General features: G+C 43.3%; 4 protein-coding genes across 10 annotated transcripts in view; all 4 read right to left on the reverse strand.

Moving 5' to 3' along the window:
• IL1F10 (interleukin 1 family member 10) overlaps positions 1–6,715 on the reverse strand; it is a 7,825-nt gene extending 1,110 nt beyond the window's left edge. Inside the window, exons 1-7 of one of the 2 annotated variants that reach the window (XM_032352734.1) lie at positions 6,592–6,715; positions 6,434–6,488; positions 5,830–5,916; positions 2,955–3,209; positions 2,454–2,474; positions 299–384; positions 1–7 (exon numbers count right to left, since the gene is read on the reverse strand). The exon at positions 1–7 is cut by the window's left edge and continues 121 nt beyond it. In XM_032352734.1, the coding sequence (XP_032208625.1) occupies positions 1–7; positions 299–384; positions 2,454–2,470 (110 nt within the window). In that variant the 5' untranslated portion in view covers positions 2,471–2,474; positions 2,955–3,209; positions 5,830–5,916; positions 6,434–6,488; positions 6,592–6,715. Of the gene's footprint in view, positions 8–298; positions 385–2,453; positions 2,514–2,954; positions 3,210–5,829; positions 5,917–6,433; positions 6,489–6,591 lie in introns of both variants that reach the window. The other variant, XM_032352733.1, reaches the window with a different exon arrangement.
• Positions 6,716–10,679: 3,964 nt separating this feature from the next.
• IL36RN (interleukin 36 receptor antagonist) lies at positions 10,680–23,078 on the reverse strand. Of its 2 annotated transcripts, XM_032352741.1 has the most exons (6): positions 22,941–23,078; positions 21,524–21,702; positions 14,141–14,201; positions 12,492–12,577; positions 11,322–11,449; positions 10,680–11,145 (listed from the first exon to the last, which is right to left on the reverse strand). In XM_032352741.1, the coding sequence occupies exons 3-6, from the start codon at positions 14,167–14,169 to the stop codon at positions 10,921–10,923; spliced, it is 468 nt and encodes a 155-aa protein (XP_032208632.1). In that variant the 5' UTR covers positions 14,170–14,201; positions 21,524–21,702; positions 22,941–23,078; the 3' UTR covers positions 10,680–10,920. The 2 variants fall into 2 exon arrangements, with proteins under 2 accessions (XP_032208632.1, XP_032208631.1); XM_032352740.1 differs by lacking the exons at positions 21,524–21,702; positions 22,941–23,078 and adding an exon at positions 14,397–14,430.
• Positions 23,079–37,301: 14,223 nt separating this feature from the next.
• LOC116595903 (interleukin-36 beta-like) lies at positions 37,302–59,195 on the reverse strand. Of its 3 annotated transcripts, XM_032352747.1 has the most exons (6): positions 59,108–59,195; positions 45,506–45,723; positions 42,362–42,447; positions 41,691–41,798; positions 38,815–38,954; positions 37,302–38,013 (listed from the first exon to the last, which is right to left on the reverse strand). In XM_032352747.1, the coding sequence occupies exons 3-6, from the start codon at positions 42,375–42,377 to the stop codon at positions 37,783–37,785; spliced, it is 495 nt and encodes a 164-aa protein (XP_032208638.1). In that variant the 5' UTR covers positions 42,378–42,447; positions 45,506–45,723; positions 59,108–59,195; the 3' UTR covers positions 37,302–37,782. The 3 variants fall into 3 exon arrangements, with proteins under 3 accessions (XP_032208638.1, XP_032208639.1, XP_032208636.1); XM_032352748.1 differs by lacking the exons at positions 45,506–45,723; positions 59,108–59,195 and adding an exon at positions 43,277–43,564 and having other exon boundaries at positions 42,362–42,394; XM_032352745.1 differs by lacking the exons at positions 45,506–45,723; positions 59,108–59,195 and adding an exon at positions 43,277–43,562.
• Positions 55,875–110,667, reverse strand: LOC116595902 (interleukin-36 gamma-like). Of its 3 annotated transcripts, none has more exons than XM_032352744.1 (6): positions 110,629–110,667; positions 93,339–93,467; positions 90,735–90,797; positions 59,933–60,037; positions 59,108–59,247; positions 55,875–56,547 (listed from the first exon to the last, which is right to left on the reverse strand). In XM_032352744.1, exons 2-6 carry the CDS (start codon positions 93,415–93,417, stop codon positions 56,341–56,343), a joined length of 594 nt encoding a protein of 197 aa, XP_032208635.1. In that variant the 5' UTR covers positions 93,418–93,467; positions 110,629–110,667; the 3' UTR covers positions 55,875–56,340. The 3 variants fall into 3 exon arrangements, with proteins under 3 accessions (XP_032208635.1, XP_032208633.1, XP_032208634.1); XM_032352742.1 differs by lacking the exon at positions 110,629–110,667 and adding an exon at positions 95,405–96,413; XM_032352743.1 differs by lacking the exons at positions 90,735–90,797; positions 110,629–110,667 and adding an exon at positions 95,405–96,413.
• Positions 110,668–133,664: the final 22,997 nt, after the last annotated feature.

Below are 133,664 nucleotides of genomic sequence, written 5' to 3' on the forward strand. Positions count from 1 at the left end.
ATCTTCTCTGGGAGGAAAGAGAGAGAAGAGAGCCAGGAGATAAAGGACCAAGATGGCAAGCTCTCAGTGAGCTAAGCCCGGGCAGACAAGAGCTACGCCAGGGATACCTGGCCTGGCCCCTGCATGGAGGCTGCTGGGCAGACTGGGACCCTTGCAATGGTCATGACACCCTCAGAAGGAGAGGTCCTCAGCTGCTCCCTGCCTCTTCTTACTGTCCCCAGAGGCAGGAGGGAAGGGGAAAGCTGACAGCAGGTGGTGCATGGGTGTGTCTGAGGGGAGGGGGACCCCACATGCTCACCTGCACAGCAATTGTCCGCACTGGGATCTCCCACCAGGAGCTGGTCGCCTCTTAAGTATAGAGCCTTCTGATCCGCATCCTTAATTCTGTAACAAGACAGTGGCGCTGATGGCCTGCTCCCTCAGGCACCGCCAAGCCCCAAAGTCTTCCCCACCTCCATGCTCTGGCATACCACACAGAGCACTCAGGTGTTCATCTCCTACAAGTGAGAAGTAGGTGCATGACCCCACCCAAGAGCGAGTGAAACCAGGTCAGCCTTAAGGCAAGGGAAGGTCTTCTGGAACTTGTGATTCTCAGAGGCTCCATTTACCAGCGCTGGCTTTGGTCAGGGCCCCTGGGGCAGTGAGGAAATCTAGTACCTTCTCACTGATGGGCAGAGTTTTTCTGATTATGCTACTCCCTTTACGTGCCCTTCCTGAGAAATTTCCTAGTGAGGCTCAGACGTCTCTAGGATAGAGTGAGCCTTATCCCAGTTTTTCTGGGCCTCACCCAGTTTCACAAAATGTTTCATTTTCTTCAGCAAAGAGGATTACTTGAATGTATAATAAAGTGTGGTTTGTGGGGCACCTGGGCGCCTCCGTCGGCAAAGCGTCCAACGCATGATTTCGGCTCTGGTCTTGATCTCAGAGTCATGAGATCAAGCCCCACATCAGGCTCTGTGCTCAGCACGGAGTCTGCCTGAGCTCCTCTCTCCCTCTCCTTTTGCCCCTTCCTTTTGCGCTTACGTGCTCTAAAATAAATAAATAAATAAGTAAAACATAAATAAATGAATAAAATCTTGAAAAAAATATTCAAATATTTTAAATATTTTAAAGGCTTTTCAAATATTTTAAAGGCTTTTCTATAGAACAAAATCCACAAATCAGGAAAAAAGTATATCCTATGTGACAGCAGGGGTGCCAACGTGCCCCCACCCCATTCCATGTGAGGTGTGTTCTGGGGCGGCCCTGCATTATCGGTGCCAAGTTTAGGAGGTGGGTGAAGAGCCGGAGCAGGGCGTGATTACAGTCATTTGGGGTTGGCGGTGGTTCCAACGATCAGCCTGGGAGGGTAAATACGTGCTGGGAGCAGGGAGGAAACCATGGAGAGTGTGTGCAACATCAAAGTCACGCAGGTTATTAGCTCAGTGGCTTGGCTGGTTTCAAAATGTCTGTCAGCTGCTCTCAGGACCTGGGGAGCCCTCCCGATCTCCCAAGGGCAGAAACTTGGGGCCAATGCCATCGCCTCCAGGAGATTTTTCTCTCCCAATAACAGCTAATTATACTACCCTTAGCTAAGGACTGTATGTATGTGAACCCTAGGTTCCCTGGTATAATAAAAAGAAAGATCTGGAAAGACCTTGGGCTTGCTAGCCAGCCTTCCCTCTCCAACCTGGACAACCAGGGCTTGGGGGAAATTCATCTGCGGGCAACATTCTCTTTGGAGACCAGAACCCAAGTGAGATACCCCAAAAGGCTGACGTCTGTCTTGTTATGTGGGTGCTCCGTGCACACATGTTTTGTCCTCTCAGGCACGTTGTAATTTCTAGAGGCCCTGACTGGCCCTCTTGTGTCTAGGACAGGGCAGGCCCATGGAGGAGCTGAGGAAATGCGGCCTAGAAGTCAGTCCTGTTTTATTCGCCTTATGTCTCATCTCGTTCCTCAAAGGGCTGGAGGCAGTTTATAGTGAAAAATCACAGGCAATAAAGTGTAACCTGTAAGGAAAGTCTCAAATGTCAAATGAGGTAAAAGGGAATTGGGAGTGCAGATAGGGAGGAAAGGCCACAGAGGCCAACCTATAAAGATGCCATCACTGAGATTCAAAATTGGCTCTGAGCCCTTAGGGAAAGGACAGAGCAGCACAGAGGGTGAGTCTTGCCTCTGTGTGACATGCGGTAATTTATTTAACCCCTTTGAGCTTCAGTTTCCAAATATGAATGGACTCAGTCATGCCCTCCTTGTAGGTTACTCAGGAGGGAGGCAAGGTAGCAGAAAGGCTGGCATCCATGGTCAGGGAAGAGAGCTATTGTTATGATGGTGATGATTAAGCTTAATTATGGGACACTTGAGATTTCTCGATGAGAAGGAGCTGCCTCTCTCCCCTCAGCCTTCTTTCTGTCTTCCCACATCATCCCCAGACCCCTGGTTCAGAAAGTGAGAACTCCAGGAAGACTTACATGTAGTATCTTGCCATGGGGAGGGAGCACATTCCTGTGGTTGTGGGCGACTTGTCCTTGCTGAGGGGGAAGGAGAGAAGGGCTATCAGAGAAGGGTGGGGAGAGCTGGGGGGCAGACCTCCTGGGGAACCCCCAAACCACCAAATCACAGGGTAGAAAAATCTCTCTAGACTGCTTATCTATAACTGGCTTGCCAGAATCTTCCATGGTCTCCCCAGCCCAGCAAGCTCCAGGCAGCTCTACTTCACTCTCCTTTGGGGCCATCATAGTGCTAGCTTGGGAAAACTAGAGAACAGGTTCTCCAAAGAGTTTAGACAGGAGTACTTTCAGGGGCTGAGACTGAGGTTGGCTGTGCGCCAGTCTCCCAGTATGAGGATGAGCTGAGCTCAAACCCTGTCCCACTGCCCAGCCAGGCCCTAGAGTCACATGAAGGTTCTGATTCACCAGGGCTTGAAGTGACTCCACGACCAGCTAGGTTGGGGAACTAGTACACCATCTCGGTTTTTCTCACTCTCCAGGAAACATATAAATCACCTGCCAGTTCTGGTTCCCAAGGTCTGGGCTGGAACCTGAGACTGCATTTCAAACATGCAACCAAGTGATATGAACACCGCTGGTCCCTGGCCACACTTTGAGTAGCAAAGTACTATATAGATGATCCTCAGCCCAGCCAGGTCACCAGCTGTGTGGCCTCAGTGCAAGCACACTTTGTCGTGCTCTCTCTCAGCCAAACTACTGGTGCTCCTTTGGTTATAGCTGCAAAAATAATGGGCAGGCTAGCAACTATGCCAAGTTCTGGTATGGACAGATACAGTGCCAAGGGCCCTTAGTGGGGAGGATGATTCTTACTCCTGGTCAGTGTGAACATAAGGAGTGGGCAGGAATTTAGGGCAGGTCCAATCCAGCTAAATCTCCAGGGGCCCCAGAAGCCTCCTGTCCTGGCCCAACCCCAAATCCCTGTATTTCTCCCAAAGACTGTCATATCAGGCACCCCCTTCCTGGGTTCTGGCTAGACTGCGATGAAGTGAATTGGAGTGAGAAGCCAGCTTCTAGTCCATCAGAGAGCCTGAGGTCCCAGGGCTGAGAATCTGTCATGGTCCCGGCCAGTGCACCACACCCTCCTTCCCCTAAGCTTTCCCTTCCCTAGTGCCCCCAAGTGAACTTTCCCTGGACTCTGGCCTATTGTCCTCCCTGGATACCATCTCTGGCTGTCTCAGACTTCATCAGTCCACCTGTCCTGAGTCAAAGACCACCACCCAAGCAGTACTGGGCTTTCTCCATCACACCCCCACCTTGTTCTTCTACACATTTTCTATGTGGACAGTGCTCTCTCCAAGGCCAATATTAAATTCTCTGGAACTAAATCTAAAGACTGTTTTGATTCTTCTTGTATTTGGCTTCTGCCTCCTCAGAGATCTTGACATTGACTGACTCCTTCACACTTCCATTTTCCCCTTCTCAGGTCCCTGTAGATTCTCCCTTCCATTTGGCAGTGTCCCTAAGGCTGGAAGTCACAAGTCTAAGTTCTAAGCACTTCTCAGTCATACCCCCATGGAGTTGCCATTTATCCACTGCCACAGCTGCAGTGATCACCTTGTTCTAAAGCCTCCCAAGCCCCGACTGAACATGCTTCTTTGTCTCCAACAGTCCATAGGACACCTCCCTTTGGACTTCTTGCCATCCCACCCAACCAAATAGATCAGAAGTCAAATCAGTCTTCTCCTCCTCCCAGCCTATTCATCCTCCCCTTCTCCTTACTCTATGTCTGATTAACCAGCAAGTTCGATAAATTAGTCTTTAAAATATAATTTTGTCTTCTTTTTTTAAGATTTATTTATTTTTGAGAAAGAGAGAGAGAGAGCACGAGCATGAGTGAGAGGGGCAGAGGAAGAGAAACAGAGAATCTCAAGCAGACTCATGCTGAGCATGGAGCCTGAGGCAGGGTTCAATCCCACCACCATGAAATCAGGACCTGAGCTGAAATCAAGAATTGCATGTTTAACCAACTGCACCACCCACATGTCCCTGAAATGTAACTTTGTCTTCTTAATAGCCATTGTACCTGTGCCTGTATTCCTGGCTTTTCTACCTTCAATCCAGCCTGACCTCTGGGAGGCACTGGACCTGTGTTCTAGGTATTGCTTTCACAACATTCCCACCCAGCTCCATAGTCTACAGTGACTGCCCATTTCATCATCATCTGGCCCTGACACACTTGTATGAGTATATCTCGTGGACACCAAACCACCCCTCCAGGCACATGCCTTCTTTCTTATCTTCCCAGTGGGCATGCTTAGAGTTGTCTTTGATTTCCCTCCCTCAAAAGCCATCCCCTGTCCTTGCCAACAATTCAGGTCTTTTGGCATTAGAGCCACTGGATATGGTATCATTTATCAACAGGTTGAGTCTCTAGCTCTGCCAAATTAATTATCAGGTCAGAGTAAGCTCAGACATACAAGGTCATGTCACCTCAACTTCAATTCTCAAAATCAGCCTCTATAAGATCATGGAATTAAAATCTGTGGTTACTAAGATTCTTTCCAGATCAAATGATCTATGATTCCATAACTCAGAGTTTAATGTATCTTTCCTGTATCCTTGCAACTCCTACTCTGAACTCCTATTAAATTTCTCTGTATGGTGTATTGTTCTATATATAAGCATTTGTTTCCCTTATAAAAGTTAACAATATCTTGATCCATGAAGTGTGGCGTGGAGCTCCAACCAACCTGACACAAATATCTGCCTACAAGTGGGCCATAGAAATGCACACAGAAGAATTCAAAGGCAAGATTGGGTTCTAGACCTAGCTCTGCTACCAACTGGCCCTGCTGCCTTTGAAAGTCCTCTTTAGTCCCTGGACCTCCAAATAGTCATCACTAGGATGAGATGCTGAGTAAGATCAGTATTTTTCAAAACTAAGTTTCACAATGAAAATTTACATAGAAACCTAATGAAAGGAAAATGGATAAAAGGGACTTGTTTTTGCTGAATCAAAGAATGAGGGTGACACCAGACCCATGCTAACACTGTCATTGACCCTAAAGCTGGCACCAGGGTATACATAATGAATGCCAAGCCTCATCACACACTATTGAATACCATTGGCCTGGCTGATTTCTTCTGAAATTACTTTCTAAAATCTATGGCTCTAAATGTTCAAAAGTCCTGACTTGGCTTAATCTATGCCTTCTCTCGCATTCTTTCTATGTGCTCCCAGACTTATTTAGCATCCCACAGTGTTCTGTGGAGGTGATACCTTGTTATCTAGAAAGCTTGCCAGGAGGAGTTAAGAGAGGGGGTGAACCAGAGATATTGATAGAAAGGAGAAGGAAAACGAGAAGGAGAGATTGAATACTGCCTATCAACCACTGACCTGAAATCCTGGGTCCCTGGGACGTCCGAGTGATTTCTCCAGGGCATCTGCCCTGAGTTTATACTGTCTGGTCAGGGTGGGTCAGGCCTGCAGCAATCGTTATAATTAGCTTCAGGATGGGAAAGAAGAGCCTAGGGATTTCACAATGTCTTTAGCACAGTATGGATAATAAGGAGGTGGGAGCATTAATGAGTGTTTGTTGAAGGGGGAGAGAGTCACCCATAAAGCCCTGGCAAAAGCCAGTCACTGGGCCCCTGCTCATAGCTACTGTCATTGACACTGTTATTGGTGGCTTCAATAGCCAGATAAACAGGCTTGGGGTCAGATGGCTTCATATCACCTTCCCGTTGGTGCTCCCATGAGGCTACATCCTAGGCTTAGAGAGGTAGAAGTGGCAAGAGGGGGATGTGTATAAGGGGCCCAAGGACAGAGCAACTTCTGGTGTTTTAAGCCAGGCTGTGGCCAGCGAGACAACAAAAGAGAGGGGACTGATGGCACTGAGAATATGGCCTTGTTTGAAAAAAGGGTAGAGAATTCTCTGCTTTTCAACAAGTCCTATTAGCTGTTACCAGGTTGATGAGATAGAACATTTAAGGAAACCCACCTACAGAAGACATTGACCTTAGATCCATCCTGGGACTGAGCAGCCATCATCTGCCCTGGAGGAGTAAGACACATGATACAGTGTGAGCAGGGCAGGAGTAAAGAGAATACTCAAGCCCCTAATCAACATCTCTTACCTCAGTGCATCCATCCACTCACCTGTCTGTCCAACCATCCGTCCATCTGTCCATCCGTCTACTCATAAGGGGTGGAGAAGCTTGACACTGTGCCCTCTAGAGACTCTCTGCCTTACTGTACTTTTTACTCTTAGTTCCACAAAGGGCCTGGTAAGAAAGTAGGAGAGGTTGATCCACATTACAGAGGTTGCAAGAGTGAAAGGTAAGAAAAGATAGGCAGGGAAGGGGACCCAATTTCTGTTTCCTAAGGCCAACAATCATTCTTCACCCCCTCCCAATCTCTTATCTCTCTATGGAAAGGACCAACGCATGGGGTATTTTGTCAGACAGTCAATGAGCATTTACTGAGCATTTTCACTGCTGGGTGACAAAGATGTGCATTGCATGGTCCCTGTTGTTAGGAAGCTTTACAGTCCAGCTGGGGAGCTAAGTCATAAATACTTAAGAAGATAATTAAGAAGACCAGACTCCCTAATCTGCAGGACAATGGCACATTGGAAACAATAAAGGCAGAGAATCTCCTTGGGTAAAAAAAATTCCTAGAATTGAAAGGGCCTTAGACATGGCATATAGACTCCCTCCAAAGGGAGAAATCTGTGCTATGGCACCCCTGAGACATAGTTAATCAGGCTCTCCTTCAATACCTCCACAGTATCTTGAAGAAACCCTAACAGTGCGTATGGTCCTTGAGATTAAAATTTTGGGGTCACACATAACTTCTACTCTTCAGTCCTGCTTGTGCCTCCTGGAATTACACAGAACAAGTATGTTTTTCTACTAGGAAGAGATTTGACTGTTTGAATGGGGATTTCTGTGTATTGCTTCTCCAGGGTAAAGACTTTCAGCTTCCTAGCATCTGTCCTAATGACTTGGTCATGGGACATTCTCTACTATTCAGGACACACTCTGAGTCCTCAATGCCTATTCTTGGCACAAATGCAGTGTGATGTGGACACTACACCTCTGTAAATACAGGTTAAGCTGGGGGCTTATATTGAAATTGAAGAAATCTAAAACCACCATATCTTTGTCATGTGGTTCCCAAGCTCATACATTCCTAAAGGTAGCATATTACATTCCTTCTTTTTTTACTGACTCATGTCAGGTCATCCCTGCTAACACCATTTGTAACTCTATCATCCTACAAATGATGAATCAATCACTTTAGGCAGGAGAAAACTTCCAGACAGAGGTGATATTTCAGCTTCTCCTTGAAGGGTGGGCCCACTTAGATGGGTAGAGAAGAGAGAAAGAATAGTCCAGGGTGGAGGAATAGTTTCCACATTCTGTATTCAGCAGTTTCCATGTATTTGTCAAATGTTATTTGAAGTGCTTGGAAAAAATCAATACAGCCTTGACATTAAGATCATTTCAGGGGTCATACACTGCAAGCCAATTATTACAATGAGGGGAAGTTGGCATAGCAATGTATCACAGTCAGAGCAGATGACCAGAGATCTCAATTCAGCAAAGGCTTCTTGGAGGAGGTGATGATGAGACTATGGCTAGGCCCATGGACAAAGAGAATGTGAACTGGGTCTATAGAAATAAGCCTGGTGCCTGGAGCCTGTGTTGTCAGCACTCCTGGGGAGCCTGTGGCAGGACCTGTGCTGTCTGCTACCCAAGGGCTTTAGCTGCATCTGGACCTCAGCAGCTCCACAGAGACAGACCCTTCTGGTCCAGCCACCTCCTTGCTGTGCCTCAGCAGAATCTGAACCTGCCAGGCTGGTCTGACTGGTGAGTTGCAGGAAGGATACCTGGGGCTCAGATTTAGGACTCTCCTCTGGTTTTTGTTCTGATCACCTAGAGTTTAGGCAGGGATGTTGGAGTCACAGTCCCAGATACATTGGACCAGAGGTGAAAGGGTAGTCAAGAGGAGCTAAACCTTGCAGGCACAGAGAATAGTCAAAAACTTTATTATGATCAGCTGTTAAACTGAATGGTGGAATAAAAGAGTTGATGTTGATTTTGAGAAGGAAAATGAAAATATCAGAGAAAATTGCAATCATAATAAGTGCATTTATTTATTTTTCCCTATGTATTAGTTATCTATTGATGTGTAACAGGTGATCCCAAAACTTAGTTGGGACACCTGGGTGGCTCCGTTGGTTAAGTGTCTGACTCATGGTTTCAGCTCAGGTCATGATCTCTCAGGGTCATGAAATCAAGCCCTGCATGGGGCTCCACACTCATCAGGGAGTCTGCTTGAGATTCTCCCTCTCTCTCTCCTCATCCCCACCACATGCGTGCGCGCTCTCTCTCTCTCTCTCTTTCTTTCCCTGTCTCTCTCTAAAAAGATAAATACATAAATCTTCTTTAAAAAAAAAAAACCTTAGCAACTGAAGGCAAAAAACATTTATTTCCTCAGTTTCTGAGGGTTGGGAATCTAGACCAGTTTAGCTAGGTGTTTCTGCTTCAGAGTCTCTCCTGAGGTGGGAATTGAGCTGTCAGTCAAAGGTGCATCATCTGAAGGCCCGACTGGGGCTGGGGAACTGCTTCCAAACATGCTCATGTGACAGCTGGCAGGAGGCTTCCTTTTTCAACACATGGGTCTCTCTATAGGACTGCTTATGAGATGGAAGCTGGCTTCCCCCAGAGCAAGTAAACAAAGAAGCAGAGAGAGAAAACAAGATAGAAGACACAGACTCTTTCATAGTCTAATCTCAAAGTGATGTAATATTACTTCTGCTTCTGCTACGTTCTGTTGGTCACAGACACAACTCAGGTGCAGTGTGGGAGGGAACACACACATGATGAGAGATGGGGTCAGCAGCAGCTGTGTTGATGTCCTAGGACTGCCATAACCAATTGCCACCAAGTTGGTGGTTTAAAATGATGCAAACTTGTTCTCTCACAGTTCAGGAGACTAGAAGGCCATCCTCCCTCTGAAACCTTTGGGGAATAATTCTTCCTTGCCCCTTCCTAGCAAGAAGTTGCCTCAGTAATGGCATTTCTCGCCTTGTTGCACATAAATGCAATCTCTGCCTCCAGGTCTGGGTCTCCGGTGTTTCTCTCTTTGTCCTCTCCTCTTCTTGCAGGTGTAGTCCTGTTGGATTTAAAACCCACCCAAGTACAGCATGGCCTCTTAGCTAATTGCATCCGCAAAGAGGGACACGGTCTCTGCAAATAAGGCCACGGTCTCAAGTTTCCAGAGGGACATGGATTCCAACCAGCATGGGACTCTTTGGAGGCTAAAACCCACACCTTGAAATCTCAGGGGGCTGTGACAACTCTAGGTCCAGGATTGATCATTCTATAAACACTCTCTCCAGGAGATTCTAGCCATGCTAACTCATCATATTTTCTTTCTTCATGGCTTTGCTGAGGCCTGTGAGCTGCTTCTCATCACTGCTGAGCAGAGCAGCAGAGCTCCATTCAATTTGAACTTCACTCAGGGAAGTGGATGCTGAAGATGATCAGAAATAGTGTTTGCTCTCTTTTTCTCAAGATTAACTTAGTACACAAGAAGTCCATCTTCACTGTAGAATGATTCGAATATTGGAAATAAATAAAAGAACAAAAGAAAAATCACCTGTAATTGCTAAATTGACATTCCAAAAGTTGAAGTAAATTCTTCTAGACTTTTTTCTGTGCAGAAATATATAGATAGGCATTTTTTAATAAAAATGAGATTACAAGATATGCTACTTTGTAATTTTGCTCTTCTCAGTATATCACAAGCATCTTTCCATGTGAAGAGACACCAGCATCTTAGATTTTAGTGGTACCTCAGGTTTCAAATGTATGACATGTCTGGTTGTTTTTTGACCTTCTGAGCTGGAGTAAGTTCCTTGGACACCACCAACTTCTGCCATGGCTAGAGCATGAGTGTTGAGACAGAAAAGGTATAATATGATGGCAGCTAAGTTATAGGCAAGAGGAAGGGGGCTGGGCCTTGGGTCCCAAACTCTATGACCTCCCCCTCCTGCATAGTGGTAGATGACAGAACCTCATGTGGGCATTTGGTGGCCCTAATAGGTTTAACTCAGGATGGGCTGGCTGGTGGCGCTCAGGGGTACTGGGTAAGTTATCATGAAGCATGAAGGATTTCCACTACTTCCCCTATCCTAGCTCCTTGGGAACCTTTTTATGTGGCTTCCAGTTTATCTTGAGTGGTTTTTGCAAGGTTCTACATGAGTAGCATCACTCAGCAGGGAAGAAACTGTGAACTAAGCCCCCAAATCTCAAAGGATTTATCCAAACTGGGAATCAAAAGGGAGAGTGGTTGAGTGCCCAGCCAGAGGTGGGGCCCTGAGAGCAGATGGGGAGATGGTTGCCACCAGTGTCTTCTTCCACCTCCGCCCCTGCCTAAGCCAGTTCTGACCAGGTAGGTTCTGGGGGGTACATTGCCCTAATCACACTGTTGGAAGTAGAAGTCTGTGATGGGGTTTCCCCAGCTGGCATCCTCTGAAAGCTGGGTGAGTGTGAGAGGCCGGTCTGCTTCAGGCAACGTGCAGAGGAACCAGCCCGGGTAGGCAGCTGACTCAAACCTGGAGGTGAGCCCTGTGTCCCGCCGGTAGAAGGTGAAGCTCTTGGATTCGTTGGCACCAAGGTAGAGTTCCATGATGTTTACTGGCTGTGAGCAGAGGGGTATGACAGGTGAGGGGAAGGAGCAGAGGAGGCAAGAGTGCTGGGCCACAGGCATGAATAGGTAGGGCTATAATCCAGAGAACCCTGGGAGGGAGAGGAGCTCTGGCCCCAGGCTGCTGGTTTAGTGAAGTCAGATAGCAAGGATGCCCCAACAGGACTCACCTCTAGTTTCAGAGTTGGTTCCTGCCCTGTCCCACACGACAGGCACTGGCTCCCTCCCTGGACTCCCAGGATGACTGGAGACAGCTTGGCATCCAGAGACCGGTTGGGAACAACACTGATCTCCTCGCCTAGAGAAAGGAAGCCAGATTCAGGGGCCTTGACTGTCCTTCCCTCCCTTTTTCTACATCATGGACCTTGGAGCATAAGAAACTGCATGAGACATCCTGTCCCCAGACTGGGCAGAAGGAAAGCCTGTTAACAGCTGTCATCTAGGGAATGTGGTGTCTTGCCAGTTGGCCCAATGACAGCAAGGCATGTAAGCACATTATACCATCCCCCATCTGTATGCCCACCCCCTTGTCCAGGCTTAACCTTTCACATTTTCTCCAAGCCCCAGGGGATATCTGGCCACCTCCTTTAATGTCTCTTGACCCTCTGGCCTTATTTAGAAACTTGATAAGCCTCTCATCAGAGTTATTTGGACATGTTTGTACCACCTGTGATATTCCTGAGAATGGAAGAGGGTCTCATTCCCTTCTATACCATCTCCCACCATGTATACAAACACATACACCCACACACTCACACATAGATATATTCAAGCTTATATACATGTACAAACACACACACAGAAACACACATGGTGGCCCCAGAGCCCAGTAAAAGTGTCCCAAGTGGGCATGTATATGCTATTTTAGAGAGACACCTGTCACGGTGTCTGCGGCAGAAAGAGTAAGATGGTGCCACCGCTATCCGGGCCCCATCACTCTGAGGGACCAGGAATTCCCAGAAAGCAGAAGGGACCCAGGACAAAGGGGTAGAAAGTCACTCCCACATGGGAATAAAGTCCTGGAGCTTTTAGCACTGGCTCCCAGGAAAAGGAATGTTTGGCCTAAGTCCACCTATGAGAGAAGAACAAAGCATTCATTCTGGAAAAGATTCCCACCTTTGCATGAGGCTTGAGGTGGCCTGCGGTTAAGTGCCCTCACTTTGCTGGAAGGTGTAGTGTTTTTTGTCTGTGTTCAGAGCCTGCTTTTATGATGCCCCATCTACTGTGTCAGGTCTGGGGTCTGTCGGCCAGTTTACATCACTATTCTAAGTCCCCTCCAGGCCCCCTCCCCTCAGAGTCTATAAGGACCTAGGGAAGTTGGGTCCTGTTTTGCCACGAACCTTTGATGACCTTCCCTGCATGCAGCCCTCCAGCTAGAAGCTGGTTGTCATGCAGATAAAGCACCTTCAAGGCCGCATCCTTCATCCTGAAACATCAAGACAGGATGACAGTTAGGGGAGAGGTGGGTGCTCGGGCTTGCTGGGCTCTACAGAGTCCCCCACGGTCAGACATTGTCTCATTCTCCTCCTGCTGCACCAGAAGTAACCACCCAACCTTCTCTGCCAGCTCTACTGGGCTCCTACCCTACCAATGGGATAACAACACAGCCCCCCACCTGAGTCTCAGATATGCTCCTTCACCCTATTCAATCTTCTTTATACCAGCCAATCTCCATGTGTGATGTTGGAAAAGAAACTGGACTGTGAGTCAGAGTGCTGGGTTCTTGTCCGGCTGTGCCACCATTGCTACTGAGTCACAACAGACAAGTTGCTTGCTCTCTCTGGGCTTGAGTCTCCCCGTGGCTAAATTAAGACAAGGGTTAGATCATGCCCATGCCTTTTCCAGATGAAAATCTGATTCTTCAATCATTACTGAAGACACATCAAGGCACATTTACTTCCACCTAGTAAGTGACAAATATCTTTAAATTTAAAATTCTTGGGGCACCCGAGTGGCACAGTCAGTTGAATGGCATACTCCTGGTTTCCGCTCAGGTTGTGATCTGAGTGTGGTGAGATCAAGGCCTGTGTCAGGCTCGCGCTCAGTCTAAGTCTGCTTAAGTTCCTCCCTCCCTCTTCCTCTGCCCCTCCCCACTGCACGTGCTTTCTCTTTCTCTCTCAAATGAAAGAAATCTTTAAAAATTTTTTAAATAAATAATAAATTTAAAATTCTTTTGTTTTGTTTTCAAATTTATTTATCATCTCTGATCTCAATTGATTTTTTTACATCCTGGGAGGTGAAAAATATATCCTAAAATGGATTTCTTCAGGTGTTATACAGAAATAAGTATGCTGTATGCAAATTGGTTCGATGGTAGCTAAACACAAACAAATCTTGTTCAAAGTTACTCATATATCCCTTAGAAGAAGACACAGAAAGCAGTATTTCCTACATCTTTTAATCAAGGAGAGCCACTGTCTAAGGCCACTCATAGGATTGGGGCTCCACAGAACACACCTTGGGAAAAGGTATGGAAGTCTCTGAGTTCAGAGAGGACAAAGACCATTTTCACTCAGTAGCGCAAAGTCCAGAACACAGCAGACCACCTGGCTCAGTACATGTCTGCGGTCAGACAGACTGATTGACTAAATAGTTTTGTTGTTGTTTTGCCCCAAAGGGCAGTATGGGTGTGATAGAGCAGAGTGACATCATTTCACCCCAGAGGGTGGTAACAACTCTGGGCTGGGTATCCGGATTTCAATTCTCATTATGGATACGTGGGGCTGAAACTCAATGCAGAGTGATCCACTTGCTCCCCCTTCTTATCAGGAAACCCCATGAGGTGGCCAACCCCAGCCTGAGAAAGGCTGGAAAAACTTCTCTTAGGACAATGAGGGGCTGTTTACAACTTCCCAGCTGCCCACCCACCAACAAGAGCCCCAGCTCTGGGCAGCCGCAGCCCCTCCCTACCCACAGAGGATGGACAGCGGGTCTACCCGGAACTTTCTTCCCCCAAAGGACACAGCCAATCAGAGGTTCAGATACTCACCGGAAGCACAGCGCCCCACTCAGGACCATCTTGACCTCCACAGTGTGTAGACTCTCTTATCCTGAAATAACACAAAATCTTAGGTGGAGATAGAGGCTGGGCTGGCAGGGGCTTGAGAAGCAAGCGGCCTTCTGACCCCACCCTACCCCTTCCCAGAATGTGACCATTCCCCATAGAGTAGGGGACTCTAGGGCTGGGGTCAGGAGAGAGCCCCAGTCCTGCTGGGGAGAATGAAACCCAGCTCCCCAAAGGACACCTCAGAATGTTCCTTTCTCCTGGCAGAGCCTGTGGTATCTGCCTGCTCCCCTAGGATGCCTCAGCCCTTTTAATAATGCACGAGGGAGGAGCCCCGGAAACCACCACAAGCTGAGGAGGAGCAGCGCTTCCCAGGCATTTCACACCACCCTAGGCCTCCAGAAACACCTGCTCTTCATTACCTCTCCCAAGGAAGGAAGGTTCTGGAGATAATCTTCTTTCAACAATTCTGACGAACTTCCCAGTGGCCTTCAAGTTCGTCGTGAGCCCTCAGCTCCTGGACCTCAGGCGCTTCCAGACCCAAAGGGTTCAGTGCAAACAGCCCCTTAAGGAAAGCCGATTTTAGAACAAGCCCCCTATTCTCCCCTTTCTTTTCTCTTTTCCTTCCTTCCTTCATTCCTCCTTTTTTCCCTCTCTCCTTCCCTTCTTTCCTTCCTTCCTTCTTCCATCCTTCCTTTCTTTGCCAGGCTTATGGGAAATGCTGAAGGTGGGGCTTTCCTGCTTAGGCTATGTTTAGTCTACATATTCATTGTAGAAAAACCTGAAAATCCAGATTGGCAAAATAAATACATAAAAAAAGAAAGAAAGAAAGGAAGAAAGAAAAGAAAGAAAGAAAGAAAGAAAGAAAGAAAGAAAGAAAGAAAGACAGACCCACACCACGAATACTTGTCTTCTGTGAGCGTACCATCAGAAAACCAATGTTGACACTTTTCCTCGGTGTATATCTATGCATGTAACTGTCAACTGTGTCTCCCACAACTGTGTCATAGTGCCTATACTCTATTCAACTTGTTTTTTTCATGTAGCAAAACAGAATATCTTTTCATACCAAACACGAATTATGACATAACATTGAATAGCTGCATACATTTCATTGCATAGATGCCTCATTGATTTATAGCAACCAATTATTATTAGTCTATTATTGTTTGCTATTGAAAATCATGTGGTGGCAAACATCTTCATATCAACCTTTTCTTCGCTCATGTGTCTGATGATTTCCTCAGAAAGTAAAATCTAGCCCATGTCACCTGCGATCGATCTTTCTCCAATACCTATTTGGCAAATTAATATGTAACAATTCATGCAGCTTCGGTACCTCCACACTCTCTCTGTGATGGAGCTGAGTTAAAGGCAGAGGACTGTGCATAAAAACAAACAATTTAATGACATCTTGAGTACTGCTGATGGCCATATATTGCTAAGGTACAAATTTTAAAGAAATAGTGTTCCAATTTATAGGCTAAAAAGTCCTTAAAGTGTTCAAGAATAAATAAAATATCAAGTTTTTCCAATGTGCCAAACACCTTTCAGAAAACTTTAAAATCTAAACATTACTTTAGGCAAAATCATTAAAGTGACCAAATGGAAAGGACACTGAAAATAAACATTAAAAAGAACAAAATGAAAAAGAAACTCCAAAAGGTGTTGGCCTGTAGACAAAGTTAGTTTTTTTTTTTTTTAAAGATTTTATTTTTTTATTTTAGAGAGAGAGAGTGGGGGTGGTGGTGCGGAGCAGAGGGAGAGAGAAACTTCAAACAGACTCCCTACTGAGCCCAGAGGCCCACTAACTGACTCCAGGCTCTATCAAATGACCCATGAGACCACGACCTGAGCCGAAACCAAGAGTCACACGTTCAAAGGACTACACCCAGGTACCCCAAAGTGGTTTAAGCAGGCAGACTTTCATTTGTAAAGTGATTATAGGGAAGTACATATTGTTTCACTTTAAAAAGCTGCCTTCTGGGGCGCCTGCGTGGCTCAGTGGGTTAAAGCCTCTGCCTTCGGCTCAGGTCATGATCCCAGCGTCCTGGGATTGAGCCCCCCCATCGGGCTCTCTGCTCAGCAGGGAGCCTGCTTCCTCCTCTCTCTCTGCCTGCCTCTCTGCCTACTTGTGATCTCTGTCTGTCAAATAAATAAATAAAATCTTTAAAAAAAAAAAAAGCTGCCTTCTCTGATCCACTGACCATAGTGAATTGCACCCATGTGTCCACAAGACACATCTGCGGGGCTTCCTCATTCTAATATGGAATGACACCAGTGCTTGGCTGCCCCCCCTCCGGATGGAGCAACTTGCTGGGGGTACAGGGGAGATGTGTCTGCTCTGCAGTGTGCTTCATGGTGATGGGTACAGGATGAATGGAGGGAGAGGTGAATGAATGAGCTAAGACAGTGAAAGTGACAAAAACAAGACAAACCCCCATTAAGAAATGTAAGTTCTTCAAACTTGAAAATAAGACAGGGTGGGGCGCCTGGGTGGCTCAGTGGGTTAAGCCGCTGCCTTCGGCTCAGGTCATGATCTCACGGTCCTGGGATCGAGTCCCGCATCGGGCTCTCTGCTTGGCAGGGAGCCTGCTTCCTCCTCGCTCTCTCTCTCTGCCTGCCTCTCCATCTACTTGTGATCTCTCTCTGTCAAATAAATAAATAAAATCTTTAAAAAAAAAAAAAAGAAAAAGAAAATAAGACAGGGTAGCTTGAAGTCTGCCATCATGACGCCACCAGCTTTGGTTTTCTTTTTCAACACTCCTCTGGCTATTCAGGGTCTTTTCTGGTTCCATAAAAGTTTTAGGATTATTTGTTCCATTTTTTCCAGTGAAAAATATCTATGGTATTTTGATAGGGATTGCATTGAATGTGTAAATTGCTCTGGGTAGCATAGACATTTTAACAATATTTATTCTTCCAAAACATGAGCATGGAACATTTTTCCATTTCTTTGTGTCTTCCTCAATTCCTTTCATAAATGTTCTGTGGCTTCTAGAGTACAGATCCTTTTACCTCTTTGGTTAGGTTTATTCCCAGGTGTTTTATGGTTTTTGGAGTAATTGTAAATGGAATTGATTTCTTAATTTCTCTTTCTTCTATCTCATTGTTAGTATATAGAAATGCAACTGATTTCTGTGCATTGATTGTATATCCTGCTGCTTTACTGAATTCCTGTATGAGTTCTAGCAATTTGGGGGTGGAATCTTTTGGTTTTTTTCCACATAAAGTATCATGTCATCTGCAAAGAGTGAGAGTTTGACTTCTTCTTTGCCAATCTGGATGCCTTTTATTTCTTTTCGTTGTCTGATTGCTGAGGCTAGGACTTCTAGTACTATGTCGAGCAACAGTGGTGGGAGTGGGGATCCCTGTCGTGTTTCTGATATTAGGGAAAAGGTCTCAATTTTTCCCCACTGAGAATGATATTCACTGTGGGCTTTTTGTATATGGCTTTTCTGATATTGAGGTTTGTTCCCTCTATCCTTACACTGTGGAGAGTTTTAATCAAGAAAAGATATTTATAGCAGTAATGTTCATAATAGCCAAACTATTGAAAGAGCCAGGATGCCCATCGACAGATGAATGGATAAAGAAGATGTGGAGTGTGTGTGTGTGTGTGTGTGTGTGTGTGTGTGTGTGTGTGTTATATATATGATGGAATACTACTCAGCCATCAGAAAGGATGAATACTTACCACTTACATCGGCATGGTTGGACCTGAGGGTATTACACTGAGCAAAATAAGTCAACCAGAGAAAGACAATTATCATATGGTTTCACTCAAATATAGAATATAAGAAACAGCACAGAGGATCATAGGAGGAGGGAGAGAAAATGGAATGGAAAGAAGTCAGAGAAGGAGACAAACCATGAAAGACTCTTGACTCTGGGAAACAAACTGAGGTTTGCTGAAGGGAAGTTGTTGTGGGGGGGGATTGAGGCTATCGGGTGATGGGCATTAAGGAGGGCATGTGATGTGATGAGCACTGGGTGTTCTATCCAGCTGTCGAATTACTGGGCTCTACACCTGAAACGAATGATGGACTATATGTTGGCCAATCAAATGTAAATTAAAAAAAGAAGAAGAAAACAAAACAAAATGGTGACCGTATGTGCTCTCAATGTCATACTAAAACTTGGTCAAAGAGGCCCCACCAGGGGGCGCCTGGGTGGATCAGTGGGTTAAGCCGCTGCCTTCGGCTTGGGTCATGATCTCAGGGTCCTGGGATCGAGCCCCGCATCGGGCTCTCTGCTTGGTGGGGAGCCTGCTTCCTCCTCTCTCTCTGCCTTTCTGCCTACGTGTGATCCCCGTCAAATAAATAAATAAAACCTTTAAAAAAAAAAAAAGAGGCCCCACCAGGAATTACTCAATTCTTTAGGAAACAGATGCCTTTGGCTTATTGATGACTGAGGATTAAACACCAGACTCTGTGAACTTAGATGTTAACGAAGAGGAGACGGATTGATAAACTGCAAATCATTTCTTCCCGAAAGAAAAGATAGGCCAAGAAGGTGCAGTTTTACTGCTTTGCAATTCATTAGGCAGGTCTTTTTTTAAAACCTAAGTCAGCCAACCCATTCCACTATTTCTTTCCTGACTGATCATATCTTTTGAATAAGCTTTATCATCCTGCTGTTCCCTTCATTTATTAATAATGATAAATCTTTGGCACATTGTTCACTCTGTGTGTGAGAGTTGTGTTTCGGATCTTTTTGAAAATTAAACTGACACTACTAAGATAATATTATTTAGCCCCAAGTCACACATCATGTGTGGTGGTTTTATTTTTTTTTAAGATTTATTTATTTATTTATTTGACAGACAGAAATCACAAGCTGGCAGAGAGGCAGGCAGAGACAGAGAGAGAGGGAAGCAGGCCCCCTGCTGGGCTCTCTGCTCAGGGGCTCTATCCCAGGACCCTGAGACCATGACCCGAACCAAAGGCAGAGGCCTAACCCACTGAGCCACCCAGGCTCCCTATGTGTGGTGGTTTTAAAAATCTGTCCACAAATTCTTTGATATTCTACCATTTAAGAGGTGGAGCTTAATTCTCCTTTGAGTGTGAGCTGGACTTAGTAGCTGGCTTCTAAAGAATTTACTATTTAGTGGAAGTGGCAGGGTGCTCCATCTGCGGCTAGATCACAAACGGTTTTGTAGCTCCCTCCCAATCTCTCTTGGTTCCCTCCCCTGGGGGAAGCCAGGGGCCATGTCAGGAGGACACTAGAGCAGCCTGTGGAGAGGCCTGTGTGGTGGGACCTGACAAGCTATGTGTGAGTAATCTTAGAAATGGGCCCTTCAGACGAGGAGACCCTGCTGACATCTTGATGGCGACTTCACAAGACGTCCTGAGCCAGACCACCCAGTTCATCCCACTTTTCTGGTTCCTCATTCTGAGAAGCTCTGTAAAATTATAGTGCTTGCTGTTGTAAGCTGCTGCTAAGTTTTGGGATAATCTGTTACACAGCAACAGGTAACCAACACATTGTGTCATCACCATGGGCAGTTTCCACTCCTGATCATTCTCCTTAGTCCTCAGTGGGTATCCTCCCTTCTTAGGAAACATCTCAATTCTCCGTGGACTTCATCTGACCATAGAGGTTGTCCCCGAAGCTGTGCCAGTCTGCAGAGGGTTAATGCTCCCCGTGGTGCTTCTCACAAGTGCCCTGCAGTGGGGGTGCCTCCTGCTCTTGCCGAAGAGATGAAGTAGCAAACGGCGCAAGGTTACATCAGTATGTAAGCACACAATAGGAGTTGTTTATTATAGCAAAATAGTATTTTTTTATTAGGAAGATAACAAACATAATGAAAATAACCAGTATTCATGTGGTGTCCACTATGTCTCTAGAACTATGTTTAGTGGGTTTTTTTCTTTTTCATGAGAATGTTCTCATTTTATGCTCATAACTGCCCTATGTGATAAATGCTCTTATGATCTGTGTTTCATGGATGTGGAAACCAAGCAGAGCAAGGTTAATCATATTGTCTGATATGGAACCAATAATCAGAATCAAATCCAGGAAACCTGAATCTAAACTATTGACCCCAAGACACAACACGACAGTTAGATGGAACCATTTACAGTCTGCCCCAGATCATGTCACTATTCTGCTCCCTGGGTTTTTGAGCACAATAGGCAAGTCTCCGCCATGCTCCCAGGCCCCCACTAAACCAGGTTCTCACTAACACTTGATCTTATTCTTTTACCATACCATGCAGGGCACTCAAGCCCCAGGACCTCTTGCTCTTTCTTGAACAGGCCAGAACATTCCTGCCTCAGGGCCTTTGCACTGACTATTCTCCTTGCCTAGGAACCTCTTCTCCAAGATATAAGCATGGCTCACTCTCTCACCTCCTTAAAATCTTTGCTAAAATATCACCTTCTCCATGAGACCTATACTCACCATCCCATGCCTTCCTCTGCTGCTGCCACATTCTGCTTACCATGCTCTATTTCTTTCCAAAGTACTCACCATCTATTAACACACTGTATAATTCAACTGTGTTATGTGTATTATTCATCAGCCCCCACCCTATTCTGCTAGAAGATAAGCTCATACAAGGGAGGTGTTTCCTATTTTGTTCATTAGTGTATTCCAAGCACTTATGGTGGTACCTGGTATACAGTATGTCTTTAATAAATAATATTGCACTAAAACTGAAGGAGTTGTATGCTGTATCACATTGAAAAGGCCAGAGAGGGGCACCTGGGTGGCTCAGTTGGTTAAGCAACTGCCTTCAGCTCTGGTCATGATCTCAGGGTCCTGGGATGGAGTCCTCCGTTGGGCTCTCTGCTCAGTGGAGAGTCTGCTTTTCCTTCTGCCTCTCCCACTGTTTATTATTTCTCTCTCTCTCTCTCAAATAAATACATAAAATCTTCTTTAAAACAGGCCAGAGAATTGTCTACATTTTGTTCACAGCTATGATTTTTATTTCTCAGAGAGCTTTGATGCTTCTGGGGCATCATTCTCTTAATAGAGCAGGTAAGACCATGGTGGACAGTCTCAGCCCATGGGCTAACATGGGCCCACTATTTCCCAAACAACACTTGGTCGCAACACAACCATGTTCACTAGTTTACACAGTTTAAACAACACTTGGTCGCAACACAACCATGTTCACTAGTTTACACAGTCTGTGGATCCTTCTGCACTGCAACGGCCCAGCTCAGTGTCTGTGCCAGAAATTGCGCAGATAGGGTATTTAGGGCATGGTCCCTTGTAGAAAGGGCTTGCCAAACTCTGGTTACACCGTCTCAATTCAGGTCTAAATCTGTCACTTATTAGCATACATCTTTGGCCAAGTTGTTTGACCTTTCTGCCTTCTGGAGTTCTCATCTGTAAAATGGGGATAAAAATAGTACTTACTCAGCAGTGGCCGTTAAGATGATAAGGGTTAATGTATGTGAAGTGTTTGGAGCGTGCCTGGCACAGGCAGGTGCTTCAATGTCAGCTGTAATCACCATCGTCATCATCGGTCACGTGGCCTGGGGAAATTTGCCTCATCTCTCCGATCTGATGACTCATCTCACCTCATTTGCGTCTCTCTGTAAAGAAAAGAGGAACAATCACCTCACTGGGTTGTCATGAGGATGGACGAGAAAGACGCAGTGAAGAGCAGGGTCAGCTCTTAGCACAAATCCACCGACACCTGCTTCCCATGTCCTGTTTCTCACCTCTCTGCCCCACCCCCCCAGGTGTATAGGGAGGACCCTGAGAACATGTCTACGCTGACCTAAATCTGAGTCTAGTTCCAGGTCAAACACGTCCTTACCGTTGTGCTAACATATCTTTCCTGACCCAGAAAGGGAGAAGGCCCCAACCCAGCCTGGCTGAATGACCACAGCACATGCTGTGGATTTGCTGCATGTTCACTGCGTCAAGCATCATCTCGAAAGCCGTACAGGCATTGTACTGCGAAGTGAGTGCAATTTCTATTCCCATGGGCCTGAGAAGACAAAGTCAGGCCTAGAGAGATGAAGTCACTAAGCCAAGGTCACTAACTAGTAAGACATGAACCTGGTATTAGTACTCTGGCAGTTCGATTTCATACTAGCTCCTATTCCCCACTGTGCACATATAAGCCACATAATGCTTACAGACTTGGATGGAGGGTAGAGCTGGAGGCCCGGGGGGCTCCCTGCCAGAGGTCTTTTATAGGAAGGACCAAGGAGCTTCTTCAGAAAAACAGAAACTTCAATAAAGACAGCAGAAACCAATAGAGTTGGTCCAGAGACAAAAGGTTCCAGCATGACAGAGTGTGGGACACAATAGGACAGAGGGGATTCCTCACTCCCTGGAGTGACTTGTGGTGGCCTAGAACACCCATGGAGGCCCTGCCTGGCCTAGGAGAGCCAGTGGGGATGCGCAGACACACAGCCTCAGGGAGCTGTGAACAGAAGGGTCCCTCCTGCTACAGCCCAGGACTCCCACCCCGACGACAGCCACATCCTACATTCACTGTGCAGAGCGACAGAAGGCAAGGTGCCACTTGGCTCATAGTACATTTGGGTAACACTGGAGTCCCTGTGAAATTACAGGGAAGTCTGTGGGTCAGAGCACCGCAGCCAAAGGCTGAGCCAGAAATCTGTGGCTTTGTTGTCCTTGCTCAATCCCATGGCATCTTCCAGGGTGGAGGGTCTGGGGAAGGGCCAGTTCTACAGGCTGGGACCGGGGAGTGTGTGGGCAACGACAGGGTGAGACTATGGTGCGTGTCACACCCACAGGCGGTTTCTCCTGACTGAGTCACCCAGGGCAGGACCAGAGTCACTAGCCACTTCCTTACCTCAGATCCAGGAGAGACCCTCCAGAGCAGGTCCAGTTGCTTTGCTCATCTGTACTTCAGAGGCCTCCAGAGTCTGAGGACTCACCTCCCACAGATGACCTGGTTTGGCCATTCTGGACCTCTGGCCACACAACAGCTAGGACTTAAACCAGACTCTGCGGCTGAAAATTGGAAATAAACCAAATGTGGAAGGAAAAAGTCAATAGGAAAGGAAGAGCACTGGTCTGATTCCATCTTCCCTGGTCCCTGGGCCTTGCGCTCCTTCTTCCCAGGCAGAGTACGGGCTCTGTGTGCATGGCTATGTACTCACAGAGAGGGTATTCTCAGCCAGGCTGGACTGGGCGGGCCACACTTGAATTATTTCTTCCAAACACCCACCTGACCGATCCATGCTGTCTTTCCTCTTGTTTTTTGTTTTGTTTTGTTTTTGTCTCTTTCCACAGAGGACTTGGAGCAGTGAGCACCTATAGCAGAATTAAAAAAGGCAAAGGGAACTGCATTGGAAATCCCCCAGAGGAGGTCCCAAGACATCCATGGCTCTGTCTGTGACACTTGGCACTGATGGAGTAGAATCATCTCCTGTTGCAAACTCAAGAACCAGGGACTACTTCTTTATATAAAATATATATATATTTGTTTATATATAATATACAATTTATATATAATATATAGTTATTGTATATTTTTATATATATTATAAATACAATTGTATATTTATATATAATGATTATTAGATAAGTGTTTGCACAACTGTCCTAATTTTTTGTCATATTTAATTGTAGTAAAATGCACATATATTTACCATCTTAAACATTTTAAGTGTACGGCAACGTATGTTTTTTACATCCTTTGTTAAATCTATTCCTGAGTATTTTATTGTAAATGGAATTGATTTTTTATTTCATTTTCTAACAGCTTACTACCCATATATTTTAAAAAAACACAATTAGTTCAAGGATAATAAAAATAAACAATAATATTTTTGCAATCATCATAGGTGTGACCAATTCAGGTAAAAATCATCCACAGAGGTTAAAGCCTTCGTGCGAATGATGACGAGTAAGATATGCATTGTCTTAAGGAATCTCCTCACTGATCGCTTACCAATTACAAAAGGAAAATTGGTAATTTTGCAGTGGAGAAACGTGGCCCACTTCACCTTAACCAAGTGGCCAAAATGTTGCTCTCCAGGACTGGCGGGAGACAACCCAAGGCGTGTCCATCAGGAGATAGCACGCGGAGAAGGACACGTTACATCTTCTGCAGCTTTCCTGCCAAAGTCTGTAGGCTGAATCTAATCAAGAGGAAAACCAGACAAAGCCAGCTTGAGGGATGGTCACAAAGCAACAACAGCCCCTTCTTCTTCAACAATGAATGAACAACAACAATGCGGATGGAGTAAAAGTAGGCTGACGCGGAAAATATTTAGAAAATGTATCTCTTCAAGAGTTCTCTTCTCTATGTGGTGTGTGCTACCATTTGTGTGGGGAAAGTACACATTCAGAGGCCTGCTGGTGCCCCAGATTCCTCCCCAAAGATAGCCTGCAGACGGGTAGCATTCGTTATCACTATGGGCCAGAGAAAACTGGATGGGGAGAAAGAACTAATTTTCACTTTTGTTTATTTAGATGTGCTATTCATTTAAAGTTTGCTTTTTTACTTAACTCTAAAAGGTGGTTCTCAAACATAGTCCTAAGTGAAAGAAACCAGGCACAAAAAAGAACGCACACTATATTATTTCATATACATAATTCAAAACTAAGCAAAACTAATGGTATTTGCCATCCGGCCAGGGGTTAACCTCACCCTGAGGTTGGAAGAGGTACTGGAAGGGGCACGGGGCTCTTTTTTTTTCTTTTTTCTTTTTTATAAACATATGATGTATTTTTATCCCCAGGGGTACAGGTCTGTGAATCGCCAGGTTTACACACTTCACAGCACTCACCATAGCACATACCCTCCCCAGTGTCCATAACCCCACCACCCTCTCCCAAACCCCCTCCCCTCAGCAACCCTCAGTTTGTTTTGTGAGATTAAGAGTCATTTATGGTTTGTCTCCCTCCCAATCCCATCTTGTTTCATTCATTCTTCTCCTACCCCCTTAACCCCCCATGTTGCATCTCCACTTCTTCATATCAGGGAGATCATATGATAGTTGTCTTTCTCCAATTGACTTATTTCGCTAAGCATGACACCCTCTAGTTCCATCCACGTCGTCACAAATGGCAAGATTTCATTTCTTTTGATGGCTGCATAGTATTCCATTGTGTATATATACCACATCTTCTTTATCCATTCACCTGTTGATGGACATCTAGGTTCTTTCTATAGTTTGGCTATTGTGGACATTGCTGCTATAAACATTCAGGTGCACGGGGGCACAGGGCTCTTTTGGGGCACTTTATGCATATCATCAGAGAATTCAGCAAACTATATCCTCATGAGCTGTGCAGTGTCCTCTATATGTGTTAGACTCTAATTATTTTTAAGGTTTAAGTTTTGTTTTTAAAAATACAATTAACTTTTCTATATTAACAGTATATCCCACCACCTTACACTTATTCTTACTTCTGGTAGTTATTCTCTAGATTGCTTAGGATTTTCTACATGAACGATCATATCATCTGCAAAGAGGGACAGTTTTCCTTATATTCTGGTCTTCATTCTTTGGATATTTTTTTAAAAGATTTATTTATTTATTTGACAGAGAGGGAACACAAGCAAGGGAAGTGGGAGAGAGAGAGAAGCAGACTTCCTGTGGAGCAGGCAGCCCGATGCGGGGCTCAATCCCAGGACCCTGGAATCATGACATGAGCCAGGCAGACGCTTAATGACTGAGCCACTCAGGTGCCCCCATTCTTTGGATATTTTTAATTGACTTTTGCAATGGCGATGACTTCCAGTAAAATAGAGAGAACAACCATCCTTAACTGGTTACCATTCTTAGGGGGAAAAAATCCCATCTTTCACCATTGGGAGCTGTAGATGTATCTGTTTTTGGTAGATGCCCTTTCAAAATACTGAAAATATCTTTTCTATTTGTAGTTGGCTGGGACTGTATATCATGAGTAGAGCTTAACTTCAACCTAATGCTTTCTCTGTACCCACTGAAATAATTGTCTGGTATTTCTCCTTTATTTTGTTAATACAGTTCCCTTTTCTAGTTCTTATCTCTTAATTCTGACATCTAGGGAATTTCAGGATTGGTCTTCATTGCCCTAATTCCTGACACAGGGCCACACATTCCTTCTTCCTCATGTGTTTGAATTACTCCCTAGATATTGTTAAATATTATATTACAGAGGCTATTTCATTCCTCTGAAGAAGTTTATGTTTCTGTTTTACCACACAACTGACCTCATTGGACACAAAATGCAAATCCTGTCTCTCAGGTGGTGGCAAATATCTCAGATCAGTTCCTTTACCTTCACGGGGGCTTCTGGGCATGGCTCAAGGGTCAGCCAGAGATTTGGGCAGTTTTTACACTGAATTTTGTGGCTCTCCCTCACTGCCTCTCCCCTTCTAAGATTAACCCCCTCACTTTGCAGTGGCAGTAGTTATCCCAAATCTGTCCCACTGCTTCTTCAAGGAGGACTATAGGGTTTTCGATCAGTTTTAGTTGTCATGCTGTGCAGCTTAAGCCTGCTCTCAGTGCAAAAACAGGACATATGGGAAACTGACCCATTCACATGATTTTTTTCCCAACTAGCTACTGTCCTGCAGAATCAGCCTGCATGTGTTTGCTTATGCTCGTTCACTGATGCATTCAGTTTCCCTCCCCATTTCCCACCAGATCTTATAGCTCTTTTTGTGCAACCTTGGTCCAGTCAGAGCCAACTGGGCACCAAAGGAAACTCATATCTTTCAGTTCCAAGTATGTCTCTTGTGATGAGCACATTGCCATATTTCTTTACTAATCTGCTAATCTTCTTTTAACTGGAAAATTGAGTTAATTTAAATTGACTGATTGCTGAAATATATCCATTTATTTCTATTATCCTTTTATTTTTTTCATTCCTTTCTTTTTTTTATTCCTTTCTTTGATGCACTTTTTTTTTTCTTTCTCTCCTTCCTTTAGTGCCTTCAGTGGGATTGAGTGAGATGGTTTTCCTTGTTTTCCCTTTGTTCCCTCTTCCCTCAAATTTGGAAGTTACATGCCCTCTATTAACTTGATAGTTACTCTAACTATTTTAATAATCTTTCATGATCCAACTAAATACGAGGTTAACCAGTATTTTCAGCTGAAGAACTGTGCTGTAGTTGAGGATGGCCGCAGGGGTAAGATGGTGACCAACTTTTGGGGTATCTGGTTTTCCCTCCTTGGGTGTTCACTGAGTTTGTGATGAGGGCACAGTGGCACTCTGCCCTTTGGCTGGTAATGATGAAGGCTTTAGTTTGACGTTGGTGCCTGCCTTATCCTACAAAGCACATGCTGATTACATTCTTGGACACCCAAGATGCCTGGAGTGAGTTTGGCATCCAGGGTCCGATCTGCACTAGTTGACATCCAAACTAGAAACAAGAGGCCAGATTCAGAAGTCCAAGACCACCCTAGCCTTCCATTCTCCTCAACCCTTAGACCAATGACTATTTGCTTTCAGTCTGGTAGTAAGGGGAGAAGATCTCAAGAGGACATGGTTTGTCCAGTCCTCAATGGGCAGTTTCCTCCTGACACACTCTTTGCTCCTTTCTCACCTGAAACACAAGAATAGATGGAGATTCAGCAGTTGAGAGCATGGGTTCTCTCCATCCTGTCCCTGAATCCATGGATTCCCTGAGGCTTAATCTTTTGTCTTCATTTCTGTCCCTCTGTCTCCCTCTCCTATCACTGGTCCTCAAAGTCATGATGCTTATCTCTTCTCCTCGCATTCTGGTATCATGCCTTCCTAAAATAACCAAACCCACAGCCTCTCATTTGAACCTTAGTCTTCACTCTCCAGTATCTTCCCCCATATCAACCAGGCTCCTCAGACTGGACTGACACACAAGGATATCACCCACTGTCATACATCTCACTCTGTATGAACTATCACAGGGATGCAACCAGAGGTCACAGCTGGGTTTGATATCTCCCATCAGGAAATTATCTTTCTTACAGGAACTGAACCTTCTAGAGAAGACACATGGAGCAGAGATTGCTGGGGGAAAAAAATGGGCATGCCCAGAATCATTTGACTTCCCAGTAAGAAAGCTCCTTTTTCTGCAAGGAAATAAAAGTACCTCAAAACAGGGTCTGGTCCAGGGGCACCTGGGGAGCTCAGTTATTAATTGTCTGCCTTCAGCTCAGGTCATGATCCCAGGGTCCTGGGATCGAGCCCCACATCAGACTTCCTGCTCAATGGAGAGCCTGCTTCTCCCTCTGCCCCTGCTTGTGTTCCCTCTTGTGCTGTGTCTCTCTCTGTCAAATAAATAAAATCTTAAAAAAGAAAAAAAAAGAAAAAAAATGGGTTCAGAATGAAAGCAATTTTTTTTGTTTTTATTTTGGGGTTTCTTGCAAGTGTCCCTATATACTTTATTCACACAAAGTATTGTCACATCTTGAGTCTCTGTGTTTAAGCAAAAGTGTGTGGCCAGGCCACCCGCACCACACCTCAAGACCACCCAACTGAGGACATTCTTCCAAGGGACACTCGGGCTTTGGCAGAGCTGGGCTTTTTGCTTTAATAAGTAAATAAGTAAATACTCAATAATAAGTAGTAAGTAAAAATGTATACTAAGTTTCACTATAAAACTTACGCCAATAAGTTTTATTTTTTTAAAAGATTTTATTTATTTATTTGACAGACAGAGATCACAACTAGGCAGAGAGGCAGGCAGAGGGAGAGAGGAGGAAGCAGGCTCCCCGCTGAGCAGAGAGCCCGAAGCAGGGCTCAATCCCAGGACCCTGAGATCATGACCGGAGCCGAAGGCAGAGGCTTTAACCCACTGAGCCACCCAGGCGCCCTTGCCAATAAGTTTTAAATAAACTTAATAATAAGTTTAAATTGTAAAATGGGTAAATAAGTAATATTTAATAAGTAAATACTTAGTAATAATAAGTAAAAACTCAATTCTAATAATAAGTTAGTAATAAGTAAAAATAAGTATAAGTAATAACTCAATTCTAATAAGTAAATAATAAGTAAAAACTCAATTCTAGGGGCACCTGGGTGGCTCAGTGAGTTAAGCCTCTGCCTTCGGCTCAGGTCATGATCTCAGGGTCCTGGAATCGAGCCCCGAGTCAGTCTCTCTTCTCAGCAGGGAGCCCGCTTCCTTCTCTCTCTGCCTGCCTCTCTGCCTACTTGTGATCTCTGTCTGTCAAATGAATAAATAAAATCTTTTTTAAAAAACCTCAATTCTAAAAATACATATACACTAACTGGGGAGAAACTAAGTTTTCCAGCAATGGAACTCAAAATTCCAAAATGGAAAATGTGCAAAGTGAGAGCCGAGATACACTGTACCCCCTAGCTATACCCCAACTCCAAGCTTTGGCATCAGAGAAGGGCTGTCCTGGGCACCTAGATTTCTCATCCCCTAGCTCTGGGCCCCTTCCCTCTCATCTGCTGCTGGTCCCACATGGGGTAGGGCAGAGTTTGGTTTTTGGTCAGAAGCCAAGAGCAGTTGAAGAAAAAGAATGAAGGAATGATATCAACTTGCTCTGCACAGAGGACTGGCAAGGACAGCTCAGAGATAAATAGCATTTGGGTTAAAACTATGTTATTTACCAATTTAGTTCTCATATCTTTCACTCTCTTGGGCAGATCCCTGAGCCCAGCCAGCAATGAGAAGCCCTTTGGGGCTGGGATTATCTGGTCTGGATACTCTGTTCTCCAAAGCCTCCTCTCCATCCTCTTGTAGCAAGAAGAAAAGCATCTTTACTGTTTGGGAAGTGCAAAGCTCAGATCACAAGCTGTTTCCTGGCGCAAGTTATCAATACAATCTGTCCTCTGGGGATATCTCAGCCACACATAGTGCTTTGTAGTAGAGGGGAGAGAGGTGCCTATCAAGCTGTCATTTACTCTGAGGAGGAACAATACCAATGAACTACAAATATCTGTATCAAAGGCACACCAAAAGTCCTATTATTCATTCTCTCAAGGAGGGAAATGCCCAGGGAAGTTCTCTCATTGCAGAACTGCCCTAATTATGGTGCAGAAATCAAACTGGACTAAGAAACACAAAATTATCCATGCAAATTTAATAGTTCCAAACATCCACTCCTTTAATAAAGCTGACCTACAGTCAAATCAGCACATAAAATTTAGCATACAATTTTGATGAAAATCTGCCTCTAAAGCATAATATCTGGTAGTTAATAAGGCCAGCTGCCTAAACAGTCCTTAAATATGTTCAAAACTAGATAAAATAAAAAGACAACTGTAAGGATCTAGAAGAATCCCGTCATTCATATAATGATTTGAAGAATGTACAAAAACAGATAGTATGGACCTATCAGATCTTCTACAGGAGCTGGGTAGGGATATTGAGAGAATCCACAAATGAGTCTCAAGAGAACTCCAAAACAACCAAGGGTCTTGACGGTGGCATATCCACAGAGGCCCATGACAGAAAGAACCTGGATATAGTGAATACATAGCCTCGTGGAGGTTGAGGACCACATCTCTATCTGTGGTCCCAGATGCCTATAGACACCCATGCTTATCATGGGGAGGGACACAGAGAGATGCCACTTGGTTCTCAAGCACTTATAAACATATCTAAGCGTCAGAAGGAGGCATCTAGAGCCAGGGCTCCTCCAACTCTATAGATTCAGGTTTAGTTTCAGCAATTATTTCGCTATAGTTATGGGGACTCAATTACATTCTCCACACTGGAGAAACTTAGGGAAGGGCAAATTGCCTGCAGGTGGAATGCAGGCAGGGCAGTACAGCCCTAGATTTTGTCTTGCCCAGACACAGTCTCCTCTGATTGACTGAATCATCAATGCTGGGCCTCCAACAGCATCCACCTTAATCTAAACCAGGAGAGGGACATCTCTGAGTTCCTGCCTTTGAGAAATCGGGATGAGGCACTCTGGGCAGGATCAAGTGCTTACTCATTTCATAGCTCATGGGCCACTGAAGGTCTGAGAATGACCTATCCAGGAATTGATAGGTCCTTTGGGCACCCACAGAAATGCACTCTTCCAAAGGGTCAGGAGATGGAAATTCTAATTCAACATTGACTTTATCACTAAGAAGAACAGGGATTGAGGCCAGAACTCTGGTACCTAGGTGAATGTGATTATGAAAAATGAGCTTGGTGCTCTCTCAAGTATATTCATCAGAGGTTTTTCTCTCCAGAAAAAAGAGGAAAGATACCATGTGTCATGATTTTGGATGAATCCTCCTGGATTTCCTATATTTATCTCCTTGAAAGGATCTAAGTCTTCACCCCAGTGAAAAAAGAAAAAGATATTTTCAGATGAGTAAAACAAGGGCACAGAATCATACTATTTTCACTCATTTTAATTTTTATCATAGTAATACATGCATATTGGTTTTAAAAGCCAGATAGAGTTTTTAGAATGCATAACTATAAATGACAGATTCCTACCCATACCATCTTCTTTCTCTTAGTCCAATCTTCAGATCCATTCAGGAAAGATATTCTCTATTTGCAGGAATCCCCATACCTCTCTCCTGGGCTAAGCCTTATCCTGTGACTCCTGGGTCTTCTTCTTCCTCTTGGTCTATTTCCTTTTCTAATCCACTTCTAAGGGGCCATCTAATCATCTAGGTATAAATGTCAAAATACTTCATGGTTTTCTTTTCCTTTGGTGCAATCACTTCTTTTAGAATTTGCAATATTCACTCCACTTTCCCACTTGGTATTGGGCCCCCTAACAACATCTTAGTCAAGGAAACTCAAGTCACTTTCTTGTCATTTTTTGCAGAATGTTTGGTGGGGGGAGGGTGGGGGCGGGGAAGTGATATTTTGGTTTTCAAAGTTGTTTCCTCTTTTTTACCAGACCTGGTGCCAAAATGTTGCAAGCAAAGAGCAAGAATAGGAAAGGCAGAGCCCCTCTCAGGACACCCACTTTGGGTCTGCAGGGAAGGTGTTCCCACACTCCTGGGTGTAGTCTCGTTTCATCAGATTTCAGTAGGTGGTGTGTGCGTGGCTGTTGGGGAGGGTGTAACGATCAGCATCACCTTGCCTCTACCTATTGTTAAGCACCCTCAGAGAGACCTGAGTAGTTCCCAGACTCTTTCCAGACCATATCTCTTTTCAGACCATATCATCACTTGACCTATTGCTCCCTTGGAGAAAAGTTCCATGGTTCTAAGCCTTCTGCCAACCCCAGGCTTCTTTACATGTGTCATGAGAGCTTCTGGAATTACCTTCTGCTCTCCTACGTATCTCAAAATTCTGAGTGGGAGTGGGAGTTTCCACCAACTGCTTCTGAAGAATATTATCCCACAGTCCCTTCAAGCTCTGCTGGTGTAGGGAATGCTAGAAGAGTCTTCTGTCTTTGTATATCTCTAGAAAAGCCCACACTTTCTAGGCACTGGGAATTGGGAAGAGGTTTTTGGGAAAAGCTATAAGCAGAGCCATAACCTTGGAGAAGATATCTCTGTATTCTGAATTCCTAATGGGATTTTGAGCCTATTTTAGGGACCAGGATGCTTACTTACTATGGTGAACCTCCCTGAGGTCTGAGAAGGGAAGGAGGTCAGTTCCTCAATCATTCATTTATTAATTTATTAATATGTATTTATTCAATACAGACACTGCACCAGGGACTGGGAATATAGTGGTAAACTAGACAAATACCTCTTCCCTGGAACTGAACTTTATAATATAAGGAGGGAAGTAGAGATAAATACAAACAAGTTCATTACAACTGTGTGAAGGAAACAGTAACAAATGGGAGAGAGAAAATTCAGGAGGTAGAAGAGGCTTACTATGGACATGGTGCTTAAGGGAGGCTTCTTTGAGGAGGTGACATATAAGAAAAGCAGAGAATGAGAGTAAACTAATATCTGTATAAGGATTTGCACAAGCACAGCATATGCAAAAGTCCTGAGGCTATAAAGAATTTGGCATATTCAAGGAACTGAAAATTGGCATGACTGAGAAGAGTGATGGGGAAAAGAACTACCTTGGAAGGTAGAGGAGTTGGAGGCAGGGGTCAGGACATCCAGGAAATCCTTAAAACTGTGGAAGGGAATTTATATTTTCTTCTAAGTGCAAATGGAAGCACTGAAGGAGTGAACATAGAAATGATATAGTTTAAATTCAAAGCAAAACCATAGTGAGATACCACATTATACCAGTCAGAATGGCTAAAATTAACTGGTCAGGAAACGACAGGTGTTGGTGAGGATGTGGAGAAAGGGGAACCCTCCTATGCTGTTTTTGGAAATGTGAGCTGGTGCAGCCACTCTGGAAAACAGTATGGAGGTTCCCCAAAAAGTTGAAAATAGAGCTACACCATGACCCAGCAATCCCACTACTGGGTATTCACCCTAAAGACACAAATGTAGGGATATGAAGGGGCACATGCACCTGAATGTTTATAGCAGCAATGTTCACAATAGCCAAACTATGGAAAGAACCTAAATGTCCATCAACAGATGAATGGATAAAGAAAATGTGGTGTATATATACAATGGAATACTATGAAGCCATCAAAAAACAAAATCTTGGGCATCTGGTGGCTCAGTGGGTTAAATTCTCTGCCTTCAGCTCAGGTCGTGATCTCAGGGTCCTGGGATCGAGTCCCACATGGGGATCTATGCTCGGTGGGGAGCCTGCTTCCCCCCCGCCACCGCCTGCCTCTCTACCTACTTGTGATCTCTGTCTGTCAAATAAATAAATAAAATCTTAAAAAACAACAACAACAACAACAAAATCTTACCATTTGCAACAATGTGGATGGAACTAGAGGGTATTATGTTTAGTGAAATAAGTCAATCATAGAAAGACAACTATCATATGATCTCTGATATGAGGAATTTGAGAGACAGGGCGGGGGGTTGTGGGGTGTAGGGAGGGGAAAAAATGAGACAAAAAGTGACCAGGGAGGGAGAAAACCATAAGAGACTCTTGATGTCAGGAAACAAACTGAGGGTCACTGCGGGGTGGGGAGGAGGGATAGGGTAGCTGGGTGATGGACATTGGGGAGGGTATGTGCTATGGTGAGTGCTGTGAATTGTGTAAGCCTGATGATTCACAGACCTGTACCCCTGAAGCAAATAATACATTTTATGTTATTTTTTTAAAAAAGAGAAATGACATAGTTTAGATTTACATTTATCCAGATTATCCTGACTGACTCATGGAGACCGGATTGAATGGGCAGACGGTGGAATAGATGGAAATCACCAGTCTGGAGTCTGATTTACAGCACCAGCCAGCTATGGTGGTTGCCTGGTTTGGATTGGAGAGTGGCAGAGAAGCTGAAGAGAGATGGGTGGATTGGAGATCTTTGAAGGTAGACTTCTTAGGAGATAGACTTCATGGATTAGAGGTAGGGCTTGAAGGAAAGGAAGAATTAAGGGTGACTCCTAAGTTTCTATCTTGAGTAACTGAGATGGAAATGATGGGGTGTGGGAATGGGTATGTCTGATTCCTTCAAAATTCATATGGTGAAATCCTCACATCCAATGGGATCAGATTAGGGGGTGGAGACTTTGGGAGGTAATTAGATCCTGAAGGCAGGGCCCTCATCAACAAAACCAACAGCCAAATGAGGGAGGCCTAGGAGACTTTCTCCCCTTCCACCATGTGAGGACACAATGAGACGTCTGCAACCCTCTGAGGGCCCTCACCTGACCATGTTGGCACCCTTATATCACACTCCCAGTCTTCAGAGCTGCAAGACATAATGTTTGTTCTTATTATGCCTACCAGTCTATGGAATTTTGTTGCAGTAGCCCAAACAGACTAAAACCTCCCCCAAACTAGGGGAGCCAATAAAATATCTGAGAATACCTCATGGGTCCTTCTATGGTTTCTCCTCCTCCTCCACCACCACTTCTTCACTTCCTCTGTTGGAGGGTGCAGTATTGGATGGGCCAGCCATCTACTTCCTGCTCACCTCCAGTGCTTGTGGGATTTCTGAGAAGTTAATATTTATAAGAGCAGCCTAGTGTTATGTTGTGGTTTTTATTTTATCACTGTCTACTATTTTTTCTACACATTCAGCTATTTACGGAACTCATATTCTTTGCAGCTTTTCTGAGAAAACGTGCTTACTCTGTGTCCATTTCATTGCCACTACAAGCCTCTCAAAGCCATCCTTGGGTTTATTTATGCTTAGTCCTGACCTTGTCAGAGAAAAAAACTGAAATACTGGATTCCCCTGTTATCCTTTTCGTGTGCCCCTAAGTGCTTTATGAGTATGCATGAATGTATGTTGGTGCAGACTTGGACAAAATCCAAGAGGGAGGTGCCGTCAATTCAGTGGACATTGGCTGGAGGTCTTCTGAGAAGCTCTGGGTTGTGCTTTGTTTCTGCAGTAATCCCCTCCTGGAAGGATATGCTAACATCATTGCAGTCTCCTAAGGTCAGATATTGGCATACGGGGAGGAGGAAGAAGAGTTGAGACAGGGAAATTCCTAGCGAACTTTTCTGTGCTTTCCTTCCCCACCTTCTCTGAGGAATTTGATGTCCCTTCTTGCAATTAGGGCTGGCTCTGTCACAATAAAGCAAACTCCACTCTGACACATTTCAGTATCACCATGCAACGTGAATTCATTTGTTTCAACAATATATTTTGAGCAGCTGTTATGTAGGAGACAAGATTTGGCACCTAAGGAGTATAGATATATCAAAGTCACAATCTCTGCAGTCTGTGTACCTAGGAATTGGTTGAGGAAAAAGGAACAAAGAGACTAAGACAAGGAGAAATAACTGTAGCACAAGTCTAACAAAAGAAATTTCTGTCGTATGAAAAGGCAAAGTGCCATAGACATCAAAGAAGATAAGATGTTGGATTTACTTGGGAGGATAAGGAACAGCCTCTAAACACTTTGGACAGATGCAGAGTGCTAGGAAGACATAGGCAGGGGTCATCACCCAGTGATGAAAGTGGTTGAAATGTTTGCAAATGCATGTGCAGAGGCACAGAGGGAAGAAACCCAATGGGTTGGGTGTAGTTGGTAGAGAAAAGAAGCTCATTTTGACTGAATCTGTCTTATCCTGGGTTTATACTGGAAAGCAGAACCTGAGACAAGGGTTTTCATTCAGATGGTGAGAAGTAACTCCAGGGAACAGGAATGGGGCATAGAGAAATGAAGCAGGGAAACGAGATAAGCCAGTGCAAGGGTATGTTCTTGAGCTCAGTGCTGCCATGGGTGGCTATGACTCCATTTTACTGGGACCCTCTGAGGAACCGTGTAGGTAGAATGCATTTCAGAATTGTGCACCTGAAGGACCCAAGAGAGTAGTAGGTTCCCACCCACTCCCACCCCCTATTGGTCAAGGGTTCTTCATGGGCAGGCCCATCTCATTTCCAGGTATGTACATGTGAGTGCCAAGCAAGTTTCTGCAAGTGTCTTTCCCCAAGATGTCCTAGGAGGCTCTGAGCAGAGAGATACAGCTGCTTGGTGCAGCTGAGATGACATGATGTTAGGTTAACCTTCTCAGAGCTGGTCACACAGCAATGACTAGAGTAAGAGGCAGGCGAACAGGAGGTAAGGGGGGATTCTGGGATTATCTCAGAACCATGGCCAGTGAGGCACCAGAAAGTAATGCCACAAGGGTAAGTTCTGGAAAAATTATGCCTGGCTAAGAAATTTGAACTTAGTTAGCAATGGGTATCCCTTGCAAAACCTGATACCCCTGCTTGTCATGTGCAGAAAAGGGCAAGATCTCCTGTGGGGAGAGAGCCCATCATGCTCACATTCATGTGCATGATATTATGGTAAATTGTAGCTCCTTGTGACTGGCTAAGTGAATTTGGAGATTTTATGATGGGCTTTAAATAAAGTAACCCTCACCAAATGGACAACTGGCCTAAAAGCATCCTAATAAAGGAACTGTTGATTAGAGATTTGACTAAAATCCCAGAAAACGTGAATAATAACAGGAAAATATCAAAGCTGGCACTTCTACTTTGTGCTAATTTATAAGTAAAAATAAAGGCAATACAATAAGTTCTGAAAAGTCACCTGAAAAAAATTTAAACCCATACAAGTGAGTCTCCAAAATATGGATTGATTGAAATTCACTAGCGTTAATAATTAATCTTAACCAAAGTACATATTATTGTCAAATTGTTCACTAATGATATTATGAATCCATTACGATGACCAAAAAATGTAAAATTTTTATTTCACATTTATAATATCCTTTAGATTCATCTTTGGTGGGGTACCTGGCTGGGTTAGTCGGAAGGGCCATGTGACTCTCGATCTCAGGGTCATGAGTTTGAGCCCCATGTGGGGTGTAGAGATTAAATAGATAAAAACTTTAGATTCATATTGGAACACACATCATAATATTTGTAATAAACATGCAGAATTAACAAATAATACTCTTTTATTGACAGTATTGTATGAACAAAAATGTTTGGAACTCACATCTCTAGGCCATAGGTTGTCAGAAAGAAAAAGAAGAGAGGTGTGTACAGGAGGCATTTTGGATGTTGACTTAACTGGATGTGGCAGCTAAGTGGATGGCGGGACAAGATCTGGAAAGAATTAAAAAGTGACCTGGGTTTTATACTAGAATAATGTTCAGAGGGGAGACATGGTGCAGAAAAGGATGTCTAAAGGAAGAGGTGGTTTTGGGTGTTGAGAGTGAGGTGGGCTATGGATGGGCATCAGTGCATGCTGGTCTCTCAAGATGACCTATGGTGTTTCAGAATGGAAGGTTCTCTGACTGCTTGATCCTCTGTTCTGGAATCAGCCTCTCACAGCCCAGGCTGATTATAGTCCTCAGGCTCTAAATAGAAGTTAGTGGTGTAATTTTTGCCCCTCTCCTTGGTGAGAATAACAGGCTGCCCTGCCATTGTGGAAGTGGCTATGAACCAGTCTGGGTAGGAAACAGACTGAAAGGTAGATGTGGAGCCCTCCCTACTATGGAAAAAGAGAAAGGGCTTCTGTGCTTTCTTCTCCTTGGACATATCCATGATCTTTTTCTCCTAGGATCAGGAAAAAAGCTTATTAGAGAGGATTACTTAGAGAAAGGTCTAAATCAACAAAGCCCTGAGAGTGACTGCTTTCCCCAAAGGGAGGAACAGAGGCAAGGGACACAGGCAGGTGAAGGGACACCAGGTGTCAAAACAGACAACCTGCTGGCTCCAATAGCTTGTCTCTACCTCAGCATCCCACAACACCAAGTGCTTCTGATTCTCTGAGAAGCACTATCTTCCATGAGAACAGAGACAGGCTTAAGCCCCTTTTGTGGGAGCTTCTAGTGGGCACCCATGTCCACACCATGCAGGTGTGGACATTTCACAAGATTCCCAGCCTCCAAGTGGGTTGACATTTTAGGGCATTCATCATAACCAGAAGGATTCATTTCATGACTACAAATGCTACCTTCAGTGCAGAAACCACAGGCATATAATCCACACAATTCAGACTAATAACTTTCCCTTGTCTCCTATGCCACTCGGTGGCCTTTGCTTAAGTGGGAGCAGCCCAGCATCTTGGAGGAGTTTTGGGAGGCAGTTAAAGAAAACTGAGGATGAAGAAACCATAATTCCTTGCCTTTTGAAACATTCTTATGGGTGTACCCTCTGGCTTTCAGAGAATGCTCTGATGATGTTCAAATTAATGTTACAACCATGCCCATTGACTTGGGGGTCAGTCAAGTCACATCTCCTTCCTTAAACTGAACAATCCGGATTGAAAAACTGTCATTTTTATTCAGTGATATGTTAAATGAAATAAAAAGTGTATCTCCCAGTGCTTCTCTCATGAGCTATACCACCACTCACCTTAAGCTGCAGAGTAGGCTGGCCCTGAATTTCTGCACAGAAGAGACAAAGATGGTTGCCCTTGATTCCCAAGTAAACCGGATTGCCTTTCCCCGCATCATGAAATTCTTTGTCTGTACATGTTATTAAATCAAGACTGACTGGAAACACAGGAAAAATGGAAAAAGGTATCAAGCCCCAAGCAGCAGAAAGTCCAGTCCATCTGGCCTGACATTACTCCTCCCAGCGAGGGGAGGGGATGCAGAGCCATCAGGACATTCCCAGAAGGCTCCTCCCATTCACCATGCAGCTGAGACCCTTCATCATTATCTGAAGCCCACTTTCATTCTCTTACTTAATATCAGAACCCCAGTTGTTACCAAGGCATATTGCAACCCAAAAATAAAAATAAAACTCCCCACCATATTTGCAGCTAAATTGGATCACATGCTGAAGTTGTAACCCATTAGATAAATGTGGATGTGTTGTGTGGGATTTCTAAGAATGTTTTTTAAAAGGAGTTGACTCAGCTAAGAGAAGCTCCTTTCTTATACCCTGTGTCTTTTTACTGCTGGCCTCAAATACTTGGATAATGGTTGAGGAGAACTTGGGCTTGGTAAGCAGAAAGCTAGAATTTTTGGACTATGGGGGTATCATAGAGCCACCACACTGGCCTCAGCCTGCCTGCTCAGGCTTCTTTTTCATGAGAAAGAAATAAACTTCTTATTTAAGCCCCAGTTATATGGGTTTTCTGTCACTATTAGCTAAATTTAATTCCCAACTAATTTGGCCCAGAGGCCTGGATGTTCTGCATCTATCCTTCTAGGCAGGGGCCAAGAAATCTCCCATCAACTCTCTTTATTGAATTCCCACTCAGGACAAGGCTGCATGTGTGCCCCAGAGATTTAGCTGAGGATAAGAGAGACATTGTCATTGCCCCCACAGAAAATGAGACCAAACATGTAAGTAGAGAAATGACCAGAATAAATTGCAATGCCTGTTTTGGGGGAAGAGACCAAAGCCTGGGACAGTAGGAGTCCAAATTTAGAAGAATCAAGAAAGATCTCTCTGAAGAGGTGAAGTTCAAGACAAGAACTTAAAGTTAAGAGGAAACTAGTATAGGAAAACATGGGGGCTAAAGGAGGTCTAAAAGGAGAGCATCACAGGGAAAGGATGGACAAAGGCCCCTATGTGGGTCTTTACTGGTGCCCCTGAAATCTCCATACTAGCTCCCACCTCCCACCCCCAAAATACAAACACATGGGAATGTTACTCTTCAATTAACATAGTTCAGAAGGTCACTCTTAATGCTTTGCAGAGAATGGATGAGACACTACACAAATGAAGGAGGAGCGAGGACAGTGAGGTGGCAATGGCAGTGGCCCAGGTAAGAGATATTATCTCATAAATAAAGCATATTTTGCACATAGACTCCTCCATCTTTGCTGATGGATTGGATAGAGATCAAATCAAGGATGTGTCCTGAACTTCTGGCTCGAGGAAACAAGTGATGGTAATGCCACTAATAGAGATGGAGAAGACTGGGCTCATCAGCAGTTTTGAGAAGTCAGACCCCTAGTTCTGCTTGGGATAGATGAAGCTGGAGATGTCTGAGGGGACATGGAGAGGACGCGGGTAAATCGTTCAGAGTGGACTTCTGGGTTGGAAGCACAAATGCCAGAGTGATAAATGTGATACATTAATCTAAGAGACCAGATCCCAATCCTTTCAGAGGGGTTACATAATGATTGCAGACTGAGATCTGAGGATCTGCAACATTTGGAGATTTTATAGAGAAAGTGGAGTTGGAAAGGAAAATGCCAAAGAGAAGTCAGGGAACCACAAGAGAATATTTCTACAGAAGAAGATGGGAAGTGTTCAAGAAGGAAAGAGTTACTGATTATGCTGACTGTAGCTGAGGAACCAAACATTGTGAGGATAGGGAAGCATATCTGGTGACCTTGGGAAGAGGAGAGTGAGAGAACAGTTCAGAAGTCAGGTTGTTTACTGAGGGTTGCTGGGGGGAGGGGGTTTGGGAGAAGGGGGTGGGATTATGGACATTGGGGAGGGTATGTGCTTTGGTGAGTGCTGTGAAGTGTGTAAACCTGGTGATTCACAGACCTGTACCCCTGGGGATAAAAATATATGTTTATAAAAAATTAAAAATTAAAAAAAAAAGAAGTCAGGTTGTTTGATGCAAGCATGAGCAGCAGAAGAAGTAGAAACAGGTTGTGTAGCCAGCTCTTCCATGAAGACTAGTATATAGCACTGTGTAGAGATTGGTATACAGGGGGAAAGCGTGGTTAGCAAGAATGGAATGTGGGAATCAAGAGAAGGAATTTAGCGTTAAGCTTAGAAATATTATATTAGAGCATGTCTGTCAGTGATAGAAAGGATCCACCAGACAGATGAAGGTAGAATATACAGGGAAGAGAAAAATTAAATCAAACATTGAAGTCCTAACAAAAGGGAAAGAAGGTGAGGCAGACGGACTTTTGCTGGGAGGAAGGAATATCCCCCATTATTAGAAGAGAGGACACCGAATTAGGAAAGTGTACAGGTTTGGTGGTGAAAAGATGATTAAGTTTGATTCTGGGGACATAAGTGGCGATGGTTGAAATTTAAAGAAGAGAAACTCCAAGGGGAAGCTCAACTGCTGCTCAACTGGGCAACCTCTTCTTATCTGAAGACATTATCTCTTGATAAAGAACTGTCAACCCCTCACACCCTCATCTCTAGGTACAGGGATTCTTCCGTGGAAGAGAACCTTCTTGTCCTTCCTGTGAACATTGGGCTGCCACCTAGAAGTAGGAAAGGCCCAAGGCCAGACTCAAGCAAGCTCAGTCCCATTCCCAGTGGAGCTGGTGTCCCTTTTACAGGCTTTGATTGTCACTCACCAGGTTTGACATTGCTGCTAAAAGGAGTTGCTATTAGTGAATTTTCTCTCAGGATCCACACCATTTGTTGAGAATCATGAACACCAAAGGTTCTGGGAAACTCTGCCACTGAGAGAAGACAGAAAAGCACAAAACACATATGAGGTTATTCTACACTTCAGGACTCTATCTGCATCATGGTAATAATGGTTTTTGAATCCTTGAGGGTAGGATTACTGCTCTGAAAAAGAGTAGCTATAAGGAAAAAGGAAGAAGAAATACGGCAGGAACTGATTTGTGGATCAAAGCATTTGTAAGATTCTACCTGCATTTATAGTTCCCAACAGATTTTCAAAATTTGTCTTTTTTTCTAGGGATGTCAATGACTTATTGTTTTCTGATTGATAGTCTCTGGGTAGTGGGAGAACCAAAAATATTCAAATTGTCATCAGTAGGTTTCTTTTTTTTTTCCTTTGCTCTCTTTACCAAAATAAATAATAATTCTGAACATACGTAATAAGAAAAGAGCTAAATGCTCTGAGATTTTCAAATGCAGGTTTTGTAATCTGCATGGTTTAGTAAGAAATAAATGCATCTATGGCTGAATTAAATGATAGGGGCCCTTGTACTCTATTGTCTTTGGGGAGGCAGGATGGAGAAATTTCCAAGCTGGTTTTAAATTCACCACTCACCTTGTGGGGTAGCCATGACGGCTTCAGATCTTCCTGGGATAGAGGAGGTAGATTAGATAATAGAGAAGAGGTTGTCCACAGCTGGTCTTGTGGGGGAAAGAAAGAAGAAAAACATGTCATCCATTTCTCACCACCCCTCTTCTACCCTAGAATTTTGTGTAAAAAATTTTTTGAGAAACCTGCCCCAAGATCCTGTCCCAGATGCACATTTGAAACTAAGGATGGAGTTTTCCAAGGCCAGAAAACCCCAAATGGAAACTCTCATCTCGTCATGACTAGGTAGTCCTCGTTCTCCAGACTCTGATGGCCTTGAGATGCCCTCCATCCATCACATCTGTGGTTGTGAGGAGGTTCCAGAGCATCACCTCAGGCACTGCTTAGAACAACAAGTCTCTGGATTTAAAGGAAGGAATGGAGGTGAGGGGACTGTGCACCTATCTCCAGTCTGGCCTCCCATATGGCTGCTGAGGCACCAATCATCTTGACTTCAAGCTTGAAAACCTCTGAATAACGGGCAGCAAATCTACCTCTCTGACCTGCATCTTCCCCCATTCTTCATCCAAAGAGGCTATTGCTAGGATATTGCACATGGACATCCACACAAGCTCTATTAGGTATTTTGACTGTCAGGGGCCATCTGTCCCTGGGCTCCTAATTAGAGAACCAGGACAGTTCCCCAAGAAGGCCACAAACTCCGCATATTGAAAGCCAGCTGATCCCATCCCAGGATCCTCACAGCCTGATTAAACAGTTATCACTGGACAGGAAGTAAGCAAATCACCACCTGCACTCTTAGAAGAAATCCTCACTCCTCCAGCACCCTGTGCTTCCGCCAAGGTTCCCCAAAGCCCCCCAAGGCTACACATAGAGCAGTGAAACAAGGCTTCCCACAAATGGCTTCTGAGCTGAAATTACCTTTGTCCAAGAGATCCTCTTATTCCTGGATCCAAAGTTAAGGTTCTATCTGCATCCAAGGGCGCTGGAAAGCTATCTAAGACTCTTAACTTTTACTGAAGGAGAGAACAGACACCCAGATGCAAGAGAAGATCACAGGTCACCAGGCTTCATGACTAAAGGCTGCACCTGTAATCTCTATTATGGACTATGGCTTTCTCAGGACTCAAGTGCTGTGACTGAATCGAACAGGTCCCGAGCATTTTATCCACACTGGGAAGGAAGGAGGTTTTGCCTCACTTGGGCTGGGACTGCCTAACCCTCAATATTTACTGGTTCCTGGTGCCAGAGGATTCATCGAGTATGTAAATGTCAACCAAGCATTATTATGACTTGTCTATTCACCCTGAAAAAGTAGGTCATGTCAAGCCCTTAAGAGCAACAACCAGGAAATATAGTCATCAACACTGACCTTGAGGAAAAGAAACATTATGGGACTGCCCCAGGGCTGATGACTGGATTCTTTTGCCACAAAATGACATACTGAGATGTTATTCCCAGGAGTGGAAGCCCCTAGTAGGTTTAAGAAAGACTAAAGAAGAGGTGGGTCCTCGAAGACCTGTGAAGCTTACTCCTGGACCACAGTCACCATACTCTCTGTCAATCCCAGACCAGTTAAAAATGCCCCAGTATATGCTTCTCCAGCTTTTCAGAGTTTATGTACATGCTGCTTCTCCATTCAAGGGAGCCTCCCCTGGACAAAGCCTGCTCCTGGGCACCTGCCTATCACTGACTCTGGATCACTGCCCTGGATTAATGGGAAAGGGAGCCTGGCTCCCAGTACTCCACAGCTCTGAGCTAGCAGACACATTAGGCCTTACATAAAGGAAAACTAAGGCTGTTGAACTCTGTGCCAGTCCCTTCAGGCCCATTGAGTTCACTGTCCCTGGGACATTTCCTTGCACCTATCAGCTTCACACTTCAAGGATATTCATCTCAAGGGAAACCTCAACCAATGGGGGAAAGGGCTTGTGGATAAATGTCAGTTTCCCCAGATTCTGGTGGGACAATGGTAGGGTTTCTCAGGTAGAATCCACACTAAGAGAGTAGTTAAGTGTTCAGAAGCCATAGATTTGAACTCGAAAGAAGTATGTTCACAATTAGGCTTTGCTACTTTCAGACTTGTGTCCTTGGCAGAGTCCTTTCACTTCTCTGATCCTCAAATAACTATTATATGAAATGCATTGTACCTTGCTGGATTATCATGTGGGTTAAAGAGTAATCAAAGCACTCAGCACATGACAGCTTCCTGTAGTAACTGATCTACTAAGTCTCCTATGTCTCTCACAAGACCACAGATCAGCCTACTTGTCTCTATCAGCCTTTTTGCTTTGACCACTAAATACATCATCCCAGCTCTTGACATTTGTGCTACCTCATTAACCTAACATCCTCATGTCTACACTGTATACACTTCCAAGGGATTCCCACTGCACAATGGGAAACAAAAGGTCATTAGGGTCTTCTCCTGGATAGCCCTATCACCATTCCCTCGGGAGCATGGAATCATGAAGCACTCACACCTAAATGTGCAGTAGGTGCCTCTGAGTCAAAACTATGATTCAGAATCAATCTGTGGCTATGATGAGGAGTTGCCCTCGGTATCCATTAACATGAGTTGATTTCTATGCTTTAAGAAGAAAGTTCAAAGCCTATGACATCACCCCCATGCTCCCTGTATAGGACCAGACCCACTTGGATATCTTGAGAAGAGAGATTCAATGTCCTGTCATAGGGTACAAAGAAGCAAATATTCAGGATACACTGGTATGGATGATGCATGCAAACACATTCAGAACCACACCCAATAAGACATGGATCCTTTCAGAGTCATTATTTCATCCTATAAATATATGGAGCTCCATGTAGCTGGTGCCATTAGTTGAGGTGATTGGGGTTTTGGTGATACCAAATAACCCAAGACCTCTACTTATGTCTCCCTAATATGGAGGTGCATTCTTTACTACCAAGGTAGTGAATGACCCTGAGAAGGGACACTGTGTCAAATATGTGAAGGAAATTTCTCTCTCTGTAAGAAAAGCACTCCATAGGAATAAAATCTAGAGATATAGCCTTCCTTCTCTCTTCAGGTAGCCAGAACTGGATCCAACTTGGGATTTCATTCCTTTGTCCACCCATATCTATCCTTCACTGCTTCACATCAATATAGAATATATATAATATAGTCACCTTAGTTCCATAAATCCTTCCCAATTTCTATAGCACAATTCCCATCATTCAGCTTGACCACTGTTCACATTTCACCAAGTTATTAGATGGAACCGTCCTTGTTCTATATATCTTCAATATTCAAAGCATGATCTGTGGACCAGTAGCATTCGCATCACCTGGTAGCTTGTCAGAAATGCAGAATCTTAGGGTTTATCCCAGACTTCTGGAATAAGGATCTGAAATAAAGGAACATTAAAACTACCATATTTTCTGTACTGATATAACACACACACACACACACACACACACACACACACACACACGTGCCATACTCTAGTCACAGCAGCACACACACACACACACACAAAAAAAAAAAAAGATGTCAAGACTCAGCGGCCATCTAGGACTGGAGAGGGGGCAAGAAAACCAGATGTAGACCTACCCTTACCTTCCTGCAATCCCTGAGACCCATGAAGTGGGCTGTCTTGGCACAAAGAGGGGAAGGGAAAGATATAAAGAAAGGAAGTAATTCCAGGAAGGCTGTGGCCATGGACAAGCCCTCTGGAGAACTTCTACTTTGAGTACTCACATCTTGTTTGAGCCAAGAACTCAAACTGTATTTGGTTTAATATAGATGAAACACTTTCCACCATAAACAAAGAGAAAGCCTCTCTAGAGAAGGGCAGAGCCACTTAAATAATTTTACAAAGGCAACAAGCCACAAGTAGTTGGAGATTACCAGGCATACAAGTAAACAAGATCACAAGAACAAGAGCAAAAAAAAATTAACAAAGCAAGATAGCAGAAATGTACACAAATAAGAGACTCTGTAATTATCATACACAGAGCTTAAAACAACTACCTTAACCATATTAAAAAAGCAAATAAGAAACATGGGTATATTTTTCTAAAACAGCGAACTATGAAATGTGGCAGATTTGAAAGAGTTAAATAGCATCTCTACAATTACATAACACAACAAATAAAATTATATAAACCAAAATTTGTATTTGGCAACAGACAACACACAGCAGAAAAATTAGAGAGTACTATTAGCTTATGGTATAGGAAATTCTAGCACTCACTGCCTTCCAGAAATGTCAATTTGAACAATTATCCATATATAAAAATACCTCTACAAGAGCTAAGAATTCCAGGTAAGGGATAACAGCATCTGGGTAGAATACATAAATAAGAAAAGATGCACTGAAAAGGGAGTAGGAAACATAGTTTCACATTACTCCCATTACCCAGCCCCCCTCAACAAAGTCAAGGTAGCTCAGCATGGAAAGAGATATCCAACTCATGGGAAGAGAGTGAATTAAGGAACTGACTTCATGTGTTCTCTACCACCAGTCCACACCAGCACCGGCAGCAGCACCATGCTGACTCCTGTGGCCTGAGGCTCTGGGCCTAGCCCAGCATCAGGCTGGTCTTCTGGTAGACGCCAACACCCAGACTATTAGTCCATCCCAGCACAGGGTACACCTCCCAAAACTCAGGCTCCAGGCAGCCTCCTGCTAATCCAGACTCCCGGGCCTCCCTAGCATCAGGCTGACTCTCATGGCCCTAGGCTACCAGCCTCCCCCAGCACCCAAGCCCAGCCTTCACAAACCTAGACTCCAGATAAGCTCCCATGGAATGAGGCTCCTTGCCTTCCCCAGTTCCAAGCTGGTACCATTGTCCCCAAGATTCAGGCAGTCTCCCATGGATTCAGGCCCCCAGGATGCCCTAGCACCAGGCCAGACCCCATGTCCTCAAGGATATAGACAGGTTACACCCATAAACCTAGGCTCCAGTTGGGCTCCCATGGATGTCAGCTACCAGCCCACTACAGCACCAGGATGGTCCCTAAAGCCCCAGTTTCCAGACCAACTCCCATGGCCCCAGCCTCCAGGCTAGCCCCTATGGATCCAAACTCCAGAGTGTCCCTCATGGCCCTTGCAGCTACAGGCTACAGGCTAACTCTCATGGACCTAGGCTTCAGGCTTGCCTAAGTGCTAGGGTGGCCTTCACGGTCCCAGCTTCTAGGTTCCCATGAAACCAGATTCCAGGGGTATCCCACCACCAGGCCAGCCCCTGTGGACCCAAACACGAGGCTCATCTTATACAGACCCCAGTCCCAGGCCTACCACCATAGACAGGCACTGAGCCTGTGAACCCAGTGAACCCAGATTATCAGACTGGCCTCTGTGGACCCAAGCACAGGCCTGCCCACTTGCTAACCCAGGCACCAGACCTGCCTACCTGCCAACCCAGGCACCAGACCTGTCTGAGAATTTCAATACCATGCCCACCCAGAATCTCTGGACCAAGCTGACTGGTAAAGGGCTTTCCCTTCCATAGCCAACCTACAAAAAAATGAAAAGAAATTCCTACCTCCTTAAATGCACAGACACCATTAAAGTTCACAAGGATCACAAATAATCAAGGAAACATGACACCACTAAAGAAAACTAATAAAACTCCAATGACTGACCCTAAAGAAATGGAGATAAATGAATGATCTATGAACCCTGAATAATCCTCTTAAAGAAATTCAGTGAACCACAAGAACACACAAGTAGACAACAAAAAAATATGTATATCAAATAACCACCTTACTTTGTATACCTTAAACTTACACAATACTATATGTCAATTATATCTCAACATATCTGGAAACAATAAAAGAAAAAGAGAATTAATAAATTGAAGATAAATGAGAAGAAATACAAATTATAGCACAGACACAGGAATGTTGGAAAATACAGAAAAGGGTGGAAAAGATGTGGGTAATAAATTGAGAAAGCTATGCCATTTATTGGAGTCAAAAAAGGAAAGATAAAGTAGGGCAGAGGAACTATTTGAAGAAAAAATTGCTGGCATTCCTCAAACTGATGAAGACACCAATTCACAGTTTTAAGAAACACAATAAATCCCAAGTAAGGTAAATAAAAAGAAATCAGTATCAGACTGAAATTGCATAGAATCCAAGACAAAGATAAGCAAGTAAGAGAAACAGATAATAAAAAGGCACCATCTTCAAGGAAGCAGAAGACTGACAACTAACTTCTCACTAACAACAATGGAAGTTAGAAGACAGTAGAATGATATCTCAAACATGGAAAGAAAAAACTTGTAATGGAATTCCACACTCTGGAGAATTTCTTTCCAGATTAAAGGCAAATCAAAAACAGTCTCAGATAACTTAAAGCTCAGGATGTGGAAAGGCTCACTTTAGGGAATAATAAAAAAGGGGCATCAAGCCAAGAATTCTCTATAGCAGAGAATTTTTTTTAAGATTTTATTTATTTGAGGGGCGCCTGGGTGGCTAAGTGGGTTAAAACCTCTGCCTTCGGCTTGAGGGGTCCTGGGATTGAGTCCCACATCAGGCTTTTTGCTCCTCAGGGAGCCTGCTTCCTCCTCACTCTCTGCCTGCCTCTCTGCCTACTTGTGATCTCTGTCTGTCAAATGGATAAATAAAATCTTTTTTAAAAGAGAAACTGAGTGAGAGAGAGAGCACAAGCAGGGAGAGCAGCAGAAGCAGACTTCCTGCTGAGCAGGGAGCTTGATTTGGGACTCAATCCCAGGACCCCGGGATCATGATCTGAGCCAAAGGCAGATACTTAACCAAATGAGCCACACCGGTGCCCTCGATAGTAGAGAATTCTAAGCTTTTTTTTTTTTTTTTTTTTTTTTTTTTTTTTTTTTTTTTTTTTTTCAGAAATAGCTCTTTGTGTGTTACTGAGCCCTCAGGGAGAAACAAACACATATATGAGGCACCTAGTAAACATTCATCCCAAACTGTCCATTTTGATTTTAATTATGTCAGACTATCAAGCAATAAAGTTAGACACATGCCCAGAAGCTCTTCACTCTCAATCCAGAATTGACCCCAAGCAGAACTAGAGGGTTCATGTAAGCTATATGCACATGTAATGAAGATCCCCATGTCACCAGCATAGTTGCCACAGTGCCCTTCCCCTAGCTTGCCTTTCCAGTCATATGGAGGGTCCCCTATAACCAGTTCAAAGAGGAGAAAAAAACCCAAGTATCGTTTACACTTTGGTCAGCTCAATATGAGCTATCAGGCAAAGGTGGATGAGAGCTGTTTTACAAACACACTTGGCAGTGTCCTTAAGGAACAGTAAAGAGAGGAAATAGTCAATGGGAATAGCTGGGAATAAGGCAACAGGTCATTCACTTACTATGAAAATAAGTGTCCCAAAGGAACAATACACACAGATTCCTTCCTAGACAGTAGTCAATGAGTGGCTTGCTGATCAGAAGACTGAAAGATAAGGAGATATGGAGTAAAGGCATGTGGATGGGTATACGGGAGTGGACACAAAATGTGAAGACGTTTGTATTATATGTTAATGCCCACCAGTGACCACAGAAGAGTCACTAGATACACAAGCAAATAAAACCACTCTGCTAGTTGACATTACCTACTACCCTAGAACAGACATGATGGGCATATGAACAGTGGGAGTGCATTCTATTTCATAAGTTCCTTAGTAAAACATTGATTCTTAGGCTGTGCTGTAAACCTACTAATTTGGAATTTTGAGAGAAATGGGGTTTTTTTTACACTAATTTTTTTTTATTTCTTTTCAGCATAACAGTATCCATTGTTTTTGCACCACACCCAGTGCTCCATGCAATACGTTACCCTCCCTAATACCCACCACCTTGTTCCCCCAACCTCCCACCCCCCGCCCCTTCAAGATCCTCAGGTTGTTTTTCAGAGTCCATAGTCTCTCATGGTTCACCTCTCCTTCCAATTTCCCTCAAGTCCCTTCTCTCCATCTCCCCTTGTCCTCCATGTTATTTGTTATGCTCCACAAATAAGTGAAGCCATATGATAATTGACTCTCTCTGCTTGACTTATTTCACTCAGCATAATCTCTTCTAGTCCCATTCATGTTGCTACAAAAGTTGGGTATTCATCCTTTCTGATGGAGGCATAATACTCCATAGTGTATATGGACCACACCTTTCTTATCCATTCGTCCATTGAAGGGCATCTTGGTTCTTTCCACAGTTTGGTGACTGTGGCCATTGCTGCTATAAACACTGTTGGTGGGAATGCAAGTTGGTGCAGCCACTTTGGAGAACAGTGTGGAGATTCCTCAAGAAATTAAAAATAGAGCTTCCCTACGACCCTGCAATTGCACTCCTGGGTATTTGCCCCAAAAATACAGATGTAGTGAAAAGAAGGGCCATCTGTACCCCAATGTTTATAGCAGCAATGAGAGAAATGGGTTTTGATTCACTAGATCCAGAGTGAGCCCAAACATCTGAGCTTTTATTTCAGACCCGGGATGATTCTGATATTACTTCAAGTTTGAGAAATACAGATACACAATATATTTCAGTACTGATGCCATTTATTTTATTTTTTTTCAGTGTTCCAAAATCCATTGTTTATGCATCACACTCAGTGCTCCATGCAATATGTGCCCTCCATAATATCCACCATCAGGCTCACCCAACCCCCCCACCCCTCCCTTCCAAAACCTCAGATTGTTTCTCAGAATACACAGTCTCTCATGGTTTCTCTCCCCCTCCAATTTCCCCCAATTCACTTCTCCTCTCCATCTCCCAGTGTTTTCTGTGTTATTCCTTATGCTCCACAAGTAAAACTATATGATAATTGACTCCCTGCTTGATTTATTTCACACAGCATAATCTCTTCCAGTCCTGTCCATGTTGACACAAAAGTTGGGTATTCATCCTTTCTGATGGAGACATAATACTCCATTGTATATATGAACCATATCTTCTTTATTCATTCGTCTGTTAAAGAGCACCTTGGTTCTTTCCACAGTTTGGCGACTGTGGCCATTGCTGCTATGAACACTGGGGTACAGATGGCTCTTCTTTTCACTACATCTGTATCTTTGGGGTAAATACCCAGTAGTGCAATTCCAGGGTCATAGGGTAGCTCTATTTTTAATTTCTTAAGGAATCCCCATACTGTTTTTCAAAGTGGCTGCCCAACTTGTAGTTCCACCAACAGTGTAAGAGGGTTCCCCTTTCTCCACATCCTTTCCAACACTTGTTGCTTACTGTCTTGTTAATTTTGGCCATTCTAACTGGTGTAAGGTAGTATCTCAATGTGGTTTTGATTTTAATCTCCCTGATGGCTAATGATGATGATGAACATTTTTTCATGTGTCTGTTAGCCCTTTGTATATCTTCTTTAGAGAAGTGTCTGTTCATGTCTTCTGCCCATTTTTTAAAAATTTTTTTAATTTTATTTTTTTATTAAATTAATTTATTTATTTTCAAAAAAACAGTATTCATTATTTTTTCACCACACCCAGTGCTCCATGCAATCCGTGCCCTCTATAATACCCACCACCTGGTACCCCTACCTCCCACCCCCCACCACTTCAAACCCCTAGGGTTGTTTTTCAGAGTCCATAGTCTCTCATGATTCACCTCCCCTTCCAATTTACCCCAACTCCCTTCTCCTCTCTAACACCCCTTGTCCTCCATGATATTTGTTATGCTCCACAAATAAGTGAAGCCATATGATAATTGACTCTCTCTGCTTGACTTATTTCACTCAGCATAATCTCTTCCAGTCCCGTCCATGTTGCTACAAAAGTTGGGTATTCATCCTTTCTGATGGAGGCATAATACTCCATAGTGTATATGGACCACATCTTCCTTATCCATTTGTCCGTTGAAGGGCATCTTGGTTCTTTCCATAGTTTGGTGACCGTGGCCATTGCTGCTATAAACATTGGGGTACAGATGGCCATCTGTACCACCCATTTTTTGACGTAATTATCTGTTTCGTGTGTGTTGAGTTTGAGGAGTTCTTTATAGATCTTAGATATCAGCCATAGCAACTTCTTTCAAAATATGTCTCCAAAGGCAAAAGAAACAAAAGCAAAAAATGAACTTTTGGGACTTCATCAAGATCAAAAGCTTCTGCACAGCAAAGGAAACAGTCAACAAAACAAAGAAGCAACCCACAGAATGGGAGAAGATACTCAAATGACACTACAGACAAAGCAATGATGCCATTACATTAAAATAATTAGGTGGCCAGAAGTGTTCCACCATAGGTGGGTCATCTGCTGACACCCTGCTAGATAAGGACAGACCCAATGATGGGAACGAGATGGCTCATACTTTGCTCTAGCTGTCTTGTTCTGTGTGATTGTTGTTGATTTCTCACACAGTGCTTCATAACATACCAAAACAAGGAGACAGAAATTGAAACACCAAAAATCAAGAATATCATATTTCCAGTCCTTCTACTAAATGTCAGTGTAGTCCTCAGCAAGTCATACCCACTTCCAGGTATCCCCCTTTCCTTACCCATAAAAAGAAAAAGCTGGAGGAAAATTATGTCATTCAGAAAAGTTATCCAAATCTTGAAAAAGCAAGGAGATTATGGTGTGCCTTTTCAATAGTAGAGCATTGTCTAACAGGCCTACCCAAAGGTCATCTGACTCTCTATAAAAATGATTTTTATTGACTTAATAATTAATACTTCTATTAAACAGATAAAGAGCATATGATTTTTGTACAGTAGAGATCCAAATGACATCTCTCTGGTAGAAAAGATAATGTCTAAAGTTGGTAATTCAAGAAGTAGAAGTAAAACATATCCCTAGACACATGGAGGAAAACTGAGAAAAGAGCCTCATAGAAAGAGGCTCAGGACAGAAGAATGTCACTTTTAATCATAGACATGTATGGTTCTGGAAGAATTTTCTTTTAAACATCTTTTTAAAGCCTGGGAAATAAAACGTCATGTTTTATTGACATGAATAATTGTTTATTACAGCCACTGTTCCCAGGTTCCCAAAGGCAGCACCTTCAGTCCCTTATGCCCGATCGTTCATGAGTTCAGGGATGGTATCATCAGGTCCAGCTTCAGGAAACATCCTTTGCCTTTCAGCAGTCCTGATGTCAGAAGATATGATCCCCAAAGGAGAAAAACATCCCACTCAACTGTTTTCACTGCAGTTGCAATTTTGGTGGCAAGGTTCTTAATTCCTTCCCTGAATCCCAAACCCCATCTCTCAGTATAACCTGTCAGATTACACTTCATCAGGAGCTTCCTGGCTATAATATGAAACTGCTCGTCATATGTGGGGGTCAGGATTGAGACCAAAAGGAAAGAGATGATTCGCCCCAGATTGGTAGGTGACAAATTTAATAAACAAGGAAACTCATATAAGACACTTGTCTTCGGGCAGCTGCAAGACAAGTAGATCTCCATACTTACCCACTAGAATATTAAAAATTTATATTGAAGTTTTAACTGGGTTCGGCCACATATTCCATCCAGATGTCTCAACAACACATCACTATCTCTGGGCTGTGTCCTTGGGAGAGCTTCTGGGAGCAGGGAAAGCAGGCAGAGCACACACATTGAAAGGACAGGGGAGGGGGTGAGGAGCCTCCAACTGCCAGAGACTGGGTCGTGGGTCAAGGGGTGGTCATATCCTCTCAATGACCTCCCCCAACATACTGTGTCAAGTCCTTTATACCACCCCATTGCTAAAGACTCAAAAGAACTGAATCCTTCAAGGAATATTGACCTGGAGCTCCTAGAACTCAAATGCCAGAGCACTGATACTCAAATGTGTGGAAACCAGGTGTTCACCAGGCCATAAATTTGAAAATAAGGATGTCACTACTCACAGGGGCCTTCCACGATTTCATATGCTGTGGTATTTCTCAAATGTGATGGATAAGCCAGGGGTCCCTGGAAGTCCGTTCTCCAGTTCCACAAACTATGAGATTACTACTATGTTTATACTCGATCACTCTCTAAATATGTTATCAGAATCTCTGATAGCCAGGATAGCCAGTGACATGACACCAAGACTCATATTTGAGCTTTTGTTTGGGCTCAGATCTATGCCAAGTGACAATCCAAAGTGTCACAGTGTCTGCACGAGCAATTTTTTTGGTAGAGAAAAGAGATGGGACAATGGAATTACCACACAGCCTGTAGTAGTCTGGAAATGCTATAACACTCGGACCATAATCATGTCACAATCAAATGTGTCTTTGGGATCCAACTGTCAAATTTAATAACCGACAATGTAACAATGTAAATTGGCAGATGTAAGACACTGCCACCATTTATTAGTAGGGAGCATAGTCATAAATATTTAATAACCAATTCTTCTATTTCATATCCCAGAACTAATTAGCTCAGTGCCCATTTTAATGTTATTTTTTATAAAACTACAGTGCTAAAACTATATGTAATGGAAGAAGAAAACTTTAAAGAATCAAGACACCTTGCATTAAATGGTTCTTACTGATTGTTTACTGGCCTGCCTAGCAGAGTATGTGGTCTGATTGTCCAAAAGTAGGAAAAAAAAATTTAATTTACTGGTGCTATTTTGGAAATTGTACTTAAGCAAACAGAATTTTCTGTGTTTGTAATAACAGTCAAAATAAGAAAAGTATTATATACAGAACCAGATCTGAGCTACATCTTTCTACAATTATACCCACAATCAATGTTTTAATTTCACCAGATTTCATTAGAATACATCATCCGTCAGGTCCTGGGCTCTTGTTTTTTGGGAGGTTTTTGATCACTGCCTCAATCTCATTACTAGATATCAGTCTATTCAGGTTGTCAATTTCTTCCTGGTTCAATTTTGGGAGTTTATAGTTTTCCAGGAATGCATCCATTTCACCTAGGTTGCTTAGCTTATTGGCATATAACTGTTGATAATAACTTCTGATGATTGCTTCTACTTCCTTGGTGTTAGTTGTGATCTCTCCCTTTTCATTCATAATTTTATAAATTTGGGCTTTCTCTCTTTTCTTTTGGATTAGTGTGGCCAATGGTTTATCGATCTTATTGATTCTTTCAAAAAACCAGCTTCTAGTTTCATTGATACGTTCTACTGAATCTCTGGTTTCTACCTCATTGATCTCAGCTCATCATCTGTAGCATGGCTACTGGAAAAGCTAGGCTCTCTGTTCCGAAGAAATGGACCTTTCCTGCAGTTTTTAAAGGATTATGTGGATGGTGAGTATGCCTAAAAAGAAAAGTCTAGAAGAGGCAAAGAAATCAGGGCTGTGAGGCTGTACAGAAAGTAGTGAAATAATAGTTCTCTTTTACATGCATCATCTCACCCCTAGTCTATCACCAGCAACAAGGGCTCTCCTCCCCCCAGTTAAGCCCCAGGCCCAGGCTCACCCACCCAGCTATCCTCATTCAATTATTCTTGCTAATTTCAGTTTACTATGTTTGCTATTTCATTTTATATCTTAAGTTTTAGCTTTCTTATTGTATAAACACATGAAGTTTATATTTGGCTTTATGTTTACATATTAAAATTGGGAAAATGTAATTTAATTATTATTAAAAATCTTTATCTTTAAAAGTTATTTAACCCTTAACAGCATACATAATACAACTTGAGATATACTAGCAATATACAAACTATATGGAAAATGTAATCCAAATAGGAAAGGAAACAAAACAAAACAAAAAACAATCAGTTCCGTGCTAGTTACCCAATTCTGGGTAAGATTCATGAGCTCCAACCTTCTCCATATCCACCCCCAGGGAATGCCCTAATGTCTTTGGGTCCAAACATCCTCATACTCACACTGTGGGATGGCTGTGGGATGAATAGCTTCAGCCTGAGAGGAGAACCTTTCATCACCCCTCCCTTCTATGTCTGAGCCCACATTCTATGCCTCAGTTGCCGTGAAGTCATTCATAAAGTACGGTGATAACAGGGTCCTGCCCACCTCTGAGCATTGATGTGAAATGACACGGAGACAGTATGGAGGAAAGCATGCTGGTAACTACAAAATTTAATACAAATATTTCTGACCAAGATATCCCCTCCAGCCTGAGTTCAAGCATTGATACTTAAATTGAAGTTAACATTATTTTCCCCCTGGTGTGAAGTGAGGAAGATGGGGTGGCCTTTGTCAGAGGAGGCAATGAACCAGCCAGGGAAGGCCACAGACTCAAAGGTAGAGGTACTGTAAATCTCTAAGCGGTAGAAGAGGAAGGGATCCACGGGCTCCACTTCATTGTACAGACGCAAGATCTTCTCCTCCTGAAATATGATAGAGAACACCCGGCAGAAGAAGCAGAGACAGTGTGAGTCATTCAAAGTTACTTGTACACAAACAGTAAATGTTCCAAATTATGAGAAAGCCTTAGCCCTCTTTTAAAACGGGTTGGGAACAGCAGAGGGAGCACACAATCTCACCTTCCCAGTCCCCAGCCTCAGATCCACAAACAGAGGAGAAAAGACATGAGGAACAGGTTAGTGAACAAGTGGCACACTCCAACAATGAGTTGGGACTCTCCTCACACAAGAGGCCAAGCAGAGGAAAAGGAAGGACATGCAGATTTGCAGCAGTAAACCAAGGACCTCTCCTACCAAAGCTGCAGCAATGAGGGCTGCCGCCCTACAGACACCACTGCGCTAACCCAAATTTGCATTCGTCTTTGACCAACTGCCAACATGTGAGAGAGGTCACTGCCATGAAATAGACACAAGAGTCTCTAAAAAACTAGAGGATTTGCATTAAAAACAACAACAACAACAAAGTAAATAGAGCAATCAGAAAATGCCTTCTATATCACATATAGAAGTTTATTTTGTATATTTATATACCATGTATTTAAGTAAAAGAAATATTTCTAACTAAACTACACATGCACAAATACCTCCAGAGAGCTACTACACAGAATGGTCTGTAATTCAGCCACATTCAAAGTCCCTCCCTATCTTATTTTCTTCATTAGTTCCAATTATCATTTGAACTTAGTATATTTAACTCTCAGGCATATCACCACTGCTAGACTAGTTCATCATTGCATTCCTCAATACAGAGAAATTCAAAAGAGATGTGTTCATTAAATAAAAAGACACTTTCTCATTTCAAACTCCAGTACATCGTCCTCCTCCCTTCCAACTTACAGCCTGGAAAGCACTGGGCTATAGGTCCCCTCTGCCCTCCCCAGTTTATGGCTGCTTCTCTAGCAAGTCATCATTTTGTCTTCCTGTCCATCATTCCCAGTAGCATATTTGCTGTCATTCCACCATCTTAAAAAATAACTGTTTTGAATGCCCACCACCCTCCCAGCTCCCCTTTGCAGAAACTTCGCTGTAATAGTTGTCTATATATGCTGTCCTGGATTTTTCCCTTCCTATCCCTCTCTGAGACCCCCTCCATCCAGGATTTCCACCTCCAGCACTGCAGAAACAGTGCTGTTACCAAGGTCCCTAAAGACCCATACATGGCAGAAGGTAGTGGTCAATTATTAATTTATCTGAAGACAAAACCACAATAGAAGGGCAGCTTACTAGACAAGACGTAGCTGAAAATGTGACTGTCAGTCCTCCTTCAGCACACTCCACATTCATTCTGTCAGTAAATGTTACTGGCTCAAATTAAATATTTTCAGAATCTAACTGGCTACCTACCTCCCACCTCCACTGCTATCCCCTAATTCATCAGATCTCACCTCGATCACCTAAAAGTCTCCCACAAGACTTTTACCTTTGCCCCCCACTGCTTTCAACTGGCAGCCAAAATAATTATTTTAAAACCTGTGTCCACTCATGTCACTCTCCTATTAAAAACATCCTAATAATTCCCCCATTTCACTCAGATTGAAAGGCAAAGTCCTTACAAATGCCAGCAAGGCCCTTTATGATCTACGTTTGTCTCTCCGAATTCGTCCTCCCTAATTCACTGCTCACACACTGTTTTCTCCACTAATCCTTGCTCTCCCCACATGCTGCTGGCTAACTCACTTGTTGCCTTCTATTGTCTGCTAAAATCTTAGCATGCCTGCTGCACTATTTTCTATGGCAACCCAACTCCACCTGGGTCTAGCACTACCAGCCTCTCTCTCCTGCTTTCCTAAGGGACATAACACCCTTAAAGACATCACCAACTTACCCATCATGATACTTATTGTCTACCATTTCTCTCCTCCTGCTAGAATCCACGCCCCGTGAGGGCAGGGCTCTCTGCCATTCTGGGCCTCCACGTGTGTCAGATGGCCACAACAGAGCTGGAGGCCACTAAGAACTCTTATATTTGCTGGACTGAATCATATGGGGTTAAACTAAATTGAACTGAATTAAATAAGCTATGGAACTGAAGTTTAAGGAACAAGAGTAAAGATTGAAATTTCAGAAAATGGCAAGGGGAGAATGACTTAGCAGACAGGATGAGCTTAAAATGGAATCATGACTTGGAAGATGGAACCAAGAAATTCTCCCAGGATGCAACAAGCAAAAAACAAAACAATGAAAGGATAGAAAGTATGGAAATTTAGACGAGATATTAAAGAGGATCTAGAAGTTCCAATGACTAAGGCATAGGAATTCCAAAAAGAAATAGAAGGCAGAATGCAGTTTACTTGACATAATGGTTGAGAATATCTCAAAATTCAAGAAGGACAAACACCCTCAACTAGCGAGGGGCAGGATAACTCAGTTGCATGCACAGGACTCAAAAATATCTAGGAATAGTAACTATGTTTAAGAATTGGAGAGTGTTTATTTTTTAATTCTAAAATTAGATTATCTACCAAATAAACATCTTTTAAAAGAAATTGGCCTTTTTTTAAAAAAAGTCATTTTTCATACTTACCTTCAGTTGCAATGTGGGCTGCCCTTCAATGTCCTCACAAGACAGACACATTTCTGGATTCTCTATTCCCAAGTAAATGGGAACGCCTCTGCCTTGCTCGAGCGATTCTGGATACTTGCATGGGACAACAGTGACAGTTACTAATAAAGATAAGAGCGGAGATGGTGTCAGTTTCCTCCGAAGTCATGACAAGGCCAGCATCTTTCAGGTGTGGCAGCAAAAAAACTTAGAAGTATCATCCCTGCTACCCCAGGCCCACCAAATAGCCAACTACTGTATTCATTCATTCATTCACTCACTCATTCATTCATTCATTCATTCATACCACGTACCAGTCACAGCCCTCGGAAATGCAGCAAGCACACAGAGTTAAGCAGATGGCAGACCCTGCCTTAGAGATTGTCACACCTCTGCTTAAACATCTGGAGGTGGGAAGTTCCAACTCCAAGCAAACCCTCTGATCCTTGAAGAGTTCCACTCATTAGCAAGTTTTGCCTAACGTGATGTTGAAATCTGCCTTCCTGTACCCACTCATTTAATCCTTTTAAGACACTTTGAAGTCAGGCAGGAGAAGATACTCCTCTTCCATGGGAGAGCCCGTCAGTCACTGAAAGCAAAGAGGCTGTTCTACCCTCTCTGCTTTCTATACCCTGGTCCAGACAAATTTGTCCCTGACACGGCTTCCCAGGCAGCTGCAAAATTCTCCTCCGTCCACGTGGGCCCTGTTGTCAGGCCACCCTTTCACAAAAGGCCAGGGCCAGCATCCCAGATGCACTGTGACCCTTCCCTTGCCTCCAAGGCAGCAGCCGTGGGATGACCACTCACCTGGGATCACACTGTTACTCCGTGGAACTGTCACAATGGTCTGACCCTGAAGGACCCACACCTGCTGATTCAAGTCGGATACCTCCCCAGTATGAGGTTGACTCACTGCAGTTTAAAGAGAGAAGAATAATGGAGAACCATTATAATTAGGCCGTTTGGCTAGATGCTAGGCCCTTCGGGAAGGAAGGTCCAGGGTTTACACACCAAAACTGACAGCATTCACATGACCCTCAGCTCAGCCTTTCTTTCTGGGAAAGCTATGGGTTGCGGTGAGGAGGGCCAGGACTGCAACTAGTCTAACAGGGTAAAATGTCCCATAGGACATGTGTGCTGAGTCCCAGCTACTCCCTCTGATGCCTCTTCTGTGCTCGGCTTGGTGCTGGGTCTGGAGCTAGAGCAGAGGATAAGCACTGCTCACTGTCCACAGGAAACTGGAGAGCACTGGGTGGTAAGAGCTATATACAAAGAGGGTCAGAAAATGCTGGCGTAGCCAGGAGATCCAGAAGAGACAGGAGTGAGTGCAGGTGTCCCAGGCCTCCAGAGCCCCAACTCAACATCACCTGCTGTAAAGGGTTCTCCAGAAATAGGGATTCCTCGAATGCATGTCATAGTGGGGTTGTCTCAACACCTGCGGGGACAGTGATAGTAGATATGAGCATCAGGAGATATTTCCAAGACCTTTCTAGGACACTATTTACTGAGATCCTCATTCTGTACAAGGAGTTGGGAAGCCTGGCCTGACGCAGAGCCCTACTCAGAAAATCTGAGCCACCTCCTGAGACAAAACTTCAAGGTAGCAACAGCGAGAAAACCTCGGGCAGAACTTCCTCCACCCAAAGATCCAGGCAGTGACCAGATCTTCCTAGAAGTTCTAAGGCATGACTTTTGACCTTAAGTTGTCTGCATGTATCTCCTCCTCCTTCCCCCATTGACATCTGCTTCTGCCCGGGGGCAGGGCAGCTCTGTTAGGATCCTAGCAACTCCCTGGGAAGTGAGAAAGTGAGAAGCAGCTAGACAGGCACTGGACAAGTCACAGGGCCTGGCATAGCCCCATCTCTTCCCTGAGCCCTAAAGCACAGAAGAGAGGGAAGGCTAAAAAGTTGGAGGACTTGCTGGACCTTTATCAATAGTTCAGGGGACTGAATCACCGCTCCAACAGCTCCCAAGAGCAGTAAAGGGCTCTGACAGAGACTGCCATTTATTTGGTAGAACAGAGGAGGTGCCACTATGTGGGGCGTGGCAATTGTATGTCAGAAAATCTTGGGTGTCTCAGATGGCAAAATCATAGCATCAGCATTGAGCTGCACCAATCCACGCCCCAATCCACGCCCATGGGGAAATAGAGCTGATGACAGTCCCCAGGTTTCTCAGCAAGGGGACACTGAGGGACTTCCCCAGAACCCAGTTATCCTACCTTGTCACTATAATTGGAAATGCCAGGCCCTTCACAAAAGAAGTCCATCTGCTGGGGCAGGCAAGCTTGCCCTCTACAGTTCCATTAAAGGAGCCCTGTGATTGCAAAATTAGCTGTGGGCTTCAGGCAGGGTCCACATGGCATTCTTGGCCATCCAACCATGCCTGAACCACCTCAGGCCACCCCTGAAAAGAGAGCTAGGCTGAAAGCTCCCCTATTGTACTCTTTTAGCACCTCTACCCGCCTTGAAAAGCCACAGACACTGAGCAGTGTACCCTTAACCGAGGTCCCTGGTACCTCCAAAATGCAGTGGACTCTAGAACTGCCTGAGGACTAAAATGGTCAGCAATGATCTCCCTAAAACCTGAGCCCCAGATCCCAACTTATCCTCTACCCTCTGGTCTAGTGATGCCATTTGCATTTGCATATGCATATGCATAATGCATTTGTAGGTTTACAATGAATGGTAACAGTTATTACTACTTTTGGGGCCGGGGGACCATGTTTATTATACTCCCACCCTCCATCCACTGAGGTCAAGCACAAAAATTTTCTGAGGCAGAAGCTAACTTGACTAAGGAGAATTTCAAAAGACTGGAAACAATTTTATATTTACCTGCCTAGCTGGGGGGGTGGGAGGCAAGGGCTAAGATAGAACCTTCTAGGCAAGCACCTCCATGAGCCCCTCTTCCCACCCCTGAAAGTCTCCTTGCTCATCCTCTCATACTTTTCACCCCCATCTCCTTGTTGACCTTGGAGGAACATGGTCCTTTCCTTTGAGCCCTCAATCCCATCACTTTTGCCCTCCAGTTCATCTGTTACTCCAGGAGAGAGTGTGATAATGAATTTGGACACACTGTGTTCAAAGCCAGGCTCAGCCAGTGTCACCTCTCTTAAGTCCCCCTCTGTCCAACCAAAGAGCTTCTCAATTATGTATCAGTCAACATACCTCCTTTCTTGGGAAGTTCACCAAAAAAAATGACATCTAAAGGGTCCTATCATCTGGCCCCCAAATTCCTTAGGCTTCTGTTTCAATCAGGATCTAGTGTGGGAAGAACCCACACAAGGAATTTCAAACAAAGGGCACTGGTTACAAAATATGTTAGAAGGCTAAAGAGTAACAAGAAGGTGCTGAAGTATCCCTGATATTAACAACTGCAGGAAAGAAACAAGAAGAAACAAAAGAAGCTAGGAGATCAAAGGAAGGACCCTGTAGGACTGATGCCCAGACCTCAGGAGGGGACTCTCTGCCAAACTGATGCTCAGACCTCTGAATAGAGAGTATAGTCTGTTCGGTGCATGAACACAAATGCAGAGAGGAGGCATCAGCCCAAGAGATGCTCAGAGGACCCAAGGGACACAACCCAGAGAGCTGTATTTTCACTGATGCCAAAGCCTTTGGGTATAGCTTGATTTCTCCATGCCCAGAAGAAGGTTGCAAAAACCTATGTCTTATGATGACATGTGTCCCTTTCAGCTTCAGCCTCTTATTCCACTTAATCCTGACCTTCCCCTCACTTCCCAATATTCAGAGCATCCAGTAATTTCCAGAATTGCCAGCAATCAGTATCCATTCTGAAGTCCCCAGTTTAAAGTTTACTGTGAATGAGTATCAGAGAAATTAGAATAGGGGTTATGGTGATGAGAGGGAAGAACTGAACCACTGGGGTGGGTAACTGAGGAGCAGAGACGCCATATCTAGTAAAGAAATGGACCAGAAGTTTAGTCTTAGTCAGATTCTTTCTATTAATGTTCTATTGTCACATACAAAGTGAAAATTGTGCACACCATTAAGTGTGGCTTGAATTGAGTTCAGGTAAGTACTCATAAACCCAAAAAGATCCTAGACATGAAAATAATTTTAAGAGATCATGAAGTCCAGATTCCAATTTTTAAGCTCTAAGATATTATCATCCATGCTTGTTTGGTATCAAGTCCTTCTATTTTGCTCATTTAACATGCTCATGATCTTGGTAAGTGGAGGGAACATCAATGGAAACCAAGAAGGGAGAGAGAGCTTGGTCATTCACCAGGACTAGAATCTCTAGAACCTGTTCATAGAGGCACAGTATCCATAACAATGTATTCATGTAGCCAAGCTGACATTCACAAGGAATGAAAGCAGAAGGAACCATGAAGTAGTAGATGTTGTCTGACCCCCACAGTTGAAAAATACACAGAATCAAATTCATAGTCAAGCTGGGTTTAGAATCTGTAACTCCTAATTCCCCAATCCAAGGCTCTCTGCTCTAGTGCTCACCAGTTCCAATGTGGCTCCTAAAAGGACCAAAGCCACTGCACCTTATATCCTATCAGGGGCTACCTACAACTAATCTAGCCTGGGCTTTGCTACTGGAAGAGAAATGCCATCACCTCGATTGAACTAATGGGGCAACACAGTGTGCACCACAGACCACAGAAAACAGCCTGGGCCATTTGTACTCAAGTAGATTGGGGAAAGTGGGACAATGCCAAGGAAATTCCCAGTATGACCTCTACAGAACTGCCTCTACCAAATGTGGGTGTGATGATGTAGTTGAACTTGCCCAAACCTCAGCTCCTCTAAGCAGCTCAAGCTCATTGTCTAAAACCCCCTTCCCTGTGGGCTGACCCATCCTCATTTCTTTCCTGAAGCTGGGTCCCCCATGAAAACCCACACTTTGGGCTGTGGGCCAACATGCTATTTAATAGCTTCCTCCCCGTGTGAAAATGAAAGACAGCTTAACAAAAATAACCCCCCAAACTCCTCACCAAAATGGCAGAAATAAAAGAACCATTAAAGGCATTAAGACAAAAGAATTCAACTATACAGGACCAACATCAAGGTACCTTTCTGTAAATTTAAAACATCTGTTGACAAAATTGTACACTTGTGTGCAACCAAAAAATAAAAACAAACAGCTAAAGCCTCTATCGGACAGCTCGTAGTAAATATATAACAAGCTAATACCTAACATTCAAAGTTTTTAAGTAGTTCCCACTAGCTTAAAAAATGCAAGTAATTTTATAGAAAAATAAACAATAAATGTAAAAAGCATTTCTGAGAAGAAAATATAAATGTCCAACAAATAGAAGTAATTATAGTTAACCATACCAGTAATTAGCAAAATGCAAATCAAAGCAACAATGAAATTCCATTTCCACCCATCAGGAAGGCACAAATTAAGAAGGTGGTAGGCAATGGTGGTGAGGAAACAGATTCACTGACTATATGAATGGATGTGTGAATCAGCACAGTCTCTGTGGGAAGCAATTTTGCAGGAGCTATTATAAATCTAAATATATGTGCCCTTTGACTCATCAATCCTACTTACAAGAATCTATCAGTCAAGTTTAGCTTCAGAAGCTGGAAAACTCCCATTCAAAGTGATCAAAATATTCATTAGATCACATACTTGGAAGTCCAGAAGTGATATGTGATCAGAACCACTGATCTGGTAATTCCATAATGGCAGCAAGGATCTCTTCTGAACTGGCATTCAGTACATAAGGCCAGGTTGCCTCATGTCTGTAAGATAATTTTCTGTGAGAATCAGAACTACATGTTCAGACATTAACATCTTTGCAAGAAAGAGAATGTCTCTCCCACATCAAAGTCTTTCAAGTCTGCTTGGGTGAACTTGAGAGTCATGCTGTGCCCATCAGGTCCTAACAAGAAATATATGACACATTCAAAATTTGGCAGTTTGAGGCAAATGTAATAAAGGGGTTATTTATAAAGATGTGGGCAGAGTATAGGGAAATCCCAAGGCATAGATAATGCTGAATACTGGGGCTAGTAACAGTAGGATAATGAGCCTGAATGGACAAGAAGAGGAAACAGTTACCAGAACCCACACAGAGAGAGAGCTTGGTGGAGAGGGCAATGTAATAGAAGCCATGACCTACCTCAAGAAAAACAGCTTGGGGTGACGCCAGAGGGCAGGAACCAGAACTAAATACCCGGACTTCTCTCTCTTCCCACCTTCCAATTTCCTTCCAGGGAATTGTGAAGGCAATGGTGGTGGAAGTCATCCAGCATAGGCTAAGCCTTTTGCCCCTCAAGTCCATGCTCTTACTCCATGAGTCTGAAATCTGAGGTCCCTATCCCAAGTGAAATATAAAAAGACAGCAGCTTCTGAATCACCACAAGTTAGGTCTATGTGATCATACCCCCAACTGAAAGTTTTTAAAAGCCATTCCCACTGTTGCTCCTGTAAGGTGGTTAGAGGAAAATACAGGAGTGGGGAGGAAACAGTTAAGAAGTCAACTGATAGACTACTTGATTCTGTAGCTATTCACAGGGTCTAATTTAGTAATCATGGCTGCCTTCTCCCACCATCTATCCCATATTTCCCTTGCTTTCTACAAGTACCTTAGCAGGATGCTCTTCTTCACCTTGAGGGTAATTCAAGCCTTTGTGTCTATGGACTCTGAGTCCTCAGTGCTCTTTTTACGGTTTAGGGTGTTACAGTTTTTCATTGTCTGAAAGTACAAGGCAGGGGAGTAATAAGACCTTCTCCAGGGAACCCCCTGGGTTCCAGACACAGTCCTGTGTACCTCCATCAAGTAGCACCAACCTAGTTTTCCCTAAATAATCAGGATTAAACACCCCACCCAGTAAGTTGACTCCTTTCTGCCTGTTTATTCAATGACATGAAGGGCCAAATGGCTATAAGGCAATCTCAGCTTCCAATTCCTCCAATCCTTGACTGTATTCCCTAGTGGAAGCATTGCATTCCTGGGCACTAAAACCTCCTTTCCATGGAGCTTAGGGTCATGTAACAAGAAGAAAAATTTCCTACAGTATGCCATTTAGTTTAAGAGTAAGAGGGTCTCTTCCCCACTCCACCTTTTGGCTCTTGAACCTCTGCATTCCCATCGTGAGGAAGACAGTAATATTTATCAAGCAGTAGTTTAAAGAATATGCTGCTTTCATAAGACAGCCCTCTCTCAACGTGTTGTGTTCTACTTGGCACCACATGTGACTCTTCCAAAGACCATTCCACTAGTTTATCAAGACATCTGCACATGGTAAAGCCAACAATGGTTCAGGTAGAAAAGCCAATGAATTATTACATGCGTGTGAACTTGTAGCCACAATGCCTTTACTGAAAAATGGAATCCTTAGTTAAAAATGACGCCCTGTGGCATCATGCAGTAAGTCCGCCGCCTATGGTGTTGCTGGCAGAAGTACTATGAGTTGAGAAGATAAATCAATACAAAAATTTAGATGTATCTCTACAAGAAAAAAGCGTTGGCCTCTTCATAATGGAACAGTCCAATACAATCTGCTACCAGGGAGTTGGCTGGTTGCATTAGGAAATGTCAGGGTTTTCTGTTGATCTCTGCTGATGATGGTTTGTTTGAGCACTCTTCAGTGGCAATAACCAAATCGATTTGTTGAGGGGAAATCAAGCGGCTGAGTCCATGCATAATCTCCATATCTACAACCATGGTCACTTTGTACATGGATCCACTGAGTTGGCAAGGGACTGGAGAAGACTGGCATCCACAGGTTGGGACACTTCGACCTCTCATTTACTGAGAGCCTCCTCTGCAGTAGATGCCATTTGGTAGTCCCTTGTTTGGAAAGCAAATATCTTCACATTCCCCATTCTGTGCCCATTCTGTGAGGTTCACCTGCATACTACTCTCTACACATCCTTGTAGCCGATGTCCTAATCTTTCTCCTTCCAAGTTTCTGCCCAGCTAGCCAACTCATTGCCCCACAGATCAGTGTAGATCTGCCTCACAGATCTCCTCCAACATGAAATGAATAACCAAATATACTACCTCAAGTTCTGCCCAATGGGAGGATTTCCCTTCATCATTATTTTTCAAGGCAAGCTGAAGGGGCTATAGCGAAATGGCAGTAGCCATCTATTTCCAGCTGGGGCCAGCATACTATGCAGATCCATACATACATCCAGTCAGGCCTACGCTTTTCCTCCTCCATTCTGCATCGTCCCATGAGACTCTGGTATGAATTAAGAAATGGGTGGAAAAGCTATAAAGAAGCAGGTACCATTGGTGTCTGAGCTACCAATTTATGATGTTGACTTTTGCCTTTCAGATAAGCTTGGGCCTGGTCTCCTTTACATCATTATTTTTAAAATAGACTGTTCCTGTGCCTGTCCAATCTTATGGTTTGGTAGATCAGGACATTCCAAGCTCATGGTGGACAGTTTAAATCATTTCATATCTCATGGTTAGGAATTCAGACTCTATAATAAACAAATAGCAGTTCTGGAGCTGATTTTCAGCAGGGCTGAAGAGGACACGGCCTTATTCCAAAACCCCAGGGATTTTCCCCGTCATTTTTCACCTGGGGCTTGTAAGAGCTCTATTTGCAACAAACACTTCTAGAACCAGTGGGTCTGTTAATTCTTAAGGCTCATGGGGCAAATAAGCTTATATCCCAACCTGGATATTCAGCATAATCTTTTCTGGATCTAGGACCCATCAAAACTAGCAGCCTTATGGGTTATTTGGTACATGGACCACAACAGCATGCCCAGACAAAGAATGTGTTAACCCTAAAATCCAAAGAAGCTCATTAATCACTATGCCTTTTTCCCCCCTGCTGGGAGATCTAAGGTCCAACAATCTATCGCTTTTTTTTTTTTTTTTTAAGATTTTATTTATTTAGGGACGCCTGGGTGGCTCAGTTGGTTAAGCTGCTGCCTTCCACTCAGGTCATGATTCCAGGATCCTGGGATCAAATCCCACATCGGGCTCCTTGCTCAGCGTGAGCCAGCTTCTCTCTCTGCCTCTGCCTGCCACTCTGCCTGCTTGTGTTTTCTCTCTCTCTCTCTCTCTGACAAATAAATAAATTAAGTCTTTAAAAAATATATTTTATTTATTTATTTGACAGAGAGAGACACAGCGAGACAGGGAACACAAGCAGCGGGAGAGGGAGAAGCAGGCTTCCCACTGGGCAGGGATCCCGATGCGGGTCTTGATCCCAGGACCCTGGGATCTTGAACCAAGCCAAAGGCAGATGCTTAATGATCGAGCCACCCAGGCATCCTGGTCTATCACTTTTTAGGCAATTTCCTGAGATGCTTAGACTACTAGACCCCCAGAAATGTCATCAATATAGCAGACCCCTGAATGCATCTCACTAGCATTTCTCTTTCTAAGGCATCTAGTGTGTTTGCTACTTCTTGCTTACCAGATTCAATTAGCATAATGTCATCAATGTAATGGACCAGCACGTTGATCCTAAGACTTATGATGATGAGGAATTGGAGAGTTGATATAGACATGAAGCAACACAGTCTTGCATGTGAAGGCAAATTGCTTCTGGTCACCTTTGCTCATAGATATGGGGTTTAAAAAACATTTCCTAGGTGAATAGCTATATACTACGTCTTGGGCTGTGTTTATTTGCTCCAGTGAGGACAATATATGCAGATCTGCAGCCTCAACTGGCTTTACAAGTTGAAGTTTATGATGATTTCCTGGCACTCTCTGCAACCTATGCAGTATTTGTACCAACCAACAAGGCAAATTAAATGGGATGTGAAATTAATATCCTTGCATCTTTCAAGTCTTTGATGATGACACTAATTCTAGTCATCTCTCCAGGTATGTATTGCTTTTGGTTTGGGACTTATTATCTTGGCAGGGGTGAGGAAGACTTCTAGGGGCTTCACCTTTGCATTCTGTCCACAGTAACCCTAACTTAATAAGAAGGAACTGAAAATGGGGCATGTTGCCAATCACTAAATTTATTGATTTAAATTAGATAAATTCTAAACCTGAGAAAATAATCTAAGGCTGAGCCTTCAGGCAGATTCAACTCCAAAATCCATCTGTCTCCTGACTTTTATAACCTTCTACTTGGCTTGATGGACTACAGCAGCATTTGGCATCTCTGGGGATCAGCATCAGTGTGGAGCCAATATCTGAAGCCCTTGGAAAGTCTTTCTCGCTTTCCAGTACACGGTCCTCTGATAAATGGCAACACGTGTCTCTGGGTAAAGCTTGGGGGAAGAGTCCTACTATTTACCTGTCACTCTGTATTTGTCTGCTTGGGCTGCCATGACAAAATACCACACACACGGTGGCTTAAAGAAGAAAAACTTGTTCCCACATTTCTGGAGGCTGGCGGTCCAAGATCAAGATTTTGGCAGCATTGGTTTCTCCTGGGGCTTCTCTCCTTGCTGTGCCCTCTTGTGGCCTTTCCTCTCTGCACACACACATCCCTGCTGTCTCTTTCTCTTCTTATAGGGACAACAGTCATATTTAGATTAGGACCTCACTATCATGACCTCATTTAGCCTCAATCACTCCTTTAAAGGCCCATCTCCAGACACAGTCACGTTGGGAGTTAGAGATTCAACATGTGAAGCAGTGGGGGCAGGTGGGGAGACACAATTCAGTCTGTAACACACCACTGTGCAAAATTCTTCTTTAAAGGGACCTGGCCTTTGGCTCAAAGGGCTTCAGGTCTGTGATCTCCCTTCAGCCTGGAAATCAGGTAAAAAGCCATAAATCCTCCACTATACCAATTCAAGTTAGGTGCTCTGCCTACCACACCTAGGGCTTTTTTCCCATACGTGTTAAGCAGCACCTTAGAAGCATCTCCATCTATTCCACTTCTAGAAATCTACCCTACAATGAATTAGTCATTGCCACAGAGTGCTGACATTGTAAATACACAAGTAGCTCACTTTGAGCTGTTGCTCAGGGAGATGGAGAGAATGTTGGGACACACCTGTGACTCAGCTGCCCATTAATCACCCACCCCGGGATGACCCAAGGGACCACGAGCAAATGTGTTGGTGAGGGGCATCCAGTCTCCCGAAGAACTCATGGTAACCATCCTCTCTGGGCTAGAGATGATGGTTATTTAAGTTTCTAACATTAGAGGAAGCTAAATGAATACATATTTTTTTATTTGACACACAGAGAGAGAGATCATAAGTAGGCAGAGAGGCAGGCAGAGAAAGGGGAGAAGCAGGCTCCCTCCTGAGCAGAAAGTCCGATGCGGGGCTCGATCCCAGGACCCTGGGAACATGACCTGAGCCCAAGGCAGAGGCTTTAACCCACTGAGCCACCCAGGCACCCCTAGATAAATGATATTTATAAATGCCTGTACTTTTTTTTTTTACTTTTCCTGTATCATTATTTCTAACAAAAAGTTTAAAAGAAAAATGAAATGAATGTATTATGGTAAACTGCTAGAGTAGTTCGTTTGGTACTGCTGATTCTCTGATTATTTTTCCATACAAACAAGGTGTTTAGACTAATGGAAAGAATTATCAGTTGGGCAAATCCAAACTGAGGAATTCTCTGGTATACTGCCTAAATTATGATTTAAACCTAGTTTCTCAAAAAAATTTAATAATATAAACTTAGTTTCTTATTTTTCCCCAAACAAAACAAACATTTGTCTTGTCAATCTGAGACTTTTGTCAAAAATCAAAAAGCTTTGGTCACCCTAGCTTGGAGCTGAGAGGTCAGCTGTGCTCCCTGGGACCAGCAGAGGGCGCTGCGGCACCAAATTACATCAAAAGGCCGAGCCTCCGCAGGCCACATCCCACCCATCTGGGGTGGGAGCTCTGAACTTAGCGCAGTGGCACCTGAAGGCAGGACCTTTGTTGCAAGCCTAGAATCGTGCTTTCAAACTTTACGCATCCCAGTTTGAAATTACCTTGCAACCGAGTTCACGCATACGTGTAAATCTATAATCAGCTTGTAATGTTAACCTACCAAATCTGACTGATGGAATATCAATAAAATAAATTTCCAAAAAATACAAGATAGTTGAACAAAATTAAATTTAGCTAGCTAAAGTGGACTTTTGGTCTTTGTAACTTCAGCAAATTATTGTTTTAAATAATTTGCATCTTAATGAACCCTTTTTTGGTGAAATATTACGATTTTTAGTTACTGAATACAAGAAACGTACTATATCCGTATATCTTATTTTTCTTGTTGCAGGATTAATTTTTTGGAATTTTGAAACATTCTTTAAAATGTAGGTAATATAAAAAAATTATGAAAATTTGACTGGGTAAAGTCATAAAGGCCTATGGCCTCCTTAAGATGAAACATTTGTTTTTCGTAAGTTGTTTGCTTTATGGGGAACAGGGTGTATAGAATTCAAATAAAACTAGAAAGGTATCTAATTCACAAGTCACTCACAGCTACGAGGACAAAACTCTATCATCAACATGTTAAAATTTTCGGAATTGGGATGCCTGGATGGCTCAGTCATTTGAGCCCCTGCCTTCGACTCAGGTCAGGATACCAGGGTCTTGGGATGGAGTCCCGCACCGGGCTCCTTGCTCAGTGGGCAGCCTGCTTCTTCTCTCTGCCTCTGCCTGCCACTCTGCCTCTCCCCCTGCTTGTGCTCTCTCTTGCTCTCTGATAAATAAGGAAAGAAAAGAAAAGAGAAAAGAAAAGAAAGAAAGAAAGAAAAAATCTTTTTAAAAAAATTTTAAGAATTTATTTGAGCAGAAATAAATTTCAATCAAGCAGCATCCAATCTAGCAGATAGGAGCTAGATTAGGAGCATCCAATCTAGCAGAAAGGAGCTCTGAGGAGCTGTGCAGAATGAAAGACTTTAGTAGGCAGAAGGGAGCAGAAATAAGGATTTTGTTTATAATGTTTGTAAAGATTAATGTAAATGTTTGTTTATAATGTTTGTAGAGAACAAAATAAGAATTTTGTTCAACTTGGCAAAAAATCAGGTTGATTATTGCTTATTGCAAGGTTACTTCCCTTAGGTGATGGCAGAGGTGTCTCAAGTAGATCAGGTGACTCCTGAATGACTTGCCCTTTTTTAACCTCTGGTTTCCGGATTCCATTTCAGGGACAGCTGATACTGTAATTGAGCCTCGGTTCCGTGACATGGGGCTTAGCATGAATGACTCCATTTTGGGACTGGTGTCTTGTTTTGTAGCCGACATAATAACAATTATCTTAAATTTGATTCATGCTCCAAATAATTCTCTTCCTTCGTTTAAATGTCTTGTTTGCATGGAAGAGTTATCACCAGGAGCAGGAAACAAACCGTGAGGACACCTTGTAAGGTGAATGGCGATTCCCGGAGTGTCTACAAATGCAAAATAAGAACAATGATTTTGTGAGCTTGGTTACAACAGGAGTTAGTCACAGAATGATGCAGTTAACTGTTAAAGGCAAATGCCTCACAGAGTGGCAGAATCAGTCCCTTATCTAGCCTGTGTGAAAGTGTTATACTGTTTGAGACTGAGGGAGCAAAAAAAAAAAAAAAAAAGGTTCCACTCTCAAATAATAACTATTAATAGAATATTAAGTTAAAATTTTCATTTCAGATTGGTAAAAATGCATAAGTAACTATGCCCAGTTACTACAGCAGTTGAGATCCATCCCTAAAGAGAAATTCTTCAAAACAAGCTACTGGAGATGAATATTCATGAACCAATAAATGCTTTAAAATAAATAAGATATTCTAGAAGCACTGCAGGAGTTTGTGTCCTGGTAATGGGGCTGCAGAAATAGAAAGGTGTCATGGCTTTATGTCAAGTTCTTTCTGAAAGCACTGAGATTCAGTTACTTTGGGCGATTATCGAATTCACAGGGAAGATCTAGGGTGTAAAATCTTGCCAGGACATCTGAATTCCACACCACATGATGCTAAAACATCGATGTGTCTTAAAAAACCCAACGGCTCTCATCCAATCCATTTTCAGCTCCTTAAAACACAGAAGCAGAATATTCCTGAGTAGTAAAAAAAAAAAAAAAAAAAAAGAAAGCTTTACTAAGAATGTGCTAGCTAAAGGTAGAATAGACATTTCATAATATATTATTCCCCCTCACTATGTTTAATGGACTCTGATATATGTCTTATTTCTTTTTTTTTTTTCAACTCATTTTTATGCGTTACTGTGGTTATCAGCCCACAGTTGATAAGGCATTGTCCTAGCATTACAGCTAGGAGAAAACAGATCATTGTCAGTTGGCTCCGGAGGGCACAAGGGCCTTCTGGTCTTCTCCAACGCCTAGCCCCACAGAGAGAAACAAGCTTGGGACTAGCAGAAATTAGTCCTTTTGGCCCATCCTGACCCTAATCATGCTTGAACGCCACAAGCACTTCCTCTACAATTCCTTCAAAAATACTCTGCATTCTATTTCTGTTGTTGCTATGTGAATTAACTAGTAAATTAAAGAAAGATTTTGTGGGGCCAGTGGGGGGGGCACGCAACTCTGTGGAGGTGTATCATGAGAATCGCTCAGCAAGGACCTCCTGTGTCCCCAGTCCTGTTCCTGGCACCACCTCTGTGCCTCATGGCCCAGAGCTACAACTACTCATTGGGCCCAGCTAAAAGGCACACATAAAGCCAGAGTTAGGAACAGACTGTGTCCCACAGGTCTGTTCCTAAGTCAGTTCAGAGCCACAAATGCTCACATAACCCACACTGTGGCTGCTTAGGCCTCTTTACAGAATGGTCTCTGTATTCAAGAACAAGTATCCCAGCCTCCCAAAGAACAGAAGAATAGTCTGCTAATCTTTCAAGGCCTGGACCCAGAAACTGGCAATACTGCATTTCTGTCATAATTCTCTTGATCTATCGCAGAACCTGCACTGATTCAAGAGGGTTGCACATAAATGCCATCTCTTGATGAGAAAAATGTCAAAGAATTTGCCTTTATTTTTCATCTGTCATAGTCTGCCTTATTTCTAGTCCTCCCTTATGCAAAATACACTTATGCCCACCCAAGGGCTCCCAAAGTCTCATCCAGTTAAGGCATCAGCTTGATGTCCAGAACCTCATCAGCTCAATCAGGTAAACTATAGCTAAAGGCCCGATCTGGTCTGCCTACACATTTACACACTGTGAAGACTCCCTTTGTGCTCCAATGGCACCGTTGGGTAGTCAGGACAGAGACTAGATGGCCTGTTAAACAAAAAAGATGTACTATCTGGTCCTTTACAGAAGAAGTTTCCCATCCCTAGTCTAAATCAGGTCCAGTTATAGATAGGGCTCATTGGATGAAGTTTCTCCCGATCTAAAGACCTGTGAACCAAAAAGAGAAGTGATCTGCCCACATGTACCAAACCTGCGGTGGTGAATAGGTAGAGAGCAACCGCAAGACATTTTCCTGTTCAGGAGGGACTCCAGACAATACACAGCAGTCCCTGGTTCACAGCAGTGCGCAGGACCAGCTGGGACCACATGGCCACCTCCTTCATTAGGGGCAAGGCCGGCTCACCGAGAGCAGGCTCCACCCTGAGCCATCAGCCTCACCCTCCGAGGCTGTTTCCGAGCCTCCCTTTCTTTTCCACAGGGAGTAGCCTGCAGCCCCTCTCTGCCGCAGGGGACTTTTCTCAGCATGCTTCTGGCCCGTGGAAAACTGGAAGTCTGTGTTCATTTTCTAGCACAAACTTCACAAAGCAAACGGCTCAAACGTAGCCCTCCAGTTCCAGAAGTCAGAGGCTGGAAATGGGTCTCACTGGGCCAAAATCAAGATGTCGGCAGGCTCTTTCTGGAGGCTCTAGGGGAGAACTGTTTCCTTGTCTTTTCCAGCTTCTAGGAGGCATCTCCCCTCCATCTTCAAAGACAGCAGTGGCTAGCTGAATCCTTTTAAACACTGCCTCCCTCTGACTCTGACCTTCCTGAGACATCCTCTTCTACTTAGAAAGACCCTTGTGATTACCTGGGCCCACCTGGGTAATCCAGAATCATCACCTGACCTCAAGATCCTTAACCAAATCACATCTGCAAGGCCCTCCTGTCATGTAAGGTAACATATTCACAAGTTCTGGGGTTAGGATGTACACATCTCTGGGGCCATCATTTTTTTTGTATATAATATGTAATATATATTGTTATATATAGTAATATTATATATGGTAATAATATAATATATAGTTGAATCACACATAAATATATTTTAATATATTATATATAAGTGATATATAATATCTATAACTATAAATAATATTTAATGTATATCTTTATTTATATATTAAAATATAATTATATTTTATATCATATCATACTGTATATCATATATAATATATATTTTATTATTTTGTATATTATATATTGTATATACTAAAATATATTTTTATAGACAATGTATTTTATACTTATATAATAATAATATTTCCTATAGAAATATGCTTATATAATATTTTATGTTATATATATTTTTGTATTTTTATATATGTTATATATAGTTATATAATATTTTATATATTAAGGCCTCTCTTTATATTTTACTTCTCTGTCCCTTTCAGTCCAACCTACTACGATGCCTTTAAAAATGTTTTGCATTAAAGGGGTGCCTGGGTGGCTCAGTGGGTTAAGCCTCTGCCTTCGGCTCAGGTCATGGTCTCAGGGTCCTGGGATTGAGCCCCACGCCAGGCTCTCTGTTCAGCAGGGAACCTGCTTCCCCCTCTCTCTGCCTGTCTCTCTGCCTACTTGTGATCTCTCTCAGTCAAATAAATAAAATCTTAAAAAAAAAGTTTTGCATTCTCAATATATAATCAATTCTATTAGGGAAAGAAACACACCTACGTTCTTTTCAAGACAGACCGCTCTACTTTGTGTCACCTGTGAGGCTTCTGGTTTTTTCAAGGACGTACGAGGCATGCCCTAAATTCCTCTGAAGTCTCCCAGTTTACCACATTACTTCAGGCAACACTTTTTCTAAACTTCTCACCCCTACAAAACACACGTCATTTAGTCAGTAGCACTTTCCTCACTGTCCTGGCCCTCACTAACAGTCTCCCCAGAGCCTTTCAGCTTCCACCTGTCATCAAACGCAAAGCAATGGCACCCATTGTATGCTTTAGTCACTGGAGCACCTCACTGCTGGTCCTAAATTCTGTTCCATTGATCTATTACTGCTTCACAAATCACTCTAAAACTTAGTGGCTTATTTTACTCAGAATCCTATGCTGTGGGCAGGGCTCAGCTGCAATGGCTGATTCTGTTTCACATGGCTGCAGGATGCATTGCCAGGAGGCCACTCACTTGGCTGCCATGTTGGTGCTGGCCATCAGCTAGGAACTCAGCTGTCCGGACTGTCAGTGGGGCCCTAATTCCTTTTCACGCAGACCTCTTCACAAGGCTGCTTAGAACTTCTCACAATGTGATGACTGGTGTGCAAGAATACATATTTCAGGAGACATGACATAAAAGCCACCAGTCCACTTTTATCAAAAAAGACAAGAGATAACAAATGTTGATGTGAATGTGGAGAAAAGGAAACCCTTTTACACTGCTGCTGGGAAAGTAAAATGGCACAGCCATATGGAAAACAGTATGGAGGTTCCTCAAAAACTAAAAATGGAATTACCATATGATCCAGCAATCCCACTCCTGGGTACTGAAATCAGTATCTTGAAGAGAGATCTGCACACCCATGTTCATTGCAGCATTATTCACAATAGCCAATGTATGGAAACAACCTTAGTGTCTGTCAATAGATGAATGAATTAAGGAGATACATATACAACTGAATATTACTTGGCCATGGGAAAGAAGGAAAACCTGCCATTTCCAACAATATGGGTGGACATTGAGGGCATTATGCTATCTAAGTCAGAGAAAGACAAATACTGGATGATATCTCTTATATGCAGAATCTAAAAAACTGAACTTGCAAAAACAGAGAGTAGAATGCTTCCCAGGGGTCGGGGGTGGGGGAACAGAGGAGATGTTATTTAAGGGTACAAATTTGCAAATAACGGATAAATTCTAGAGATCTAATGTACAAAATAGTGATTCTAATCAACAATACTATATTATAAATTTTAAAGTTGCTAACAGACCAGATCCAACACAAAAAAAGAAATTATAAGTGTGCGATATGAGAAAGATATGTAAGTCAAATACCATAGTAGTCATATTACAATATATACATGTATCAAACCAATACATTGTATATTTCCACAATGTTATATGTCAATTATATCTCAATTTTTTTTAAGTTGCCAGTCCTTAAGACGTGGACCTGTCTGGAAATGGCACAATTCTACCACATTCTGTTAAATACTGGGTAAGCAATCACAAAGCCCAGCCAGAGTCAAGAGGAGGGAACATTGACCACCCTTGTCAAGAAGAATGTCAAAGAATTTGCATGTATTTATTCTGCCCTACCAATGAGTTATTAACAAACCATTTGTTGTTTTCATTGTTTCACATCAATCCACTCCCATTTTTTTTCCAATGAGGCTATAGTCTCAGTGTTATATAAGACACAACATATGGGGCACCTGGGTAGCTCAGTGGATTAAGCAGCTGCCTTCAACTCAGGTCATGACCCCAGGGTCCTGGGATCGAGCCTTGCATCAGGCACCCTGCTCAGTGGGGACCCTTCTTCTCCCTCTCCCTCTGCCTCTCCCTGTGCCCTCTCTTCCACTCTGCTCTCTATCTCTCCAATAAATAAATAAAATCTTTAAAAAAAAAAAACACACACAACATAGCTCCAGACATCCATTCAGAGCTGCACGCATGGTACATCCCGAGCCCACGTATGTGGTTCTCACCCCCAGCTGCAGAACACCCTCCTGGGCTGTGGACACCATAGACTTTGGCCCTTCTCAACCCTCTGGCCCAACCTAAAACTGACTTCCTTGGCAGTGGACCTCCATGGATGGGGAGATGGAATAGCACTCACTGGCTTGTCCAGGCTGTTGTCTCACTAGGAGGACCTCCTCCCTAAGGCTTTTCTAACTTTTCCAAATTCTATCCCTAAGACCTACTCTGAGCAACCTGCCCCAAGGTACAAGAACAGCCATTTCTCCCAGGAGGGATTTCCCTAGAAATCAATGTGTTTTCAGTGATCTGGGGGGAAGAAGAGAATGGAGCTTAAGAAAATACAAACCTTGATATGCTGTGGTAGGGTACCACTGATATGTCACTCATTCCCTCTAGTCCAGGGTCCGGACTGACTAATTTTGCAGGCAAATAAAGAATTTTTAGGAAGGTGCTTTTGGAACCCCCTCTCTTGAGCCTTCTTTGCTTGACAAATACAGATCCCAGAAGGCTGAATGTAACATTTTTTTTAAGGTGGCTCTGTGGATAACCTGAGTGGATACCCTCTGAAGTTCTACTGTGAATTTTATTAGCTTTCTGAGCCAATTCTTTTTTTTCTAATTTTTAAGATTTTATTTATTTATTCGAGGGAGAGAGACAGAGAGAGAGAATGCATGGAGAGGGGGAGAACAGTCTCCCTGCTGAGAAGAAAGCCTGACATGGGTCTCAATCCCAGGATCCTGAGATCATGACCTGAGCCAAAGGCAGATGCCTAACTGACTGAGCCACCCAGGTGCCCCCTCATGAGCCAATTCTGTCTGTAATTGGATATCAGTCACCTACATGTCTCTAACCCCTCCAGGCTATTGGAGTCATCCTTTTTGCAATGTTTAAGTAGGAATTTGCTTAATTCCCTATCCAACATAGAGTAGAAACTCAATTTCCCATATAACCTATCCCCTAATGCTTCAGGAATACCTCTTGTAGTCCCTGCTTTGTTATATCTGTTGATCTCTCTCATGGCTCACATATTTTAGTTTTTTCCTTTGTTTGTCGCAAACTGACACAGAACTTTGGTTTCCCCCACAAAGCCTGACTCTACCAAAAACAAAACACTTAATCTTACAAAGCAGTTGTTACCAGCCAGTAGTTCTCAAACTTGGCTTTAGAAACACCTAGAAGGCTTTTAAATATCCTGATGCCAAGTCTACTCCCTAGATCAATTAAATAAAAGTTTCAGTTTTGTTTTTTTTTAACTCCCTTGGATGTTTCAATGTCAGCAGTGCTTGAGAATCTCTCAGCTAGCACACATTCCTCAATACCTGTGAAAGGGTCATCTGGAGATCTTGTTATAATGCAGAGTCTGGTTCTGGGTCTGGCATGGGATCCCAGATTCATTTTTCACAAGCTTTCAAATGACGCTGCCGATTCCCAGATTGCATCTTGACTACCAAGGAGCCCGCAGACATGGGGGATGATGACGGCCCAGCAAACAATTTATGCCCTTCATGGTTCACACTGGTCAGTGATGCTGCTCTCAGAACTTCTCAGAGACCACCTTACTCTTCTAGTCCCACCTCCCAGGCCTTCCTTTCCTTGCATTTCCTTCAGCTTCTCTCTATTCTCAGACCCCATGCCTTATCCTTCCCTGGCTGCTTGTGGAAGCATCAGAGTGTTCCTTCCTTTGTTTTTGTTTTGTTTCATTTTGTTTACAATTTATTTATTTATTTATTTATTTATTTATTTATTTGGGGTGGGGGGACTGCATGGTGGGGAAGGGCAGAGGGAGAGGGAGAAAGAATCTCAAGCAGACTCCACTCTAGGTGGAGCCCCAGGTGGGGTTGACCTCGGGACCCTGAGATCAAGACCGGAGCTGAAACCAAGAGTGGGACACTTAGCCAGCTGTGCTACCCAAGTACCCCCAGAGTGTTCCTTCTTTATCAGGCAAATAGATATGGTAGGGTTTCCTAGCACATCTCAGTCCCATTCGATGTGATTTCATCCCACAACTAAGTACACTGTCAAAAGGATATACTAGGGGCGCCTGGGTGGCTCAGTGGGTTAAGCCGCTGCCTTTGGCTCAGGTCATGATCTCAGGATCCTGGGATTGAGTCCCACATCAGGCTCCCTGCTCAAGCAGCAGGGAGCCTGCTTCCTCCTCTCTCTCTCTCTCTGCCTGCCTGTCTGCCTACATGTGATCTCTCTCTTTCAAATAAATAAATAAAATCTTTAAAAGAAAAATTTAAAAAAGGATATACTAATCCCAAGGCGGTACTCTGCCCAGGACATGTCACCTTCAACTTGTAAGTCACAGGTTCCCAAACTTTCTCAACTCACTGTGCCCTTAGTGTCTCGGGAATTTCTTCACAGAGCCTCTAAGATAGGAGTGCCTGTCAGGTCTGTTTATTAAGTAGCCAGGTTGAAACAACTTAATGATAGTGGCTTTTATGGGTCTGACAGATGTCTGTGTTTTCCTTAAAAATTTAAAAATAACCCATGGCACCTCTATGAGTATGGTGAGGCACCGGGGGACCCCTTGACTCACACTTTGGGAACCATGGTTCTAAACTAACAATTGGGATAAGTGTGACCTCCAAATGCCCTAGATATGTAAGAAAACCTTGTAGCAAGGACTCTATCTGGGGGCTGAAGTTGATGGGATAGAAAAGGATTTCTGGGTACTGTTTTCCTACCAGTCCCAACTAGATCTGGCACAAATGCCAACACTTAACTCTCTACAGTAGCTAAGAGATTAAATTTCTAGATTCATCACCCAATGGGATTTCCAATGGACTCTGGAGTTAGAAGAGTAGAAGAAAAAACACAAGAACAAGAAAGTAGTTCTTCTCCTGATACAAACCTGTAAACATGACTCATCTTGTATCAGAAAATCTAGGCAGGGAGCTTAACTGTTATCAAACTGTATTGCTTCATGGTGCAAACTGTTTCCAATTAGGAGCCCAACACTATAGCACAATGACTCTTCACCCAGGCCATACATTAAAATCACTTGGGAGCTTTCAAAAAATACCAATGTCTGGGTACCACCCCACATCAGTTAAGTCAGTCACTGGGGATGGGACCCAAATCTATAATTTTAAATTTCCTCAGGTGATCCTATGATCAGTGGGTAACACAGAAGAGGGTACAAACCGTAGATTCCCTCTAAAGGTATCATGTTTATGGAGTCAGAAACAAAACTGTTGCATTTGTTTATGTTTGTACATAGTTATATAATATAAATGCTAATCTATCGCATCAATCACATTTTATATCTGTTGTTCTACATAGACTCAGTCATCAGTCCTGTATGTGGGCTCATACCCTCCCCCATCCAAAACCTGAATTCAGTCACAAATGTTTGGTCATCCCTATGAAAGATGGCATAGGGACAAGTTCCCTGTCTAGAATTGTCCCATACCCTTAACCCCCATAAGCAGGGCTGACCAACTGAATCCCCTACACCCCACCCCACCCCTGCCCATGCTCATCCAGATCCCTAGCCACTGATGCAGCTGGCCCTGCCCACTCAGACAGGCTCCACAAGGGCAAGTACAACCCCTCTGCACTCTTCTTAAGACTCCTGCCATCTCCATCCCCTTCTGACACAGCGCTGCTGCTCCTGGTGCTTCCTCCCTCCCCTGTCATCCTCACCCCTCACTGTCCTCACTATCGGCCCAGCTGGTGCCCAATACTTCAGAGATCTGTGCACCTGGGCACTGCTGATGTCATGGGCCCACCAGTAAGGGGGTGAAGAAGAAAGTGTTATCAATACTACTACCATTACTACTACTACTATTACTACTACTACTACTACTACTAATAATAATAATGACAAACTTCCATTGGATATTATCAACACAACTACCACTAATAACAATGTTGAACTTCCATTGGATGTTATCAATACTACTAATAATAATTAACTTTCATTGAATCCCCACATACCAATTCTACGTAAGCTAGTTTTCATTATCCTCATTTTACTGATGAGCAAAATGAAATTGGTGAAGCTTAGTAACTTGTTCAGACTGTAAATGACTGACAGGGTTTTGGCCCCAACTTGGTCTGATTCCGGAGTGGTTAGTTACCAAAGTTCCTCTATGAATGGATGGATTAATGGGTTGGAGTGAAAAACTAATGAGAGGAGCACATATTGCCTGAGTTCAGTGGGCAAAGTAGGAACCCAAGGCTGGTGAACTGAGGCATGTTCGTTGTTCATAATCTCTGGTACCATTTTTCAGGAGTAAAAACCAATCCATAATCTTAGATACATACACTATTCCAGACCCAAAACCCAGCAAGTTCTGGTTCTAGAAGGCAAGGTTCTCAAAGAATTTCCAGACAAAAGCACCACAACCCCAGGTGACTCTCCCCCTTGCTTTATTTATGATTTATGATGTATTAATTTATGAATGATTTATTTATGAATTTATGATTCTCGTTCTCTCACTTCCCACCCGGCCTGTATAAAAGCTCCTCTCCCGATGGGGCCTTCAGCCCCTCTTTTCTCTGGAATGGGCAAAGGGCTGCCTCTTGGGGAGCAGCCTCAAAGAATGGGGGTGGTGGGTAGCAGTGAAAGGAGATGGGCCCAAGGAGGTCCTGGATCTGAAAGAAGTTTATCTGAAAGCGTTGGGAGAAGGAGCTAGAGGCACAGGGAGAGGGAAATTCCAAGAATCGAGATGTTCTCAGCCCTAGGCCAACTCACTTATGAGAATTTGATGACAAAAGAGGGTGTTGTACCAGAAATGTCAAAATTAAAAAAGATTATTTTTCACTACAAGAGCTGACCCTGTTTTCTGACTTTTTCCAGACACCTTTTATGTATCGACTTCACACTACAGAAAAGCTAATATCAAGAAAAATCTTACTTTTTGGCTGTCTCTAAAGGAGAACTCTGTCCCTTCTATGATAGAGTCAAAGAGCCAAAACATCTCTCACGGCAGCTGAAAGTAAGAGATTGGGAAAGAAACGTTCCCTGTCCTGATGCCTGGGTGGCTCAGTCGGCTCAGCATCTGCCTTCGACTTGGGTCTTAGTCCCAGGGTCCTGGGATGGAGCCTCACATCAGGCTCCCTGGTCAGTGGGGAGCCTACTTCCCCCTCCGTTTGCCTCTCCCCTTGCTTGTGCTTGTGTGCTCTCTCACTCTGACAAATAAATAAATAAAATCTTTAAAAAGAAAAAAAGAAAAGAAATGTTCCCTGTCTTCCCACTTCAGGGAAATGGGAAGCCTGAATGCTAAGGCTGAAAACCCAAACTTCGGCAAAGACTGCCTGATCTTTCCTTCTTCCCTTCACAAAGTAGCCCGACTACCTGATAAATTCTCTTTCGCATTTCCGAACAAGAACATCCAAGAACCGAACTCACTGCACAATGAGGATCCATGCATCTCCCTCAAGGAATAGGTTGGTTCCTGTTTCACTTTGGAGTCAGCTGCAAATTCCAGGTACTTCCTCTATACCTCTCAATACACAGAAAAACTATGGGAGTAAGGAAAGATCAAGGAAAAGAAAAAAAAAGTTCAATTCAGATTTCAACACACCAGTGTGACTCTCAATACACTAGGAGACAATATGCAAATGGGAGTGGACAGACCCTCTTTGACAACAGAACTCTAACCCTCAGCTCTACAGCAATTGGCCCGGAATCAGGATGTGTTCAGTGACTGCCAGCTTTTCTATTTTTGTCTCCACTTCCAACTCAGGACCAACCAGAGAAAGCCAACTATGCCCTTCAAACCAAGCTCACGGGATGACCCACCTCCAGCTTCCCACACCAACTCTGGTCAGTCACACTCGAAGCCCTTTCCTCTTCTTCACCATCAGCTTACCCACTCCTCTGCCCGCCTTTGAATCACCGCCAAATGCAAGTGATGGTGGCTGACTCCTTTGCTAGAGCAAACTCTGAATAAATAGCTCCTGTTTGTTCTTATCTGAGTGGTCTTCATGATTGAGGTCTTCTCTAAAAGCCATTTTAGATTTCTTTCTGTATGACCGTACATAAACTTTGTTTAAACAAAAAGCCTGATTTATGGCTCACTGAGCACACATTGTATACCTTTGTGAATGGGTAGCCTGAAGGAAACCATCTTGTCCTTAAGATCTCAATCAATGCTCTTACTCCCTGCATTCCTTGACATTAAAATCAGTGATTCCTGCTTAAATCATAATCTATTGTCTTTTGAGCACTTACAAGTTGTAAAAAGGTATATAACCATAAAAACTTTCTCTGGAGCACTTTCTTCCCTGTGAAGAGCATGTTTCCCAGACATCTATCTTGGGCTCAAATAAAATTCTTTCTTTCTTTTTGAGATTCTTTTTGGTTTTTTTAAGGTTTTATTTATTTATTTGACAGAGAGAGATCACAAGTAGGCAGAGAGGCAGGCAGAGAGAGAGGAAGGGAAGCAGGCCCCCTGCTGAGCAGAGAGCCCAATGCGGGACTCGATCCCAGGACCCTGAGATCATGACCTGACCTGAGCCGAAGGCAGCGGCCTAACCCACTGAGCCACCCAGGCGCCCTCTTTTTGAGATTCTAAAAGGTTTATTCATTTCGTATCCACATTTGTGTGTTTCTTTTTGCTTTTTAAAAATATTTTATTTATTTATTTATTTGAGGGGCGGGGAGAGAGCACAAGCAGGGGGAACAGCAGAGGGAGAGAGAGAAGCAGGTTCCTAGCAATCCCGATGAGATGCGGGACTCTGTCCCAGGACCCTGGGATCATGACATGAGCTGAAGGCAGACGCTTAACCAAATGAGCCAACTGGGTGCCCAACATTTGTGTATTTCAATAAAGAATAGCAAATAAGAACCTATCTTCTCCCTGTACCGTGCTGTCTTCACCCTACAAGCATATGGGCTTTGTTTTCAGTGTCATCTGTCCGTTTAAAGTGTATGTTATTTGGGCTATAAGAAATAGCATGTTGGGGAGCCTGGGTGGCTCCGTCAGTTTAGTGTCTGCCTTGAGCTCAGGTCATGATCCCAGGATCCTGGGATCGGGCCCTGCATTAGGACCCCTGCTCTGAGGGAACTTGCTTCTCCCTCTCCCTCTGCTTTCCCCTCTCCCTCTGCTGCTCCCTCTGCTTGTGCGCGCGCGCTCTCGCGCTTGCTCTCTCACTCTCTCTCTCTCGCTCTCTCTCTCAAATAAAATATTTTTTAAAAAAAGGTAGAGTGTGGTTAATTATAAGGTTCTAGGGAAATAAATTTCTGGGAAGTGATGATCTCAGGGCCTGTGGGTTTGTTGCTTTCCTAAACATGCCCAGCCTCACCCGGGTGCTTCTGTTTCTCAAGATACAGCCAGGCTATACTGGTTATTGTGCCTCCAGGAGGAGGATGCAAAAGCTCTATAGTAAGGGATGCATGTGCATGGTGAATTCTGGGGACACTGATCCAGCTGTGGGTACACTGAGAGAGGTTCAATGGGGCCTGCGGTCCAAGAGGTACAGCAAATCCCTGTCCATGAGTCCCCAGCGGAGGAGGAGGGGGCAGCAGCTGTGAACAGGTGGGAGGAACCAGTAACAAAGAATCAGGAGAAGCTGCTTCTTCTAGGAAGCCTGAAGGCAGAGAGCAGGGCACTCATGAAGTATCTGCGTTTAGGTCCAAAGCAAAGCAAGTTCCTGATACTAAAGTGCTGTGTCGGTGGTGGCCATGCAGGCAATAAGAATAGGGACCAGGAGTCAGGTACAAATTTAGGGGCAAGGGATGTTGGAGGTGAGTATCAGTTTTATTTCTAGGTTGCATATATAACAGATTCAACGCTTAAAGTCTAGGGGATCCTCACCCACTCAGAAATTGTCATCTGTACTGGGAAAGCCTGGTAAAAATGTGGGGTCTAGAAGTTGGTGCCTCCTTTTGTTCCGTTGTTGGTCTTTACCCTTGTACCCTTTAGAAAGGCGAGCCCAGGTTTGCCAGGTGCCCAAAGGCATATCAAGGGTGTGTCAGGGTACCACAGCTTGGAGTGTGGTAAACCGTTCCTGCTGGATAAGGAGATGCAGGTGGCTCCATCCTGTGCATGTCTCTCCCTTTTCTCCACCTTTGCTTTCTTTTGTATCTATAAAGGAAACTCATTAGGACCACTCACAGACAGACAGCAGAGCCTAGACTAACCTTGTCCAGAACCTAAACAGACCTTGAGCCAACTAATACCTACTCTTACTTGTGACCTTGCTCAAGTGTCTCTTCCCCAAAGAAGCCCTTCTGAGGGGTGCCTGCATGGCTTAGTGGGTTAAGCCTCTGCCTTCGGCTCAGGTCATGGTCTCAGGGTCCTGGGATCATGCCCCAATCAGGCTCTTTGCTCAGCAAGGAGCCTGCTTCACCCTCTCTCTCTGCCTGCCTCTCTGCCTACTTGTGATTTTTCTCTCTGTCAAATAAATACATAAAATCTTTAAAAAAAAAAAAAGCCCTTTTGATTTCCTGATTGGGTTACAACCCATGCCCATCATGCACTGGGTACCACTTCTCCATTCATACTTGCTGTTGGTGTGATTAATGTCTATCTCCCCACCAGACCATGAGCTACTCGAGGAAAGAGTCTGCATCTGAGTCTGCTCAGCCTTTCCTCCTCGTCACCTAACACAGAGCCTGGCACAAACCTTTCTGTAATGAGTGAATCAGCTAGCAGGGGGCTCAGCAGGCCAACCCACACTATGCAAGCTCTGTGCAAGTAAGCATCTCTCAGTCACTGTCTTCTACTGGGCACATTGCTGCTGGGAACTGTGCACAGTCACCAGATGAGCCATGCAGTGGATTTTCTCCATGGTTCAGGCTCATGTCCCCTGAAGTGGGACAATCCCTAGGGACGCATGTTTCAGCCCAGATTGAATGCTAGTGCAGTTGACTGCTGGCACCCACTCACTCGGAAATGGTTCTCAATCACAAAAGCCCATTACTATTTTCTAATGAAATATATGGAAGGAAGCAGTGTTTCTCAAAGTGTGGACCAGAAAGAAATACTTGAATCAGAATTACTTAAGGCTTTTTAACAAGGGAGCTAGATTCCTGAGTTATATCTCAGAATGCCTAGATCGGAATCTCAGGAGTGAACCCTGAGAATCTGTATTTTTTTCCAGCTTTATTGAGATATGATTGACATATAAATAAGCTTCAGGCATACAATCTGTTGGTTTGATGCATTTATATACCCCACAATGATTATCACATAGCATTAGCTAATGCCTCCATACCATCACATAATTATTTTGTGTGGTGAGAACATTTAAAATACACTCTTTTAGCAACTTCCAAGTATACAGAACAGTATTATCAGCTAGAATCACCATGCCGTGCATCAGATCCCCAGAATTTGTTAATCTTATAACTGGAAGTTTGTATCTTTTGACAAGTATCTCCCCATTTCCCCTGCCCCCAGCCCCTGGTAACCACCAGTCTACATTGTCTCTCTGAGTTTAGCTTTTTTAGATTCAACATAAAAAAAGATAACATACAGTATTTCTCTTTCTCTGTCTGACTTTTTTTTCACATAGCCCAATACCCTAAAGATTCATCAGAAGCTTCCCAGGTGACTCTTTTTTCTTTTTTTTTTTTTTTTTTAGAGATTATATTTTATTTATTGATTTGTCAGAGAGAGAGATAGCACAAGCAGGGGGAGCGGCAGGCAGAGGGAGAAGCAGGCTCCCCGCTGAGCAGGGAGCCCAATGCAGGACTCGGTCCCATGACCCTGGGATCATGACCTGAGCTAAAGGCAGACATCCAACCAACTGAGCCACCCAGGTGTCCCTTCCCAGCTGATTCCTAAGCAGAGTCACTTTTTAGCCCTCAGGGACAGGGCAAATCGCTCTGTACTAGGAGTCAGAACATCTGGAAGTCTGCCACTTACAATCTGGGTGACTGGTCAAGTTACTGGTCTCTGAGTCTGTTTACTCATCTATAAAATGAGCATAATAATCCTCACCCTGCCCTCCTCACAGCATTATGTTGATTACTGATGTGACAATCACCCAATGCATTATGACAATTACCTCAAACACCAGAAATCACCATGAGGGACTGCCAAACGGTCCCTCCCGCACACTCTGCAAAGATAGCCTAGCCTGTCTTGCTGCCTTGGGCCAACTGACCTCTGATCCTTCCTTGAGCTTCTGTGTGGAACCACCCTGACAAACCTCCTTCTGCAAGAGGGCTGTGGGGAAGTAACACTGGGTGTCTCGGTTAGGAGGAATCCAGAATGCATTTTCCTACTGAAAATTGCCAAAACAAACTAAGCTAAGTAAAAACAAACAAACGAAACCACTAAAACAGCTAAGGTTACTTTTGTGGAGTAAAATAGTGTAGACTTTTGTGACCATTATGCATTGTAGCCGTTTAATGGAAATTGTACTTCAAGTACCAGACTGACTCAAGGGTGAATGTCTAGAGGCTGCCAAGAGTCTCTGGTCTCCTACCCTCTACAGCAGGAGTTGGCAAACTTTCTGTTAAGGGATGTGTTGTAAATATTCCAGGCTTTGCGGATCAAGAAACCACATGCTCTATGGTTATAGTTTGAAGGCAGCCATAGATGACCAATGAGCACGACTATGTTAGCAAACTACATGAAACAGGCTGTGAGCTGGATTTTTGCCCACAGGCTACAGTTTGTCAACCAGTTCTTGCTCTAAAATTAAGATCTGAAAAGTGGCTTCAGTGGTGTGCTGGAACAAGCTTTTATCAGCTTGCAAGAGCCAACGGCTAGCATCTCTTCCCAAATCCATGCTCAGTGACTTCATGTTGGCAGTCTAAAGTCAGCCATGCTGGGAATCATCACACCATGAAAACTGGCAAGAGCTACATATCAGAGCTCCCTCCCACTCCCCCATTTCCAGAGAACTGGTTGTCAAACATTTGCCAGCACATCGCTAGGTGCGTGTCTGTGGGGACGGGGGTGGAGCATGGTGGTTGGGTGAACCAGACAGTCCACTGGAATGTGGGAAGGAACCACTAAATGTCGGTTCTATTTTATTTAGTCCTTCTGAATTTTCTAATTTTGTGCAAGTTTCATAATGTATAACGCCCACATTTCAAAGATGTAGATCCTCAGTTTTGTTTAATTGGTTGGGGTAACTGGGATCCAAAATGCTTAGAGTATACCACTCCTAAAGCTGTCATCTCTGTACAGGTAACTCAATGCCAAGCAGAGTACAAGATGGATAGAGGTCTTCTTCTATCCCCAAGATAGCCTAACTCTTGCCTTCATCTGCCTCACCCTGCCCCAGGATCTTGAATGGGAGCAGGAGTGGCCAACTGTGAAATGAATCTCTGTTTGGGGTGCTCCTGTTCTTGCTACAGATTAAATTCCCTGAGACTGCCCTTTTATAAGCAATCCTTTCTAGCCCACAGGTGAGAGTCCCAGCCCCAAGCCTCCACCTGCCTATGACCTCAAACATCACAGCCCACTGAAGATTTCTCCCACCCAGATTTTCTGCCTTGCTCTGAACAAGCAATTTAACATGGATTATCCATTTTCAAAGATAGGTTCAATCCAAAGTCCCATCACTTACTGATTTAGGACCTAGGAAATGCTACTAAATCTCTCTAAATCTTCTTATCGGTGAAAAGGGGCTAATAATAGCACCTACCTGGCAGGCGTGTTGGGAAGATCAAAATGCTTACTCAAATGAGTAACATTTAGCCAGGTATCTGAGCCATAGAAAAGACCCAGAACATGTTATTCTTTAGTCTTCTTAACCCTCTTTCCTGTAGCCTATCACTGGGGGCAACATGCCATCAGCAATGCCTGGGGCGGGACAGCTCCTTGCACTGCAGGGCCAGTGGAAGAGAAATAAGGAAGGGGTGAGAAATAAGGCAGGAAGGACCTAGGAGCAAAGCACCATACACTGGAAATCCCCTAATGGGTGACAGTTTAGGTCCACGGATGCCTGGGCCCCACAGCCCTGAGATTCTGATTGGTCTGGGGAGACACCTACACATGCTCTGTAAGTTGCATTTCCATCACTGCATTGGGTCATTGGCCTCTTGAATATTTCTGGAACCTGTCCTTCTTTTACTTTGGTTTCCCTCCTGTCACGCTGACTTGGGCCTCCCATCATGGTGCCCTGAGGCTCCCGTGGTATCCTCTTAGTGGGATCAGTTCACATCACATCATTCCTGACCTCATATGTGTTCTTCAGAGTTTCTTCCCAAAGCCACAGCAGAGGTGTAAGTGGCTTTCACATGCTGGTAATTATTTTCTCTAGGGAGTCCACACCCAAACAACAGTGGGAGCCGCAACGGCAGCAGCCATAGTGCCTGACGCGACCTCCCTCACAGAGCACCGCAGTGTGTAACTGCCGGTTTACGAGGGAGGAAGGAAGCCTGCTGTAGACCTGGGACTCAGGCTGAGGTCTCCAGACTCTGCCTTTGCAGGGGTGGTGACAGGGAGCCTTAAACCTGACTTGGGCAGACAGATGTTACAGTGCTTTTCTACCTGTGTCACTTGGGGCAGGTGCCCTCATTTGCTGCACTTGAATTTTCTTAAGATCATCAGGAGATTATCTAGTAACCTGTGAGAAACTTCTAGATCTGTGAGGGCTGCCAAGGCACTAGCTGTGTGAGCTTCCTGTGCGCCCTCTGCTGGCCAAGTTCCTGTTTTTCATAAATTATGTGAGGAGGTCAGCATTGCCAGCTAGCGGCATGGCAAAGGTCAGAAGAAGGACATGGAAGGTTCCCAGGCTCATAACCTTTCTTCTCCTGTGCCATTTGGCAGATATGTGTTACCTCGCCTCTCTGGAAAGGCAGAGGCCCACCCAGGGTTCATCTTTCTTACTGACCCTCCTGAGATTCACTTCCACAAAGGAAAAGCCTTAGCCTCATCACAGTACCCTTAAGTATCCCCCCGTCTCTGATCCTCTGACTCCCCAAAGAGAACATAGTGGTGTCACCCTCATCCCCACTCTCACAAATCTCCACCCTTATCAGTTCAACCTGGGGCCTTACGTGAATAGGGAGAACTCATTGTGGGGAGGTTCATGTTTGGCTCCGAGAGGCTTCTGGTGAAGTCTGGAATCAGAGACAGTGAGGTTAGCACATACAATTGAGATTTTCCAGGGATTTAGGAATATCAGGGGCCATTTAATGTTTTACTTCTTTTTTGTATGTTTTGAGAAACACTAAAACAGAGAGGCAGTAATGACATAACAAATACCTTTCCTGGGGGTGCCTGGCTGACTCAGTCAGTTAAGCCTGATTTCAGCTCAGGTCATGAACTCAAGGTTGTGAGATGGAGCCCCATGTCAGGCTCTGCGCTGACCATGAAACCTGCCTAGGACCTCTCTTTCCCTCTCTTTCCCTCTTCCACTGGCCCTTCCTCCAACCTCTGTCTCTCTCTCTCTCTAAAAAAAATAAATAAATAAAACAAAACTTTACTGGTCAAAAATGGTGGAAATGGAAATGCAATAGAGCTAACTTGGTTTCTGAATGCAGAACTTCCTTACTTGCAACAAATACATGCATTGCATTAATTCAGGGGTATAGTATACATTGCCCACATTAATCTGAGACTTATCTGGAGGCTTCTACCTGATAAAACATTAAGTTTGATAATTGCCTGCATGAAATCCCTGGCCATAATCCAAACAAACATTGCACATTGAGAGCACATAGCGCCTAGGGAATAAGAAAACTCAAAACTTGTGCTCTTTTCATATCTTCACTTCTTCAATGAAGATAAACAAATGGCTATCAGACACATGAAAAAATGTTCATCATCACTAGCCATCAGGGAGATTCAAATTAAAACCACATTGAGATACCACCTTACACCAGTTAGAATGGTCAAAATTAGCAAGACAGGAAACAACATGTGTTGGAGACGATGTGGAGAAAGGGGAAGCCTCTTACACTGTTGGTGGGAAGGCAATTTGGTGCAGCCTCTTTGGAAAACAGTGTGGAGATTCCTCAAGAAATTAAAAATAGAGTTTCCCTATGACCCTGCCATTGCACTCCTGGGTATTTACCCCAAAGATACAGATGTAGTGAACAGAAGGGCCATCTGTACCCCAATGTTCATAGCAGCAATGGCCACGGTCGCCAAACTGTGGAAAGAACAAAGATGCCCTTCAACGGACAAATGGATAAGGAAGATGTGGTCCATACACACTATGGAGTATTATGCCTCCATCAGAAAGGATGAATACCCAACTTTTGTAGCAACATGGACAGGACTGGAAGAGATTATGCTGAGTGAAATAAGTCAAGCAGAGAGAGTCAATTATCATATGGTTTCACTTATTTGTGGAGCATAACAAATCGCATGGAGGACAAGGGGTGTTAGGAGAAGGGAGTTGAGAGAAATTGGAAGGGGAGGTGAACCATGAGAGACTATGGACTCTGAAAAACAATCTGAGGGTTTTGAAGGGGCGGCGGGTGGGAGGTTGGGGGAACCAGGTGGTGGGTATTAGAAAGGGCACGGATTGCATGGAGCACTGGGTGCGCTGCAAAAACAATGAATACTGTTATGCTGAAAAGAAATAAAAAATTTAAAAAAAAAAAACTTGTGCTCTGGTATGAAGGTTCTACCCAGTCTTAGCCTTGCTAACTACATGGCTGATCAAGGCAATTCTGCCTCTCACCACTCTGAGCCTCGTTTTCCCTGTCTGTCCCTCCAGCTCTGACCATCTATGCTTCTAAGAAGCAGGAGGACTGGACCTGGTGAGTAGGAATGGAGAAAGTTGGAGCTGCCCCCAGCCAGGTTCAGACAGAGCTTCTCAAGAACTGTGTTGGAATCAGAGGAAGACTCTTCCCTTTCTACACATGCTACCTACAAAGAGGCAGAATTAGGACATGGCCTCAGTGTCACCATTTGGAGTTCCCCAGGGTTGGGAAATTATAATGTCTAGTGCTTATGCCTTCCTGGTGTGCACTCCCTGATGTCTAAGGGACAGAATGTGTGCGGTGGCCATCATATGACCCATGTTCCAGGAGCAGGACTAGTTCTAAATCTGTCTGTTGGCAGATCCACATTTGCCAGACAAATGTCCTATTTTTAGTTTGGGAACACTGTCACGTATGAGTTGAAGGCTCAGGGGTTGGGCCTCCGTCATGTTATAGGCCGCCCCATTCACACTCCATGCATTAGACAGTCATTTGAGTTAAAAGCCTCTTCTTTTCATTCCCCTTGAGCCAACACCCAAGTGCCTTCCTCCGTGGGCCCTCAGAAGCCCTAAGCTGGTGTCATTTTCCCACCCCAGACTCAGACAACCCCTTCTGCTGCAGGGCGTTCACCTCTGCTTGAGCAGGCTGGGAGGACAGAAATGCATTTGGATGATCCAGAACCATCCAGTTGGTCAGTCAGGACTTCAAAGCCCCAGATCTGTGGGTGAAGGTGATCTGTTTACCTATTACCTAACATACCTAGGCACCCATAGCAAAGCTTCATTTTCCCTTCAAGGATTTCTCTCGTCTAATTCATTTACCAGGGAAGTTCTCAAAGGTCATTTACCATGCAAGTCAACAGGAAGAAACAGATCTGCACGCAAACTTGCAAGGTCCTTCTTTAGGCGTTATTTTTGGCCCTGGTATGCATGTTTGCAAAAATCTTACCTTCTGAGCAGCACTGGGGCTCATCTCTTCCCAGGTCTTCAGACTCCGTTTTCACACCGAAGTCCTTCAAAAATGACATTTTTAACACAATGAAATGACTCAGCAAGGGCCTGGGATGAAAGGCAGGACCTGAGTAGACAAGAAGGTGATCAGTTATGGCACTTCTGACCCCAGGAAACCTTGCTGGACTTCCCTAGTGCTGATTATCCACCAGCCTTGTTCTCTGCTAAGAAATGTTTGCTGTGTCCAGGAAGTCCTTGTACGACTTGACCATGCTTCTTCTATCACTCTTTCTTTGATTTTTGCCCTTCAAAGCAATGTTTCCAAACTGTGGGTCATGATATGATTTTTATGGATCTTGACAACATTTGATAAAAAATGTAATCAAGAGTTCAAAGTGTATTATTGCTCTAGTTCTGGGGCTATCAAACTACAGCCCACAGGTCAAATCTGTCCCACTGCCTATTTTTTTAAATAAAGTTTTATTGGAACACAACCATGTCCTTTTTTATACATTGTTTATGGCTGCTTTCTGGCTTTAACAGCAGAGATGAGTATTTGAAAGATCATCTGGTCAGCAAAGCATAAAATGCTGACCGTCCTTAATACCCATCACCAGATAGGTATTAAGGAGGGCACGGATTGTATGGAGCACTGGGTGTTACACTCAAACAATGAATCATGGAACACGACATCAAAAACTAATGATGTACTGTATGGTGACTAACATAACACACACACACACACACACACACACAATACTGACTGTCCCAACATTTATAGGAAAAGTTTGCTGACCCTCTGCTATAGTCTAATCTTTGCAAAGAAAGTCAGTTTCTTTGAAGCCTCTTGTCATGGCAAACTAAGCCTCCAAAGGTCTCAGAAGGCTCAACTCTTAATGTCTTGGGGAAGGATAACACAGGAGCTCTTCACTGCGAGGGCTTAGACAAAAGAGATTTCCAAACACCCCTCAATTCTGCAGGGCACATCTCACTCAGTTCACAAAGAACTTTCCCCAACATTATTTCAGGACATCAGAGTAAGTAAAGTGAGGGAAGAATTGCTATTCTCATTTAACAGATGAAAAACCCGAAGGTAAGTGAATTCTCAAGGATCACACCACTTTTAGTTTGCAGAGATGGGCAGTCTGGGTGGAAACCCAATCCTTTGAGAAGGGCTTAGGAGTGAGACAAAGGGAACTAGATGCTTTTGCAAAAATTAAAAATGACATGAGCGGGCTCCAGGACTCGGCAGCAAAGACAATGAAAGACAGGGGAGTGGCTCTCGGAGGCAGGGACACCTGATAGATCTTTAAGGGCATGGATAGCCACTATCAGAGTTTCACTTATTATTTAGTTCTCCCACGAATCTACAAAGTGCAACTACTTTTGCAGTTTGGGCATACATCAAGGGACACAGGGAACTGGTGGCATCTGAGAAGGCAGAGAATTTTGCAGCCACATGGTATCAGAATAAGAAAATGTGGCAGAAATAAATGTAGGTACCCAGATACATGAAGACAATGGTGGTCCTGACGGAGGACAGAATGATACCTACAGACTGAGGTACTTGGGATGTCCCTGTGAGCCGCTATGGAATTTGCCACCAGCATCAAAATAAACGCAGGTGGCTTCCAGAGAGTTCTCTAGAGAAGTAGTGCACTCAACTGTCTGAGGCGGATCGCTTTTCACCTAAGAACACTCAAAATACAGAGGCTTCCAAAATCTCTTTTCTGAAGACCAGTACTTTCTAGATTCTGAAATCAGTCTTCTCTAGAATCTGGAAATTAGAGATAGCGTTTCCAGGTTTCCAGGTCTCCAAAGCTCAGTGTCTGCCTAGCCCTCCAGCAATGCTTTGCCCCTCAGCAGAAGTGCTCCTGGCAGACAACAGGCTGCTCTTGGGGCTGAGAGCAGGCAGTCTGGGCAGGAATCAGAGACAATATTTAGAGATTCAGGAAATCCACAGGAGTCATGCTTCTGGGAAAAAAAAGCAAGGCAGGGCCAGACCTTGCTCCGCTTCCCTATCTATGTCAGTTGGCCTCTTCAGCGCGAGTCAGTACCCCTTACCTGAGCCAGGGATCCCCACGCGCTGTGGTTCCTGGAGCTCAGCTTGTCTTCTCCCTTTGGGATCTCTGATGTGGAGGGGCCAGGCCTGGTCCTTACTTTGAAGAATCGGTTTGGGAGTGTGCATGCAAATGTAACAGCAGCATTCCTTTACCCAGTAATAAATAGCGTCTTGGGTTATTAGGGGTTACATCATCATCCATTGCCTGCCATTTTCCATACTGGGGGAACAAACAAATTCCTGGGGAGTAGTGTCACTCTGCCAAGAACTGTGCCACATCCACTGAACACATTTCAAGGCACCTGAAACAGGCTGTGTGGCTGCCAGTCCAGTCCAACAGTGAAGGTATAGGAAAGACACATGAATAGAAGGAAAGGGGAGACACAGGGTGTAGGCCAGACACTGAGCCTGGGAGGTGCAGCCAAGTCTCTGTTCTCCTGCTGGTTCTTTACTCCAGTCCCAGAGTTCAGCCAGGTGGGGTCCCACATCCCAGAGAAAAATATCCTTTCCACTCTCCTTAAGGAGCATGCCAGCATATCACTGACACTCCTGTCCACCTCATCTCTGTTCACTCTTCTTTGGTGGTGACATGCAACACATCCCCAAGGGACCTTCCTTGTTCAAGACCACCAAGAACCAGCTTCTCCCTACAGCCTGTTGACAATTTACTTGCTTTTTTATTATTTTGTATTGCATTTGCTCTTGTCAGTTAACAGTATGGTTGTGCTTCACAAATCCAGTAACAGCTGGTTCATTCAGAGGAAAATCCACATGACCAGGTAAGATCATGGCAGCAAGGCCAACAGCAATGGCACAAGAGCCAGGGCAACGGCCACAGCAATCCACTGTATGCTCTCAGCATGCCAGGCCTAGGCTAGCCCACTGCATTCCTTAGCTCCCCTAATCCTGTGCTGATCCGGAGCTGGCTGCTGGCCTCCCAGCTGCCACTGTAAAAGGCAGTGTCAAGCAGAGAGAGTCAATTATCACATGGTTTCACTTACTTGTGGAGCATAAGGAATAACACGGAGGACATCGGGTGAAGGAAAGGAAATGTGAGTTGGGGGAAATCGGAGGGGGAGATGAACCTTCAGAGACTGTGGACTCTGAGAAACAAACTGAGGGTTTTGGAGGGGAGGGAGTGGGGAGGTTGGGTGAGCCTGGTGGTGGGTATTAAGAAGGGCATGTATTGCGTGGAGCACTGGGTCTGGGGCATAAACAATGAATCTTGGAACACTGCAAAAATAAAATAAAATGAAAAAAAAAAAAAAAAAAAAAAACAATGATCCACAAAACTCAACTGATGACCAAAAAAACCCTCTAACTCTGACATGTTAGCACAACCTGGTAGGACTCACGCGATGCCGCAATCCATCATACACCTCCCAATTCCAGAAATGTAAAAATATGAGTAAATGTATGTATTAAAATCATGACACAGAGCATTTGGTCTTGAAAACCGACCACTGTTACAGAGCTTCCTATTCCTTACTCCTATTCTGTTTCTTCTCCCCTTTCTTGCTTTCTTTTGGTTTTGCATTATTTGGTATTCCATTTATCTCCCTACTAGTTTGAAATTTATATGCTTTTACACTTATTTTCTATCCTTTTAGTCTTTATCCTAGAAATACCCCCATGTATCCTTAAATTATAAAGACTTATGTTAATGAATAACATTATCCTCTTCCCAGACAATCCAGAATGACAGAACTCCTCCATTTACCTCAACTTCACCCTATTTATATGCCTTCTACTGTCATATATTTTAATTTCGTATACTCTCAAAACTTTAAGATACTATTATTATTATTTCATAACATGAGTGTTAATTGACTTTTGGCTATATATTTAGTAACTTCTTTACTCTTCGTTTCTTCTTATATCTATACCTTTCATCTGGGATCATTTTCCTTTTATGTGAATTATGTATTTTTAGGCTGCACTGTCTAATAGGGAAGCTACCAGCCACATGTGGCTATTTAAGCATAAAGTAAGTAAAATAGAACAAAATTTAAAATTCAGTTCCTTGGTCTCATTAGAGACTCATTTCAAGTGCTCACTAGCCACAAGTAGCTAAAGGCTCCTACATGGCAAATATAGAGAACATTGCCATCATCTTCAAAAGTTCTATCTATAAGCACTATCTTATCTAAAGTTTCCTTTCCTGGGACACCTGGGTGGCTCAGTGGGTTAAATCCTCTGCCTTTGGCTCAGGTCATGATCTCAGGGTCCTGGGATCGAGTCCCGCATCGGGCTCTCTGCTCAGCGGGGAACCTGCTTTCTTCCCTCTCTCTCTGCCTGCCTCTCTGCCTACTTGTGATCCCTGTCTGTCAAATAAATAAATAAAATATTTAAAAAATAAAAATAAAAAATAAAGTTTCCTTTTCTGCTGATCTTATGGTAGTGAACACCCTCTGTTTTTGTTTAGCTGAAAATAACCTCATTTCACCTTCATTCCTGAATTGCCAAGTTCATCATTACCAGAAGAGAAGCTCCAGGGTGTACTCTGCCTGTATCAAGATACTTCTGCAGGTCATATTGTCCTACAATTTGCCTCAAAAAACTTCAGTCTCTGTCAAGAGACAATCTTAAGAACTCACGTGGAACTTGGATTTTCTTTTTTTCCAGATAACAGTCTTATCCATGGGGTCAGATAAATAAAATGCCACTATTACGGCTGGAAATAAATAAGTAACTGAATGGGATTTTGTGGGTGAGACTGGGAAGCCAGTCATTACTTATTACATTTCTTCCTGTCAGAAAATGCGTCTTACATTACAAACACACACATATGAGCTTTTGGAAACTTCAGGGAACGTATGGCCCTTGTCCTCTAAAAGGGCCGCCCCCACCCCCGCAAACTGCAGGTAAACAGATAGAAACTGTTAATATTTCTAATTATATAACAGTAGGAAAGCACAGATATAAACCACTTTTTTAAAAAGCAAATATTAAAAATGTGTGCTCAAAAGTTTTAATTGCTTGGGTGTCCCTGATTGAAAAACCATATATGTGCGTGTGTGTGTGTGTGTGTGTGTGTGTGCTCAAAAGTTTTAATTGCTTGGGTGTCCCTGATTGAAAAACCAGGGACTGGTTTCTCACTGTTACAGGGAGAGTTCACAAACAAGCATGGGGAAAAGGCTGAAGTGAACCATGCAGAAACGGATTAGAGACATCCGTATGAACTTGGGTTTGGCTTGATATAGAACAGACAGTTACATACAAAAATATTATCAATCTGTGCATATACCTGGGTTGGTATACACATGTATAGTTCCCTGATTGGTCAGCTGGAAGAGCCTAGAAGCAATGATACCCAGTACAACAAGCATACCTAGTGCCCAGTTCATAGTTTTTAATACTATTCTCTAATAAAAAGAATCAAAGGGGTGGGAGGTTGGGGGAACCAGGTGGTGGGTATTGGAGAGGACACGGATTGCACAGAGCACTGGGTGTGGTGCAAAAACAATGAATACTGTTATGATGAAAATAAATTTAAAAATAAATAAATAAATAAAATTTTAAAAAGAAAAAAGAAAAAAAAAAGCCACCCCAAAAAAAAAAAAAAAAAAGAATCAAAGCTCCTTAGGAAAATGCCTGAAATTCTAGGGCTGGGTCAAGAAATGCACAAGGTGAAGTCCCAAAAGTTCATTTTTGCTTTTGTTTCCTTTGCCTTTGGAGACATACCTTGAAAGAAGTTGCTGTGGCTGATATTGAAGAGGTTACTGCCTATGTTCTCCTCTAGGGTTCTGATGGATTCCTGTCTCACGTTGAGGTCTTTTATCCATTTCGAGTTTATCTTTGTGTACAATGTAAGAGAATGGTCGAGTTTCATTCTTCTACATATAGCTGTCCAGTTTTCCCAGCACCATTTATTGAAGAGACTGTCTTTTTTCCACTGTATATTTTTTCGTTTGGTCGAAGATTATTTGACCATAGAGTTGAGGGTCCATATCTGGACTCTCTACTCTGTTCCACGGGTCTATGTGTCTGTTTTTAGGCCAGTACCATGCTGTCTTGGTGATCACAGCTTTGTAGTAAAGCTTGAAATCAGGTAACGTGATGCCCCCAGTTTTGTTTTTGTTTTTCAACATTTCCTTAGCGATTCGGGACCTCTTCTGATTCCATATAAATTTTAGGATTATTTGCTCCAGCTCTTTGAAAAATATCAGTGGAATTTTGATCGGAATGGCATTAGAAGTATAGATTGCTCTAGGCAGTAGAGAAATTTTAACAATGTTTATTCTTCCAATCCAAGAGCATGGAATGGGCTTCCATCTTTTTGTGTCTTCTTCAATTTCTTTCATGAGTGTTCTGTAGTTCCTCGAGTACAGATCCTTTACCTCTTTGGTTAGGCTTATTCCCAGGTATCTTATGGGTCTTGGTGCTATAGTAAATGGAATCGATTCTCTAATTTCCCTTTCTGTATTTTCATTGTTAGTGTATAAGAAAGCCACTGATTTCCGTACATTGACTTTGTATCCTGCGACGTTGCTGAATTGCTGTATGAGTTCTAGTAGTTTGGGGGTGGAGTCTTTTGGGTTTTCCATATAAAGAATCTTGTCATCTGCGAAGAGAGAGTGTTTGACTTCCTCATTGCCAATTTGGATAACTTTTATTTCTCTTTGTAGTCTGATTGCTTCTGTACAGCAAAGGAAACAGTCAACAAAACAAAGAGGCAACCCACAGAAAGGGAGAAGATATTTGCAAATGACAGTACAGACAAAAGGTTGATATCCAGGATCTATAAAGAACTCCTCAAACTCAACACACACAAAACAGACAATCATATCAAAAAATGGGCAGAAGATATGAACAGACACTTCTCCAATGAAGACATACAAATGGCTATCAGACACATGAAAAAATGTTCATCATCACTAGCCCTCAGGGAGATTCAAATTAAAACCACATTGAGATACCACCTTACACCAGTTAGAATGGTCAAAATTAGCAAGACAGGAAACAACATGTGTTGGAGGGGATGTGGAGAAAGGGGAAGCCTCTTACACTGTTGGTGGGAAGGCAATTTGGTGCAGCCTCTTTGGAAAACAATTTCCTCAAGAAATTAAAAATAGAGCTTCCCTACAACCCTGCAATTGCACTACTGGGTATTTACCCCAAAGATACAGATGTAGTGAAAAGAAGGGCCATCTGTACCCCCAATGTTCATAGCAGCAATGGCCATGGCCGCCAAACTGTGGAAAGCAAGATGCCCTTCAACGGACAAATGAGGAAGATGTAGTCCATATACACTGTGGAGTATTACGCTGTCGCTCTCGACCCGCAAGAACGACCCGTAGGCGAGGTGAGTGGCAAACTTCTTTATTCACAATCTTCAGCCGGGGACCCCCGACCCAGTCTAAGACCCCCAAGTATATATCCACCAAGTGCGAACTATATCCAATCAGAGTATACCACGACTAACAAAACTACCAATCAGAAGGACTATCTATGTGCATGCATCGTGCTCGTGAGCACGTACGTGACTCCATAGGTTTTCTTTGTTCTACAGATCATGCGCCTTTCCCTTGACTCCTGGTATCTATCAAACGTCACCCGCGAATGCACTCACAGTCCTTGGGTTAATCTCTCACTCCTCCCACTCCTCAGGCCTCGCTTAGTACGTGACTCCCTGCATCTGCTCGCATTCCTTAGGCAAACTATCTACAGCCCTGGCCCCTCATGCCTTGCTTAGTACGTGACTCCTTGCTCCTGCTGCATGGCTCTCCACATTACGCCTCCATCAGAAAGGATGAATACCCAACTCTTGTGGCAACATGGACGGGACTAGAAGAGATTTTGCAGAGTGAAATAAGTCAAGCAGAGAGAGTCAATTATCATATAGCTTCACTTATTTTGGAGCATAACAAATAACATGGAGGACAAGGGGAGATGGAGAGAAGGGATTTGAGGGAAATTGGAAGAGGAGGTGAACCATGAAAGACTATATGGACTCTGATAAACAATCTTAGGGTTTTGAAGGGGCGGGGGGGTGGGAGGTTGGGGGAACCAGGTGATGGGTATTAGGGAGGGCACGTATTGCATGGACCACTGGGTGTGGTGCAAAAACAATGAATACTGTTACGCTGAAAAGAAATAAAAAATTTTAAAAAAAAAAAAGAAAAAAATGCACAACGTGGGGTGCCTGGGTGGCTCAGTGGGTTAAGCCTCTGCCTTCAGCTCAAGTCATGATTCCAGGGTCCTGAGATCAAGCCCCGCATCGGGCTCTCTGCTCAGGGGGATCCTGCTTCTCTCTATCTGCCTGCCTCTCTGCCTGCCTCTCTGCCTACTTGTGATCACTCTCTGTCAAATAAATAAATTAAAATCTTTAAAAAGAAAGAAGGAAAGAAAGAAATAGAGAGAAAAAGAAAGAAAGGAAGGAAGGAAGGAAGAAATGCACTACATAGGTCTAGAATACCTTGTAGTACCGGAAAGTAAAAAAACAGGGGAGAGGGGCGCCTGGATGGCTCAGTCATTAAGCGTCTGCCTTCAGCTCAAGTCATGATCCCAGGGTCCTGGGGATCCAGCCCCGCATCTGGCTCCATGCTCCACGGGAAGCCTGCTTCTCCCTCTCCACTCCCCCTGCTTGTATTCCCTCTCTTGCTGTCTCTCTCTCTCTCTCTCTCTCTGTCAAATATATAAAATCTTAAAACAAACAAACAAACAAACGGGGAGGCAGTAATTAGGTACATCACAGGGACCCCAGAGCAACTGAAAGCGTTCCCAGAGGCCAAAGTTGGAGCAATTTGAGCAACAAAACATAACGTAGCATTGGATTGTAAAGCATAAAATAAATATCCATGAGTCCATACTGATATAAATAAATGATTGAATAAATTAATGGGGGAGAACAGATTTCCTCTGCAGAGGAATTTATGTATATACGTCCTCCTTCAAAGAGGCGGAGCATAACTCCCTTCACCTTAGGTGTGGGCTGACCCATATTGTCTCCCTTCCAAAGAGCACAGTGTAAATAGGAGAGGGAGGAGAGGTAATATAACATGTAATATAACAGTGAAGAAATCTGGCAGACACTTCCCCAGTCAGCTGATCAAGGCTAGCACCAACATTGATAAGTCATATTGATAACATGTAATTTTGATATGATGTCATGAGACTGGTAATTTACATCAATGGTCTTCCTCCCAAAAGCCTGTAACTCTAGTTTAATCATAAGCTTAAGTTAAGCATCTGTCTTACTTCAGATTTTATTAGTTTTATTTAAATTAATTTAAATTTTATTTATTTTTTAAAAAACTAATAAAATCTGAACAGGTCTTGATCCTGGGTCCCAGGATCCAGCTCCACATGGGGTTCCCACTCAGTGGGGAGTTCGCATTTCCCTCTGCCCCTCACCCTGCTCTCATGCTCTCTCTCACTTTCTCTCAAATAAATAAATAAAATCTTTAAAATAATAATAATGAAAAAAAATGACGATATATTAATATTACTAGTTCATTCATCATGATAAATGTGTCCTAACAACGTAAGAGGTCAACAACAGAGGAAATTAGGTGTGGGGTATATGGGTATTCTCTGTATTATCTTCACAGGTTTTCTATAAACCTAAAAATATTCTAAAATAAAATAGACATTAATTTTTTAAACATTTAAATTTTTTATTAAAGTCCATATGTCTTTTTATACTTTGTGGTTTTGGATCATGTGGCACGTATTCATTTTTTAAGATAACAACAATAAATGCAAATTCTCATGCTCTTATACCCTGAGCTTCTTGTTTAGCAGGCCCACGGTTAAGCCCAGAAATAGGCTTTTTCACAAAGTTCCCCCATGTGATTCTGGTACAGGTGGTTCAGATCATATTTGAAGAATTACCACCTCTTCCTGATATGTTTTATTTAAAAGTCCAATAAAATGTATGACACAGCTGAGAGCTTGGGGTGATTGGGACCTAGCAATCTGCACTAATAGTGTTTGGTCTAGCCTCAAATACAGATAATGATCAGCATCCTACCACAATAAAGAAAAAAAAGGAACATAAGCCTGAACATGGAGAACAACAGCATCGAAGAGGAATCCAATACTTAAACAAACAAAAACAAACAAACAAACAAAAAGTAGTTGCTTTCTCAGCACTGCTAACCCATTCATTCACACAGTTATTCATTTCATTTTAAAACTTATTTGCACAAGGCACAGTGCTAAGTGCTGGAAATAAAAATGATGAGCAAGGGGTGCCGGGGTGGCTCAGTCATTAAGCATCACCTTCGGCTCAGGTCATGATCCTAGGGTTCTGAGATCCACTCTGTGTAGGAGTGGGAAGCCTAGCTGGTGGGAAGCCTATTCTACCTCTCCCACTCCATCCTGCTTATGCTCCCTCTCTTGCTGTCTGTCTGTCTGTCTCTCTCTCTCTCTCTCTGTCAGATAAATAAAATCTTAAAAAAAAATGGTGAGCAAATGCAGACACCATCCCTACTGTTGAGGGAACTGTAGCCTCCTGGGATATACGGATGTCAACCCAAGTTCCACCTAAGCAAATGTCAAACAACTCCCAGCACAGGCGCTGTGAAGGAGAAGGGGCCAGCTTATCACAGGGACTTTAGTCAAGGGGAGAGGGAAGGCTTCTCTGAGCAAGTGACTTTTGAACTGAGATCTAAAAAGGACATAGGGTTTAACTAGCCCAAGAGGGGAGGTAGTAACTCTTTGGGGTCAGACTATTTCTGTTATTAAAGTTAGAATAAGCAAAAGCAGAGCAAGGCCAGAACAATGAGGACTCCATGAGAACTGCTGCATCTCACTATCTGGCAGGTTGACACATCTCTCAGATACCTCATGTGTGTGCCTTTAATCTTCATGCCTTACTTCCTCATCCAAGGAAAAGGATCAACGTCCCAGAAATGGAGAGCTTATGGCACCAACCTTTGTTCCTCCCCTACTCCACCCACTCCGTCCTCTGTTATCCATAAAGCCAGCTCCCTGACAAAAATTAATAAATTATTCATGAAGATCTATTTATAAGAAAAGACTTTGTGTACACCCAGGGCATTCTACTGCTCAGAATTCAGCAAAAAATGGAAAGTTTCTTTTTCCTTCCCTCATCTCCCATGAGTTGTGCTCACCTTGAGATCCACCAAGGTAAGAGTGGGGGGGGGGGTGTCATGTACTCTTCTTAATATTTCAAAGTGTCAGGAAAAAAAAAATACATTTAACCACATGTAGGCCTTCCAAGTGAACCCAGAGATCAGATCTCTTTGCTTTTAGATGGAACTACCTCAACTCTATACTGTGATCTAATGATCTTGTACTAAGCAGAAGTCACGATTGACCATTGCGTGGGGTTTTTGTTTGTTTGTTTGTTTTTAATTTAATTTTAATTTATTTTTTAAATTTCTTTTCAGTGTTCCAGAATTCATTGTTGATGCACCACACCCAGTGCTCCATGCAATATGTGCCCTCCATAATACCCACCACCAGGCTTACCCAATCTCCCACCCCCCACCCCTCCAAAACCCTCAGATTGTTTTTCAGAGTCCACAGTCTGTCATGGTTCATCTCCCCCTCCAATTTCCCCCAAATCCCTTCTCTCCATCTCCCCTTGTCCTCCGTGTTATTTCTTATGCTCCACAAATAAGCAAAACCCTATGATAATTGACTATCTCTGCTTGACTTATTTCACTCAGCATAATCTCTTCCAGTCCTGTCCCTGTTGATACAAAAGTTGAGTATTCTTCCTTTCTGATGGAGGCATAATACTCCATAGTGTATATGAACCACATCTTCCTTATCCATTCGTCCATTGAAGGGCATCTTGGTTCTTTCCACAGTTTGGCGACGGTGGCCATTGCTGCTATGAACATTGGGGAACAGATGGCCCTTCTGTTCACTACATCTGTATCTTTGGGGTAAATACCCAGTAGTGCAATTGCAAGGTCATAGGGAAGCTCTATTTTTAATTTCTTGAGGAATCTCCACACTGTTTTCCAAAGGAGCTGCACCAACTTGCATTCCCACCAACAGTGTAAGAGGGTTCCCCTTTCTCCACATCCGCTCCAAAACACGTTGTTTACTGTCTTATTAATTTTGGCCATTCTAACATTGCATGATTTTAACACACAGTTTAAACCATAAATTAATTCTTGCTTAGGAGTGCAGTTTGTTTATAAAAATCTGTCAAAGTATACTGCAGAGTTGGAGGGATAAAAGCACAATTCAATAAGTTTCAGTTAGTGCAAAGCCTGGGAACATTGATACAGCAGGAAGAACTGGTTTTTGAAAGATGCTGGCTCCATCCGCTTGGGCTCTGTGAACTCACTCACCTCAGCTTTTCTGACCCACCTGCTCCTGTAGTAAAGTAAGATCATGTCAGCTTCTCTGGACGGTTGTTAGAATCAGAGTTATAGCACACAGCACGGGGCCTGAGCAAGGGTAGATAGTTCATAGGTGGAGTTCTGATGAAAAAGATGATGATGATGATGATGATGATGATGATGATGGTGATTACGATGATAGTGATGAAGACGATGACGATGGTGGGAATGATAATAGGACGAGGATGATGGGGATGGTAACAGTAATGATGATAATGATGGGGATGGCAATAATGATAACTTCCCATCTACAGAGATTCTGGATCAATTGGTTTGGGATGAGGGTCAGGCAACAGTATTAATGGAAAGCTCCCCAGATGGCTAATACAGCCAGGATGGACCGCCCCTGTCCTAAACCAGCAGTCCTTAAACTTTTTAATGTCAGGACTTCTTTATACTCTTAAATATTATTAGGACCCCAGAGAAGTTTGCTTCAAAACAAAATTTTAAAATATAAAAACATACATACAAATCTTTTATTAGCCATTAGAGCAATGACATCATCATCTGTCATATAGCTTCTGTAACACTCCCCTGGACACACATTAAAAAATGAGAAGGAAAAAGGTAAATGATGCCTTGTATTGTTATAGAAACAGCTCTGACTTCATTGACCTTCTGATACTGCCTTAGACTAAACTTTGTACACCTAGCTATTGCCCTCTGCACCCCCAACATTGCGTGCGTGTGCGCACGCGCACGCACACACACACACTATCAGCTTCCATCCCTGGCATCTCCACCACACCTAGAAGAGGAATCACACCCACTGACTCTCAGTCAATACAGGAAATTCATATTCTACATAGTCTGATCAATGGAGCATTAGAAAAAGGCTGGGATGAAGCTTTACTCAGCTCTGGCTGCTTAAAACAAATGATGAAAGATTTGCAAAGTAAATGTGCAGTGTAAACAAAACTGTGAGTTCTGCATAAGCAAATAAACTGTTTTTATGTACTCTCAGACTCTATGGAAACAGACTAGACACAGCACATACTTGCTTCACCAATCACACATTACCTTCCTGACTGGCAATAACAAACCAGGCCCAGTCAGCTGACCCAGATGAGTAGCAGAGGTTGCAAACTGGCCACCCTGGGAAAGATTAGAGTCACAGACAAGTTCATCTGGCCCACAAGGTGTTATTTTAAAATACTGATTGATTCCCAACATTAAAAGCCAAGAGAGTTCACATTAAAAAAAAAAATCTGGATTTGGGCTTTTATTTTATTTTTTATTTAAATCTGGCATTACTAAGGCTTTGTTCCCACAGAGGGTTGGAGCAGGTGGTAAATGCATCTTCAGATAGTGGTTGGGTTTCTTTCTTACTGCAATCCACTTCTTTCAATTCTATCACCTGCCATGCCCACCAGGTACAGTATTTGGTGTTATATATTCTTGGAACTAATACAGCAGCCTTTGTTTTGAAATTTCATGGATCTTGAAGACCTCTCCTTTCGTATAAGCTATTTTAATAAGGTGAGACTCGCTCTATTTACACACAGGTCAGGATTACTACAATCTCTACCATCCAGAAGCTCCTCTGAGATCTGACGGGCATGAAGAAGGCCTCTGAAAAGCCAGGAGAATGAGCATTAAGTCCATTGCAACCTTCACCAGGTAAAGGCATCACACTTAACCAATTTACTTCTATTTCACACAAAATTCTTTAAGCTTCTTCCAATCAGATTTTCTAGTGCAAAGATGAAAATAATTAGGAGAAAAAATGTTCAGGTTGTGAACATAAGAAGGAATCTTTTCCCCTCCAGTGCTACTCTTCTGAAAAAAAACACAGTCCAAGGAATTTTTTCATCAAAATTAATGGTGGATATAGGAGGAAATACTCTTCCCAACTATAATGCTAAAATAATTAAGACAGCGTGATACTGGTAGAGGAATAGACACATAGATAAGTAGAACAGAATAAAGAACTCAGGGGAGCCTGGGTGGCTCAGTTGGTTAAAGCCTCTGCCTTCAGCTCAGGTCATGATCTCAGGGTCCTGGGATTGAGCCCCGCATCGGGCTCTCTGCTCAGTGGGGAGCCTGCTTCCTCCTCTCTCTCTGCCTGCCTCTCTGCCTACTTGTGATCTGTCTGTCAAATAAATAAATAAAATCTTTAGAAAAAAAAAAGAATAAAGAACTCAGAAATAGACCCACACAAATTTGTCTAATTAATTTTTGACAAATGAGTAAAGTAACTCAATGGAAGAAATATAGAGAACACTCATGAAAGAAATTGAAGAAGACACAAAAAGATGGAAGACCATTCCATGCTCTTGGATCAGAAGAATAAACGTTGTTAAAATGTCTATACTGCCTAGAGCAATCTATACTTTTAATGCCATTCCGATCAAAACTCCACTGGTATTCTTCAAAGAGCTGGAGCAAATAATCCTAAAATTTGTATGGAATCAGAAGAGACCCCGAATCGCTAAGGAAATGTTGAAAAACAAAAACAAAACTGGGGGCATCACATTACCCAATTTTAAGCTTTATTACAAAGCTGTGATCACCAAGACAGCATGGTACTGGCCTAAAAACAGACACATAGACCAGTGGAACAGAGTAGAGAGCCCAGATATGGACCCTCAACTCCATGTTCAATTAATCTTCAACAAAACAGGAAAAAATATACAGTGGAAAAAAGATAGTCTCTTCAATAAATGGTGCTGGGAAAACTGGGCAGCTATATGTAGAAGAATGAAACTCGACCATTCTCTTACACTGTACACAAAGATAAACTCAAAGTGGATAAAAGACCTCAACGTGAGACAGGAATCCATCAGAATCCTAGAGGAGAACATAGGCAGTAATCTCTTCGATATCAGCCACAGCAACTTCTTTCAAGATATGTCTCCAAAGGCAAAGGAAACAAAAGCAAAAATAAACTTTTGGGACTTTATCAAAATCAAAAGCTTCTGCACAGCAAAGGGAACAGTCAAAAAAACAAAGAGGCAACCCACAGAATGGGAGAAGATATTTGCAAATGACAGTACAGACAAAAGGTTGATATCCAGGATCTATAATGAACTCCTCAACTCAACACACACAAAACAGGCAATCATATCAAAAAATGGGCAGAAGATATGAACAGAAACTTCTCCAATGAAGACATACAAATGGCTATCAGACACATAAAAAAATGTTCATCATCACTAGCCCTCAGGGAGATTCAAATTAAAACCACATTGAGATATCACCTTACACCAGTTAGAATGGCCAAAATTAACAAGACAGGAAACAACATGTGTTGGAGGGGATGTGGAGAAAGGGGAACCCTCTTACACTGTTGATGGTAATGCAAGTTGGTGCAGCCTCTTTGGAGAGCAGTGTGGAGATTCCTCAAGAAATTAAAAATAGAACTTCCCTATGACCCTGCAATTGCACTACTGAGTATTTACCCCAAAGATACAGATGCTGTGAAAAGAAGGGCCATCTGTACCCCAATGTTCATAGCAGCAATGGCCACGGTCGCCAAACTATGGAAAGAGCCAAGATGTTCTTCAATGGACGAATGGATAAGGAAAATGTGGTCCATATACACTATGGAGTATTATGCCTCCATCAGAAAGGATGAATACCCAACTTTTGTAGCAACATGGACGGGACTGGAAGAGATTATGCTCAGTGAAATAAGTCAAGCAGAAAGAGTCAATTATCATATGGTTTCACTTATTTGTGGAGCATAACAAATATCATGGAGGACAAGGGGTGTTAGAGAGGAGAAGGGAGTTGGGGTAAATTGGAAGGGGAGGTGAATCATGAGAGACTATGGACTCTGAAAAACAACCTGAGGGGTTTGAAGTGGCGGGAGGGTGGGAGGTTGGGGTACCAGGTGGTGGGTATTATAGAGGGCAGGGATTGCATGGAGCACTGGGTGTGGTGAAAAAATAATGAATACTGTTATGCTGAAAATAAATAAATTTTAAAAATATATATATATATACCCTTTTCTTTTTTTTAGGTTATTTATTTATTTATTTGACAGTCAGAGATCACAAGCAGGCAGAGAGGCAGGCAGAGAGAGGGGGGAAGCAAAGAGCTCACTGCAGGCCTCGATCCAAGGACCCTGAGATCATGACCTGAGCTGAAGGCAGAGGCTTAACCCACTGAGCCACCCAGGTGCTCCTAAATATACCCTTTTCAATAAATGGTGCTAGACAACTATGTATCTACAGGCAAAAAATTAATCTCAACTTAAACTTCAACGATATATAAAAATTAATTCAACAATGGGCATCATATAAGACTGATAAATCACAGATCTGTACCCCTAAAACAAATAATACATTATATGTTAATTAAAAATACTTTAATGTAAAAAAATTAACACAAAATGGATCATGGACTTAAACAGAAAAAATGAAACTATAAAACTTCCAGAAAAAAAAATGGAGAAAATCTTTGGTACCTAGGACTACACAAAGAGTTCTTAGACTTGACACCAAAAACGTGATTCATAAAAGGGAAAATTGAAAGTTTAGAATCATCAAAATTAAAATGCTCAGTAAATGATCGTGTTAAAAGGATAAAAAAACAAATTACAGACTGGGAGAAGATATTTGCAAATCACATATCTGACAAAGAACTTGTATCCAGAATATACAAAGAACTCTCAAAGCTCAACATTTAAAAAACAAACCATGCAATTAGTAAATGGGCAAAAGGGGATGCCTGGGTGCCTTAGTCAGTTACTGTTGGGTTCTTGATCTCAGTTCAGGTCTTGATCTCAGGGTCATGAGTTCAAGCCCAACATTGGGCTCCACACTGGGCATGGAGACTACTAAAGAAGGAAGGGAGGAAGGAAGGAAGGAGAGGAAAAAAGAGAGGAAGGAATGAAGAAAAAAGGGCAAAAGACATGGACAGACATTTCACCATAGATAATAAGCAAGAGGCACCTGGTTGTCTCAGTCATTAGGCGTCTGCCTTCAGCTCAGGTCTTGATCCCAGGGTCCTGGAATTGAGCCCCACATCGGGCTCCCTGCTCAGTGGAGAGGCTGCTTCTCCCTCTCCTCTCGCTGCTCCCCCTGCGTGTGCTCTCTTTCCTCTCGCTGTCTCTCTCTGTCAAATATATAAATAGATAAAATCTTTTTTTAAAAGAGATAATAAGCAAATGACAAGTAAACACATGAAAATATATTCAACATCATTAGCCATTAGAAAAATGCACATTAAAGCCCCACTGAGATATCACTCCATACCTATCATGATGGCAAGAATGAAAAAATAATGATAACATCAAATTCTAGCAAAGATGTGGAGAAAATGGATCACGCATACATTGTGACAGAAATATAAAATGGCACAGCCACTCTGAAAAATTGTTTGATGAGTCCTTTTAAAACTAAAAATGAACCTATCATTTGACCCAGCAATTGCACTCTTGGCATATATCCCAGAAAAATGAAGATTTAAGTTCATACAAAAACCCATACACTGATGTTTTATGTTTGCTTTATTCATAATAGCCCCAAACTGGAAACTATCCCCATGTCCAAGAGGTAACTGGTTAAACAAACTGTAGTACATCCAGACCAGGGAATACTACTCAGCAATAAAAAGGAAAGAACTATTGATAAACCCAACAACTTTAAGGAACCTCAAGGAAATTATGCTGAGTGAAGAAAAGCCAATTTCAAAAGAGTACTTACTTCATGGTTCCATTTATATAACATCCATTAAATAGCATAATTATAGAGATGGAGAACAGATGCATAGTAGACAGGGGTGAGGGATGAGGGGAACAAGGTGGGTGTGTCCATGAAGAGGGAGATGTGTGGGGTGGCATAGCTCAGCAGCTCGATTGCGATGCTTATGTGGAGCTACCAGGCAACAAAATTACATGGAGCTGCAGATACACAAACGAGTGTGTGTGTAACTGGGGCAATCTAATAAACTCTGGGGATTGTACCAAGGGCAGTTTCCGGGTTTTGTCATCGCACTGTAAGAATGCAAAATGGTAACACTGGGAGAAGCTACCTGAAGGGCACTCAGAACCTCCCTGTATATTCCTTTGCACCTTCCTGCCAATCTGCAATTATTTCTAAATAAAATGTTTTCTTACAAGGCTACGTCATTTAATTTTAGAAGACCCCTTTTACTCCTGGAACTCATATTTCTCTATAATGGTCAAGATACAGCACCAGCGGTCCCTGGCCTCCAGGAGCTCACGGTTCCTACTGATGTGTTCTGTTACCCTGGCCAAGCCACTTCCTTTCTCTGGCCCTCGATTTCCCATCTCCAAAATGAAAACTGAATGACTATTAAAAACTCAAGCAGTTCTTGAGATGAAGGGCCTCAGATCGCCTGAAGAGGGTGCCATATATATGGGCTTTTTACTCAGTCAACCATAGGAGACAGAGGGCAAAAACCAGGGCATGACAAATAAAGAGACATGTAAACAAGGACCATTAGACATCTGCTCTGGGCCCTGGGGCCTGACTGGGTGTCACCTGCTGGCAGAGTATGAAGACAATAGGGGATTCTAGAAAACATGTGAGTGGAGCTACAGGGGGGAGAAATGAGAAAGATGTGGGAGCAGTGCCAGTCCCCAAATGATTCAGCCACATGTCTGTGTGGGTATGAAAGACTCAGCCTGTGAGCCAGACTGCACCCTGGCCTCTCCAGTCCCCACCAGGTGGCAGGATTTGGTCATGGTCTTCCTGCCTAAGCCGGTGCCCAGACACCAGCATAGGAAAGGCATTTCATCCAGTCTTGTGGCTTCAAATACCATCTCTTAGCCAATGACGTCCATGTTTACAATCTTAGCTCTCACCTCTCCCATGGAATAGAGACTTGTCTAACTGCCAATCTCACATTGATATTTGGCATCTTGAACTGCAAATGGCCCAAACCAAACTCTTGCCTCCCCGTCATCCAAACCTGCTTCCTTCCCAATCTCCTCCCTCAGGAATCAGCACCCCCGACCTGCCATTCCTCTACAGCCTATAAACGAGTCCTGGTGATTCCACCTTCCAGGATGTATCCCAACTCTGTCCACTAACCTCTGATGCCACTACTACTGCCCAACCCCAAGGGTGGGGCTCTTCTTTCCTCCTCTGGACCTGAGTCCCTGCTTTACCCCTGCCCCAATAAGATGATCCTTTTACAATGTACATTAGGTCCTGTCACTCCCCAGCTTAAAACCCTCCAGTGTTTTCCTGTCTCACTTAAAATAAAATCCAAACTCTTCACCTCCCTTACCCTCTGTGCTGCACTGGCCTCCTTCGGTTCTTCCAATATGGTGGGGCTTTGGTACTCACTGTTGCCTGGGCCCAAAGTGGAGGCTCCTCCCCAGATGTTCTAGTGCTGGGCTCCTTCTCATGGGCACCCTGAAGAGACCTTCCCTAACCAAACCTCTCTCAGGTTACATACCGGCTGCCCTCCCCAACATGTTTCATTTTCATCATAAAGTATATCACTATCTGAACATTTACTTAATTTATTATTCATAATTGGTCCCTTGCCTGTCCACCGTGGGAACATAACCTATATATGAACATGGACCTCATCCACCTCGTCACTCCAGTGGCTATAACATATCCTGTTACACAGCTGAGGTTCAGTAATATTTGTTAAGTGAATGACTTACTAGAGGCCCACGGTGCAGCCCTGGCTGTGTAAGTGTGCTTGTCCTGGTTTCCTGACATACAGCAGTTCTCCCACTGTGACCGCAGGCCTGCCTTGATTTATTGGACTGAACCCTAACACCCAGCTCTCTGTTATCATTCAGGAGGCAGCTTACATGTGGTTTTCGAGGAATGCTGTCCTCAATATGCCCCTACAGGGTCCCTCCCTGAAGACAGAGAGAATATGCTCAGCACCAACCCCTGGGCGAAGTTGCTAATCAGATGTTGATATTGCACTGCGGTGCCCTTGACCAGAGAGTGGGCTAATATCCCATGGCTATGCCCATGTCCACTCACTCCCTTCACAGGCAGAATGGGCCCCCTTGTCATTGTGGAGTACTCTGAGGAAGGCCATTGTTCCTAAGACAGATTCTGACCATACTCTCCCTCAAGACAGAAGATCCAGCCATCCTCCTTTCTTCTTTCTGTTTCCTCCCCAGGTAGTAAATATACCTGGTCAGAGCCTTCTGGAAAGAAGCCCAGCAGTGCATCACACATTTTCCATAACAACTTTCTCTGTGTGGTTAACTTGTATTATTTCACACGCTTAGCCATCCAGATTCTGAGGGGAGGAAACTTGAGTGAGGCCCTTCTTTAGCCTTGAGCCAATCCATGGACCCTCCCAACACAGATACCACAAGAGCCCTATATCGAGTGCCATCGGATGCTTGTCCAGTTGTTTACAGAAGTAGTCCTCTGTTCTCTGTCAAACACACATACAGATTCCTTTATAGGGAACACAACAGGGAAGGAGAGATATGGAGTAAGATTCACCACCAAATCTTACCCCCAAAACTTCATTAAATAAGGTGCACAGCACATGGTAGGTACTCAACATACCCACTGAATGATTGAGTTCAAGTAGAAAGGACAACATAACCTAAGATCCTAGGGGTAGGAAGATGGCAGTCTTAGCTGGAGAGACCAGAATTGGGCTGCATGGTTGAGGAAGTCCCACCCAGCACCTTAGTGATGAAGAAAGTCACCCCACGAAATCTAGAGGTTTCTAGAGGTTGCTATTTCACCATGCCCTTCTGAAGGCTGACCCTTCCTCCTCCACTTGCTAGTATGAAAAGTTTTTTCTCCTCCCGGGCCTGTGTGTGAGAATCCCTGCAGCAAACAGTAAGCAGGAGTTTTACTGTCACCTCTACCCAACAGTACAGGTGTGTGGCCAGTCTGAGGACACCTGAAGTTGGCTTATCTACTAACTCACTCTTCGGTTTGGGAAACCTAACCACATCTCTGGCCTTTTTCCAAGCATTAGCTTCCTCGTTTCCTTCATCCCTAATGAGTTACAGCACCTCTTCTCAGTAATTTGCCCTAAGGCCCAAATCCAGTGTTAATAAAAATTATTCTTTTGGGGGCACCTGGGTGGTTCAGCTGGTTGGCTGTCCAGCTCTTGATTTTGGCTCAGGTCATGATCACAAGGTCATGGGATGGAGCCTCACATGGGGCTCCGTGCTCAGCACTGGGTCTGCTGCTCACTTTTCCTCTGCTCCTCCCCCTGCTCTCACTTTCTCTCAAATAAATAAATAAATAAAATCTTTAAAAAATTACTCTTTTGTAAATTTTCAATCTTATTTTTAAGTTCTTATTTTACAATTCTTTTTAGTAAGAGCACCTAAGTGAAGATTATTTTCACCTAAGAAAGGTTAAAACTCAAAGATATGACTATGGCCTGAAGATTCCTGTTAAAATGGCTAGAAGAAAAAAGTAATATGACAGTCTAGAAATACATTTAGCAGTGGTTGCTTTTAAAGACAGGATTAGGATGATTTCCTTCCATTTTTCCATACTTTCCAATTCTCTGAAAAAACCTTATATTATTAAAATAATATATATTCATATATATTATGTATTATTTATATATTATTTATATAATATATATTGGATAACATATATTATCTAAATATATAATATTTGGACCAAATCTAAATACTTAAAAAGACTAACACTCACAAACATGGAAACCAGGGCAGAAAAGAAACCACTAAAAGGCCAGAAATGATACTTAATGTGAGAAGAAAATGGGGATTTGAGGGGATGGAAATATTTTTCCTCTATGCTATATTTCCAAAGTTTCTCAACTCGCCTTATTGCTTTTAAGAATAAAGTATCAAATAAACACTATACTTATGAGAAACCACATTCATGAAGATGGGGAGATGGTCTTCAAGTTATCTTGCCAGATGGTCCACTTCCATGAATTCATGTTAACAGAATATGGTGTAATAAGACGAGCAAAGCACACAATTGTTGCAAAATTAGGGAAAACCACTTCACATCATCCCTTGGCTTCCCAGGCCAGTGTCATAACCGAAAACACATGTCATGGTTGATTGCGTGTCACAAATTAGAATGACGTGGCAAGAAAAGACAAACAAAAACCCTCTGACTAACTAATGGGAGCCAACACGGATGGCCTGGCTAGCTCCACATGCCGGTCTACAAAATCAAGGAAGAAGCAGCTTCCGTGATCACAACAGGAAGCATCTTATGGCCTTAATGAACAACATTTGAATTATGCTCCCCCATTTGCATGCCATTTTCCTGCTCATTATCTTATCTGACCAGTCCTAGGAGGTGACAAGACAGATATTACTGTAGCTGAAAAAAGACTTGTATACAAGATAGATAAAGAATAAAAAAGAAATATGGAACTCTTTTGTAATGATTTTAAGACCCAATTACATTGGAGGCTGGGAGGTTCACACACGTATCCACCAAGCAATTCTCTGCAACACAAGCTGAGTGTCCTATAATTCAGTTCAATTCTCACACATCTCCCTGGAGATAGTGTCAGAAGCCACCAGTTAAGGGCTAAGTCCCACAAGACTGCTCCCCACTTAAGATGCCTGTCACATATAGTAGGTCCCCAGGTTACCCACAACTTCTGTCTGACTTGGTTACAAATCAGGGATTCCCATGACACATTCTTGGGTTTGATTAATTTGCAAGAATGGCTCACAGAACTCAGGGAAACACTTATTTACGTTTACTAATTTATTAAAGGGTATGATAAAAGATACAGATGAACAGTCAGATGGAGAGATTGATAGGGTGAGGTCTTGGAAGGTCCTGAGTGCAAGAGCTTCTGTCTCCATGGAATTGAGATGCATCACCCTCCCAGTACAGACATGTTCACCCACCTGGAAGCTCTCTGAACCCTGCACCATTGTGCTTTTATAGAGGCTTCCTCACATAGGCATGATCAGCTATTATCTTCATTTCTAGCCCCTCTCCCCTCTCTCATAACAAGTCTTTCTAGTAACCAGTCCTCATTAGGAGGCCCTCAGAGTAGCCTAATTAGAACAAAAGATGCTCCTACTGCTTTTATAACTTTTTAAGGGTTTTAGGAGCTCTGTACCAGGAATCAGGGGCAGAAACCAATGTAAATATTTTCTATTATCTCATATTTTCTGACACAAGGAGACAAACCACCAAATTTTCTAAATGGGCAAAAGAGTTGAACAGAATCTTCACCAAAAAGATATGGGAATAGTCAATAAGCACATGAAAAGATGCTCAACATTGTTAGTCATCAGGAAAAACAAAAAATAGAACCATAATGCAATGTCTCTCTATATTCACTAAGGTATCTATGTTAAATAGAACAAAAGTGTTTGCAAAGATATGAAACAATAGGAACTCTCACACATTGCTGGAGAGAATACAAAATCATAGAGCTGTTACAAAGAACTCTTTGGTAGTTATCACAAAGTTAAACATATACTTACCATAAGACCCAGCAATTCTGATCCTAGCTACAACCGAGAGAAATGAAAACTCCAGTCCGCAAGAAGACTTGTACATGAATGTTCATAATAGCTCTACTCATAATTGTTAAAAGCTGGAAACAGATCAAATGTCCATCAACAGTTGAGTGAAGAGCAAATTATGGTACAACTATAAAACAAAAAACTATTCAGTAATAGAAAGGAATTAACTATTGATCCAAAAAAAGCCACATTTCAGAAATAAGTTGAGCTAAAGAAGCCAGACACAAAAGACTACACAGTATATGATCTCGTTTATATGAAATTATAGAAGAGACCAACTGAAACTCAGTGGCAGAAAGTAGCTGAGTGGCTGCTGGGGGGATGGGGTGGGAGGGTTGACTGCAAAGGGGAATAAGGGAACTTTAGGGGGTGTTGGACACGTTCTATTACTTGACTAAGGTAGTAGTTTCACAAGGTTTTTGTTTGTCAAAACTCACCAAGCCGTACATTTAAAAATGGCTGTTTTGTTGTACATAAACTATACCTCAATAAAGTCAATCTTTTAGGAAAAATAATACAGCTACATGTGACCTCATTTAGGCCAGTAAATAAATAAACAGTGTATATGTACTATGTATACATGCAAAGGAAAGGATTTAACCTTACAAGTATGCCAATCAGCTAATACATGGTTATCCAGGCACCAGGGAGTTCATCTGGGAATGAGGAGGTATAAAAGGGGACTCGAAGATTCTCTTCTGCAAATTCTGTGTTTTGTTTGAATTTTGTGAGGAAAAAAATAAAACCAACTTAGAAGGAGGAGGAGGTGAGGTTGAAACTTAAGTGATTTGTACAAGGAACACCAGAGGCAGATGGGATTCAAGTCTAAACTTTCTAATTGCATGTGTGGGAATAACCCAAATCCCCAGAGGGGGCTCCAAAGAAAGATGTTCTCCATCATCTGTTGTTCGTTCTAACAATATGCAAAACCACGTCCAAATGCCACTTAGAAAACTCCCGAACATGAAAAACATTGCCAAAGTTTAGTGAGAACACTTTAATGCAGTGGTTTCTGATTTCGATTATTAAATAAATATTTCTATCATTTTTTCCCATTAACTTCTTCTCAGAATGTGGAGTCTTTCAGCCTTCTCACCACCAGCTGTCGCTTTGGCAGGGACAGTGTTCACAGATTCATCTGTCTTAATATTCTCCATGAAGGTCTGAGCTGAGGCAGCCATTCAACTTTCCTAGCCCCACCAGAAATGGTTCTTTGAGCATTCTAGAACGCTACAGCCTAGACTTAAAAAAAATCCTACACCTTACTGCAAAAATATGAATCATAGCAAATTTTATATCAACTATCTTTTAATGCCCATAGACTGGGAACACCTAAAAATGTATTTTCAGTTTTAGAATATTGTCTGGCACCTATAAGCACTATTTATAATGGCAGTAAATTGACATAAAGCTGAAACACACAAATGCCAATTTTCTCTTAAAATACTTGTGGGGTGTGTGTGTGTGTGTGTGTGTCTGTCTGTCTGTCTGTCTGTCCCATTTCTTTACAGAGTTTTAGCTTATCTTTACTAAGGTCTGTAACACCCTGGACAAGAGCACCTCACGGAGGTGCTTCCTGGGTGGCACATAGAATGTGGGCACATGGCCTAGTGGTGGCGAGAGAAAGTCCCTTGCCGGGTTGGGGGTGTTGGCGGGGGAGTGAACCCCAGTTCTGCCCATGAGTGGGGTGAACCAGAGCTTTCCAGTAAACGTAGGTTCTGCTCATTAAAGTCTCAGAACATGCCTATTTAGTGATGAGAAGGCCATACTTCAGAAGAAAACTTTTATGGCCGATTCACTTTTTTAATTATTTTTACTAACATATAATGTATTATTTGCCCCAGGGGTACAGGTCTGTGAATCATCAGGCTTACACATTTCACAGCACTCACCAGAGCACATACCCTCCCCAAGTTCCATAACCCAAACATACTCTCCATACCCTCCCCCGCCCCTAGCAACCCTCATGGCCAATTCATTTTTTTTTAATATTTTATTTATTTATTTGACAGAGAGAGATCACAAGTAGGCAGAGAGGCAGGCAGAGAGAGAGGAGGAAGCTGGCTACCCGCTGAGCAGAGAGCCCGATATGGGGCTTGATCCCAGGACACTGGGATCATGACTGGAGCTGAAGGCAGAGGCTTTGACCCACTGAGCCACCCAGGTGCCCCTGGCCAATTCATTTTTATTTATTTTTTTTTAAGATTTTTTTATTTATTTATTTGTCAGTGATAGAGGGAGAGAAAGCGAGCAAGCACAGGCAGACAGAGAGGCAGGCAGAGGCAGAGGGAGAAGCAGGCTCCCTGCCGAGCAAGGAGCCCGATGTGGGACTCGATCCCAGGACGTTGGGATCATGACCTGAGCCGAAGGCAGCCGCTTAACCAACTGAGCCACCCAGGCGTCCCAGCCAATTCATTTTTAAAGACGTTCCCAACTTAAGGTTCTGAAGGCAGACACTTTCCAGCAAAGTAGTCATTTACCAGCACCAGGGACCTGGCACTGCTCTGCTTGCACGTCCACTTTTCCTAAAGCAGACTAGAACAAAGACAACATCTAGCTCACCTTTTAACCACTATCTCAATATGAAGGATTTGTTTCTGTCACTGCTTCCTTTCATTTCTCTTTCTCTAGAGAGAAATTGCTGATACAATAGCAATTAGCCCAAATCTGGGAATGGGGATAAGGAAATCCTTGGTGCCAGGGTTAAACTAAGAATGAAACTGAGGATTGTCTCTACATGCATCTGCTTATTTTCTTTTGCCCTTCTTCAATCGCTCTCTGCAAACCCTCTCCACACCCTAGCCTCCCAAACTGCCCCAGGAAAAACTGGTTTGTGGACTTAAGGAAAGGCAGGTGACAGTGTCAGAATGATGGCTATCTCAAGGATTTCCAAGGGCAACTCTGATTCCATATGAGATCTGCCTTACCCTCAAACTATACCCTTCAAAGCCCCAAACCTATGTGCAAGAGCCAGACAACCCTGCCCACTAAGCTAAAATAGGCTGCCCAGGTGTGGAGAGAAGAGGTTCTGGGAGGAAAAGGGGCCAGGAGAGCCGGTCCTCCAACCCTCTCCTTCTCCAAGCAGAGCCCTATAATGGGTGGATGACAAAAAACCAGATCCATTTCAACATCTAAGGGAGTCCAAGGAAGCTGCAAGCCTTCCAGAAACTACAAATAACAAAAACAGTAGCAAGAAAGGTCTGGACAGAAGCAGAGACACATGCAGCTTCCTGTGGCCCCAGGAAAGTTTGGGAAAACTTCCAGAAGCTGCCCTTATTCCGTATCTCAGCAGTGAGAGAGGCCTGTGGGCCTGAAATCTGGTGGTTGGGAACAAGAAGGACGCAAAGTATCCTGTGATGGGAACCAAGGGGAACAAGGTCAATGAACAGAGGTCAGACAGGGTCAGTCAGAGCTCAGCAGTTCCCAAGAACCACCACAGACCTGTTGCCACACCCCACCAACAGGTCTATGTTGCAAAGACCCCTCCACACCTTAGGTGCCCTCATAGGAGAAAGGGAGGAGGGGCAGAACTCTGCCCTGGCTGAGTTTACACTAAAATGACTGCAAAATTGTTGAACTGCCTAAAAGAAACAAAAACCAAGGGCTTCAATCAGAGATGAAAGGGAATTATAGAAAAATGAGGGAAGGTCCACTTGTGCTCTCTGGAATAAGTGGCCTATCCAAGAGATGACCAGCATCTGAGTTCTGGCCAAAGGGACAAAGGCTGACTTCTGTTTCTGGACCTTGAACAAAGGGCAGGGAAATCAGTTTCAGGGCATGGGCTGCAGAACTTAGAAAGAAGGAAGTGAGCCCCAGAAGCTTGATGAAATAACATTTTCTAAGTTGACATCTCTGTGAAGCAGACAGTGGGATCCCCATTTTGCAAATGAGGAAACAGGCTGAGAGCCATAGAATGACCTCCCCACAGTTGCTTGGCTAGTGGGGGTAATTGAGTTCAAACAGGAACCCGTCAGTTCTACACCTCTACATGTCTTTTCATCACATCTTCACAATATGTGAAATGTTTGACTTTCTGAAATCAAAAAATAATAATAGTAATAATTTAGGCATAACAACCATGATCTCACCATATTTCTTGCTGCTATTTTCAATGTCCGATGGCAGAGTAAATCTCAACTCCGTAAGAGTTAGCCATGACATTGACACTCAACAACGATCCTTCCTGGGATATTTTTCCTTTTCCCTATTTGTACACCTGCACTATCCAATACAGCAGTCACTTGCTACATGTGGCTATTGAGTACCTGAAATGCAAAGTATAATACACACACCAAACCTCAAAGATGCAGTACAAAATAAAGAATTATATCTCATGGATAATTTTTACATTGATTATGTGTTCAAATGATAATATTTGGGATGTACTGTGTTAAAAATGTATCAAAATTGCAGGGTCATAGGGAAGCTCTATTTTTAATTTCTTGAGGAATCTCCACACTGTTTTCCAAAGTGGCTGGACCAACTTGCATTCCCACCAACAGTGTAAGAGGGTTCCCCTTTCTCCACATCCCCTCCAACACATGTTGTTTCCCATCTTGCTAATTCTGGCCATTCTAAGTGGTGTAAGGTGGTATCTCAATGTGGTTTTAATTTGAATCTCCCTGATGGCTAGTGATGATGAACATTTTTTCATGTGTCTGGTAGCCATTTGATGTCTTCATTGGAGAAGTGTCTGTTCGTATCTTCTGCCCATTTTTTGATATGATTATCTGTTTTGTGTGTGTTGAGTTTGAGGAATTCTTTATAGATCCTGGATATCAACCTTCTGTCAGTACTGTCATTTGCAAATATCTTCTCCGTTTCCGTGGGTTGCCTCTTTGTTTTTTTGACTGTTTCCTTTGCTGTGCAGAAGCTTTTGATTGAGAACAGTGTGGCGATTCCTCAAGAAATTAAAAATAGAGCTTCCCTATGACCCTGCCATTGCACTACTGGGTATTTACCCCAAAGATACAGATGTAGTGAAAAGAAGGGCCATCTGTACCCCAATGTTTATAGCAGCAGTGGCCACTGTCGCCAAACTGTGGAAAGAACAAAGATGCCCTTCAACAGACAAATGGATAAGGAAGATGTAGTCCATAAACATTAGGGAGTATTATGCCTCCATCAGAAAGGATGAATACCCAACTTTTGTAGCAACATGGACAGGACTGGAAGAGATTATGCTGAGTGAAATAAGTCAAGCAGAGAGAGTCAATTATCATATAGCTTCACTTATTTGTAGAGCATAACAAATAGCATGGAGGACAAGGGGAGTTAGAGAGGAGAAGGGAGTTGAGGGAAATTGGAAGGGGAGGTGAACCATGAGAGACTATGGACTCTGAAAAACAATCTGAGGGTTTTGAAGTGGCGGGGGGTGGGAGGTTGGGGGAACCAGGTGGTGGGTGTTAGAGAGGGCACAGACTGCATGAAGCACTGGGTGTGGTGCAAAAATAACGAATACTGTTATGCTGAAAATAAATTTTTAAAAAAACTATATGTAATAAGAAAAAAATGTATCAAAATTAATTTTACCTATTTCTTTTTACTTTTTTAACATGGACACTACAAACTTTTGAATTACATGTCTGGCTAATTGCAGCTTACAATTAAATTTCTATCAGACCATGCCACTCTACAAAATTAACTTGATGTCTATTTTTATGTGAGCCTTCATTGATTATTTCCCAAGGTCAGTGATTCAACAGAAAGACAAAAGGTGGGGTGCCTGGGTGGCTCAGTGGGTTAAGCCTCTGCCTTCAGCTCAGGTCATGATCTCAGGGTCCTGGGATCGAGTGCCGCATCGGGCTCTCTGCTCGGTGGGGAGCCTACTTCCTCATCCCTCTTTCTCTGCCTGCCTCTCTGCCTACTTGTGATCTCTCTCTGTCAAATAAATTTTTTTTAAAAAAAGACAAAAGGTATTTTTTCTGAGCAGGACTCAATCTCATGACCTGAGCTGAAATTCGAGAGCTGCTACTCAACCAACTGAGCCACCCAGCTGACTCCTTAAAACTGTATTTAAAATCCACTTGCAAAGGCAGTCAATGTATGTGGAGAAATGTGACATGCAATAAAGCTATCAAAAAGTACAAAATTGTGGCTACAGAAGGGAACTCTACCTGGTTTGGGAAAGCACAGTAATTTGTTTTGGATGCCTCGGTTTCACTATGTGTAAAAGAGGGAGAAGGTTATGTGGCAATAACATTTGGAGGCCCTAGGCATGGGCCCAGAAGTAGGCATGGAGGAGATCTACAGGGTTATACTGCCTGATCCACTGTAGACCCAGTGGAGGGACATCACTGGGCTCTGATGGGGACTGAGTCCACGATGTGGTGGTCACTTCAACTTGGGTTTCTCCCATTGCTTTTCTTTCCTTTCCATTTTCTGCAAGGACAGTCTCCAGCCCTTGGGCCCCCAGTGTGCAATCTACTGGCATGTCCTCTTGTCACATAGAAGATGTTCAATCCATGGTCACTACTATTGTCTCGTTCTCTTCAGAAGCAACAGTTCAGAAAGATGCTCACTGTGTATGGTATATCATACTGGAGAGAGCTGTGTGTTAGTTACAGGCTAAGTGAAAGGACTCATTGGAATAGAGTAGAATATTTATAACATTTTAAGGAGGACTTAATGACAAGTTCCTGCAAGCTATAAAATAATGCACACATCAAGAAAGATAATGCATGTGTAAGGTTGTACTTGGTGTAGTGTAGGCATTATGATGGATGGTGGCAGCTGCCTTCAGGCCTGGCTGAGTAGCTCCAGGCAAATCACTCCATCCCTCAAATACCCTTCCTCATCCTTAGGGATTGGACACCCTGAGGTGTCTTCTAATATTGAAATCCTTTATTCTTGTCACTTCAGAAATACCTACTTTTTTGTGATTAAAACAATCAAGTAATTCTTCTGTTTCCTAATGTTCAAAGCCAGCTACAAAACTAGCCCACAAAATACCTAAATGAATCAAATCAATAAAATATTATTTGTATAACTGTTGAAACTCTTGTCTTAGAAACTTACAAAAACAGCAAGCCACAAGTCTCAGATTGGATAAAGCCAGCCTTCCTGTCTAGCAAGGTAAATCATCATGGAGACGCTTTTCATCTTGCCAGTCCCAGCTGTTCAGGTGGGCCACACTTACACTGCAGTCGCCCTTCTGATTTATGGTTTCTTGGATGTGTGGCATATTACCACTGTAGCTCAGGCACGGGAGCAAAACCAAAAGAGCCTCTGACCTCAAGAAACCATTGGAGGCAAAGGCTTCAGGCCCAAGAATCTCAGACTGGGGCAATGAAAGAGCCCAGCCCTAACTTCTTCTCCAATAAACAAACAAGAGGTTCTGGGCCTGGCTTTGTTCTGGATATAAAGACTAGTGGTTTTTATTAAATCTTCCTTCAGTCAGTGCTGCCCCTTCATGGTACCCCAACATCCATGGCCCCTACCTGGTAAATATTTGGGTCCCCACTTCTGTTATTCTTGCATTTCTGACTTGGAAATGTCACTGGTCTTTGTTAAGCGGCCTGTGTTAGGCAATTCTCGGTTTGCAAGTGGGTGAGTGTGTCCGCTTTCCTTCAGCAGGACACAAGGTCCCTGGGGTCAGATGGTGTGCCTGCACTCCCCTCTAGCCATGCCTTCCAGGCCACGCTGCACCTGGTGAGCCTGGCCTATCTGCACATGAACTCCCTGGAGGGACCTCCCTGGAGGCGCCCCTGGAAAGCGCTCCCTGCTTCGCCCTAGGCTGCAGGAATAAGCCCCAGCCCTGGGATTGGGCTCATATTTCTAGAGCAGACAAGATGCCGAACAGGATGGAGCTTCTCCCTTCAGCTGGGTGGCAGGATCCAGTCCCAACTGTGGTGGTGCCCCAGGCATTTCCTCCTGTGCCATCAGCCAGACTCCTCACCCCTCTTGTTTGATTGGCAGAGGCTGAAAGTAACAAGCCCAGGCTCCTGCTGTCATAGGAAGGGGGTTTCTCTAAGATTAAACAGAGATGCATCAACACAAGTATCTACAACATAAGCCATGAGTGAAGCCAGGAGTTTCTTTGGTAAGTCCAGGTGCTAGGGCCCCTTGGCTGGGCTCCTTCTTAAATGTCCACACGAAGCTCCTCATCTGTGGCATGTCCAGCTTTGGGAACAAGGTTTGAAAATGGGGATGGAAGTCAGATGCCATGAAGGCCCCTCCCCATCACAAGGGAAATGCCATTTGGATAATTTTTCTTTGGTTCACCTTCTCTATTAGTTATTCAAATAGCTACTACTCCTTGCCTGAGCCTAGGGCCTCCACTTGCTATAGGCAGAGAGAGGGCACAGAGTCTTTCATTAGCTAGAAGATATCACAGAAGGGTAAAAGACCAAAAGCCTGCCCTGAAACCCAGCTGGACATGTGGGCTGGACACAGGGTCTCCGGATAGATGGGCTCCCCAAAAGTCCTTTATCTTTATGTACTAAGTCCAATCAGTTTTCCCACATGAAAGAGCCAACTCAGCCTAGACATAGCCATGGTGGTGAAAGGGGAAGTGACAGCATGCCTGCCAGTACATGTCTGTGTGCCTACATTCCTGTAAGAGTGTGTAGTAGTTTGGCAACACGGCTCTCTGACCAGTTCGCCTTTTACCAACTGGGCTCAGATCCAGCAGCAAAGAAGATTCAGGCACTGGATGGGGCACTGCCTGAGACTCTTAGCATCTGTGGTGGCCTGACTCACAGGTGTCCTCCATTCCTCGCTCATTTGACCAGTCACCAAGGGCTCTCGGGCTGGGAGTCCTCGAAAAAACAAATCTAACAGAGTAGCCACCTGTGTGTCACTCTGTCAGCCAATCTGCCTGCTGTTGCCGATGTCAGGTTTCCTCTTGTCTTGTCCCATAGGGCAGTTGCAAAGACTTTGCACCATGGAGATGGCTGAGACCCAAGCTTCCCAGTCATCTGCTGTTAGAGAGCCCAAAATGCATCAAGAAATCAGAGAAGCATGATAAGAGTACCATCACCCATGAGTTTGTGGGTTTATAGTATGCCATTTTCCCCTACATCAGCCCCCAACACCTGGATGACCACTCCCATCTTTGTTACCCAGCCTGTCCGATGGGATTTCCTACACCCCATCAGCTTCTGGGCCTCCAGTTCCTGCCTTGCTCTCCTCCCCAGGACCCAGCCCAACAGCTCAAAGGTGCATCCCATCCAGCTTGGCAAAGGGGCACGTGGCCTCAAGCTAAACCATTCCTCCCTAAACTCTGGATCTAGAAAACCCTAAATGGACAAGCATCCTTCCTTCCTAAGAGCCTCAGAGGTCCCGGATTCCTTGGCAGACACTTCCAGGTAGTCCAAGATGACATTACGTGGGCTCTGATGACTCCATACCAGGATGCCCCTCACAGCTGACTACCACTGCAGGCTATTCTGAGCCCAGTGTGGGCACAGAAGCCAAAGGGACAAGTGGCTAATGAGCCCCATGGGAAATATCCCCACTATGTGTCTATCTTTGTGAGACTGCCAATGATTTTCTGTGGCCTACGCTAATGTCAAGCCTCCTAAGCTATATACCCCAAAAACCACCAAACTAGAAAAAAAATCTCTATTGATGGCAATAATATCTGGGCCACAGTATCTGTCATCAAGCAGAGACAGAACATAGTACTTTCTACAATTAATTCTTCTGCACTCTTTGATTACTCACCCTAAGTTCACATACTTTTTTAAAACTAATGAAAACTTCTAGGGGGACGCCTGGGTGGCTCAGTTAAACACCTGCCTCCGGCTCAGGTTGTGATCTCAAGCTCCTGGGATCAAGTCCCTCATTTGGCTCCTTGCTCAGCGGAGAGCCGGCTTCACCCTCTGCCTGCTGCTCTCCTTGCTTGTGCTCTCTCTCTCTTCCTCTCTCTCTCTCTCTCTCTCTGACAAATAAATAAATTAAATCTTTTTTTTTTAAAGCCTTCTAGGAATTTCAATATTATAGTATCCAACTTATATATCCTGAAATCTCAGTAGCAGTAGAAAAATCCTGGATCAACTATGCTTTTATATATACATACATATGATATGTATCATGATATATCTGTCATATATATGTGTATGTTTATACATGTTTGTCTATATATATATATTTTATATATATATCATATCATATAGCCATGATACACTAGACAATATGAACCTGTGGGCATTTTCTTACTCACTCACCATGCACTCAGCTCTGTGCCGTAGGGGTACTAAAGCAGCATTAGGGCCCAGGGTGTGTCTCTAAAGAGTTCCCTGAGCACATGGGGATGAAAACATGCACATACACCACCACTGCCTGCCCGCTAGTATGCCGCAATTCCACCTCGGTCTCTAACACGGGCACTTCCTTTTCTATCAGCTACCCCTCAGGTCTCTCCTCTTCCCACTCACTGCCAATTCTATGGCCATTCATCCCACAGTTCCAACACCAAGTGCTACATCGCTCATTCCTCATCTCTTTCCACAGCCTTTATCCATCCCACTTGGATTCATCTGTAATCCACCCAGGATCTTACTAGTTCTGATACGTGATGAAGATGAAGTAGGGTGTTTTGCTTTCAGAAGGCCAGTCCAGACAAAGTGTCCATGTCCTGATTCCAAGGCCAAGAAGCAAAAGTGGAAAGAGTAGAGACCCCAGATGGGCCAATGTATTATCATCATGAAAGGACCCCAGTTGAAAATACCCCAGACACACTGAGAGCAGCCCTGTCCATCAACACCACCTATCTGTTTATACCTGAGTTTAATTATGCCAGAACATTCTAAAACAATAAATTAAATTCTTAGGTTTAGAACCAACTGCTTTTTTACCTCAGAGTCCCACTGCACCCCTAGGTCAAACACACCACCACCCCATTACCCACAAATACTTGGAGGTTTACTAGCAAGAGATCCTTAATATCATACAGGATTGCTGTGGGAATGAAAGGAGTTGCGTGACCTAGAAATTCCTAGGCTTCCACAGGTATGACTACCCTACTAGTCCAAGGTTTCCTGGATGACTCAAGGTTCAAAGATCAGGTAACTTCTCTGAGAATATCCTCCCAGTTTGCCTCAGAGAAAAATTTAACATATGCTCCATCACCTTATCATTTCCACCTCCACCTGGGAGATCCTTGGACAGGCTGAACCAGCTACCTTGTCTAGCTGTTTAAATTCTTCAAGTATAGCTGTTTCAAGGTAAGTAAAACTTTAAGAATCTAAGAAGCTTTTTAAAAGTGTTTTAAAAGCTACAAGGCAACCTCCATATGCTCAGGGCAGGCATCAAGCAGGTGCCAGTGGTATCTCCCATGATTCTATTTTGTAGTCCCCCAGCTGGTCCTCAGAATGAGACCCAATAAGCTAGAGCCATTTTATAGGGATTTGAGGGAGAAGCCACAGTTGGAAACCCAGACCCAGTGTGGGGTGCTAATGTCATCTTTTTATATAAATCTGGAATTGTGGAAATGCCAGTCTTTTCACAGAATTTCTCTCCAGGCTGGGAGAATTTTAAATGTTTCCAAAGCATGCTGTCACTAGGGCCTCACTCACACTCCCATACATCAGGCCCCTTTGTCACTTAGAACTGTTGGAAAAGTCCAGGACTGGAATAACTCAGTGGCCCACTCTGAACCTCAAAGACTATCAGATGAGATGAAGCCCCAGAAAGACAAATATAGAAGAGCAAGAGCTGGGGGAATGAAGAAATTGCCATAATCCTGGGTACCTATGAGCACTCTCTTCCTCAAATCAGGCTTGGGATAAGATAGTAATATCTTGCCAAGCAACATGATTTTTTTAAATTTTTTTGAAAGATTTTATTTATTTGATAGAGACATCACGCACATGCACAAGCAGGGGCAGGGGGAGCAAGTTTGTAAAATGGGCTAACAGAGATGGCCTCCCTCAACTCTCTCCACCCTGCTTTCCTTCATTAATGAAGCTCTTGTTGTAATTCCCAGGACCATCCCTAACGCCACTTGGGGAGGGTATGTGCTTTGGTGAGTGCTGTGAAGTGTGTAAACCTGGCAATTCACAGACCTGTACCCCTGGGGATAAAAATATATTATATGTTTATAAAAAATTAAAAATTAAAAAAAAAGAACTGAGAAATATAAATTCTAAACTAAAAAAAAATTACAATCTAATAAAAAAAAAGAAAACTAAATAAATAAAATTATAGTCTGAGTCCTGATGGATCCTTATGACTGCATGTCTAACACCACCTCCAATCTCATTATTACGCCCTCTTTGATCTTTCCTCCTCCTGCCCCAGGCCATACTGGTGCTCCCAGCCCCCAAGGCCTTTAATTATCTCTCAGTGGTCTTCATTCAGAACTGCCCTCTGGTGTTCTATCTGTCACAGTCTCTTAAAGGGGACAGGGCTTGTCGGTTTGTTTTTAATTTGGGAACAAATTACAAATACTTATCAAGCACTTATCAAGGGCTTAATACATGCTAGGCCCTGTACAAGTTATCTTAAGTAGTTTATCACATTTACTTCTGACAGCTTACTCTATTTGGCTGAACTTCTTATCTACATTTCACAGAAAGACTTGTACCAGTTGTGGGGTACCATATTCCAAGTATATCCATTCAACCAAGCTTGTTATTTCCTTACTGATGTGGGTCCACAATGTCTATCAATTACTAAGAAATGTGTATTAAAATTTCCCACTGTATTAGTGGCTTTGTCAGTGGCTCCTTGTGTATCTTTCATTTTTTTAATTTAATTTTTATTTTTTTATAAACATATAATATATTTTTCCCCCAGGGGTACAGGTCTGTGAATCGCCAGGTTTACATACTTCACAGCACTCACCATAGCACATACCCTCCCCAATGTCCATAACCCCACCCCCTTCTCCCAACCCCCTTCCCCCAACACCCTCAGTTTGTTTTGAGATCTGTCATTTTTTACTTTAATATGTTTATATATTATTGGTGCACACATTTTTAAATTTTATATCTTTGTGGGGTTTTTTAATCAATATGAATGAACCTACTTATCTCTAGCAATGTTATTTGTCTTAATGTTTATTTCTTTTGTTATGAATCAATAGCTTTATCTTGTTTAAAACTAGTCTAACACATATTCTTTTCACCATTTTGTTTTCAGAATCTTTGTACTTTATTTTATATATGTATATTACTATGTATATTCATGTGTGTTTGTAGTAAAACATAGCTTTATTTTTTTTAATCCAGCCTGATAATCTTTGCCTTTTATCTAGTAAGTTTAGCTCACTTACTTTGATGGTGATTTGTCATGTATTTTAATTCTTTCTACCATCTTATTTTGTGCAGTTTCTCTACTTTTTCTGTTTCTTGTTTTTTTCTTCTCTTAGATGGTTTGATTTGCTTCATTTTGTTTTCATTATGCCATTTGTGTTTTGTTTACTGGGTTGGGCATTATATATTTTGGTGCTTACCTCCAAGAACGTTTTTTCCCCAGATTTTATTTATTTATTTATTTATTTATTTATTTATTTATTTGAGAAAGAGAGGACAGGGGGAGGGGAAGAAGGAGAGGGAAAGAGAGAGCTCAAGCAGGCCCCACACTGAGCACATAGCCCATTCTGGGACTTGATTCCATGATTCCAGGATCATGACCTGAACCAAAATTAAGAGTCAGACATTTAACCGACTGAACCACCCAGGCACCCCTCACCTCCAAGAACTTTCAACATCACATCTAATTTAACCAAATCAAAGATTTGTCAGTATTTTTCCTCTCTTCTGGGGAAAAAAAAAAAAAAAGAAGAACCACAGAGTGCTTTAACCCTAATCTCTCCCCTCTCCAAACCTACTGTTGCCCAGAATTATAGTTCCCTCACAAATTAGACATTATTATCATTTTGAACAGTTAATATTTGCTTAGCTTTATCTAAACCTTGACCATTTTCATGGCCCACCATCCCTTCTTACATCTCAGGCCTTCCTAGCTGGGTCATTTTCCCCAACCTATAGTACTGCCCTTGGAAGCTGCTTTAATAAGGTTCTCTTGGTATGAATCCTCGCATCACCAACATCTTTGCATGGGTTCTTATTCTTGGAAGATAGTTTTACTGGGTACACTACCTTAAGTTGACAGCATTTATTCACAATACAATGAAAATACTATGGCACTGTTTTCTGGCTTTACTGTCACTGTTGAAGAGTCTGCCATCATTCCGATTATTGCTCCTCTGTAACAAACCAACTCTTTGCCAACTCTAGTTTTTACCCTCAGCTGCACAATAAGTTTCCCATTGCAACTGACATCAAATTGTTTCTCTTATCAGCTCAGTCATGCTTTTTTTTTTTTAAGATTTATCTATTTATTTGAGAGAGAGAGAGAGAGCATGAGAGGACAGGGATCAGAGGGAGAAACAGACTGCCTGCCAAGCAGGGAGCCCCATGTGGGACTCAATCCAGGGACTCCAGGATCATGATCTGAGCTGAAGGCAGCTATTTAACCAACTAAGTCACCATAGTTATATGGAGAACTAGTCATCCATATTGCTAGAAATGAAAATCCTTTTTATTCCTTAATCCACCTTAACTGGCTGACTCTTGGTTCCACCACCCCATTAAAACTACTTTTATGAAGGTCTCCTAATTGTCAAATCCAATGGATTCAACCTTTGTTTTGCCTGACTTCCTTTTCCCTTTGGCTTCTGAGTCGTCTGGTTTTTCTTCTGGCCTCTGTCCCCTCAGTGTCCTTTACTGACAATTCTTTTTTTTTTTTTTAAGATTTTATTTATTTATCTGAGAGGCAGGCAGAGAGAGAGAGAGAGGGAAGCAGGCTCCCCGCTGAGCAGAGAGCCTGATTCAGGACTCGATCCCAGGACCCCGAGATCATGACCTGAGCCGAAGGCAGCAGCTTAACCCACTGAGCCACCCAGGTGCCCCACTGACAATTCTTATATAACCTGCCTTCAGATGGTGGTCGTCCCAGATACTCCTTTTGAACCCCAGATCTTCCATCATCCTTTTCCATCTGGCTTTGGTCCCTAGGAGGCTGACCTATATGGAACTATATCCACTGGGCTCCCCTGCTGTCAGGTTTAGCCAACAGGAGAAACTGAGAGGAAGTCACGAGCAGAGAGGTGAGAGATGAGAGAATTTACTCCCCTACCTCCTCACCTAGCTCCTTCAGAATGGCCCTCTCCATTCAGTTACTCTAAGTTCTGAGATATACAATGACCACTTCCAACTGTGCATCACCAGCCAAACTGTTCTTATTTCCTCATCTAGACAGACATATCCAACCACCATCTGGAGAAATTTACCTATAAATTCCAAAGGCATACCAAATTCACATATCCAAACTTTAATGCAATAATTCCTCCTACATCACTTTGCCCAAAGCAAACAAAGTTGATCATTCCCCTGGCTTCCAGGTAGTGTTAGATAATTCCACTTTAGTAGGTCAACCTAGAAATCTCAGAGTTATCCTCAACTTTTGTTTCCTGAATCCCTACTCCTATCCAACTGGCCACTAAGTCCATTCTGATTTTACTGTGGAAAAATCTCAACTCTGTCTCTTCCACTCTCTACTTACCACTGCTGTCTTATTTCAGGGCATCATAACTTCCCCCAGACTTTCTGTCTCCCTGCTTTGAGCCTGGCCCAGCTCCAGCCCTTTCTGTGCTACAGTGAGAAAATGAACTTGCTGAAATGCAAAACTGACTGTGTCACTCAGATCTTCTTTGCCTAAGGAGGCCCTTCTTAATCTTGTTCTTGCCTACTTCTTAGTCTCATCTCTCATCACTGCCTCCAGAGACCCTACCTCAAGTCCTTTTGCTGGCACTCCCCACACCTCTCATGTACTATTCCTCCTTTAAGACTCAGTACCAGTAGCAGCTGCTCAGGAATGTTCTCTCCCATGTTCCCAGACTCAATCAACCAATCTTCCTCTTGATCTCTTGAACATAACTCCATCAGAGCATTTATAACCTTAAATGTTTTTATTAAATATTTTTGTCTGTCATCCTCAAAACCTGTTAACCTCTTAAGATCAGAGGCCAATTCTTACTCAGCTTATCATTTTGCCCTTCATGTTGTGGGATCAATAAATGCACACCCCTTTTCCTTGAGGTCCATTGGCACAGTCTTCTGTGTTGTAGATCAAACAGATCATGCATAGCTCAGCACTTACTTTTGAATCCTTACTCCTCTCAATATTTTGTCTGTATCTGAACAGTCAGTTAAGACAGAGGTAGATGTCCGTAGTGCCCATCTATAAACCAGTTCAAATTATTTCTCAGACCTACTCTTTCAGATGAGTGGCTCAGTACTTCTCAGCATTATACAAGCCAACATTTTTTTGAGAATCCAGACTGTTTCACAACAAAACTACATGTAACTGAAATAAGTCAAACCACTAAGGGCAAGAGACAGCTCTCCCCCAAATTATAAATCTTCAGGCTATCCAACCAACAATCCATCTAAAACAAGCTAAAGATTCTCTCTTTTTTAAGATTTTGTTTATTTATTTGACAGAGAGAGAGAGATAGTGAGAGAGGGAACACAAGCACGTGGAGTGGGAGAGGGAGAAGCAAGCTTCCTGCAAAGC

This window comes from Mustela erminea, chromosome 7 (genome assembly GCF_009829155.1).
Source record: "Mustela erminea isolate mMusErm1 chromosome 7, mMusErm1.Pri, whole genome shotgun sequence".
Taxonomy (NCBI): Eukaryota; Metazoa; Chordata; class Mammalia; order Carnivora; family Mustelidae; genus Mustela; species Mustela erminea.

Excerpts from the sequence above, each read along its gene's own strand:
- LOC116595902 (XM_032352742.1), bottom strand. The coding sequence starts at position 95,528 with ATGCACACTCCCAAACCGATTCTTCAAAGTAAGGACCAGGCCTGGCCC. Across the intron at positions 59,248-59,932 it reads GAGTAACAGTGTGATCCCAG|TAACTGTCACTGTTGTCCCA; the intron begins GTGAGTGGTCAT and ends TATCTTTATTAG. Across the intron at positions 56,548-59,107 it reads AGCCCACATTGCAACTGAAG|GAGGAGAAGATCTTGCGTCT; the intron begins GTAAGTATGAAA and ends ATCATATTTCAG.
- IL36RN (XM_032352741.1), bottom strand. The coding sequence starts at position 14,169 with ATGGTCCTGAGTGGGGCGCTGTGCTTCCG. Across the intron at positions 11,450-12,491 it reads TGCAGGGAAGGTCATCAAAG|GCGAGGAGATCAGTGTTGTT; the intron begins GTTCGTGGCAAA and ends TCCTTTCTCTAG. Across the intron at positions 11,146-11,321 it reads AACCAACTCTGAAACTAGAG|CCAGTAAACATCATGGAACT; the intron begins GTGAGTCCTGTT and ends CTCTGCTCACAG.
- LOC116595903 (XM_032352747.1), bottom strand. Across the intron at positions 38,955-41,690 it reads TAGCAGCAATGTCAAACCTG|TCAGTCTTGATTTAATAACA; the intron begins GTGAGTGACAAT and ends CTGTGTTTCCAG. Across the intron at positions 38,014-38,814 it reads AGCCTACTCTGCAGCTTAAG|GAGAAAAAGATCATGGATAT; the intron begins GTGAGTGGTGGT and ends TCCTGATCCTAG.